This window comes from Arachis stenosperma, chromosome 6, assembly GCF_014773155.1.
Source record: "Arachis stenosperma cultivar V10309 chromosome 6, arast.V10309.gnm1.PFL2, whole genome shotgun sequence".
Taxonomy (NCBI): Eukaryota; Viridiplantae; Streptophyta; class Magnoliopsida; order Fabales; family Fabaceae; genus Arachis; species Arachis stenosperma.
In genome coordinates this window covers 19,901,624-20,045,802 of record NC_080382.1, presented here as the reverse complement: position 1 = coordinate 20,045,802, position 144,179 = coordinate 19,901,624, and the positions used below count along the sequence as shown (strand labels likewise).

The following is a 144,179-nucleotide window of genomic DNA, read 5'->3' as shown; positions in this document are numbered from 1 at the left end:
GATCTTTGTCAGATCTCTTTCAGGGACTACTTGTATAACTTTTTAGTGGTAGGAGTCCGACTTGGTTATGTCGGGCTCCTTTAAGTTATTTTTTGTAGTCCTCTTTCTTGGATCTTTGTCAGATCTCTTTCAGGGACTACTTGTATAACTTTTTGTTTTGGGCTGACTTTGTTATGTCAGGCCCTTCTAAGTTAAAGTAATCCTCTTTAATAGGGTTGGCCAGACCTCTTTCCAGGGTTTACTTATAACTTGGGTTGACTTAGTTCGACTTCTTAACGTTCGACCAGTCCTTAAGTTATTATTTTAGTGATCCGTAAGACCTCGTCAGGTTCTTTTTGGATTGCTTTCGATAACTTCTTACATTATTCTGTGTTCACCTTCGCCGATTTGTAGAAAGTGGTTGGCATCTTTAGATCGTCCTTTGGGTGAATCCCGTTTTCACTTTTGTCGGACGATTTATCTTTATCGTGGTCGTGCAGTGAAATTGTTTTTCACTTTTTGCCGACCTATCGCTTTATAATCGGACGATGAATACTTCAGATTAATGCGTCTTGGATTCTTTGTAGAATATTTAAATAAACTTTATTCAAAGAAAAAATGCAAATATATACATGTGGGAATTTTCTTATCCCTTTAAGTCGGGCATGACCTAGATCTCAACATGATGCCTCATTAAAAAACCTTTTCAGGAAAAAGAGCACATCCACTAGTGAGATCCGTTGCCTTTTCTAGCTGTAGTACCTTCTTAGGTTGCAGGCGTGCCATGATCTGGGAAGCTCTCGTCCATCGAGTTCGGACAGTCGGTAGTAGCCCTTCCCAAGTACTTCTATGACTCGGTAGGGTCCTTTCCAGTTTGCTGCCAGCTTCCTTTCTCCGGGCCAAGTTGTTCCAATGTCGTTTCGGATTAAGATGAGATCGTTCTTATCAAAACTTCTTGGTACTACCCTTTGATTATATCTGGAAGCCATTCGACGTTTTAGAGCTTCTTCTCTGATCCGAGCTCTTTCCTGGATTTCAGGTAGTAGGTCGAGTTCTTCCCTCTGAAGTTGGGAGTTTGCTCCCTCATTATAATGGACTACTCTATGCAATCCTTCTTCAATTTTTACTGGAATCATTGCCTCCATTCCGTATGCTAATCGGAAAGGGGATTCCTTTGTGGTGGAATATAGCGTCGTTCGGTATGCCCATAGAACCTGTGGAAGCTCCTCTGCCCAGGCTCCCTTTGCATCTTGTAGTCTTCGTTTTAACCCTGCCAATATGACTTTGTTGGTGGCTTTGGCCTGTCCATTGGCTTGTGGATGTTCGACAGAGTTGTACTGGTGCTTTATATTCAAGTCAGCTACTATTTTTCTGAAGCCTGTGTCTGTGAATTGGGTGCCATTGTCTGTGGTTATTGAGTATGGGACTCCGAACCTCGTGACAATGTTTCTATATAAGAATTTTCGGCTTCTTTGGGCGGTGGCATTGGCTAGGGGTTCTGCCTTGATCCATTTTGTAAAGTAATCTACTCCTACTATGAGGAATTTAACTTGCCCTGATCCCTGGGGAAAGGGTCCAAGAAGGTCGAGTCCCCATTTTGCGAATGGCCAAGGCGAGGTCACGCTAATGAGCTCTTCTGGCGGGACGATGTGAAAGTTGGCATGTTTCTGACATGGTGGACATGTCTTCACAAATTCTGTAGCTTCTTTCTGTAGAGTTGGCCAATAAAATCCCGCCCGGAGTACCTTTTTGGCGAGAGCTCGTGCTCCGAGATGATTGCCACAAATGCCGCCGTGTATTGACGAAATTGTGATCTATTGTCTTTGTACTTGTATGAAATTTAATAATTGTCTCTATTTGAATTCACAACTCCGTTCAACTAACCAGCAAGTGTACTGGGTCGTCCAAGTAATAAACCTTACGTGAGTAAGGGTCGATCCCACAGAGATTGTTGGTATGAAGCAAGCTATGGTCACCTTGTAAATCTCAGTTAGGCAAATTAAATTGGTTTATGGTTTCGAAAATTAATAATTAAATAGAAAATAAAAAGGGATAGAAATACTTATGTAAATCAATGGTGGGAATTTCAGATAGGTGTATGGAGATGCTGTGTTCCTCTTGAAACTCCACTTCACTACTCGCTCTTCCTTCAATCCTTCTTACTCCTTTCCATGGCAAACTATATGTAGGGCATCACTATCATCAATGGCTACTTTTAATCCTCTCGGGAAAATGGTCCTATGCGCTGTCACTGCACGGCTAATCGTCTGGAGGCATCACCCTTGGTTGATAGCTACATCCCATCCTCTCAGTGAAAATGGTCCAAATGCTCTGTCACAGCACGGCTAATCATCTGTCGGTTCTCAATCAGGTTGGAGTAGAATCCATTGATTCTTTTGCGTTTGTCACTAACGCCCAGCCTTCAGGAGTTTGAAGCTCGTCACAGTCATTCAATACCGGAATCCTACTCGGAATACTACAGACAAGGTTAGACTTTTCGGATTCCCAGGATCCTACTCGGAATACCACAGACAAGGTTAGACTTTCCGGATTCTCATGAATGCCGCCATCTATCTAGCTTATACCATGAAGATTCTGTTGGGGAATCTAAGAGATATGCGCCCGGCCTAAGGTAGAACGGAAGTGGTTGTCAATCACGCGCGTTCATATGTGAGAATGATGATGAGTGTCACGGATCATCACATTCATCAAAGTGTTGTGCAACGTATATCTTGGAATAAGAATAAGAGAGAATTGAATGAAAAGTAATAGTAATTGTATTGAAACTTGAGGTACAGCAGAGCTCCACACCCTTAATCTATGGTGTGCAGAAACTCCACCGTTGAAAATACATAAGTGAAAGGTTCAGGCATGGCCGAATGGCCAGCTCCCTGAGTGATCAAGAGACCGAATAATCAAAGGCTAAACAGTCAAGAGATTAAACTGTCAAAAGATATCTAATACAATAGTTAAATGTTCTATTTATAATGAACTAGCTCCTAGGGTTTACATGAGTAAGTAATTGATGCATAAATCCACTTCCGGGGCCCACCTGGTGTATGCTTGGGTTGAGCTTGATCTATCCACGAGCTGAGGCTTCTCTTGGAGTTGAACTCCAAGTTATGACGTGTTTTGGGCGTTCAACTCCGGATCATGACGTTTTTCTGGCGTTTAACTCCAGACAGCAGCATGTACTTGGCGTTCAACGCCAAGTTACGTCGTCAATTTCCGAATGAAGTATAGACTATTATATATTTCTGGAAAGCTCTGGATGTCTACTTTCCAACGCCGTTGAGAGCGCGCCAATTGGAGTTCTATAGCTCCAGAAAATCCATTTCGAGTGCAGGGAGGTCAGATTCCAACAGCATCAGCAGTCCTTTTGTCAGCCTTTTTCAGAGTTTTGCTCAAGTCCCTCAATTTCAGCCAGAAATTATCTGAAATCACAGAAAAACACACAAACTCATAGTAAAGTCCAGAAATGTGAATTTAACATAAAAACTAATGAAAACATCCCTAAAAGTAGCTTGAACTTACTAAAAACTACCTAAAAACAATGCCAAAAAGCGTATAAATTATCCGCTCATCACAACACCAAACTTAAATTGTTGCTTGTCCCCAAGCAACTGAAAATCAATTAGGATAAAAAGAAGAGAATATACTATAAATTCCAGAACATCAATGAATATTAATTATAATTAGATGAGCGGGACTTGTAGTTTTTTGCTTCTGAACAGTTTTGGCATCTCACTTTTTCCTTTGAAGTTTAGAATGATTGGCTTCTCTAGGAACTTAGAATTTCAGATAGTGTTATTGACTTTCCTAGTTAAGCATGTTGATTCTTGAACACAGCTACTTATGAGTCTTGGCCGTGGCCCTAAGCATTTTGTTTTCCAGTATTACCACCGGATACATAAATGCCACAGACACATAACTGGGTGAACCTTTTCAGATTGTGACTCAGCTTTGCTAGAGTCCCCAGTTAGTGGTGTCCAGAGCTCTTAAGCACACTCTTTTTGCTTTGGATCACGACTTTAACCACTCAGTCTCAAGCTTTTCACTTGGACCTGCATGACACAAGCACATGGTTAGGGACAGCTTGATTTAGCCGCTTAGGCCTGGATTTTATTTCCTTGGGCCCTCCTATCCATTGATGCTCAAAGCCTTGGATCCTTTTTACCCTTGCTTTTTGGTTTTAAGGGCTATTGGCTTTTTCTGCTTGCTTTTTCTTTTTCTTTCTAAATTTTTTTTTTTGCCATTTTTTTTCTCAAGCTTCTTCTTGTTCACTGCTTTTTCTTGCTTCAAGAATCAATTTCATGATTTTTCAGATCAACAATAACATTTCTCTTTGTTCATCATTCTTTCAAGAGCCAACAGTTTTAACATTCATAAACAACAAGATCAAAAGACATATGCACTGTTCAAGCATTCATTCAGAAAACAAAAGTATTGTCACCACATCAATATAATTAAATTAAATTCAAGGATAATTCGAAATTCATGTACTTCTTGTTCTTTTGAATTAAAACATTTTTCTTTTAAGAGAGGTGAAGGATTAATGGAATTTATTCATAGCTTTAAGACATAGTTACTACATACTAATGATCATGAAATAGAGACACAAAACATAAATAAACACAACATTAAAAACCGAAAAGCAGAAAGAAATAAGAACAAGGAATGAATCCACCTGAGTGAGGGTGGCGCCTTCTTGAAGGTCCAATGGTGCTCTTTGAGCTCCTCTATGTCTTTTCCTTGCTTCTGTTGAATGATTCCTAGTAATTTTGGTGTTTCTACCCTTAGTTGCTTCCAATATTTGTGTGGAGGACAACTTATCCCCTGAGGTATCTCAGGGATCTCTTGATTTGCAGCCACATGTTCTACCACTGAGCTATAAACCCTTTACATGAGTCTTTCCATCTCCCATGACTCAGAGGTGGAAGCTTTTGTCTTCCCTTTGAGGTTTCTCTGGCCTTAGGTGCCATTAATAGTAATGGAAAAGCAAAAAAGCTATGCTTTTACCACACCAAACTTAAAATATTGCTCGCCCTTGAGCAAGAGAAGAAAGAAGAGAAGAAGAAGAAGAAACTATGGAGGAGAAGGGGAAGTGATGGTTCGGCCAAGGGTGAGAAGAGGGGGTTGTGTTGTGTGAAAATGAAGTAGAATGGAAGGGTATTTATAGGGAGAGGGGGGATGTATGTTCGGCCATTTTGGGTGGGAATGGGTGGGAAAATGGTTTTGAATTTTTGAAGGTAGGTGGGGTTTATGGGGAAGAGTGGATAGATGTAAGTGGTGAATGAAAAACAGAAGGGATGACCATGAATGGAGAGAGAGAGGGCGAGGTAGGTGGGGATCCTGTGAGGTCCACAGATCCTGAGGTGTCAAGGAATTCCATCCCTGCACCAAATAGGCATGTAAAATGCCTTTGCACACCATTCTGGCGTTTAAACGCCGTGTGGTGCACATTCTGGGCGTTCAACGCCCATGTAAAGCATGTTTCTGGCGTTGAACGCCAGTTTCATGCTTGTTACTGGCGTTCAGCGCCAGCCTTTCTTCTCTAGGCACATTCCTGGCGTTCAGCGCCAGAATGTTGCTTATTTCTGGCGTTCAGCGCCAGAATGATGCTCTGTTCTGGCGTTGAACGCCGGCCAGATGCATCTTACTGGCGTTGAACGCTAGCCTGTGCGTCCTCCAGGGTGTGAATTTTTTCTTCTGCTGTTTTTGATTCTGTTTTTAATTTTTATGATTTTTTCGTGACTCCTCATGATCATGTACCTAATAAAACACAAAATAACAATAAAATAGAATAAAAATTAGATAAATAAAATTGGGTTGCCTCCCAACAAGCGCTTCTTTAATGTCAATAGCTTGACAGTGGCTCTCATGGAGCCACAAGGTGATCAGGTCAATGTTGTATAGTCCCAACACCAAACTTAGAGTTTGGATATGGGATCTTAACACCAAACTTAGAGTTTGGTTGTGGCCTCACAACACCAAACTTAGAGTTTGACTGTGTGGGCTCTTCTTGACTCTGAACTGAGAGAAGCTCTTCATGCTTACTCTCTTTTGTCACAGAGGGATGGCCATGTGCCTTAAACACAAGGTAGTCCCCATTCAATTGAAGGACTAATTCACCTCTGTTGACATCTATCACAGCTCCTGCTGTGGCTAGGAAAGGTCTTCCAAGGATGATGCAATCATGCTCTTCCTTCCTAGTGTCTAAGATTATGAAATCAGCAGGGATGTAAAGGCCTTCAACCTTTACTAACACGTCCTCTACTATTCTATAAGCTTGTCTCAATGACTTGTCTGCCAATTGTAATGAGAACAAGGCAGGTTGTACCTCAATGATCCCAGCTTCTCCATTACAGAGAGTGGCATAAGATTTATCCTTGACCCTAGATCACACAGAGCTTTTTCAAAGGTTATGGTGCCTATGGTACAAGGTATTAAGAACTTGCCAGGATCTTGTTTCTTTTGAGGTAGAATTTGCTGAACCCAGGTATCCAGTTCACTAATGAGCAGGGGAGGTTCGCTTTCCCAAGTCTCATTACCAAACAACTTGGCATTCAGCTTCATGATAGCTCCTAAGTATTGAGCAACTTGCTCTCCAGTCACATCTTCATCCTCTTCAGAGGAAGAATAGTCTTCAGAGCTCATGAATGGCAGAAGAAGATTTAAAGGAATCTCTATGGTCTCTATATGTGCCTCAGATTCCTTTGGATCCTTAATAGGAAACTCCTTCTTGCTTGAGGGACGTCCCAGGAGGTCTTCCTCACTAGGATTTTCGTCCTCCTCCTCCCTAGTGCATTCGGCCATATTGACTATGTCAATGGCTTTGCACTCTCTTTTTGGATTTTCTTCTGTATTGCTTGGGAGAATACTGGGAGGAGTTTCAATGACTTTCTTACTCAGCTGGCCCACTTGTGCCTCCAGATTTCTAATGGAGGATATTGTTTCACTCATGAAACTGAAAGTGGCCTTTGACAGATCAGAGACTAGATTGGCTAAATTAGAGGTGTTTTGTTCAGAATTCTCTGTCCGTTGCTGAGAAGATGATGGATATGGCTTGCTATTGTTCAGCCTGTTGCGTCCACCATTGTTAAAGCCTTGTTGAGGCTTTTGTTGATCCTTCCATGAGAAATTTGGATGATTTCTCCATGATGAAGTATAGGTGTTTCCATAAGGTGCACCCATGTAATTAACCTCTGCCATGGCAGGGTTCTCAGGATCATAAGCTTCTTCAGAAGCTGCCTCTCTAGTACTGTTGGATGCATGTTGCCATCCATTCAGATTTTGAGAGATCATGTTGACCTGTTGAGTCAACACTTTGTTCTGAGCCAATATGGCATTCAGAGCATCAATTTCAAGAACTCCTTTCTTCTGAGGTATCCCATTATTCACGGAATTCCTCTCAGAAGTGTACATGAATTGGTTGTTTGCAACCATGTCAATGAGTTCTTGAGCCTCTTCAGGCATTTTCTTCAGGTGAATAGATCCACCTGCAGAATGGTCCAATGACATTTTCGAAAATTCAGATAGACCATAATAGAATATATCTAATATGGTCCATTCTGAAAACATGTCAGATGGACATCTTTTGGTCAGCTGCTTGTATCTTTCCCAAGCTTCATAGAGGGATTCACCATCTTTTTGTTTGAAGGTTTGAACATCCACTCTCAGCTTGCTCAGCTTTTGAGGAGGAAAGAATTTATCCAAGAAGGCTGTGACCAGCTTATCCCAGGAGTCCAGGCTATCTTTAGGTTGTGAATCCAACCATATTCTAGCTCTGTCTCTTACAGCAAAAGGGAAAAGCATGAGTCTGTAGACTTCAGGATCAACTCCATTCGTCTTTACAGTCTCACAGATCTGCAAGAACTCAGTTAAAAACTGATAAGGATCTTCAGATGGAAGTCCATAAAACTTACAATTTTGTTGCATTAAAGCAACTAGTTGAGGCTTAAGCTCAAAATTATTGGCTCCAATGGCAGGAATGGAGATGCTTCTTCCATCAAACTTGGATGTTGGCTTTGTGAAGTCACCAAGCATTCTCCTTGCATTATTATTATTTTCGGCTGCCATCTCCTTCTCTTGTTCTAATGTTTCTGAAAGGTTACCTTTAGAATAATGTAATTTAGCTTCTCTTAATTTCCTCTTCAAAGTCCTTTCAGGTTCTGGATCTATTTCAACAAGAGTGCCTTTTTCCCTGTTCCTGCTCATATGAAAGAGAAGAAAACAAGAAAAGAAAGAGGAATCCTCTATGTCACAGTATAGAGATTCATTTGTGTTAGTAGAAAAAGAGAGGGGGGAAGAGTGAAGAAGAATTCGGATTTTTAGATGAAGAGAGGTGAAGAGAAGTGTTAGTAAATAAATAATTAAATAGAATAAGAAAAGAGAGGGGAAATTTCGAAAATAATTTTGAAAAAGGGGTTAGTAATTTTCGAAAATTAAAGATAAAATATAATTGAAATTAAAATTATTAATTAATTAAAAAGAATTTTTGAAAAAGAGAGAGGTATTTTCGAAAATTAGAGAGGGAAAAGTAGTTAGGTGGTTTTGAAAAAGATAAGAAACAAACAAAAAGTTAGTTAATTGATTGAAAAAGATTTGAAATCAAAATTTAAAAAGATAAGAAGATAAGAAGTTAGATAAGATCTTTTGAAATCAAATTTGGAAAAAGATAAAATTTTGAAAAGGATAAGATAAAAAAGATAAGATAAAAATTTTAAGAGAAAGATATTTTGAAAAAGATTTAATTTTTAAAATGACTTAACAAACAAGAAACTACAAGATAAGATTCTAGAATTTAAAGATTGAACCTTTCTTAACAAGAAAGTAACAAACTTCAAATTTTTGAATCAATCACATTAATTGTTAGCATATTTTCGAAAATATGGTATAAAAGATAAGAAAAGGATTTTGAAAAATAATTTTTTAAAATTTTCGAAAATAAGAGAAAAAAATGGAAAAGATATGATTTTTGAAAAAGATTTTGAAAAGATAAGATTTTTAAAATTGAAATTTTGACTTGACTTGTAAGAAACACTAATTTTGAAAGTTTTTGACCAAGTCAACCCAAAATTTCAAAAATTTGGAGGGAAATAAGGAAAAAATATTTTTTTGAATTTTTGAATTTTTAATTATGAGAGAGAAAAACAACAAAAAATACTCAATGCATGAAATTTTTAGATCAAAACAATGAATGCATGCAAGAATGCTATGAATGTCAAGATGAACACCAAGAATACTTTGAAGATCATGATGAACATCAAGAACATAATTTTGAAAAAATTTTTATGCAAAGAAAACATGCAAGACACCAAACTTAGAATTCTTTAATGCATGAACTCTAACAAACAAAAAATGCATATGAAAAACAACAAACAACACAAAACAAGAAAACATCAAGATCAAACAAGAAGACTTGTCAAGAACAACTTGAAGATCATGAAGAACACCATGAATGCATGAAATTTTCGAAAAATGCAAGGAAAAATTTTTAAAGCATGCAATTGACACCAAACTTAAAATTTGACTCAAGACTCAAACAAGAAACACAAAATATTTTTGGTTTTTATGATTTTCTAATTTTTTTATTATATTTTTTTTTTCGAAAATAAAGTTTGAAAAAACAAAAAATAAAAGAAAAATTTTGAAAAAGATTTTTGAAAAGAAAATTACCTAAGCTGAGCAACAAGATGAACCGTCAGTTGTCCATACTCGAACAATCCCCGACAACGGCGCCAAAAACTTGGTGGACGAAATTGTGATCTATTGTCTTTGTACTTGTATGAAATTTAATAATTGTCTCTATTTGAATTCACAACTCCGTTCAACTAACCAGCAAGTGTACTGGGTCGTCCAAGTAATAAACCTTACGTGAGTAAGGGTCGATCCCACAGAGATTGTTGGTATGAAGCAAGCTATGGTCACCTTGTAAATCTCAGTTAGGCAGATTAAATTGGTTTATGGTTTCGAAAATTAATAATTAAATAGAAAATAAAAAGGGATAGAAATACTTATGTAAATCAATGGTGGGAATTTCAGATAGGTGTATGGAGATGCTGTGTTCCTCTTGAAACTCCACTTCACTACTCGCTCTTCCTTCAATCCTTCTTACTCCTTTCCATGGCAAACTATATGTAGGGCATCACTATCATCAATGGCTACTTTTAATCCTCTCGGGAAAATGGTCCTATGCGCTGTCACTGCACGGCTAATCGTCTAGAGGCATCACCCTTGGTTGATAGCTACATCCCATCCTCTCAGTGAAAATGGTCCAAATGCTCTGTCACAGCACGGCTAATCATCTGTCGGTTCTCAATCAGGTTGGAGTAGAATCCATTGATTCTTTTGCGTTTGTCACTAACGCCCAGCCTTCAGGAGTTTGAAGCTCGTCACAGTCATTCAATACCGGAATCCTACTCGGAATACCACAGACAAGGTTAGACTTTCCGGATTCCCAGGATCCTACTCGGAATACCACAGACAAGGTTAGACTTTCCGGATTCTCATGAATGCCGCCATCTATCTAGCTTATACCATGAAGATTCTGTTGGGGAATCTAAGAGATATGCGCCCGGCCTAAGGTAGAACGGAAGTGGTTGTCAATCACGCGCGTTCATATGTGAGAATGATGATGAGTGTCATGGATCATCACATTCATCAAAGTGTTGTGCAACGTATATCTTGGAATAAGAATAAGAGAGAATTGAATGAAAAGTAATAGTAATTGTATTGAAACTTGAGGTACAGCAGAGCTCCACACCCTTAATCTATGGTGTGCAGAAACTCCACCGTTGAAAATACATAAGTGAAAGGTTCAGGCATGGCCGAATGGCCAGCCCCCTGAGTGATCAAGAGACCGAATAATCAAAGGCTAAACAGTCAAGAGATTAAACTGTCAAAAGATATCTAATACAATAGTTAAATGTTCTATTTATAATGAACTAGCTCCTAGGGTTTACATGAGTAAGTAATTGATGCATAAATCCACTTCCGGGGCCCACCTGGTGTATGCTTGGGCTGAGCTTGATCTATCCACGAGCTGAGGCTTCTCTTGGAGTTGAACTCCAAGTTATGACGTGTTTTGGGCGTTCAACTCTGGATCATGACGTTTTTCTGGCGTTTAACTCTAGACAACAGCATGTACTTGGCGTTCAACGCCAAGTTATGTCGTCAATTTCCGAATGAAGTATGGACTATTATATATTGCTGGAAAGCTCTGGATGTCTACTTTCCAACGCCGTTGAGAGCGCGCCAATTGGAGTTCTGTACCTCCAGAAAATCCATTTCGAGTGCAGGGAGGTCAGATTCCAACAGCATCAGCAGTCCTTTTGTCAGCCTTTTTCAGAGTTTTGCTCAAGTCCCTCAATTTCAGCCAGAAATTACCTGAAATCACAGAAAAACACACAAACTCATAGTAAAGTCCAGAAATGTGAATTTAACATAAAAACTAATGAAAACATCCCTAAAAGTAGCTTGAACTTACTAAAAACTACCTAAAAACAATGCCAAAAAGCGTATAAATTATCCGCTCATCAGCGGGGTATGTGGTAGATTTTATACTCCCCGATTTGTCTGAGCAGTTCCTTGGTTTTATCCAAATATTTTTTCATGGTGGGATCTTTGGCTTGGTAGCTCCCTGTTATTTGTGATGTGATTACTTGTGAATCGCTGTAAATGTTGAGTTTTTTAGCTCCGACTTCTTTAGCCAGCTTCAAACCAGCTAATAATGCTTCATATTCTGCCTGGTTATTTGAGGCCGGGAACCCGAACTTGAGGGAGAGCTCAACTTGGATTCCTTGGTCGCTTTCTATTAACACGCCTGCGCCGCTTCCAGTTTTATTTGAAGAGCCGTCCACGTAAAGATTCCATTCTGTGGGGGTTCCTAGGGCATCTGTGAATTCTGCGATAAAGTCGGCCAGGTACTGTGATTTGATGGCCGTCCGAGCTTCATATTGGAGGTCAAACTCTGACAACTCGACTACCCATTGTAGAATTCTGCCTGCCAGATCTGTTTTCTGCAATATTCCTTTTATGGGCTGGTTAGTTCGAACCTTAATGGTGTGAGCCTGGAAGTATGGGCGGAGTCGTCGAGATGTTAGAATGAGGGTATAAGCAAATTTTTCTATTTTTTGGTAGTTCAGCTCGGATCCCTGTAGCGCTTTGCTAATGAAGTAGTCGGGTTATTGCCCATGTTCGTCTTCCCTGACTAGTGCTGAGGCTATTGCCCGGCTCCCTACTGTGAGATGTAATATGAGCGGTTCTCCTTCTCGTGGCTGAGATAGGATAGGTGGCCGTCCTAAGAACTCCTTGAAGTCTCGGAAGGCTTGCTCACATTCTGTCGTCCATTCGAACTGTTTTCCCTTTCTTAAAGTAGCATAGAAGGGAAGAGATCTTATCGCAGCTCCTGCTAAGAATCGGGATAGAGCGGCCAACCTCCCGTTGAGTTATTGTACTTCTTTGACACAGGTTGGGCTCTTCATGTTGAGTATGGCTTGACATTTGTCTGGATTTGCTTCAATTCCCCTTTGTGTGAGCATGAAGCCTAAGAATTTGCCTGCTTCTGCTGTGAAGGTGCATTTTGCGGGATTGAGCCGCATGTTGTGTTTCCTTATAGTGTAAAACACTTGAGTCAGGTCGGATAATAATGTATCTTCGCTTTGTGTCTTTATCAACATGTCGTCTACATAAACTTCCATGATTTTTCCGATGTGATCTGAGAAAACTTTATTCATTAGCCTTTGATAAGTAGCTCCTGCATTCTTGAGACCGAAAGGCATCACGATGTAGCAGTAGTTTGCTTTCGGTGTTAGGAACGAGGTCTTTTCTTGATCTGGTAGATACATGGGGATTTGGTTGTACCCCGAATATGCATCCATGAACGAGAGATACTTATATCCTGATGAAGCATCTACTAGAGCGTCGATACTTGGGAGTGGATAAGGGTCTTTTGGGCAGGCTTTGTTGAGGTCGGTGTAGTCGGTGCACATTCGCCACTTCCCATTTGACTTTTTCACCAAGACGACGTTTGCTAGCCATAGTGGGTATTTAACTTCCCTTATGAACCCTGCCTCTAGTAGCGTTTGTACTTGTTCTTCTACAGCTTGAGATCATTCTGGTACGAGTTTTCTTCGTCTTTGTTGTACCGGCCGGGATCCCGAGTAGACTGCCAATTTGTGGCTCATTAGTTCGGGATCGATGCCTGGCATGTCGGCAGCTTTCCATGCAAAGAGATCAACATTATCTCGTAGGAACCGTATTAGTGATTCCTTTGTGTCTCCTTTCAGGATCGCGCCAATATTAGTTGTTTTATCCGAGGTGACTCCGATCTGGACTTTTTCTACTTCTCCTTCGGGTCGTGGTCGGAGTTCTTCTTGTCTCTGAACTCCACCGAGCTCGATTGTGTGGAACTCTCCTCCTTCGCCTCGGAGGTTTAGACTTTCGTTATAACAGTGACGTGCCGTCTTTTGATCTGCCTTTATTGTAGCTATCCCTTCCGCAGTTGGGAATTTCATACATAGATGTGGAGTTGAAACTATTGCGCTAAGTTGATTTAACGTTGTCCGACCTATTAAGGCATTGTAGGCTGAGCTTACATTGACCACGATGTAGTCTATCTTGAGTGTCCTGGATTGGTTCCCCTTCCCGAAGGTTTTATGCAGCGATACGTATCCCAGCGGTTGAATTGGGGTATCTCCAAGTCCAAACAGGCTGTTCAGGTATGCTCTTAGCTCTTTTTCTTCTAGGCCGATTTTGTCGAAGGCAGTTTTGAATAAGATGTCGGCAGAGCCTCCCTGGTCAATTAGTGTACGGTGAAGGTTGGCGTTTGCTAGTATGATCGTAATGACCATGGGGTCGTCGTGTCCCGAGATGATTCCGGATGCATCTTCCTTGGTAAACGTGATTGCTGGGATGTCTGGCGCTTCCTTCTTTCCTTCGACATGGTACACCTCTTTAAGGTGTCGCTTGCGGGATGATTTGGAGATTCCTCCCCCAGCAAATCCACCGTGTATTACGTGAACGTGTCTTTCCGGTGTGCGTTCAAATCGTCTGACATCCTCATCCCTTCTTCTTTTTCTTGGTTCGTCGTCTTGATTGGCCAAAAACCGATTTAGCTTTCCTTCTCTTACTAATTTTTCTATGACATTTTTCAAGTCGAAGCATTCGTTGGTGGAATGCCCTCGAAGTCGGTGATATTCACAGTATTCATTCCGATTTCCTCCTCCTCTTTTGCCTTTAAGTGGCCGAGCTGGAGGGATTTTCTCCGTATGGCAGACTTCTTTGTAAACATCTACCAAGGATACCCTAAGAGGAGTGAAGTTATGATATTTTTTGATTTTCTCTCCGGAGCGATCTTCCTTTTTCTTGGATTCTTTATCTCGGTAGGCAGAACCGGACCTTGAGGCTTCGCCAAGTCGAGAATTTTTCTCCATGTTGATGTACTTCTGCGCCCGTTCTTGTACTTCGTCTAGGGATGTTGGGTATCTCTTTGATATAGATTGGCTAAATGGTCCTTCTCGCAAGCCATTTATGAGGCCCATAGTGGCAGCTTCTATTGGTAGACTTTGTATGTCCATGCATGTTTTGTTGAATCTTTCCATGTAATTGCGAAGGCTCTCCCGATCTCCTTGCTTGATCCCTAGTAGGCTAGGAGCGTGTTTGGCTTTGTCTTTTTGTATGGAGAATCGGGCCAGGAACTTTTTGGCCAGGTCATCGAAACTCGAGATGGATTTTGGAGGTAGGTTGTCAAACCATTTAATGGCTGTCTTGGTGAGAGTTGTTAGAAAGGCTTTGCAGCGAACTGCATCTGAGGCATCAGTGAGGTACATTCTACTTCTGAAGTTGTTGAGATGATGGTTGGGGTCCGAGGCGCCGTCATATAGAGTCATATCCGGAAGTTTGAAATCTTTTGGAATTTTGGTCTTCATAATTTCTCTGGTGAATGGATCTTGATCTTTCTGAGAGCTATCCTCTGTGGATGGTCGAGTAGCTTTAGTTTTGAGATCAGCTTCGAGTTTTATAAGCTTATCTTCTAATTCTCGGCGCCGCTTTATCTCCCGACGTAGATCTTCTTCTTTTTCACGTTGATGTTGGGCTTCTTTCTCAAGTTGCTCCAATCGATTTTGAAGCGCTTCTATTACTCCTGGATTTGATAAATTTTTGTCTCCGTTGGGTTCCGAAGTATCTTTGAGTATAATATCCGCGTTTTTATGCGGCGTTCTATCTTCCAAACCTGAATCGTGGTCGTTGTCATGGTCATCCGCCATGTTGATGGGATGACTTCCAGGTTTCCCGGCAACGGCGCCAATGTTCCGAGGGTTACCTGAAACTGTAGGTCGATCTCGGTCGAGATCTTCTGTGTTGGTCCGAGCCGACGTATCCGGCAGGTGTATAGCGGTCGGAGCTGGTGTGTCCGACTTGTAGGACTTGGTGATGGTGCTGATCCTTCGTCCCCGGAGGGTGGGGGGTACTTGCAAGGGACTCCGATGCTTAAGTTAGCAAGAGTATTAAGCAGGTATTGAGTAAAATCAGAATATGAGTTATACCTGGGTGCTCCAGTGTATTTATAATGGTGAGATGTGGCCTTCTGTGGATAAGATAAGTTAGTTATCTTATCTTATCTTTATCTTATCTTTAAGTGAGGTCATCTTTATCTTTTAAGGGAACCACCCTTCTTTCTGTAGGCTTGGGCTGCCTTAGGATTTGGGGCGTGTTCCTCTATTTGGGCCCTTCTTTGGGCTTTCTGGGGACTTGACCGAGCTCTTTGGAAAGAGGTCGGGTTGTCCTGACCTGAAGAGGTCGGTCGCTTTGTCTGTCGAACATCCCGGGTCGGTCAGCTCGACCCAGGGTATGAACAGGAGTTTTCCTCCATATTGATATATTTTTTGTGCTCAAGAAATCCCCAATAAAGCGGGGCAATCCTTTCATGGATGATCACCTTGTATTTGTTTGGAACCTTCAATGTCCTCTCCCAATGGATTGTTCTTTTCTCGATTGCTTCATATTGGGAGTCGGCTCTTCGGTTAACCAAGGTACTTGATGTCTCACTTTGGCGATCCATGAACCAAGTATTAGGAGGGCGAGTTATTGGTTGCACAACCGATAATGTGACCGGTGCTTTACCTTTCTTACGCATCCTAAAAAGGAGAATTAAAAACAAAAGATTTCAAGATCATCTGGCAACAAATTATACAAGATCAATGAGGAAGTACAAATAAAGTGAAGAAAAATTTAAATTCTTAATTGGAAGCTTTCAAAATTGAATCCATGGTGTAGGAATTCTATGCTAACTATCAAGCTTAGGAAGCAGAGTCGATATTCCTCCGAAGGAAGATGTTGGACACTTCTAACAAGGCTTTAGAAGCTTTTCTGAAGATTTCTCATATTTCGCCTGCGAAGGATGATTATTCAAGGATCAAAGCGGATGTTTTTAAGGAGATGATGTCCTTGGCTCCTATTCTTAAGAAGATTGGCCGTCCCGGTGCGTCCTGGGAATATAACAATGGAGGAAAATCTGTTCCTGCTAGTATTGCTTATTCCAATTTGAATGCTGAGGCGCATTGATGATTGGATTTTTGACGGTTTAGAATTTCACTAATGAAATCTCGTTGTAAAGTATAGTTTCTAAACCAAACAACAATCCTTTCATACAAAAAGTTGTTTGTCACTAGTACAAACCCCTAAAATTTATAAACTGAAGTATTCAAACCTCGGGTCGTTCTCCCTAGGAATTACAATAAAGTGTCTTGTTATTGGTTATGAGTTATTTTGGGGTTTTGGATAAGAAGCATGAAAAGTAAATGGTAATGAAAATAAACTAACAACTAACAAAGCTCTTGGCAAGATGTGAGAACTAGAAATCCTATCCTAGTTACCTTTCTCAATTGTGATGAGAATTGTTCATTGCTACCACTTAGTTAACCTCTAACTATGGAGGGAAGTCAAGTGGATGAATCAATTTGATTCCTCAAGCCCTAATCATCTCCTAAAGGAATGACTAGCTTTAGAGATATTCAAATTAATTAGCAACTTCTAATTATCAATCAACAAAGGAATTAGACAACTCAAGAGTCACTAATTACTCTCCCTAAGCCAAGAGGAACAAAACCTACACTATATCTAGAAGAGACATTTCATCAAACACATAGAGTGCAATGCAAGCAAACATTATTAAATGCAAGAATTAAAAGAATCTATAACTACAAAAACAAGAGATCAACAATAGGAAAGCAATGAAGAACAATTATTATGAATTACCTCTTATTGAATTGAAAGAAAATGGAAGTAGCAATAGTAGATCTACAACAAAGTATAAGAACAATATAAAGGAAATTACAACAAAAGAGTAGAAGAATGATGAATGTAACAACTATGGATTGGGAAAGTAAAAGTAGAAGAGAAGATGAATCAAAACCTAGATCTAAGGACTAAACCTAATCCTAATTCTAGAGAGAAGTGAGAGCTTCTCTCTCTAAAACTCTAAACTAATCCTAAGTATATTCTCTATGCTTGATTCATTGACTAATTGATGCCTTCCCCTTAATCCTTCATCCTTTTATTCCTTTTCCTTAGCAATAGGCACCAAAAATGGGTTCAGAAACCCTCTCAAATCGCCAGGCACGTGTTGCATTAATGAGGTCATGTGCCGTCATCGACGCGTGCACGCACGGTACGCGTGCGCGTCCCTGGCTTGTTTCGCAATGTGCACGCGAGCGCCTTGTAAGCGTGCGCGTGCATGGCCTAGAACAATTCTTTGGCTTTTTGTGCTTCTCTCCACTTGCATGCTTTCTTCCTTGCTCCCTTGATCCATGCCTAACCTATTTCATCCTGAAATTACTAGCAAACACATCAAGGCATCTTATGGAATCAAAGAGGAACTAGAATTCATCAAAATAAGGCTTAAAAAGCATGTTTTTACACTTAGGCATAAATACGGGAGAGATTACAAAACCATGCCAATTCATAGGTTAAATACGAGAAAAGGTTATCAAAATACCCTAAATTCGATACAAGATAAACCCTAAAAATGGGGTTTATCATGCATATTTAGCATCAAATTGTGGCCGACTATATACTTCCTAGCACCCATGATACCCATGTCCAACTTAAAGCTGCTTTGCTAATTTGGGCTATTTTGGAAGGAAAGAAAATAGCCATTTTGCCGTTGATGCGCACATCGATTTGGAAACTCATTGAAAAGAAAAAGATCAACATTCCTTTTCCATCGATGGTGATGCGACTAGCTATAGCAGCGGGGGTAGAGAGGCAACCGACGGACATCATGTTTAAGATACCAGGAGGCAACCAATTCATTTCGTACGGAGATTTAGATGGATCGACAAAAAAGACACCCTCCAAGAGGAAAGCACCTACAACACCATCATCAAATCCACCAACTTCATCAACTCCTCTACCGTTCCTCCGGTCTCTTTTAGACTTCTTCCAAGACATATTGCATGATATCCACGACATGGAGCGACTTGAGCACGAGCGTTTCGAGTGGGTAGTGGCAACACTACAAGGAAGAGACCCTGACCCAACTCCCAAAGCTTCATCAGAGTTAGTAGGGGAGGAGGATGATGGAAGTCATCAACCCATGTCAATGACCACCAACTGAAGGTGGAGCCCTAGGTTATCGTTCTCCCGGATTATGCAAATGCACCGTGCATTAATTAAGTGTGGGGGAGGATCGACAACTTTGAGGGGGTAAAATTCTTTTCTTAGATACTTTGCAATACCTTTGAGTATTTTTCTTCATTTTTGGTAATTTTGTTCTTATTGCACTTTTCTTGGTTTGCTTGTATATATTTCTTAAGTGTTTATAGTTCTTTAGTGCTTATAGTTTTATGGTAGTAAATATTTGTATGTTGCATGATAGAGTAAATAAGTTTGGTAAAACAATGGTGCACGAAATTGTGATACACAGTGGCGCCAACAACTTGGTACGCACAATTGTAATCTCAACTCTTTTTCACAACTTCGCACAACTAACCAGCAAGTGCACTGGGTCGTCCAAGAAATAAACCTTACGTGAGTAAGGGTCGATTCCATGGAGATTGTCGGCTTGAAGCAAGCTATGGTCACCTTGTAAATCTCAACAGGCGAATTCAAATGGTTATGGAGTTTTAATAATTAAAAAGATAAATAAAACATAAAGTAAAGATAGAGATACTTATGTAATTCATTGGTGAGAATTTCAGATAAGTGCATAGAGATGTTTTGTTCCTGTTGGATCTCTGCTTTTCTACTGCCTTCATCCAATCCTTCATACTCCCTTCCATGGCAAGCTGTATGTTGGGCATCACCGTTGTCAATGGCTACTTCAAGTCCTCTCAGTGAAAATGGTCTAAATGCGCTGTCACCGCACGGCTAATCATCTGTCGGTTCTCGATCATGTTGGAATAGAATCCAGAGATCCTTTTGCGTCTGTCACTACGCCCAACACTCGCGAGTTTGAAGCTCGTCACAGTCATCCCTTTCCAGATCCTACTCGGAATATCACAGACAAGGTTTAGACTTTTCAGATCTCAGGAATGGCCGCCAATAATTCTAGCTTATACCACGAAGACTCCGATCTTTCGGAATGGAGGCTAAGAGATATACGCTCGATCTAAGGTAGAACGGGAGTGGTTGTCAGGCACGCGTTCATAGGTTGAGAATAGTGATGAGTGTCACGGATCATCACATTCATCATGTTGAAGTGCAAGCGAATATCTTAGAATAGGAATAAGCATGAATTGAATAGAAAATAGTAGTACTTTGCATTAATACTCGAGGAACAGCAGAGCTCCACACCTTAATCTATGGTGTGTAGAAACTCCACCGTTGAAAATACATAAGAACAAGGTCTAGGCATGGCCGAATGGCCAGCCTCCCCAATGTCTAAGATCGCATAAACTAATCAAAGATAGATTCCAAGGTTCCAAGATGAAATACAATAGTAAAAGGTCCTATTTATAATGAAACTAGCTACTAGGGTTTACAGAAACAGGTAAATGATGCAGAAATCTACTTCCGGGCCCACTTAGTGTGTGCTTGGGCTGAGCATTGAGCTTTACATGTGTAGAGGTCTTCCTTGGAGTTAAACACCAGCTTTGGTGCCATTTCGGGCGTTTAACTCAAACTTTTATGCCAGTTTTGGCGTTTTGACGCCAGAAAAAGACAGAGAGCTGGCATTTTGACGCTATTTTACGTCGTCAAAACTCGCACAAAGTGTGGATTATTATATATTGCTGAAAATTCCTGGATGTCTACTTTCCAACGCAATTAAGAGTGTGCCATTTGGAGTTCTGTAGCTCCAGAAAATCCACTTCGGGTGCGGGGATGTCAGAATCCAACAGCATTTGTAGTCCTTTGTCGGCCTCTGAATCAGATTTTTGCTCAGGTCCATCAATTTCAGCTAAAAAATACCTAAAATCATAGAAAAACACACAAACTCATAGTAAAGTCCAAAAATGTGATTTTTGCTTAAAAACTAATAAAAATATACTAAAAACTAACTAAATCATACTAAAAACTATATAAAAATAATGCCAAAAAGCATATAAATTATCTGCTCATCACAACACCAAACTTAAATTGTTGCTTGTCCCCAAGCAACTGAAAACAAAATAGGATAAAAAGAAGAGAATATACAATGAATCCCGCAGTATCTATGAAACTTAGTTCTAATTAGATGAGCGGGGCTTGTAGCTTTTTGCTTCTGAACAGTTTTGGCATCTCACTTTTTCCTTTGAAATTCAGAATGATTGGCATCTATAGGAACTTAGAATTTTAGATAGTGTTATTGATTCTCCTAGTTCAGTATGTTGATTCTTGAACACAGCTACTTTATGAGTCTTGGTCGTGACCCTAAGCACTTTGTTTTCCAGTATTACCACCGGATACATAAATGCCACAGACACATAACTGGGTGAACCTTTTCAGATTGTGACTCAGCTTTGCTAAAGTCCCCAGTTAGAGGTGTTCAGAGTTCTTAAGCACACTCTTTTGCTTTGGATCACGACTTTAATCACTCAGTCTCAAACTTTTCACTTGGACCTGCATGCCACAAGCACATGGTTAGGGACAGCTTGATTTAGCCGCTTAGGCCCAGATTTTATTTTCTTGGGCCCTCCTATCCATTAATGCTCAAAGCCTTGGATCCTTTTTACCCTTGCCTTTTGGTTTAAAGGGCTATTGGCTTTTTCTGCTTGCTTTTTTTTCTTTTTCTTTTCTCTTTTTTTTTGCCATATATATATATATATATATATATATATATATATATATATATATATATATTCACTGCTTTTTCTTGCTTCAAGAATCAATTTCATGATTTTTCAGATTATCAATAACATTTCTCTTTGTTCATCATTCTTTCAAGAGCCAACAACTTTAACATTCATAAACAACAAGATAAAAAAAATATGTACTGTTCAAGCATTCATTCAGAGAACAAAAAGTATTGCCACCACATCAAAATAATTAAACTAGTTTCAAGATAAAATTTGAAATCCAAGTACTTCTTGTTCTTTTGTAATTAAGCACATTTTTCATTTAAGAGAGGTGAAGGATTCATGGAGTTATTCATAGCTTTAAGACATAGACACTAGACACTAATGATCATGTAGTGAAGACACAAACATAGATAGAACATACATCATAAAGCCGAAAACAGAAAAATAAATAGACAAGGAGATTAAGGAATGAGTCCACTTTAGTGAGGGTGGCGTCTTCCTCCTCTTGAAGAACCAATGATGCTCTTGAGCTCCTCTATGTCTCTTCCTTGCCTTTGTTGCTCCTCCCTCATAGCTCTTTGATCTTCTCTAATCTCATGGAGAATGATGAAGTGCTCTTGGTGTTCCACCCTTATTTGGTCCATGTTGTAACTCAAGCTTTCCAAAGAAGTGTTGAGTTTCTCCCAATAATTGTGTGGAGGAAATTGCATCCCTTGAGGCATCTCAGGGATTTCATGAGGAATTTCCTCATGCTCTTGTTGAGGTCCATGAGTTGGCTCTCTTGTTTGCTCCATCCTCTTTTTGGTGATGGGCTTGTCCTCTTCAATGAGGATGTCTTCCTCTATGACAATTCCAGCTGAATTGCATAGGGATCACCTTTTTTTTGGACACAACTTCATAGAAGTGGTCTTGATGGACCTTTGAGAAAAATCTCTCCATCTCCCATGACTCAGAGGTGGAAGCTTTTGCTTTTCCTTTCCTCTTTCTAAAGGTTTCTCCGGCCTTAGGTGCCATAAACGGTTATGAAAAAACAAAAAAGCAATGCTTTTACCACACCAAACTTAAAATATTTGCTCGTCCTCGAGCAAAAGATGAAAGAAAGATGTAGAAGAAGAAGAAAATGGAGGAGATGGAAGGTGTATGTGTTTCGGCCAAGGGGAGGGGAAGGTGTTTGTGATGTGTGAAAATGAAGGAGTGAAGGGGGTATTTATAGGAAAAAAGGGGGGTGGCCGAAAGGTTCGGGTGGGTTGGGGAGGGAAATGGTTTTGAATTTTGAAGGTGGGTGGGGGTTTTTGGGGAAGAGTTAAGGAAGTGATTGGTGAAGGGTATTTGGAGAAGAGTGTTATAGAAAGGCGTGAAGAGGAGAGAGAGTGAGTTGAGGTTGGTGGGGAACCTGTGGGGTCCACAGATCCTGAGGGGTCAAGGAATTCTTCATCCCTGCTCCAATTGGGCGTTCAAAACGCCTTAGAGTGCAATTCTGGCGTTTAAACGCCAGTCTGCTGCCCTGTTCTGGCATTTAAACCAGTTTTCCTTCCTGTTTTGGCATCTGAACACCAGTTTGTTGCCCTATTTTGGCGTTTAAACGCCAGTCTGGTGCCCTATTCTGGCGTTTAAATGCCTAGAAAGGTGCCAGATTGGGCGTTTAAACGCCTATTTTGCTACCTTTACTGACGTTTAAATGCCAGTAAGTCCTTCCTCCAGGGTGTGCTATTTTTGATTTTTTTTTCTTTATTTTTATAATTGTCTTTGTGACTTCACATGATCATCAACCTAAAAGAAAAAAAAATAATATAGATAAAATTAAAATAAAATTAGGTTGCCTCCCAATAAGCGATTCTTTAATGTCAATAGCTTGACAGTGAGCTCTCATGGAGCCTCACAGATGATCAGAGTATGGTTGAGATCTCTCAACACCAAACTTAGAGTTTGGCTGTGGCCTCCCAACACCAAACTTAGAGTTTGAATGTGGGGGCTCTGTTTGACTCTATATAGAGAGAAGCTCTTCATGCTTACTCTCCATGGTTACAGATGGAGAACCTTGAGTCTTTACTATAAGGCATTCTTCATTCGCATGAAGGATCAACTCTCCTCTGTCAACATAAATCACAGCTCTTGCTGTGGCTAGGAAGGGTCTTCCAAGGATGATGGATTCATCCTCATCCCTCCTAGTGTCTAGAATTATGAATCAGCAGGGAAGTAAAGGCCTTCAACCTCCACTAGCACGTCCTCTACTTGTCTATAAGCCTTTTTCATGGATTTATCTGCCATCTTCAATGAGAATTTGGCAGCATGTACCTCATAGATTCCCAGTTTCTCCATTACAGAGAGTGGCATCATGTTTATCCCTGACCCCAGGTTACACAGAGCTTTTTCAAAGGTCATAGTGCCTATGGTAAAGGGTATTAAGAATTTACCAGGATCCTGTTTCTTTTGAGGTAAATTTTGCTGAACCAATGTATTCAGTTCATTGGTGAGCAAGAGAGGCTCTTCCTCCCAAGTCTCATTACCAAACAGCTTGGCATTCAGCTTCATGATTGCTCCTAAATATTGAGCAACTTGCCCTTCAATAATGTCTTCATCCTCTTCAGAAGATAAATAGTCATCAGAGCTCATGAATGGTAAAAGGAGGTCCAAGGGAATCTCTATGGTCTCTGTATGAGCCTCAGATTCCTTTGGTTCCTCATTAGGGGATTCCGTACTGACCATTGGACATCCCCTGAGGTCTTGCTCATTGGGATTCATGTCCTCCTCCTCCTCTAAGGTTTTGGCCATGTTGATTATATCAATGGCCTTGTACTCTCCTTTGGGATTCTCTTCTGTATTGATTGGGAGAGTGCTAGGAGGAGTTTCAGTAACCCTTTTACTCAGCTGGCGCACTTGTGCCTCTAAATTTCTAATAGAGGATCTTGTTTCAGTCATGAAACTAAGAGTGGCCTTAGATAGATCAGAGACTATGTTTGCTAAGCTAGAAGGATTATGCTCAGAATGCTTTGTCTGTTGCTGAGATGATGATGGGAAAGGTTTGCTATTGCTAAACCTGTTTCTTCCACCATTGTTATTATTGAAGCCTTGCTTTTGTTGATCCTTCCATGAAAAATTTGGATGATTTTTCCATGAAGGATTATAGGTGTTGCCAAAGGCTTCACCCATGTAATTCACCTCTGCCATTGCAGGGTTCTCGGGATCATAAGCTTCTTCTTCAGAAGATGCTTCTTTAGTACTGTTGGATGCATTTTGCAATCCATTCAGACTCTGAGAGATCATATTGACTTGTTGGGTCAATATCTTGTTCTGAGCCAGTATGGCATTCAGAGCATCAATTTCAAGAACTCCTCTCTTTTGATGCGTCCCATTACTCACAGGATTCCTCTCAGAGGTATACATGAACTGGTTATTTGCAACCATTTCAATAAGTTCCTGAGCTTCTGCAGGTGTTTTCTTTAGGTGATTGGATCCACCTGCAGAATGGTCCAGTGACATCTTGGAAAATTCAGACAGACCATCATAGAATATATCTAATGTGGTCTATTCTGAAAGCATGTCAGAAGGACACGTTTTGGTCATCTGCTTGTATCTTTCCCAAGCTTCATAGAGGGATTCACCTTCTTTTTGTCTGAAGGTTTAAACATCTACTCTAAGCTTGCTCAGCTTTTCAGGAGGAAAGAACTTGGCTAAGAAAGCTGTGACCATCTTATCCCAAGAGTCCAGGCTATCTCTGGGTTGTGAGTCCAACCATGTTCTAGCTCTATCTCTTACAGCTAAAGGGAAAAGCATAAGCTTGTAGACTTCAGGATCAACTCCATTGGTCTTAACAGTATCACAGATCTGCAAGAACTCAGTTAAGAACTGATAAGGGTCTTCTGATGGAAGTCCATAAAACTTGCAGTTCTGTTGCAGTAGAGAAACTAATTGGGGCTTTAGCTCAAAATTGTTTGCTCCTATGGCAGGGATTGAGATGCTTCTTCCATAGAAGTTGGAAGTAGGTTGATGAGCGGATAATTTATACGCTTTTTGGCATTATTTTTATATAGTTTTTAGTAAGTTTGAGCTACTTTTAGGGATGTTTTCATTAGTTTTTATGTTAAATTCACATTTCTGGACTTTACTATGAGTTTGTGTGTTTTTCTGTGATTTCAGGTAAATTCTGACTGAAATTGAGGGATTTGAGCAAAACTCTGAAAAAGGCTGACAAAAGGACTGCTGATGCTGTTGGATTCTGACCTCCCTGCACTCGAAATGGATTTTCTGGAGCTACAGAACTCCAATTGGCGCGCTCTCAACGGCGTTGGAAAGTAGACATCCAGGGCTTTCCAGCAATATATAATAGTCCATACTTTATTCGAAGAATGACGACGCAACTTGGCGTTGAACGCCAAGTACACACCCCTTTCTGGAGTTAAACGCCAGAAAAACGTCATAATCCGGAGTTGAACGCCCAAAGCACATCATAACTCGAAATTCAACTCCAAGAGAAGCCTCAGCTCGTGGATTGATCAAGCTCAGCCCAAGCACACACCAAGTGGGCCCCAGAAGTGGATTTATGCATCAATTACTTACTCATGTAAACCCTAGTAGCTAGTCTAGTATATATAGGACATTTATCTATTGTATTAGACATCTTTGGTCTCAGTTTTGTTTTATTCTTCATCCTAAGAGACTATTGATCACGTTTTAGGGGGCTGGCCTCTCGGCCATGCCTGAACCTCTTTCACTTATGTATTTTCAACGGTGGAGTTTCTGCACACCATAGATTAAGGGTGTGGAGCTCTGCTGTATCTCAAAGATTAATGAAGTTCTATTTTCTTTTATTCAATTCTCTATCTTATTCTTATTCCAAGATATTCATTCGTACTCAAGAACATGATGAATGTGATGAGTTAGATAACCCTCATTATCATTCTCACCTATGAACGCGCGTGATTGACAACCACTTACGTTCTACATGCAACAAGGCTTGAATGTGTATCTCTTAGATTCCCCAACAGAATCTTCGTGGTATAAGCTAGATAGATGGCGGCATTCATGAGGATCCGGAAAGTCTAAACCTTGTCTATGGTATTCCGAGTAGGATTCTAGGATTGAATGACTGTGACGAGCTTCAAACCTGTAACCTGCTGGGCGTTAGTGACAGACGCAAAAGAGAGATTCTATTCCAGTAGGGGAGGGAACCAACTGGTGATTGGCCGTACTGTGACAGAGTGCGTGAGCATTAGCTTTCACTGCGAGGATGGGATGTAGCCACTGACAACGGTGATGCCCTACATACAGCTTGCCATGGAAAGGAGTAAGAAGGATTGAGTAGAAGCAGTGGGAAAGCAGGCGTCCGAGAGCTCTACAGCATCTCCATTCTGCTTATCTGAAATTCCTACCAATGAATCTGCATAAGTATTTCTATCCTTTTTATTATTTATCTCTTTTTATTTTCGAAAACCATAAACTATTTTAATCTGCCTAACTGAGATCTACAAGGTGACCATAGCTTGCTTCATACCAACAATCTCTGTGGATTCGACCCTTACTCACGTAAGGTTTTTACTTGGACGACCCAGTACACTTGCTGGTTAGTTGAGCGGAGTTGTGAATTCCAATAAAGAAAACCTCACACAGGTGCTGCCCCTTAGAAGCCTTCATCTCAAAATAATTAGAACATGGCAGTGCCATAAATAAGCTTTCATTCAAAATCCAAGAAACATATAATGTGATCACAATTTCGTCCACCAAGTTTTTGGTGCCGTTGCCGGGGATTGTTCGAGTATGGACAACTGACGGTTCATCTTGTTGCTCAGATTAGGTAATTTTCTTTTCAAAAATCTTTTTCAAAAATTTTTCTTTTATTTTTCGTTTTTCCAAAACTTTATTTTCGAAAATATTAAATAAAAATACAAAAAAATTTAGAAAATCATAAAAATCAAAAATATTTTGTGTTTCTTGTTTGAGTCTTGAGTCAATTTTTAAGTTTGGTGTCAATTGCATGCTTTTAAAATTTTTTCTTGCATTTTTTCGAAAATCCATGCATTCATAGTGTTCTTCATGATCTTCAAGTTGTTCTTGATAAGTCTTCTTGTTTGATCTTGATGATTTCTTGTTTTGTGTTGTTTGTTGTTTTTCATGTGCATTTTTGCATTCATATTTTTCATGCATTAAAAATTTCTAAGTTTGGTGTCTTGCATGTTTTCTTTGCATCAAAAATTTTTTCAAAATTATGTTCTTGATGTTCATCATGATCTTCAAAGTGTTCTTGGTGTTCATCTTGACATTCATAGCATTCTTGCATGCATCTTGTGTCTTGATCCAAAATTTTCATGTTTTGGGTCATTTTTGTGTTTTCCTCAAAAACTCAAAAAATCAAAAATATATCTTTTCCTTATTTCCCTCCAAAATTTCGAAATTTTGGGTTGACTTGGTCAAAAATTTTCAAAATTAGTTGTTTCTTACAAGTCAAGTCAAAATTTCAAATTTTAAAAAAATCTTATCTTTTCAAAATCTTTTTCAAAATCATATCTTTTTCAAATTTTTTTTTATTATTTTCGAAAATTTCAAAAATATTTTTCAAATTGTTTTCAAAATCTTTTTCTTATCTTTATATGTAATTTTCGAAAATTCACTAATAATTAATGTGATTAGTTCAAAAATTTGAAGTTTGTTACTTTCTTGTTAAGAAAGGTTCAATCTTTAAGTTCTAGAATCTTATCTTGTAGTTTCTTGTTAGTGAAGTAAGTAATTTCAAAATTTTTGAATTAAATCTTTTTATCTTTTATCCTATCTTTTTCAAAGATTTTATCTTTTTCAAAAATTTTATCTTTTTTCAAAATTTGATTTCAAAATATCTTATCTAATTTGCTATCTTCTTGTCTTTTTCAATTTTGATTTCAAATCTTTTTCAATCAACTAACTAACTTTTTGTTTGTTTCTTATCTTTTTCAAAACCACCTAACTACTTTTCCCTCTTCTATTTTCGAAAATATCTCTTCCTTTTTTCAAAAATTATTTTTAATTAATTAATTGTTTCATGTTTAATTTTAATTACATTCTTTTTCTAATTTTCGAAAATCACTAACCTCTTTTTCAAAATTATTTTCGAAATTCTTCTCTCCTCTTTTCTTCTTTTATTTAATTATTTAATTACTAACACTTCTCTTCACCTCTCTTCATCCAAAAATCCGAATCCATCCTTCTTCATTCTTCTACCCCTTTCTTTTTCTACTAACATAAAGGAATCTCTATACTGTGACATAGAGGATTCCTCTTTCTTTTCTTGTTTTCTTCTCTTTCATATGAGCAGGAACAAGGATAAAGGCACTCTTGTTGAAATTGATCCAGAACCTGAAAGGACTCTGAAGAGAAGATTAAGAGAAGCTAAATTACAACAATCCAAAAACATCTTTAAGAGAAACAACCTTTCAGAAATTTTCGAACAAGAGAAAGAGATGGCAGCCGAAAATAATAATAATAATGCAAGGAGAATGCTTGGTGACTTCACAAAACCAATGTCCAAGTTTGATGGAAGAAGCATCTCCATTCCTGCCATTGGAGCCAATAACTTTGAGCTTAAGCCTCAACTAGTTGCTTTAATGCAACAAAATTGCAAGTTTTATGGACTTCCATCTGAAGATCCTTATCAGTTTTTAACTGAGTTCTTGCAGATCTGTGAGACTGTAAAGACGAATGGAGTTGATCCTGAAGTCTACAGACTCATGCTTTTCCCTTTTGCTGTAAGAGACAGAGCTAGAGTGTGGTTGGATTCTCAACCCAAGGACAGCCTGGACTCATGGGATAAGCTAGTCACTGCTTTCTTGGATAAATTCTTTCCTCCTCAAAAGCTGAGCAAGCTGAGAGTGGATGTTCAAACCTTCAAACAAAAAGATGGTGAATCCCTCTATGAAGCTTGGGAAAGATATAAGCAGTTGACCAAAAGATGTCCATCTGACATGTTTTCAGAATGGACCATATTGGATATATTCTATTATGGTCTTTCTGAATTTTCGAAAATGTCATTGGATCATTCTGCAGGTGGATCTATTCACCTGAAGAAAACGCCTGAAGAGGCTCAGGAACTCATTGACATGGTTGCAAACAACCAGTTCATGTACACCTCTGAGAGGAATTCCGTGAATAATGGGGTACCTCAGAAGAAAGGAGTTCTTGAAATTGATGCTCTGAATGCCATATTGGCTCAGAACAAAATGTTGACTCAACAGGTCAACATAATCTCTCAAAATCTGAATGGATTGCAACATGCATCCAACAGTACTAGAGAGGCAGCTTCTGAAGAAGCTTATGATCCTGAGAACCCTGTCATGGCAGAGGTTAATTACTTAGGTGAACCTTATGGAAACACCTATAACTCATCATGGAGAAATCATCCAAATTTCTCCTGGAGGGATCAACAAAAACCTCAACAAGGTTTTAACAATGGTGGACGCAACAGGCTGAACAATAGTAAGCCATATCCATCATCTTCTCAGCAACAGACAGAGAATTCTGAACAAAATAATTCCAATTTAGCCAATATAGTCTCTGATCTGTCAAAGGCCACTTTCAGTTTCATGAATGAAACCAGATCCTCCATTAGAAATTTGGAGGCACAAGTGGGCCAGCTGAGTAAGAAAACTATTGAAACTCCTCCCAGTATTCTCCCAAGCAATACAGAAGAGAATCCAAAAGGAGAGTGCAAGGCCATTGATTTGATCAACATGGCCGAATACACTAGGGAGGAGGAGGACGAAAATCCTAAGGAGAAAGACCTCCTGGGACGTCCTTCAAGCAAGAAGGAGTTTCCTATTAAGGATCCAGAGGAATCTGAGGCTCATCTAGAGACCATAGAGATTCCATTAAATCTCCTTCTGCCATTCATGAGCTCTGAAGAATATTCATCCTCTGAAGAGGATGAAGATGTGATTGGAGAGCAAGCTGCTCTATATTTAGGAGCTATCATGAAGCTGAATGCCAAACTGTTTGGTAATGAGACTTGGGACAGTAAACCTCCCTTGCTCATTAGTGAACTAGATACCTGGATTCAGAAAACTCTACCTCAAAAGAAACAAGATCCTGGCAAGTTCTTAATACCCTGCACCATTGGCACCATGAGCTTTGAAAAAGCTCTATGTGATCTGGGGTCAGGGATAAATCTTATGCCACTCTCTGTAATGGAGAAGATGGGGATCATTGAGGTACAACCTGCCTTGTTCTCATTACAATTGGCAGATAAGTCCATAAGACAAGCTTATGGATTAGTAGAGGACGTGCTAGTAAAGGTTGAAGGCCTTTACATCCCTACTGATTTCATAATCCTAGACACTAGGAAGGAAGATGATGAATGCATCATCCTAGGAAGACCTTTCCTAGCCACAGCAGGAGCTGTAATAGATGTCAACAGAGGTGAGTTAGTCCTTCAGTTGAATGGGGACTACCTTGTGTTTAAGGCACATGGCCATCCCTCTGTGACAAAAGAGAGCAAGCATGAAGAGCTTCTCTCAGTTCAAGGTCAAGAAGAGCCTTCACAGTCAAACTCTAAGTTTGGTGTTGTGAGGCCACAACCAAACTCTAAGTTTGGTGTTCAAACCCCATATCCAAACTCTAAGTTTGGTGTTGGGAATACTACACACTAAATTGACCTGATCACCATGTGGCTCCATGAGAGCCACTGTCAAGCTATTGACATTAAAGAAGCGCTTGTTGGGAGGCAACCCAATTTTATTTTTCTAATTTTATTTTATTTTGTTTCTTTGTTATTTTTGTGTTTTATTAGGTACATGATCATGAGGAGTCACGAAAAAATCAAAAAAAATTAAAAACAGAGTCAAAAACAGAAGAAAAAAAAATTTTCACCCTGGAGGCAACACAGGCTGGCGTTCAACGCCAGTAAGGTGCATCTATCTGGCGTTCAACGCCAGAACAGAGCACCATTCTGGCGCTGAACGCCCAAAACAAGCAACAACCTGGCGTTTAACGCCAGGATGCGCACACAGAGGACAATCTGGCGCTGAACGCCAGAAACAAGCATGAAACTGGCGTTCAACGCCAGAAACATGCATAACATGGGCGTTTAACGCCCAGAACGTGCATCAATGGGCGTTTGAACGCCAGAATGATGCATGAAGGCATGTTACATGCCTATATGGTGAAGGAATGGTATTTGTTTTCACCTCAGGATCTGTGGACCCCACAGGATCCCCACCTCAGGATCTGTGGACCCCACAGGATCCCCACCTACCTTTTCTTTTAATCCTAATCACACTCTCCTAATCCAAATCTTATTCTCAATGTCACACTTCCCAAAAACCTTCACCTATCACCTCAATTCCTCTTCCAAATTACCCCATTCACCATTCACATCAACCCCTCTTCCCCATACACCCCCCTACCCCCACTACTTTCAAATTCAAATCCCCACCCATTCCCACCCAAATTGGCCGAACCTATACCCTCCCCCCTCACTATAAATACCCTTCCATTCTTCATCACTTTCACACAACACAAGCACCTTCTTCTCTCATATAGCCGAACCCTCTCTTCTCCCTCTCTTCCAATATTCTCTTCTTCTTCTACTCTTCTTTTCTTTTTTGCTCGAGGGCGAGCAACTTTAAGTTTGGTGTGGTAAAAAGCCTAAGCTTTTTATTTTTCATTCACCATCAATGGCACCCAAGGCCGGAGTTTCCTCAAAAAAAGGAAAAGGGAAGGCAAAAGCTTCCACTTCCGAGTCATGGGAGAAGGAGAGATTCATCTCCAAGAGCCACCAAGACCACTTCTATGATGTTGTGGCAAAGAAGAAAGTGATCCATGAGGTCCCTTTCAAACTCAAGAAGAATGAGTATCCGGAAATCCGACTTGAAATTCAAAGAAGAGGTTGGGAAGTCATAGTCAACCCCATACAACAAGTTGGAATTTTAATGGTTCAAGAGTTCTATGCCAATGCATGGATCACTAGAAACCATGATCAAAGTATGAACCCGAATCCAAAGAATTATCTCACAATGGTTAGGGGGAAATACTTGAATTTTTGTCCGGAAAATGTGAGGTTGGCGTTTCATTTGCCTATGATGCAAGGTGATGAACACCCCTACACTAGAAGGGTCAACTTTGATCAAAGGTTGGACCAAGTCCTTAGGGACATTTGTGTGGAAGGCGCCCAATGGAGAGTTGACTCCAAAGGTAATCCAGTCCAACTAAGAAGACTGGACCTCAAGCCTGTAGCTAGAGGATGGTTGGAATTCATCCAAAGATCCATCATTCCTACAAGCAACCGATCTGAAGTTACTGTGGATCGGGCCATCATGATTCATAGCATCATGATTGGAGAGGAAGTAGAGGTTCATGAAGTCATATCTAATGAACTCTACAAAATAGCTGACAAGCCTTCATACATGGCACGGCTAGCCTTCCCTCACCTCATATGCCATCTATGTTATTCAGCCGGAGTTATCATAGATGGAGATGTCTCCATTGAAGAAGACAAGCCATCACCAAGAAAAGGATGGAGCAAACAAGGGAAGTTCCTCACGGCCCTCAAGGAGAACAAGAGGAGGTTCACCATCAACAAATGCCTCAAATGCACTTTCCTCCCAACAACTATTGGGAGCAACTTAATACCTCCTTGGAAGATTTGAGCCATAATGTGGAACAACTAAGGGTGGAACACCATGAACACGCCCTCACTCTCCAAGAAATAAGAGAAGATCAAAGAGCAATGAGGGAGGAGCAACAAAGGCAAGGAAGGGACATAGAAGAGTTGAAGAACATCATTGGTCCTTCAAGAAGAAGATGCCACTAGAGGTGGATTCATTCCTTGTTCTTTATTTTCTTTCTGTTTTCGGTTTTTAATTATTGAGTTTATCTATGTTTTGTGTCTTTATTTCATGATCATTAGTATGTAACCATGCCTTAAAGCTATAAATAAAATCCATTAGTCCTTCACCTCTCTTAAAAGAAAAATGTTTTAATTCAAAAGAACAAGAAGTACATAATTTTCGAAATTATTATTGAATCTAGTTTAATTATATTGATGTGGTGACAATATTTTTGTTTTCTGAATGAATGAATGAACAGTGCATATGTCTTTGGATCTTGTTGTTTATGAGTGTTAAAATTGTTGGTTCTTGAAAGAATGAGGAACAAAGAGAAATGTTATTGATGATCTGAAAAACATCATGAAATTGATTCTTGAAGCAAGAAAAAGCAGTGAAAAAAAAAAAAGAAGAGATCTAAAAAGAGTATATAGAAAAAGAAGGAGCAGTAGAAAAAGCCAATAGCCCTTAAAACCAAAAGGCAAGGGTAAAAAGGATCCAAGGCTTTGAGCATCAATGGATAGGAGGGCCCAAGGAAATTAAATCCAGGCCTAAGCGGCTAAATCAAGCTGTCCCTAACCATGTGCTTGTGTCATGAAGGTCCAAGTGAAAAGCTTGAGACTGAGTGGTTAAAGTCGTGATCCAAGGCAAAAGAGTGTGCTTAAGAGCTCTGGACACCACTAACTGGGGACTTTAGCAAAGCTAAGTCACAATCTGAAAAGGTTCACCCAGTTATGTGTCTGTGGCATTTATGTATCCGGTGGTAATACTGGAAGACAAAGTGCTTAGGGCCACGGCCAAGACTCATAAGTAGCTGTGTTCAAGAATCAACATGCTTAACTAGGAAAGTCAATAACACTATCCCAAATTCTAAGTTCCTAGAGATACCAATCACTCTGAATTTCAAAGGAAAAAGTGAGATGCCAAAACTGTTCAGAAGCAAAAAGCTACAAGTCCCGCTCATGTAATTAAATTAATATTCATTGATATTTTGGACTTTATAGTATATTCTCTTCTTTTTATCCTATTTGATTTTCAGTTGCTTGGGGACAAGCAACAATTTAAGTTTGGTGTTGTGATGAGCGGATAATTTATACGCTTTTTGGCATTGTTTTTATATAGTTTTTAGTAAGTTTGAGCTACTTTTAGGGATGTTTTCATTAGTTTTTATGTTAAATTCACATTTCTGGACTTTACTATGAGTTTTTGTGTTTTTCTGTGATTTCAGGTAAATTCTGACTGAAATTGAGGGATTTGAGCAAAACTCTGAAAAAGGCTGACAAAAGGACTGCTGATGCTGTTGGATTCTGACCTCCCTGCACTCGAAATGGATTTTCTGGAGCTACAGAACTCCAATTGGCGCGCTCTCAACGGCGTTGGAAAGTAGACATCCAGGGCTTTCCAGCAATATATAATAGTCCATACTTTATTCGAAGAATGACGACGCAACTTGGCGTTGAACGCCAAGTACACACCTCTTTCTGGAGTTAAACGCCAGAAAAACGTCATAATCCGGAGTTGAACGCCCAAAGCACATCATAACTCGAAATTCAACTCCAAGAGAAGCCTCAGCTCGTGTATTGATCAAGCTCAGCCCAAGCACACACCAAGTGGGCCCCGGAAGTGGATTTATGCATCAATTACTTACTCATGTAAACCCTAGTAGCTAGTCTAGTATATATAGGACATTTATCTATTGTATTAGACATCTTTGGTCTCAGTTTTGTTTTATTCTTCATCCTAAGAGACTATTGATCACGTTTTAGGGGGCTGGCCTCTCGGCCATGCCTGAACCTCTTTCACTTATGTATTTTCAACGGTGGAGTTTCTGCACACCATAGATTAAGGGTGTGGAGCTCTGCTGTATCTCAAAGATTAATGAAGTTCTATTTTCTTTTATTCAATTCTCTATCTTATTCTTATTCCAAGATATTCATTCGTACTCAAGAACATGATGAATGTGATGAGTTAGATAACCCTCATTATCATTCTCACCTATGAACGCGCGTGATTGACAACCACTTACGTTCTACATGCAACAAGGCTTGAATGTGTATCTCTTAGATTCCCCAACAGAATCTTCGTGGTATAAGCTAGATAGATGGCGGCATTCATGAGGATCCGGAAAGTCTAAACCTTGTCTATGGTATTCCGAGTAGGATTCTAGGATTGAATGACTGTGACGAGCTTCAAACCTGTAACCTGCTGGGCGTTAGTGACAGACGCAAAAGAGGGATTCTATTCCAGTAGGGGAGGGAACCAACCGGTGATTGGCCGTACTGTGACAGAGTGCGTGAGCATTAGCTTTCACTGCGAGGATGGGATGTAGCCACTGACAACGGTGATGCCCTACATACAGCTTGCCATGGAAAGGAGTAAGAAGGATTGAGTAGAAGCAGTGGGAAAGCAGGCGTCCGAGAGCTCTACAGCATCTCCATTCCGCTTATCTGAAATTCCTACCAATGAATCTGCATAAGTATTTCTATCCTTTTTATTATTTATCTCTTTTTATTTTCGAAAACCATAAACTATTTTAATCTGCCTAACTGAGATCTACAAGGTGACCATAGCTTGCTTCATACCAACAATCTCTGTGGATTCGACCCTTACTCACGTAAGGTTATTACTTGGACGACCCAGTACACTTGCTGGTTAGTTGAGCGGAGTTGTGAATTCCAATAAAGAAAACCTCACACAGGTGCTGCCCCTTAGAAGCCTTCATCTCAAAATAATTAGAACATGGCAGTGCCATAAATAAGCTTTCATTCAAAATCCAAGAAACATATAATGTGATCACAATTTCGTCCACCATAGGTGTAGTAAAATTACCAAGCATCTTCCTTGCATTGTTGTTTGGTTCGGCCATAATTGTTTCTTTTGCTGCTTCCTTTTCAAAAATTTCAATGAGGTCCTCTTCAGAGTTTTGTGCTTTATCTGCTCTTAGCTTCCTCTTCAGAGTCCTTTCAGGTTCAGGATCAGCTTCAACAAGTATGCCTTTATCTTTGTTCCTGCTCATATGAAAGAGAAGAAAACAAAGAAAATATGGAATCCTCTATGTCACAGTATAGAGATTCCTTGAGGTGTCAGAGAAAAATAAGAATGGAAGGATGAGGTAGGTAAGGAAGAATTCGAACACACAAAGAGAGGTGGAGTTTGAATTGACAATGGAGGAGGAATGTTAGTGTTTAAATGGAAAAAGATAAGAGAGGGGGGAGAATTTTCGAAAATAAAAAGAATAAAATTTAAAATAAATTTTTGAAAAATTGATTGTGGTTTTGAAAAAGATAAGAAATAGTAAAACAAATAAAAAGTCAAATAGTTAGTTGAAAAAGATTTGAAAATCAATTTTGAGAAGATAAGAAGTTAGAAAAGATTTTGAAATTGATTTTGAAAAAGATATGATTTGAAAAAGATATGTTTGAAAAGATATGATTTTGAAAAAGATATGATTGAAAATATTTGATTTGAAAAAGATTTGATTTTGAAAAAAATATGAAGATTTGAAAAAGATTTGATTTTGAAAAAAAATATGAAGATTTGAAAAAGATTTGATTTGAAAACAAAATTTCTCTACTTATGTCATCCTGGCGTTAAACACCCAGGAGCTGCATGATTTGGGCGTTTAAACGCCTAGCCAGGTACCCTAGCTGGCGTTTAAACGCCGGTTTTCCTTCTTCAATGGGCGATTTGAACGCCCAGCTTTTTCTCTGTAATTCCTATGCTTTATGTTCTTGGATCTTCATTTTGCTAAATCATTTATTCAAGAAGATATATTTTCGATTTTGAAAAACAACAAAATGAGTCAAAACATATAATTCTTGGATCAAAACACAAGATATATGCAAGAACATTATGAACGTCAAGATGAACACCAAGAACAATCTTGAAGATCAAGATGAACATCAAGAACTTAGTTTTCTTAATGAAAGAAAACATGGAGGACACCAAACTTAGAACTTTCTCATGTTTGGGCCATATGAATGCAAGAATGCATATGTAGAACATCATGCAGTGCAAATCAATAAATTATGAAGATCAAACAAGGCAATTCATCAAGAACAACTTGAAGATCATCAAGGACACAATGCATGTGTTTCGAAAATTGAAAGACAATTAAAATCATGCAATTGACACCAAACTTAAAATTTGGCCCTAGATTCAAACAAGAACCATGAAATATTTTTTGAGTTTTTATGATTTTATGAATTTTTTTGGGTTTTTCGAAAATTGTTTAAAAAAAACGAAAAAGAAAAAAAAAATTTTGAAAGATTTTTGAAAACTTTTTGAAAATAAAATAGGAAGAAAATTACCTAATTTGAGCAACAAGATGAACCGTCAGTTGTCCAAACTCGAACAATCCCCGGCAATGGCGCCAAAAACTTGGTGCACAAAATTGTGATACACAATGGCGCCAACAACTTGGTATGCACCATTGTAATCTCAACTCTTTTTCACAACTTCGCACAACTAACCAGCAAGTGCACTGGGTCGTCCAAGTAATAAACCTTACGTGAGTAAGGGTCGATCCCACGGAGATTGTCGGCTTGAAGCAAGCTATGGTCACCTTGTAAATCTCAGCAGGCGGATTCAAATGGTTATGGAGTTTTAATAATTAAAAAGATAAATAAAACATAAAGTAAAGATAGAGATACTTATGTAATTCATTGGTGAGAATTTCAGATAAGTGCATAGAGATGTTTTGTTCCTGTTGGATCTCTGCTTTCCTACTACCTTCATCCAATCCTTCATACTCCCTTCCATGGCAAGCTGTATGTTGGGCATCACCGTTGTCAATGGCTACTTCTAGTCCTCTCAGTGAAAATGGTCTAAATGCGCTGTCACCGCACGGCTAATCATTTGTCGGTTCTCGATCATGTTGGAATAGAATCCAGTGATCCTTTTGCGTCTGTCACTACGCCCAACACTCGTGAGTTTGAAGTTCGTCACAGTCATCACTTCTCAGATCCTACTCGGAATACCACAGACAAGGTTTAGACTTTTCGGATCTCAGGAATGGCCACCAATAATTCTAGCTTATACCACGAAGACTCCAATCTTTCGGAATGGAGGCTAAGAGATATACGCTCGATCTAAGGTAGAACGGGAGTGGTTGTCAGGCACGCGTTCATAGGTTGAGAATAGTGATGAGTGTCACGGATCATCACATTCATCATGTTGAAGTGCAAGCGAATATCTTAGAATAGGAATAAGCATGAATTGAATAGAAAATAGTAGTACTTTTCATTAATACTCGAGGAACAACAGAGCTCCACACCTTAATCTATGGTGTGTAGAAACTCCACCGTTGAAAATACATAAGAACAAGGTCTAGGCATGGCCGAATGGCCAGCCTCCCCAATGTCTAAGATCGCATAAACTAATCAAAGATAGATTCCAAGGTTCCAAGATGAAAATACAATAGTAAAAGGTCCTATTTATAATGAAACTAGCTACTAGGGTTTACAGAAATAGGTAAATGATGCAGAAATCTACTTCCGGGCCCACTTGGTGTGTGCTTAGGCTGAGCATTGAGCTTTACACGTGTAGAGGTCTTCCTTGGAGTTAAACACCAGCTTTGGTGCCAGTTTGGGCGTTTAACTCAAACTTTTATGCCAGTTTTGGCGTTTGACGCCAGAAAAGGGTAGAGATCTGGCGTTTTGATGCCATTTTATGTCATCAAAACTCACGCAAAGTGTGGACTATTATATATTGCTGGAAATCCCTGGATGTATACTTTTCAACGCAATTGAGAGAGCGCCATTTGGAGTTCTGTAGCTCCAGAAAATCCACTTCGAGTACAGGGAGGTCAGAATCCAACAGCATCTGCAGTCCTTTGTCAGCCTCTGAATCAGATTTTTGCTCAGGTCCCTCAATTTCAGCCAAAAAATACCTAAAATCACAGAAAAACACACAAACTCATAGTACAGTCCAGAAATGTGAATTTTGCTTAAAAACTAATAAAAATATACTAAAAACTAACTAAATCATACTAAAAACTATATAAAAATAATGCCAAAAAGCGTATAAATTATCCGCTCATCAAACAACAAGAATTTTTCATGAAATCTTTCTTTGGGCATGCCATTTATTGAATTGAAAAATTATTTTTCAACTTGTTTGAAGTATCCTTTTTATAGAACATAGAAAAAAGAGCTAGAACAACATACTTTGTGAGATTTGAGCTCTAATAGATGGTTGCACAATTTCAATCATAAAGTTTATTTTTGTGTGATTATACTCCTTTTTTATTGTGATCTTAGATTTGCGTGAATCTTTTTGTCCTATATTTGGTGTTTGAATGTATTTAGGATGATTGAGGCCATTTTTTATATTGAACTCACTAACCCATATGGCCAACCCTTACATTCACCTTTGTAACCCCTTTTGAGCCTTTAAATCCCCTTTTGTTTTGATTCTAAGCACATTATTCTCCCTAAAGTGAAAAATCATTGATGTCCTTGGATTGCTTCTTTGATTAGCTTGGGTGGAGTAGTGTGTGTTACACAAAGTGTGGGGAAAAATTGTTGGGAAACATTGGTGATGAAGTTACATGGGATATTCATTGTGAAAATTTGAAAAATGGGTAATTACTTATGTGTCCATTGTTCAAGACATATACATCTCTTGTTGTTGACAAAAACAAGAAAATTTTGATTCTGTAATTAAAAAAAATTATCAAATCTTGTGCATAATAGCATATGAAATAAAAAGCTAAATAAAAGGATGCATATGTTTGTATTTTGGAAAGAAAATGCATGAGTGGATGTGAGATAGGAGCTAAATGGGTAGTTAGGTTGTTTTGTTATGTGTATATAGGATGGTATAGGATTAGGTGGATACTTGAGCTAATCAAAGATCTAATTCACTAAGTTTATTTAACCATATTAATCTTACCTTAACCCTAACCCAATTACAACCCTCCAAATACCTCATGATATTTGCTTTTATGCATCAAATATTAGTTGATTGTTAGATGACTTGCAAATCTTTGAAAAATATGACTAAAGAAGAATTGAGTGATTAAGCCCTAAACACTGAGCGAATAGAGTGAATACACATCCGGTGAGGGGTTCGATCGCTCAATTCTATGTTCTTGTTTCTTATGTTGTATCTTCTTGTAAGTTGATTGTTAGTTCTGAAAATCTCAATTTAATTCTTTGGACATTGATCATAGTGCATTGACTTTTTGTCTTGGCCCTAAGGCTTTCTTGGAAATGATTGAAATTTCATAGTTTGTTCTACCAACTTTCAGTAGAATAGATTTTAGTAAGTAAAATCTAGGTTAGTTGCATGCATATAGGTAGTACATTAAATAAATTGTTTGCCCTTTCATTCATCTCCTTTGATTGTGAATAGCATGAGGACATGATAGTATTTAAGTGTGGGAGAATTGATAAATCCATATTTTACGATAATTTTTTGTTAGAATTGAGAGGATTTCATCATATAAACCTACACTTATTCCATTAAATAGCATGCTTTTGAGCTTTCCTCCTAAATTGTTCTTGATTATGAAAACATGCTCTTTTGTGCCTAATTTAACCTAATTTTATTCTATTTGCCTTCCATTCGATACCTTGATGCTGTTTGTGAGTGATTTCAGATGTATAAGGTAAGAATGGCTTGGTGAGAATGGAAGAAGAGCATGCAAGGAGGAGGAAGCATGAAGAAATAAAGGAGAAGAGCAAAGCGATGTGTGCGTGCGCACAACCACTTGTGCATACGCACAGGCAGCAAAGTAGAGCAAAGTGTGCGAGCGTTCAGCATCTTGCACGTCGCACGATCATCTAAAGTATCGCGAAGTGTGCGTGCACACAACCTCTTGTGCATACGCACAACCTGAGATTTTGGCCAAGTGTGTGTGCGCACACGTCTGTGCGTACGCACAGGTACCCGCGCATGCCTTCATTAAAAACACACGTGACTCGCATTTTTGAGGGATTTGAGGCCCAATTTTGATGGCCATAGCTCATATTGGAGGGGGCAAACATTGAAGAGGAGAGCATATTATTAGGAGTAGTAGTAGATAGTAGTAGGAGACTTTAGGTTTAGTTTTCTTTAACTTTTCTCTCAACACCATTAGGTTTTATATTAGGGTTTACATTTCAAGTGCCATTTTCCATTTTTGATCTTGAATTTTTGCTAGCCTCCATTGTAAGTATTTCTTAATTACTACTTTTTATAGTTACAATTTTAATAATCTTTCTTGTAGTTAAAGTCATAGTGTTAATACATATACTTTTTGCAATTTTGATCTCTTATTGATGATTTTGATGATTAATGATTGTTACATGCCTGGTTGAGTTGTTATTATTGCTTTTGATCATTTGTTACTCATTGTTTCAAGCATTTTCTCAATTTTATCATGATTTGTGTTTATGCCCACCAAGTATTTGTGGAAATGTCAATTTTGATTTTGGGTTAAATTTCCACCTCGTTACTTGGAAAAAATGAGCATATGGGTTCCTAGAGTTGGAATGTCCAACATTTAGTATTAATTCTTGGATTGTTAATTGTTCTTGTTTCCACTAATGCTAACTTGTTGCTAAGGCAATTAGCAAGTGAGTTAAGATTTGTGGATTACAAACAACTATGCTCACTTAACCTACTCTCCGATAGTCCGATGTAAGGGTTAACTAAGTGAGATTAATCCATTACAATGTCATAGTTGTGGTTGCAACAAGGAAAGGATCCCTAGCTCATCACAAGCCAAGATTTCATTTATGCTTTGAATCACATACACACACATACAACAATCACTTTTATATCTTACTTGTTCATATTACATAACTAGTTCTTTAATCCCTTTATTAGTTCATTAATTGCAATTTTGAATGTTTTTTTATTCCTTTAATTGTTTATCCCTTCATTGAAAATCCCTTTTGCCTTCACAACTAAAATTGCACACTCATTGATCACTAGTCTTTGGGAGATGACCCGTGAATTAAAACTCCCAGTTTATATTTGTTTTGAATTGTGACAATTTGTCCTTCTAAATTTTGATTGAGAGTTAATTGTTGGTTTAGATTATGCTTGCAACGAGATTCTATTTTGTAAAATTCTAAACCAACGTTGATTCTCACATCAGCTCTGCTGACATCCATGGATAAACCAACCATTTTGAGCTCTACTGACATCCATGGATAAATCAACCAATTCAAATCCTAAAACCCCTTCAATCTCCCCTCCCACTATGAATAATCAACCTCCATACTATGTCCTAGGTTAAGGAGAAAGGGCACACGAGCAACTTCATTTTTCTTTCATGGCACTTCCTTCCAATAAAGAAACTCATCTTTCAAACCAACTTGAGATTTTGTCAAGTCCAACTACTCATTATTATCTTTGTTCTTTCAACACTTTTTCTATTGTTAACAATTTTTTAAATCGAGGTTCATTCTTGAACACTTGAATCATTGATTTTGGTGTCACATATCACATTGCATCAAATTTGTCTTGGTTTATTTCTTACACACAAATTTCTCCTATTATTGTTCATTTACCAAATGATTCTCAAATTACTGTTTCTTATAAAGGCATTGTTCAATTTTACCATCTTTAGTTCTTCATGATGTTCTTTATTTACCTCATTTTAACTTTAATATTATCTCCGTCTCAAAAATGACTTCAGCACTCATATGTGAATTCACTTTTTCATCTTCTTCTTGCACTCTACAGAGCAACAATTTGGGGACGATTGATTTGGGCAGAATGAGAGAGGGATTATATGTCTCTAAACCCAATTTCGGTCAAAATCCATCCACTACACATTCCATAAATTCTATCGAATCTCCATCCATTACACCTTCAAATATATGGCATTTTCGTTTAGGACATCTTCCTGGACAAAGACTTAATCATTTACATAAACATTTTCCTTTTATCTCTATGCATCATGATGAGGCTTTTGACATTTGTCATCTTTCTAAACAAAAGAAACTTTCATTTCCTTAAAGTTTTAACAAAGCTAATGCAAGTTTTGATTTATTACATTTTGATATTTGGGATCCATTTTGACAAAATTCTATTCATAATCATAAATATTTTTTACTATTGTTGATAATTTTAGCCGCTTTACATGGATTATTCTATTAAAATCAAAAGAAGAAGTACAAAATCATGTAAAAAATTTTATTACTTTAGTTGAAACACAATTCAACTCTAAAGTCAAAGCTATTCACTTCGATAATGGACCAGAATTTATTTTACATTATTTTTATGCTTCAAAGGGCATTATTCATTAACGTAGTTGTGTTAAAACTCCTTAACAAAATAGAAGGGTAGAACGTAAGCATCAACATACTTTGAATATAGCTCGTGCTCTTATGTTTCAATCTAATTTACCATCATCTTTTTTATCTTATGGTATTAAACATGCTGTTTATTTACTTGATAGAGTTTCATCATCCGCAATTAATTTTAAAACACCATTTGTGATTTTATTAAATAATCCACCAAATTATTAAAGTTTTTAGATACTTATGTTTTGTTTCTACCCTAATGACAAATAGATCAAAATTTGATCCAAAAGCCAAAAAAATTGTGTTTATTGGCTTTCAACATGGTTTTAAAGGATATATTGTTTATGTTTTAGAAGATAAAAGAATTGAGATTTCTATAAATATAATTTTTTATGAAATGATCTTGCCCTTAGTCACAAAAAATGTCCAATTCCATACACTCAGTCCAACATTGTCAAACAGGCTTTCTCAAAAACAAGATTCAGTTAGTCTTCCAATTGAACCCTCATCTATACCCACTGACCAAACTCCATCTAATTCTTTATTTTCTCCAACAACCTCTCCTTCTTCCTCACTTTCGTTTCCTAACCAAGTTGAACTCATGACCACCGAATCTCTTTCAATACACACACTCTTCTCTCCTTTCGCACTAGACACCAGTCCACCATCACCTCCTCATCCCCCGCCACCTTTTTCACCATCTGAGCAACCCCATCCTCGTCATTCTGACCGGCCTCACCGACCTCCAGCATATCTCTCTGGTTACTTGTATAATTCCTCTCTCACCTCTACAAATCAATCTCCCTCAAAGTGCAAGTATCTTTTATCTCCAGTCATGACTTTTTCTTCTCTTTCATCTTCACATAAAAAGTTTCTTTTATCTCTACATTCTGACGCTGAGTCATAGTCTTTTAAGGACGTCAATCAACACTCTAATTGGTGCAGTGCTATGAAAGATGAGTTGGATGCTCTTGAGCTAAACAAAACTTGGCGTCTTGTTGATTGCCCTGCAGGCATTAAGCCGGTTGGTTGTAAATGAGTCTATCGCATCAAACGTAAGTCTGATGGTTCAGTTGATCGATATAAAGCATGCCTTGTGACTAAAGGATTCATTCAGACTGAAGGTGTTGATTTCTTAAAAACTTTTTCTCATGTTGTCGGGCCTATATATGAAAGATTAAAGCAAATAAAGATAAGATAATGATAAACGAAGACAAGATAATAATAAATATTAAAATTATAACTAAATTTGTGTATTCTGTTAGGCTAAATTTGTGAAACGTGAAATTTCTTTATTATTATCATGTGCTAAGGTAAAAGAGTGGTTTAATAACAAGTTCTATATTTCATATCAACGATATAATTTCTATAATGTTAGTTTATAAGTGTATGACAACTAACATTCACCTATATTCTTAAATTATCGCTTAGCTTTTATTAAGATCTAGTTAAACCTATGATAATACTAATTAATAAAAAAATTAACCATTTAAAAACATAGGTCTAAAAAATGAATCACTTTATAAGTAGTCAAGGTGTACTCAACAAAGAAATGCAGCATATAGCTGCTGGTCAACAAATTAAAGGTCAATGGAATAATACAATTGATCATGCAGACATGATTATTATTTATTAACTAATAAATCAATTTGGATGGTCCAATGGTCAACTTATTCGTTCGCGTCGAGAATTTGAATCTCACCTTAGATATGTAATAACTCATTAACCAGCAATAAATCTTTAAATGATTCACGACTAATCTTCTCCGTGATCTATTACGATTTCTTTAGTCTATCCTACCATATTAAATTATTTTTTTATTTTTTGTAATCTAAAATAACAAGTCATTTACTTCCGATTTATCTTTGTTTTGAAGGCATGCTAATGAACATTAACAAACTAATACATTTGTGAAAGAGGAGTGTTAGGAAATTAACAAATTTTGTGATTTGTAGTCATTAATTAGTCATTATTAGTGTTTTTAATTATGTGAGATTATATCCAATAATATAAAATTACGTACTCACTTTTTTTATGATTAAGTGTTGACTAAATTTTAATAAAAGTATTGCCTTCTAGATTTTCTCTTTGTGAAAAATAAAATTTAAAATTAACCCTAAACTTAAGATGGGTACGGTATGCAATCTAGTGAGCATATATATAAGGTGACTCAAGAAATTATAATTATAAGAAGATAAAAAAAGTGACACAAAATATAATAATAATAATACAAAAATATTATTCCAAAAATTATAATTATATATAATAGCACTCCACAAAGTAATGATGAGTGAATCAGAGTAATAAAAAAAACACCTAAAAATTTCGTTAATGTTATACTGTGATAAGCTAAAAATCCACAAATATTTGAAGAGAGAGCAGCAAAAGTGGGCATGGATGAGAATGTTATAGGACAAAAAAGTTACTTTTTTCTTTTTTATGTAAGAGAAAAACAAAAGTAAAGTTAAACCAAAAAGAAAATTAAATAATTAAAAGTCAGAGCTACTTATGGAGAATGCTCTCTTCCTTTTTCCTTTCAAGGTCACTTTAAATTCAAAGCTTTGAAATTAAAAGGGTAAAGATGAAAACTCACAAAAGGGATATGTATAACCTTATTATAATAATTATAACCTGAAACATTGCTCCTTTATGAATAATATATTAATTATTATTAAGGTATATATTCCTATGTTTGCCAAATGGTTCTTACTTATTATTAATTGCAATCACTTTCAAACTCATCTATATATCTTTTTGGGATTTTCAAATTCAAGCCCTTAATTCCCTTTTTTTTAGTTCCATAGAATATAACTACTTATCTTATTATGGAATCTACCAACCATAATAATCTCCTTCATCATCATCATCATCATCTTCAAGACCAACAAAAACCACATGATAATAATAATGTTGAGGCTTGTTCTTCATCTTGCTATGGTGTTGGAAGCAGCCATTCTTGGAGCTCACCAAATACAACTATGTAAGTTGTTCATTCCTTCATGTAATTGATGCTTCTTCATATTCATCATTAATATTAAGTTTTCTTAAAAGGGTTTTATTTTCTTAATTAACAATTACATCTACATATTTCTTTGGTCTTATCAACATGCATCATAACAAAAAAAAAATCAATTGACCATTTTGTATTAATAAATATGTGTAAGTAATTGCTAAAATGTATTAATGATGCATATATTCATTGTATTAGGGATGGTGATGATAACTTGAAGATCCAAGATTATTTAGGTTACAATAATAATGAAGAGAACAAAGATATGATGATGAGTAATGGGAGGCTCTTAATGAAGAACCTTTCTCAAGAAGAGCAATATTACTCCACTTCTTCCACTAATGCACAAAGTCATTATCATAATTATATTGGTGGTAATAATAATAATATTAATAAGGCCTATATTAGTATCTATCCAACCATAAATGTCTCAAATTTGAACCACCCATCAGCAGAAATTTCTTCAAGCATAATGCATCATCATCAGCCCTTAGATCTATTAACCTCAACAACAACAACAACATCATCTTCAAAGGATCATCATCATCATCATGGTCTTAATGGTCAATTATTTACAGAAAACCTTTTCCATAATATTATTGGTCTTGATGATCATCATATGCAGCACTCCACTACTAGTATTGTAAGTATTTCTAATTTTTCTTTATTTATTTCTTCCTCCATCAAGTAAATTAATAAAACATATATATAAAGGGTAAATTCATTTAAGTTTACCAACATTAGCTAATATTATTAATAAGTCATAGATATAATAATAATAATTCATTTGCACAAATACACTGATTTTTTGCATTTTTTCTTCATTCCTTTTCTCAACATTTTTCTTACTCAGTGGCATCAGTAATTGCTTCCAATAAACCATAAAAAATTTGTTAATTCTATATATATATATTGAGAAATATAATGTTTATCAAAATTATTAGTATGTATAAAATAAGAACAAAAAAGAACTAGAGAATAGGGAAGAAAAATATAACTAAAAAAAGAAATTTTGAGATGAATTGAACTTGACTAATATATACTAATTAATTAGCTATTTATTAATACAATTGGTCAATATATAAACTTTTGAATATTTTTAGAAAAGAAAAGCCTATATCCTTTACTATTGTAAAAGTTATTATTACTAGCTTAGCATGAAATAGTTAAAAGTCTTCACTTTAAATTTTGCTAGATTATTAGAGGTATCTTATAGCTTCAGCTTTAAACACACACATATATCTTTAATCAGATTTTTTTTTTCTTTTTTCTTTTGGCTTCATGCTGTCTTTCTTTCTTTATCGTTGAAAGATCAAAGACCCACACTTTCAATTATTACATTCTCGATTAATTAATAATATTTTGGTATTATTTTCATATTTTTTGTTGCATAGCCATCACAACACTTCACCAATAATAATAATGGCATGATGGTAGAAACAAAAAGATCTTCAAGCACTTTGATGGAGTCATCAAATGCATCGAAGAAATCAAGACCCCAATCATCACGCTCTTCATGCCAACACCTTAAGGTGACCAAATTTTAATTTATCTCTTCCATATATATAAGATGAAAACAAATTTAATACCCTATTAAAATTAAACAAATTTTTTTATTCAACGCGACCATGAAAAATTTACTTATTGGGTGAGAATTGAGAATATATATTTATGAAAATTGCTTATTATTACTAATGAAAGAAGCTATATATATATATATATATATATATATATAAAATAGAAGAGGAGACATATTTTTAATAAATTAATTAGAGAAGACACATGAATGATTATATTTTTAATACGTTTTTTAAGGGTATTTTTTTAGTTTGCTTAAATTTTTATATAAATTTAATTTATTTTATTTATCTTATATTATTTTTTTGAAAATAATAATAATTTAATTTTAAATTTTTTAATTATAAAATTTAATACTATATATCATGATACTATTTTTTTAAATTAATAAAAAATATATAAATAATTATATTTTTAATAACTTCGCATAAATAAAATAAAATCAATCAATTAAAACTTATTTTGTGGGTACTAATGATTGATTTTTTTTAAAAGAGGAAAAGAATTGAAAGGATGATCGAATCTATTCGGACTTTGGAGTAGTACTAGTACACAATTCTAGACTTATCATCAATACATATGTTTCGAAGTTTCATTTGTTACATTATATTATATTATTTCCAAATAGCAATATGTGTGTGGTTTACTACATATGTCTAGTTATTAATTAATTAGTGTATGTGTAGGTTGCTTTATTTTGCTTTATTTTTTGGTTGTAATAATTTTAGATTAGAAAGGAGAAATTAGGAGATAGGATTGCGGCTCTTCAGCAATTGGTGGCTCCTTTTGGCAAGGTATATATATTTGCCAAACTTAAATATATCTGCTAATAATAATTGTTAGATAAATTGATATATATATTTAGTTAATAATTGTTTAGTATAATTTATATATTAACATTTTAACTACATCTTCATCTAAGTCATCTAATAAGAGAGTGCAATTTTAAATAACAAAAAAAACATTTTGTGGATTTTGCAGACAGATACAGCATCCGTACTTCTAGAGGCAATTGGATACATTAAATTCCTTCAAAGCCAAGTGGAGGTATATATAATATATATTATGAACTCAAAAGATATAATTGATACAAATAGAATTTCGTGACTATTTTTTTAGTAGTCACGACTAATTTAACAGACCATTATAAAATTTAATTCTAACTATCTCAATATACATATTATTTAATTTATATTCTACCTTAGCTAGGGTTTCAAATTTTCATTTGACTAATTATGAAGGATCTTTATCATGGTTTGATTGTTACATACACAACAGACACTAAGTGTTCCATATATGAAGTCATCAAGGAACCAAATCAGCAGAGGACTCATAATGAGGCAAGGGGTAAGGACCCTATAAATATTATTTGATCATCATGTACAAATCCTTAAATTTAATAATTGGTCTAGATAAAGTAAGTTCATACTATTAATTAGTGCACATTATTATTAAACATACTTAATTATGGCTAGAAATATTATGACTTATGTCTTTTTTTTTCATCAATTTAAAATTTTAAGAGAAGTGATTTTATGTCATAGTATCAAATTTTCTATGACATAAAGGTCTAAAGTTGATCTTTGTTTATTAACATAATTTTTTTTAGCATAAATCAAATAAAAAATAAAAAATAAAACTATACAAAAATTCATGTCGATTTTATTTTGAGAAGCTTAATAATGTATATGTTACTTTAATAATAATAATAATAATAATAATAATAATAATAATAATAATAATAATAATAATAATAATAATAATAATAATAATAATATTTTTGACATTTACTCTAATAAAGATGTCAAAAATATTTTTTTATAAACTTTTTTATTTAAAAGTGTGATTTATTTTTTTAGCCACACTCTAAATAAAGATAACATACATTTTTATAACGTATCAAAATTAAATCCTACCATCAACCATTCAATAATAAAATGAAATATTTTTATACAAAAATAATTATAAAATTTTGATTGAAATATCCACTTTTTTACATTCATTACTTTAGAATTAGTTAAGTTTAACCGAAATTGCCTGCATTATATGTACATTTTTTTTTCCGTAGGTTTCAGCAAGAGATAATATTATGAACTCGGAGGCAAAGCATGAAGACCTTAGAAGCCGAGGCCTCTGCCTTGTACCAATGTCGTGCATGGCATACATAGCCGGTGATGATGGTGGCGGTTGTGGAGCGTGGCAGCAACCGCCAAATTTTGGCGGCCCAACCTAATAGTAAGGAGAGGATCGGATCTTCTTACATGCATGCAATTTGCATGCACATTCTATACGTACGTCTCTAATGTTAGTCACATTATGTTAGGAGAAACAACCTAAAAAGGATATATAGGAAATTAATATTAATCTGAGGATATATATATAAGTTTAATTTTGATGCACTTCGTATAATTACATCTGTTTTTTTGGATGATCATTCACTCGATCAATATAAAAAGTAGTTATTTTGTTGATGTGACGTTACGTGATTATATGTACATATAAAACTACTTTACACAATTAAATTCTATACGTATTTAGACTTCTCCCCTCTCTTTTTTATTTTAAATCTTGAGATTTTCTCCTAGTTAAATAGTAACCGATCAAATTTGTTATGAAAACAACAAAAATTAATTACCAAACAAAAAATTCAGAATCCATATTAATTAATTTTTGTATGATTTTTTATTGTTCACTAAATTTATCGTAACTTAATTTAGAGATAAAATGTTATTGCTTCTTAAATTTACAAATTAAGTGTTTCTTAATTTCTTTTTTTTTTTTTTGTCAGGCTTTTTTTTATCATCATATTAGTTATCTTTTGAGCCCAAGAAGAAGTTTCTTATATGGAGAGGGAAAAGGAAAACACATTAAAATGGGCTGTTTGATGATATGATCCATTATTATTTGGATAAAGGCCCATTTGAGGTTAACAATTATTTGACCTATGCTCATGTTCATGTCCCAAAAAAGAATATTGTCATTTTTTTGGACCAAAACTAATGAGCTTGGAATAATTTGAATTTGTCTATTGGTTAATTTATTGATCTACTTAAATAAATATTAGTGTTCAAATCTCATCTTATCTTATATATATAATAATAAGATGAGATTTGAAAATATATAATAATAATTATTGGGCAACGGATTAGTCCTGGAATATCGTGAAAAACCAAAAAAATATATATATAATAATATATTGACCAATAATAAATTATTAAAAATAAAAATGTTGACCATTGATTTTTGAATGAATAAGAGTAAAAATAAAAGAAAAACTTCGGATTACTATAAGATTGACAAATACCCAATATAATAAAAAGGGAATAATAGCCAAACTCAATATTTAAGATTCAACAAAAGATAGCTCAAATAATGAAACATGATGCAACAATAGAATAGGGTGTTATGTATTCTAAAACTTATAAAGGGCAGTGACTATATATATAGGAATGATAATGAAATATTGACAAAAGAGTAAAAGGGAAAGGGACAGTATTGGACGGGTTACATGATTGGAAAAATATTGATGCTAATAGTGATCAAGAGTAGTAAATAGAAATCATAAACAAGGAAAAGAAATTGTACCTGCACGTTAATGTAAATGTGAAGGAAAAAGATTGAAATATTGTTCTAATAATAATAATAATAATAATAGTGTCTGTTTCTAAGATTGTCTATTTCTAAACTTCAGTACAAATATTCCTCTTTAGAAGAAAACAGAAGTTGATATTTTTAAGGAGCATGGACCATGGTTTCTTCAATAAGAAGGCAGATATTTTAAGATTCTAACAATAGTGATGATTGATATGAAACCTTATCCATATCTGGCAATAGCTGTTTATGCACGTGCCACTCATCTAACATTCATGTATCAATTAATATCATTTTAATTTCAGTTAAAATAAAATATTCTAGTTTCAATTTAACTTTTAAGTAAGACTTTCTTTATTCAAAGAAATATCAAATACTATAATTTTTTTCCCCATAAATATGTTTTAGAACAACGTGGCAATATTATTAGTTTTGTTTGGTTCATAAGTTTAACTACTTTACTTAATATCACCTAATTATCTAATTCCTTGTATTAACTATATTTCCGAAAAAAAAAAGGGGTTCTAGATATATTCTTGTGGACTTGTGGTTGAGTAGCATTGTTCATTGACTTCATTCATATATATTAATACTTATTTAGTATTTTATTTTTTAATGATTATACTAATCTTATTATTATAAGTGTATGTAGTAATTATTATATTATAATAAAAAGTATTCTGAAATATTATTGTGCTGCAAACCGCCGGCAATATAACACCGCCTACTGTCTAATGATGAGTATCGGAGGTTTCCAGTCTAATTCTTGAAAACCCATAATTGCCCTTACAAGCTTATGTACCTATCCACAAACTTCTTTTCTTTCAACATTAAAAAAAAAAAAAAAGAGAAGACAAAAAAAATGTTATGTAATAAATTAAACGAGTTATTTTTTAAATAGTCTCTAAATTTGTACTTAAATTTTAAATTTGTTCCGAATTTAACAATAGTCATTCATAAAATATTTTTTGATGACAAAATAATAATATAATTGGACGGAAACCATACTAAAAATCACATTGGACTGATAAAATGTTGTCCTTATATTTTTAGTTCCCAAATATAATAGAAACGAGGTTGTTTAGAGTAATTTGAGAGGTTTTTACCTTCTAACATGTTAAAAACCTTTAAAATACCTAAACAACGTCGTTTATGTTCTATTTGAACGCCAAAAATAAAATAATGACGTTTTACCTATCCAGCGTAAACAACGTCGTTTATGTTCTATTTGAACGCCAAAAATAAAATAACGACGTTTTACCTATCCAGCGTGACTTTTAGGATGGCCTTCGTCCAACCACAATATCATTTCTGTCATTGAAAAATATCTCAAAAACGATTGTTGTTAAATTTAGAAACAGTTTTAGATTAATTTTAAATTCATAAATAACATTAAAATTTGACTACAAATTCAAAAATCACATAAAGAGTTAACTCAAATTAAACTCCTAATTTCAAGTTATTCCTACTTATTTCAATTTATAAATAATTTTTAAAGATATAAAATTTTAGTTCAAATCAATAATATGTTTTACAAAATGTTATACGAACAAAATAATTATTTAACAATCGTCGCAATAAAAATTTAATAGTACAATTTTATATTAAAATTATAAGAGAATGATTTTGTAGTTATAAAATTGATAGTAGTATTTTTTTTATATGATTTTTTTGAATCAGATTTATTGTCATTATTTTATTTTTCATAAAATTTTTATTAAAATAATTTTAAAATAACATAAAACCAATTACGAAATGAAAAATTAAATCACTCTTCAAAATTATAAAGTCAATAATTTCTGCTAACCTAAAGTTTAGTGCCAAAATCAAAATCGTCCCTCTTGTATTTTTGGATTTAAAATCGTCCTTAATATTTTTTTCGTATTAAAATCGTCCTTTTTATTTTTTTTGAACAAAAATACCCTCCCCTCCCCCCTTCCTGTCTCCCCTTCCCCCCTCCCTTTCCCCCACCCCTCCCGGTCTCCCTTTCCTCCTTCCCCCTCCCTTCCTCTCACCCCCACCCCCACCCTCCGGTCTCCCCTTCTCCCCTCCCTTTCCCCCACCCCTCCAGTCTCCCCTTCCCCCCTCTCTTTCCCCCACCCCCTCCCGGTCTCCTTTTTCTCCCTTCCCTTCACCCCCACCCCCACCCGCCGGTCTCCCCTTCCCCCTCCCTTTCCCCCACCCCTTCCCGGTCTCCCTTTCCTCCCTCCCCCTCCCTCACTCCCACCCCCACCTTCGGTCTCCCCTTCCCCCCTTCCCTTTCCCCCACCCTTTCCCGGTCTCCCTTTCCTCCCTCCCCCTCCCTTCCTCTCACCCCCACCCCCACCCTCCGGTCTCCTCTTCCCCCCTCTCGTTCCCCCACCCGCCTCCCGGGCTCCCTTTCCTCCCTCCCCCTCCCCCTTCCCGTCTCCCCTTTCCCTCACCACCACCACCCCCCTAAACCACAACCACCACCGAAATTCAACAAATGCAGCAAATTCAGCAGCAAAATTCAACAGTAAAAATAGCAAAACTCAACAGCAGAATCAGAATAAACAGAAGAAAAAAAAATTCAACAGCAAATTCAACAGCACCCTCTTCATTTTCTTCCTCTTCTTCTCCGACTTTTTCCACTTCCCCTCCTCCCTCTCCCCCAACACCAACAGAATAAACAAAAAAAAATTGAGATCTGGGAAGGAAAAAGGGCTTCGCACGAAGGGGAGGGGCCTGGACGCCGCGGCGGCACTGGGTTGGGTCGTCATGGCTCGTCGATGGTGGAGGCTACAGGTCAGTGGTTCGGCCATGTGGAGGTTGGTTCGCGATGGTGGTTCGACGTTGAAAGGACATGCGAGGTGGAAAAGAGGGTAGAGGGTCGCGGGGGTGGTTGGCTGGGTTAGGGTTCAGACAGGGGGTGGTGACGGGTTGGGACGCTGGTAAGGGTGCAGTGGCGAAGGTTGGGTGGCAACGCCGTCACTGTGAGGGGCGCATCGGCTGTTCGGTGGCAGAGGAGAGGAGAGTGGGGGCAAGGGGACAAAGAAGAGATGAGAGAAGAGGAAGAAGAAAGGGGAGAGGGGGAAAGGTGGTGTCGTGGTGGCTCACTGGCGATTAGGGTTACTGGCGGCGTTGTAGTGATGGGTAGGGTTTGGTGGTTTTATTAAAGTAGGGGGTAGTTTAGGAATAAAACAAAAAATTTTATTAAAAAAGACGATTTTAATACGAAAAAAAACGTTAAGGACGATTTTAAATCTAAAAATACAAGTGGGACGATTTTGATTCTGGCACTAAACTTTAGGGACCAAAATCGTACTTACCCCTTAATTAATATGAGTATCTTTGGTTTGATTCTCATTTTTAACTTTTCTTTATAACAGATTCTTTAGAATTAGCTTTAAGGAATGATTTTTCTTTGCCAATCTTACAATTGGCCATAATGAAAATGAATCAATCTTTTCTTATTTTACTACCAAGTTTATAAGAAGGTACAATAATATAGTCACTCTCTTACACCATCTACTACTCCTCTTTCTTTTTCCTTTCTCTTCCTCCTAGTGTCTCACCCTCACCAGCCACTTCCTCTCTCTTTCCGCCGGTCATAATCCTTTTCTATCCTTCTCTTTTTATCACCTACCTTCTCTCCTTTCCTTTGCATCCCTTCTCCTTTGTTGTTACTTTCTGTTTGTTTGTGTGTTTTCTGTTTCAAGAGATCTAAATCTGAGATCCAGATCTAGATTGTTACTTTCTGTTTGTTTGTGTGGTTTCTGTCTCAAGAGATCTAGATCTGAGGATCTAGATTAAATAACCCCTTTGTGGTGTTCCTCTCCCCTTTTGTGGTGTTTCTGGTCCTTCTATGGGTATGTTACTGATGAGTTCGCAGGCTCGGGATGAAGATACAACGAAGGCCTTTCATTTATGGAAATGTTTACAGTTTTAGAAAGCTTTTGGACCGATTCTGAAAAGAAGAGAAGATGAGTTTCTATGGTGCAGCACTTACTGTGAATATTTAGAAACAAAAGAGATCGTAATGAGTCTCTGTTTCGTTTGTATAAGATTCTTTGTAATCGAATTTTGCGCCTCCTCTTAGACAATAGTTCAACATAGAACTTATCTATTTTCTTGTTTAGTTTCAGATCTGATATGTTTTCTGCAATATGTAAGTGCTGTTTGGCTATTTTCTTAATTGAAAGTTTGCTTCTGTAAAAAAAAAAAACACGAAAATTAAAATATTGAAATTAAATTAAGTTTTCATATCATATTTAGGATAAAATATATAAAATTAAGTTATGGTAAAAGAGAATACAGTAGCAAAATACATTTATGGCGAAAAAGACATAGAAAGAATACAACGACTTATTAAAAAAGAAGAAGCAACAAATATGAGAACACAACAAAGTACTATCATGGCGAAAGGAGATGTAACAGCGTGCTATGGTGATCGTCGGAAAGAAACACAAAAGGAGATGCAGCGAGCAGGGACGGACATAAGGGGGGCGAGTGGAAGCCTTGGCACCTCCAATTTTTTTAAAAAATATTAATAATAATAAGTTATTACGTATAATTTAATTTTTTTAAAAAATATTTAATATTTAGTCTAGTATAAATAAAATTTCAATCTAATTTAAATATTAATAAATTTTAATATTTAAAAAATAAGTAACAATATTAAAAAAATTTAAAAAAGATATTATGACTAATATTTTTTAATTGAATAAAAATTTTCAAATCTCATAAAGTGAATTCTTTTTCTTCTTGTGACCGCCTTTTTTTATTCATTTGTTATTAATTCTCTCTGTTTCAACTACTACAACTAAGATATTTTTTTCGACTATGAATATTGTGGAAAATAACTCAAAAATAAAATGAAAGATGAATTTCTTACTAATTGTCTTTTAATTATATTGAAAAGAAAATTGTTGAAAAATTTGACACAAATTCTATTATCGATGAATTTTATGATATGAAGAATCGACCATTTCGTTAGTAAAAAATACACGCATATTTTTTGTATTTTAAAATATATTCTTCATCGGTATATTTTTGTAATACATCTTATATTATATAATTTTTTACATAATTTTTAATTTTATATGTATTATTGGTCCCTCATAATAATATTTCTGTATCCGTCCCTGGCAGCGGTGTCAGCGTGTTGAAGAAGAAGAAGCAACAAACATAAAAAACGCGATGAGATGCAGGGGCGTGCCATAGCGGTCTTCTTCAGCTGCTATGGCAGAATGAAATGTAACGATGTGTTGAATAAAAAGAAGCAGTAAATACGAAAAAAAGAAAATTGTCTAAGTTCTCTGACATAATCGGAACTCTCTTTTCACCGTCACTGCGGCGTTATTCTTTTACGGGTGATTTTGTTAAATTTTAAAATATTTCACTGAGTTATTTTATCAATAACAAATTGAGATACCATTTTGTCGGTTTAAATATCTTTCGGATACCAGTATTTACTTCTACGTTTTACAACTGGAACTCTGGAAGTAAGTACTAAGTAGAGAAGTAAGGGGCAAAAGTGTAATTGTGGCTTCATGGTCTCTGATTCAGACACACGCATGCTCTTACCTTGTCTATCTTCTATGTATGATGGAATTGATGACTATGAATTATGAAAACTACTTTAATATACTTTGCTTTGCTTTCAGCCTTTCTCACACACACACACATAACTACGTAATCTCTTATCTTCTTTTCTCTTCTCTTCATTCATTCATATTCATTCCATTTTCATTTTCATTTTCATTTTATCCTCCTTTTCTCCACTTTCCTCTTAGTTCCAATTTCATATGTTTCCTTTTCTTTTTTAAATAAAACCATGTATCAATAATAAAAATCTTAAGATGCTCAACTGAATATATATACATATATTTTTTTTTACTTGTTCTTGCTGTGATCATCAGTGTGACTCAAAACACCGTCTGATTGTTGACCCTGCATCTCTTCCAGGTGTGGATTTTTTTGCTTTTGAATTTTATCCATTTCATATTTTCTCAGCTTTCTGTTAATTTGTTTCATAATTTAGAATCACATGCTAACCTAATATTGTTCAAGCCTTATTTTGTTTTTCTCTTAGGCGATCATCAACTATGTTAATTGAAGTTTCAATTATATGAAATAAAGTAGTGCCAGAAAAAAATTGGCTGTGTAGGATTTCTTTTTTAATTGTAGATTTTGTTTGTAATGCTAACGTTTTGTATGAAAATCGATTAACTGTTAGCTAGTCATCAATGAATTTTCAAAGATATTATTGGACTATAAAACTGTGCTTTGAAACTGTCTCAATAAGTAGACATTGAATCTCACAAATTTATTCAGAGAAAGAGTTAGTTAGATATAGAACTATGTGAAATTGTCTCTTTCCTGAAAGATTTTTGTAAAGTGATGACAGATATTTTGTGTCTCGAAGTCGTTACCGAATAAGAGCCTAATGTTCTTTATTTTTCGAATTTGGGGGTTTAGGGTTTATAAGATGGGTTCTCTGCAAGGACCAGTTTTGTGCCCTTCTGTTCATGCTAAACTAGCAGGGTTGTTCAGCCTTCCTATGATTGGACCAATGAATGTTAGCTGTGTTAGAAGTGAATTCTGGGGATTCAAGGAACTCGGTGGCGGCAGCGGCGGTGGTGCAAAAGTAAAGCCAGGGATCCTTTCTTGCAATGTGCATATGAGGAAGTGCAAGACAGCAGTGCATTGTAGTTTCAACTCGTCTTCGAATGACAGCAGTGGAAGTGCCGCGGAGAATTTCAATGAGAAAGATGAAGATTATGTCAACTCTAGCATTGTTGAAGCTGGTATGTTGTTTGTAGCTACTACAATTTTGATTTAAAAAATGAGCATGTATTTGTATGATCAATATGAGAAGGGGAGCCTTGGAGTAATGGTTGAGTTGTCTCTGGGATCTCGAGATCACGGGTTCAAGCTGTGGAAATAGCCACTGATGTGATTTTCTAGGCTGTGTACATTACACCTTTTGGGTGCGGCTCTTCCCTGGACCTGCGTCAACGTGGGATGCTTGTGCACCGAGCTGCTTTTTTATTATTAGTATGATCATATGCTGAAGAGCATCTATAACTAGCTTCGTTTCTTTTTATCTGTCACGGTCACTTTTTGGCACATCATTAGATCAATGTATTTGGAAAATAATTGATTTGGTTTAGTGCTAGAAGCTTTGATTAATGTATCTGGATACAAATTCGGTTGAGCAGTTGAGGTGAAGAGCGGAGCAGATGGCTTCATAATCAAAATGAGGGACGGAAGACACTTACGATGTGTTCATAACAATCCTCAGGGAGGGCATCTTCCAGAGTATGCACCACATCCTGCTATTGTTTTGAAGATGGAAGATGGCACTGGCTTGCTTCTGCCGATAATTGTTTGTAAGTCCCTGTCCTCTGATTATGGTAGAGTGCAATGTTACTTCTCATTTTTTGATAGTTATATTATCCTTTCCAATGTAAATTTCTGTTATGTTTTTATTGGCAGTGGAGATGCCGAGCGTTTTACTAATGGCAGCCATGCGCAATGTTCCCATAGTATGTCCTTTTCTCATTTGAATTTTGCCACATTACCCTTAAATGTAGCCGAGTTTTTTTTATTGTTCCAAGATTTATAGTTGATTGATTACCAGAACGAGAAAGGTTGTGGTGTTTTATGCAAATATCGCTGTGTGCTAGATATATAACTATTCATGTGTCTCCTTTTGTCGGCTTGAGTTTTTAATACTAATTACTTTGTTGGTGTATCAGGCTAGGCCTACTTTATATCAAGTAGTGAAGGAGATGGTTGACAAGATGGGTTACGAAGTATGGTTTTTGTTTGTCTTATGAATTCGTGTCCAGTTCTGATTTCATTTGTTATTGTCCTATGGAATTTCTGTGCTGATATTAATTATCGAACGACGTTATTTCCGGCTTCTTGCGCAGGTTAGACATGTCAGGGTTACAAGAAGAGTTCATGAGGCATATTTCGCTCAGTTGTATCTTACCAAGGCATGTATACTCTGTATTCTTTCTCTTCTAAATGGAACAAAAACTATGAATTCCCTTGAAGTGTTGTTTGACACTTTGGTATAGGTTGGAAATGAGGCAGAGTCTATGAGCTTTGATCTTCGACCTTCGGATGCTATCAATATTGCAGTAAGATGCAAGGTAATCTTTCAAAATATGAATGCATCTTGTTCTGCAGCATATTGCATTCTCCTATTGAGGGAAGTATCATCACGTCCTTGTATGCACATTTAGAATGTCTTGATCGAAAGCCAAATCTTGAGGTTACGTTAGTTGAAATTGAATATTTTTCATCATTGATTTTAAGTTCTGTATCAATGTTGTTGTAGGTGCCAATTCAAGTCAACAAATACTTGGCATTCAGTGATGGAATGAGAGTAGTTGAATCTGGAAAGCTTTCGACGCAGTTCCCTTTGGACGGTCAAATATTTGCCGAATTGGACAAGTATGTTTTCGAAACATATAACATTACAAAGCAATATGATTGTGTTGTATTGTATGTGTCGAAAACAATGAATTTCTGTTTGTTTAAAAGCAAGTTTTGGAATCTGTCTCGCAATTTTGAACTTCTTTTTGAAAGAAAAGTATATTAACTAAAAGAAATTGTTTCAGGCCAAGTGGTCAGCCTTGTGTTGAAACTCAGGAGTTCAATCTCTTGCATGAAATGCTGAAAGCTGTTAATGAAGAGCGCTATCAAGATGCCGGTAATTGCTTTCTTATGATTATTAATTCGATTGTTGGAGTATATTGAACTTATTATCTCTTAAGAATTTGGTATCATCATCACTTGGCATGCCATATTCCCTTAGCTATGGTGTAGTGAAAATTACATTGATCTTCGCTGATGTTAGACGATATTTACACACGGCACCCCTTGATTTCTAATAATTACACTAACCTCCCGAGGTTGAAATGTTAGCGCAAATATGACAAATTAAGGAGTGTCGAGCGTAATATCATATAATGACGGGGTAGTTATTGTAATTTAAGCTGAGCTATGAAAAAAGCTATGATAGATGAGGTATCTTAAATGATCATCATCAGAACATGTTTTCTTAACTTCATATTTTCCTATGAACTAATCATAAGTTCTGATGTTAATTATCACCATATCCTTGTGTCAGCTTTGTGGAGGGACCAACTCAATCAACTTAGGTCTGGAAAAAATGTGAATAACAGGTATGAACCCTTTATTTTGATATGCCAATTCACAACTTTTCTATTAAATCAAGTTGACATTTTGTTTTTAAAATTTGATGCAGATAATGAAGGGATAAATTTGTAAATACAATCGAACATTAGCATGTTAAGGGGAATATGCTATGTTTTTTTAATTGAATGTGTGAATATTTGTATATATATTTCCTAACATTGATGCTAATGCTTCATGTATAACTTTTATGAAACAAGTTTCAATTCTCAATAGTTGTTAATTTGAATACTATTTGGCTAATGGTTGTGTTTGTGGCTTCACTTGGTTGAAAAAAAAAAAAAAGAAGCTAAGTTGCAAATTTTTTGTTTTAGTGATTATCTCTCATATCTGAATTTTATTACTAAGAATTTTATTAATATAGCTATCTGTCTCTAGAACTTCAAAGTGGTGTCTAGGGCATAAAGTGATAATGATGATTACCTAAAAAATATTCCTACATTATATAATAATTTTACAATTCAGCATTTTCAATCAAGTAGTATTTGATGGTATGTTTGCATGTGCATTGAGATGGCTCATAGTGATGTGGAAATTCAAAATTTCAAATATTATTTACTTCTATTTCGTTATGGCAATATGTGGCTCACAAATTTTGAATTGTTATAATCTGCTACCAAATCATTATTTGGTTTGGTTAAAAGTAAGAAATTTGTTGCTTCTACGTTGGGTTTTACTTTAGGCTTTAACAATATTACTGTGTTAGAAAAAAAAGGGAATCAAATGATTAGTCATACTAGGGTTTTCTAGATATTTGACTAGTTATCTAATAAAATTACTAGTCAAAAAAATATATATAATTATATAATCTTTTTATAAACTAAAGGAAAGATAGTGTCAATTATTATTCTGGAAAATCCAATTACTAGTAACATGATCTAACCCCAATAAAAAGTAATGTTTGTGCTTAGATAATTTAATCTATTATTATTATTAATAATTCAGGTAGATTACCTATCAATTGCAAATGCACGCTACCTATCTCCCAAAGTTCTTACGTATCAACCAACCATTTTGCCAAATTGACTGCTTAAATTGCTGGATATGCTGAGAACCAATTTTCAATTACGCCTCACGGGATTGTTTCACAATTTTGAGTTTATATTATATTAATTTAAAATGTGTTTGATTTGGTTTTTTATTTTTATGCTTTCGTAGAAACTAGTCATGTTTGACAATTTCATGAACCCATCCCTTACAACTATAGAATTCGAAGGATTACATATTATAAATATTGACATTCAACCAACAAAATATATACAATACAAAAATTTAGTACATAATATAAAAATTTTTAAAAAATCATAATTAATTCATTTAACTAATAAAATATATTTATAAAAAAATGTATATATTATGTATAAATTTTTTTGTGTTATATATAAATTTTTTTATATTAATAAATTTATGTTATGTGCAAACAAAAATTTCTATAACAAAAAAACACAGAAAGAGAGAAACGATATATATATATATATATATATATATATATATATGTATATATTATTTTTAATTAAACTTGTGCCAACTTAATTATACTCAATTATAAAATGTTTGTAAGTATAGTATCACTATGTAGTTTATATTTATAGAAATTAGTAAACTTGAAAAGTTAAGTGACTTGAGGTTAAAGAAAAGTTCGTGGTCTAAACTCATATTTTGGTCCTAACTGGCGTGCCAATTAAACATAAATGCCTAGTCAGTAGTCATAACTCCGGCCCCTTGCGTGAATAAACAATTTTTAAACTTTTCTTAGCAAATTAAGTTGAAGTGTCCCCAAATTTTGAAAAAGGATATAATAATAATAATAATAATAATAATAATAATAATAATAATAATAATTTAATTTTAATATATTATCGGTATAAAATATTTTATCTCATCATCTAAATATATATGCTTTTTAGATAAATACTTATCAGTCAATATAAAAATAATTATTTCATTAATTAAATTTTAGATAATTGTTTTTCGATTAGTATATTAAAATTAGATTTAAAAATAAATTTTGTCAGGTAAAAAATAATTTTTGTAAATAATATGAATGAATTTTAAAATTGACCTAATAAAGTAAAAAAATATTCCACTCTTCAAATTACCTCCTATTCATACCCTGGCCCAATGTTAAGGGCCCAGATCCAACTAAAAGGCATAATCCAATAGATTAAGCCTAGCTAAGCACCGACCTTTACATAAGAAGTCGGTGTTCACTACGACTTGCTCTAAAGAAGTCGGACATGAGATTAGCTGGCAGATAAGCACTCATTCAAATGAGTGACCGCCCCTAAAATCTCTCTAACCGCTTCATAAAGCCATATCTTAACCTCCCTAAGATAATGGGACGGTTAACATCCTAAAGATACGGCACTACTCCAACGGTGGTTATTGGCTCACCACTATAAGTACCCTGACACTCCTCAGGTATCTCTAAGCCCAATACTCTCTAGACCTGCTCACACCCTTGCTAACTTAGGCATCGGAGTGTCTTTGCAGGTACCACCCCCCATTCCCTCGCGAACGCAAGTCGGACGGAGTCTCCCGAGCTGCATACTCAGACGGAAATTTCCTCCTTCACACGTTTGGGCCAGCCAACGCCATCCGTTCAATCAATCTCCGGTTACCCACCGTAACATTGGCGCCGTTGCCGGGGACCCGAGAGATCATCCATTGATGGCAGACAGATCCCACGAAGAAGGCCATGCAGAAACAGATTCCGAACAAGAGAATCTAGACGCAGGTAATAATAATGTGGACTTAACCCTCCACCAAGAGGTTAACGATCAGCAGAGAGAGGGCACCTCCGGGGTAAAAAACCCGAAGGCAAACCCCTCAGACGAGCGAGAATCAGAAAAAGGCGGACCATCCCACATAACTGAACTAATGGGGTTAGTCCACAGCCGCCTGGAGCAGTTAGAACAAGAGCGGGAGCGACAAAAGGAAACGGAGAGGTACCTAAAAGAGGAGATGGAACGGCGAAAAGAGTTAGAAAGGAAACTCTCAAAGCTGGAATCCTCCCTCAAGAGTCACAACTCCCGCAACGAACAAGAAGAGTCGCTCTTGGGCGAAGAGGATCCTTTCAGCGAGGACATAATGAGGGCAAAAGTTCCGAGAAACTTCAAAAGCCCGGATATGGACCTCTACGACGGAACCACGGATCCAAAGCATCACCTAAGCAACTTCAAAAGTCGGATGTACCTAGCTGATGCTTCCGACGCTACGCGATGCAAGGCCTTCCCGACCACTTTATCAAAAGCAGCGATGAAGTGGTTCGACAGCCTTCCCCCAAGATCGATCACCAGCTTTGAAGACCTCTCAAGGAAATTTTTGATGAGGTTCTCAATTCAGAAAGACAAGGTAAAACATGCGCCGAGCCTCCTGGGAATAAAACAGGAGGTCGGAGAGTCTTTGCGAGCCTATATGGAAAGGTTCAACAAAGCATGTTTGGAGATCCAAGACTTGCCCACAGAGGCAGTCATAATGGGGCTAGTCAATGGGCTCAGAGAAGGTCCCTTCTCACAGTCCATATCTAAAAGGCACCCCGTTTCTCTAAGTGATGTACAAGAGAGAGCTGAAAAGTACATCAATATGGAAGAAAATGCCAAGTTAAGAGACCTGAGCGGACGACCTGGGCCCCCTCCCTCAGCAAAAGAGAGAGAAAGGGAAACCAAGAAAAGAGAAGAGCTCAGTCTCGAAAGGCCAAGAAAATATCACTCTTATACTCCCCTGAAAGTTTCTATAGTGGATGTATATAGAGAAATTTGCAACACTGAAAGGCTGCCACCCCCTAGACCCATTAAAAATAAAAAAAGGGGGAGCCGCAGCGACTACTGCGAGTACCATAAAATATATGGTCACTCCACTAACGACTGTTACGACCTCAAGAATGTGATAGAAAAGCTGGCTAGAGAAGGTCGGCTTGATAGATATCTCATAGAAAGGTCGGACGGTCATGGAAAGAGAAAGCGAGATGATATGGATAGAAGAGACCCACCACCGCAGACCCCAGAGAGACATATCCATATGATCTCAGGAGGATTTGCGGGAGGGGGACTCACCAAATCTTCTCGCAAAAGACATCTCAAAAGAGTCTACCAGGTCGGGGAAGAGTCACCCGACCTTCCTACCATTTCATTCACAAAAGAAGATGGGCAAGGAATAATCCCTGGACACGATGATCCAGTGGTAATAACTATGATCCTAGCAAATGCCCATCTCCACAGAACCCTAGTAGACCAGGGAAGCTCGGCGGACATTCTCTTCAAGCCTGCTTTCGACAAGCTAGGGTTAGATGAGAAAGAATTAAGAGCCTACCCCGACACCCTATATGGATTAGGGGACACGCCGATAAAACCACTGGGATTTTTACCCCTTCACACTACTTTTGGAAAAGGGGAAAAATCAAAAACTCTGAGTATAGACTTCATAGTCATCGATGTGGGGTCAGCATACAATGCCTTAATCGGCAGAACTACCCTAAATCGGCTCGGAGCAGTGGTATCTACCCCTCATCTCTGCATGAAATTCCCGACCTCAGGGGGAATAGCAACGGTAAGGGGAGATCAAAAGCTAGCAAGGAAGTGCTACAATGAAAGCCTAAACCTAAGGGGAAGAGGCAGAGAAGTTAACACAGTAGAGCTTGGTGGGGCAAAGGCCAGAGAAGAGCTGCGACCACAACCGGGAGGAAAAACCGAGGAGATACAGGTTGGTGAAGAGGAAGGGAAAAACACTCATATAGGAGCCAACCTAGGAGAAACTCTAAAACAAGGGTTGACTAAGCTTCTAAGAGATAACTCCGACCTCTTCGCCTGGAAGGCCTCCGACATGCCCGGGATTGACCCCGAGCTCATGTCCCACAAACTCTCGGTTTATCCAGGATCCCGACCTGTACAGCAAAGAAGACGTAAGCTCGGCCCAGAACGAGCCCTAATAGTAGAAGAGCAAGTACATGCGCTCCTGGAAGCCGGCTTTATTAGAGAGGTCAAGTACCCAACATGGCTAGCCAATGTAGTGCTAGTCAAAAAACAGAATGGTAAATGGAGAATGTGCGTCGACTATACCGACCTAAATAAGGCATGTCCTAAGGACCCTTATCCCCTACCAAGTATTGATACCCTAGTGGACTCCAGCTCGGGGTACCAATACTTGTCATTCATGGACGCCTACTCGGGATATAATCAAATCCCGATGTATGAACCCGACCAGGAGAAAACATCATTCATCACGCCCCGAGCTAACTATTGCTACGTGGTCATGCCATTCGGATTAAAGAATGCAGGAGCCACATATCAAAGGTTGATGAATAAAGTGTTTTCCTCTCACCTGGGGACCCTGATGGAAGTATACGTCGACGACATGCTAGTAAAAACCAAGAAAGAAGTCGACCTCTTATCCGACCTCTCACAAGTCTTTGACATCATAAGGCTGCATGGGATGAGACTAAATCCGTCAAAATGCGCCTTCGCGGTGGAGGCAGGAAAATTTCTAGGATTTATGCTAACGCAAAGAGGGATTGAGGCCAATCCCGATAAATGTAGAGCCATTCTAGAAATGAAAAGTCCGACTTGTTTGAGAGAAGTCCAGCAGCTCAATGGCCGACTTGCAGCCCTCTCCAGGTTCTTGGCAGGATCGGCACTAAAATCCCTTCCATTATTCTCCTTATTAAGAAAGGGATGCCAGTTCGAATGGACTCCTGAATGCGAGGAGGCATTCCAGGAGTTCAAAAAATTTTTAAGCCAACCTCCTATCTTAACCCGACCAGTACCAGGGAAAGACCTCGTTTTGTACTTATCCGTAGCAAACAGGGCTGTCTCGTCAGCCCTGATAAAAGAAGACGAGGTCGGACAGCACCCAGTCTACTTTATCAGTAAGGTCTTACAAGGCCCTGAACTAAGGTACCACAAACTTGAAAAGTTTGCCTACTCCTTAGTGATAGCCTCACGAAGGCTACGACCTTACTTTCAGGCTCATACAATAAGAGTCCGCACAAACCAACCTATGAAGCAAATCCTCCAAAAAATGGATGTTGCAGGTAGAATGGTTCAATGGGCAATAGAGCTCTCCGAATTCGATCTAAAATACGAAACTCGGACAGCAATTAAAGCTCAATGCCTCGCCGACTTCGTAGCAGAATACATAGGAGACCAAGAGGAAAAGCCGACTACATGGGAACTCTATGTAGACGGATCCTCCAACAAAACGGGAAGTGGCGCAGGCATAATATTGGTAGATGAAAGAGGAACCCAGATTGAGGTTTCTCTAAAATTTGAATTCCCAGCCTCAAATAATCAGGCAGAATATGAAGCCTTGATTGCTGGGTTAAAATTAGCAGAAGAAGTCGGTGCTACAAAGGTGATGATATACAGCGACTCGCAAGTGGTGACCTCCCAAATAAGTGGAGAGTATCAGGCAAAGGACCCAAACATGAAGAGGTACTTGGAAAAAACTTTGGAGCACCTTAGACGCTTTGCAGAAACCGAGGTCAAACACATAACTCGGGATCTAAACAGTAGAGCAGATGCCCTATCCAAGTTAGCAAGTACCAAACCAGGAGGGAACAATAGAAGCCTGATCCAAGAAACCCTCCAGGAACCCTCAGTAATAAAAGATAAGCAAGAGGTACTTGAAGTAGTCGGTTTAAACCTCGGATGGATGAATCCCTTAGTCGAATACTTGAAATTCGACATCCTCCCTAAGGAGGAAAAAGAAGCCAAAACAATCCGAAGGGAAGCACAGCATTACACCTTGGTGAGAAATGTCCTTTACCGAAGAGGGATATCGACACCATTGTTAAAATGCGTACCGACCTCAAGAACCACTGAGGTGTTGGAGGAAGTACATAGCGGGATCTGCGGAAATCATCTCGGAGCAAGGTCACTAGCCAGAAAGGTAATCCGAGTTGGATTCTATTGGCCGACCTTGCAGAAAGATGCCACAGAATTTGTGAAAAAATGTCAACCGTGTCAAATGCATGCAAATTTCCACGTGGCTCCACCAGAAGAGCTCATTAGTATCACTTCTCCATGGCCCTTTGCAAAATGGGGAATGGATTTGTTAGGTCCTTTTCCCCAAGCGCCAGGACAAGTCAAATATTTGATCGTGGGAATAGATTACTTCACGAAATGGATAGAAGCAGAACCGCTGGCCACCATCACCGCTCAAAGAAGTCGGAGATTCCTCTACAAAAATATCATCACAAGATATGGGATACCTTACTCCATCACCACGGATAATGGAACCCAATTCACCGATGCTACCTTCAGAAGCTTAGTAGCCAGTATGAAAATCAAGCATCAGTTTACCTCAGTAGAGCACCCACAAGCCAATGGGCAAGCTGAGGCAGCTAACAAAGTCATACTGGCAGGACTACAGAAGAGATTGCAAGAAGCAAAAGGAGCTTGGGCTGAAGAGCTCCCTCAAGTGCTATGGGCCTACAGGATAACACCCCAATCCGCCACGGGAGAAACACCTTTCCGACTAGTCTATGGCGTGGAAGCCATGATTCCAATAGAAATCAATGAGCAAAGCCCAAGGGTAATTCTCCATGACGAGGTCGGAAATGTACAGGGACACAAAGAAGAGCTCGACTTGCTCCCCGAAGTCCGAGAAGATGCCCAGATAAGAGAAGCTGCGTTGAAACAAAGAATGACTACAAGGTACAACAAAAAAGTCATTCGAAGAACATTTGCTACAGATGATTTGGTCTTAATCAGAAATGACATTGGAGTCAACAAATCGGGAGAAGGAAAGCTCGCCGCAAATTGGAAGGGACCATACAAAGTCAATGAAGTTTTAGGAAAATGTTATTATAAAGTAACCGACCTGAACGGCACTGAGCTACCAAGGTCGTGGCATGCTTGTAATATGAAAAGGTACTACAGTTAAAAGCGAACTCTACTCCCTGATGTACTCTTTTCCCAACTTCATGATTTTTTCCCAAAAGGGTTTTTTCTGGAGAAGGGTTTTTAACGAGGCATCATAGTAGAGACTAAGGGAAAATAGGCTATCAAGACCCTTAGTAGCAAAAGAAGGTACCTCCCCAATTAATAAAGATCTTTTTCATTCATAATATCTCTTATAATATCCTTCTTTATTTTTCTAAATCTTTCTACGAAACGCGCCGACTTAAGCTCGACAAAGCGTAAAAATCCCATGAATCGACCTAGATGGTCGTCAGGATAAAACGACGAGGTACAAGTCAGTGTAAAGAGGTTATATGAGTCGATTGTAAAAACTCGGAAACAAATCTGACTCTTAAGTCGGAACAATATTCCGAGTAGGAAAGCTCGGGAATGCTACGATCCATAAATCGGAGTGTAGAACCGAGTAGAAGAAAAACGCATCGCAAAAATAACCTAAGTCATAAGAACTCGCTAAAACAAAAGTTGAGTATGAGGGATAACAAAAAGAGATAGGAGAACCTAGGAAGAAGTTTAAAGGATGATCCGAAAATCCTTAAACAAAAAGCTCCGAAAAACAAACAAGCCAAAAAGAAAGGTTTTCAAGAAAAAGTCAAGGGAAATTCAGAAAATTAGAAAAGCATACACGCACAAGGTAACTTAAACCCTTATCCAAAAAAGGGTATTTATTTTGTTAATCTAAACCCTTATTCAAAAAGGGCACTCGCCAAAATATTTTGTTAACGGCCTTGAAAGGCCAAAAGAAATTGTTCAAACTACACAACCAAGAACAAAATAAATAAAGAGTTTAAAAATGGGGGGCCCACAGGCCGGACCCCCAAATAGCCAAAGATCATTTTTTCACAGCAGACAGGTCACCACCACCAGAATCGGGAGGAGCACCAGAAGCATCCATGGGAGATGAAGGGATCGGAGGAACGTCTGAAGAACTCGGAGCGTCCTTAGATCGTGGAGGGGACTCAATAATCCTATGCCCACGAGTCTTCAATTCTGACTCGGAAACAACTACGGGGGCAGGAGGATCCACGATGGCACCATCAATAACAACTTTGTCAGGATGTAAAGGAGAAAGATCCAAGTCGGGAGCAATGACCCTGACTTGCTCCAAGAAAATCCTCCAAGACTCCTCGGCGCCATCAGCAATTGAGTCCTCCAACTCATCATATGCCTTCCGAGAGTTCAGCAGATCGTTCTTCACAGACACAAGGTCCTTGAATAAGCTTTGATAACTGGCCTGCGCCGTTTTCCTCAGCTCCACCTCCATGTTGTACTGGGCCTGCAAAGCCTTCCCCTTCTCCCGAAAGGTATCTCTCTCCTCCCTCAGCTTGGCAATTTCTTTCTTCAACTCTCCCTCATGCTCCTGATATGAGCGAAGCCTCCCCTCTAGCTCCTCGACCTTCGAGGTCGTCCCTAAAGAGCTGAGGGGAGCCTTCTCAAAGATATCCAAGAGCTTACCGCAAACCCCCGCCGCCTTGAGACTCTCCTCGACCATGGTGATAAGATGACCCCGAACAGACATATCATCCATGCCTATACGAACATGGGGATAGATATTCTTTCGGACAAACTCAATGGCATCCGCCTTAACCTCAGAAGCACCAGACGCTAAAGTCTTGCGCTTCTTTGGATCAGGGGAAGGTCGGACGACGGGGAGCGACTGAGAGGGAGCTAAAGAAGAAATTACAATAGGCTTGGAAAGAGTCCCAATGTTGCGAGGTGGAGGAGGAGGAGAGATAACCCTGGCGCCACCAGACCGAGCGCGAGACTTAGCTTTAGCCTCCTGGACCCTCTAAAAAGATTCTTGAGCGTTTGTCTTTGCCATTTCTGAAAAAAGAAAACAATAGTTAAAGAATCAAACAAGTCGGAATGATCAGTCAACAAGTCGGAAATTTAGCAGACCAGAAAAAACTACCTAGCTGTGATTGGAGAAAGGTCGGAGACCCTTGGAGAAATTTTTTAGTATCCAAATATGGGGCCCTCCCCCACACTTCTCGGAGGAACCCCACGACGGCAGCCTCTACCTCATCCAGATCATCCAGACCATATTTCTCACAAGGGGAGGCCTCCAGCCAGTATAGAGGAAAGCGAGGAAAAGAATTATCATCCAGAAAAAAGGGGTGATGACCCTCTACAGCTTGCACTTTGAAAAAGAAATTTTTAAAGTCATGAAAAGATTCATCAAAAAGGGTAAAAATCCTCCGACCTTGTATGGCTCGGAAGGAAACCCATTGTTGTTTATTATTCAGCCCACTAAAAGGCTTGGTCATATGAAAAAGATGGAAAAAGATTTTCAGAGAAGTCGGGAAATCCAGAGCATGGCTAATAAATTGATAAATTTTCAAGAAACCCCAGGAGTTGGGGTGAAGCTGGGTAGGGGCAACCCGACAATGCTGCAAAACCGACATCTCAAAATCTGAAAAGGGCAGAAAGACGCCCAGACGGGTGATCATGCACTCATACATAAAGAAGAAATGGGGAGCCGTTTCGTTGGCTCTCCCATGACAGACTCGGTCCTCTGAACCGGGAACAAGCAACTCATATTTAGGCTCATCCTCATCCGAAGTACAGAGCCGCTGATGGGTGCGAAGGTGAGTAATAAACTCCGCATCAACCAACGGCTCCTCCCCAAGGACAGTGACATCAACCCACTGAGAAAGAACATCTACAGAGGCCATTTTTCTTTATATAATGAAAGGTGACAGAAACCTACAAAAAGAAAAAAGAAAAAGAAAATCAAAAAACACGGTCCCTAAAGGAGAGAGATGCGAAACCAAAAATTTACAGACCAACCTATCCACCCACAAAAACCAAAAGCATGCAAACATAAGGCATGACATGAAGTGAACACTAACCTTTATCTGAGAAATGAAGGTTGGGAAAAGCAGAAATCTTCAAGCACAAGAATACAGCACGAACAAGGAGAGAAGAAGTTCGAAAGATTGCAGAAACGGAAAAAGGAAAGAGAGGGAAAGTATTTATAAACATACTAAGGGGCATAATGGTAAAAGCGGAGCAGTCATTAATGAGATTGCACCGTTACCAAAGCCCTCAATCCCTAAATGCTTCCCCAACGGACACGACGCTTGAATTGATGTAACTGTCAGAAACAAAAGGTCGCGAAAATCACGTCGGTTTCAAAACCCGTGAAAGTCGGCTACGAACCCGAGTTAAATACTTGAACCCAAGCCTTAAAAAGATCTTGGGCTCAAGTAGGGGCACTGTTCATACCCTGGCCCAATATTAAGGGCCCAGATCCAACTAAAAGGCCTAATCCAATAGATTAAGCCTAGCTAAGCACCGACCTTCACATAAGAAGTCGGTGTTCACTACGACTTGCTCTAAAGAAGTCGGACATGAGATTAGCTGGCAGATAAGCACTCATTCAAATGAGTGACCGCCCCTAAAATCTCTCTAACCGCTTCATAAAGCCATATCTTAACCTCCCTAAGATAATGGGACGGTTAACATCCTAAAGATACGGCACTACTCCAATGGTGGTTATTGGCTCACCACTATAAGTACCCTGACACTCCTCAGGTATCTCTAAGCCCAATACTCTCTAGACCTGCTCACACCCTTGCTAACTTAGGCATCAGAGTGTCTTTGCAGGTACCACCCCCCATTCCCTCGCGAACGCAAGTCGGACGGAGTCTCCCGAGCTGCATACTCAGACGGAAATTTCCTCCTTCACACGTTTGGGCCAGCCAACGCCATCCGTTCAATCAATCTCCGGTTACCCACCGTAACACCTCCTAAATCTTAGAATTAAGATAACTATATATACACATATAGTGAATTAAATATTCAGCTATTATTCCAGCGATAAATCCTTAAATAGAGCTCAGTACCGCGGCGGATTAGCCTGCCGGGTTGGTGAATACCGTGAAAAACAAAAAAAAATATTCAGCTATTATTAATTATGTATGAATAAATCGAATAAAAAAAATAACCATCTAATTAAAAATAATAAACATATCTTTTAAATTAAATATTTAATATATCTATTTTTTATGTTATTTATATTTTTATTATCTACTTATACTTTTTCTTTAAAAATAAATGAGGTACCGCCGTACCGGTACGTATATCATACCGATTTGCAGTGATTAACGAAGTTGATGCTTTCAGAATCTGTATCGCCAAGCAAAACAATAATAATTATGGATGCTACCATGAAAGTAGGAATAAAGAAACAATAAATAATCCAACAAGAGTTGAAGGTTGTGGGCGGCGTAATAACTAATAAGCCACCACCAACTGCCACCGCACCAAACCACATTCTCGCCAAAAAGAGAGCCAATAATTCTTGACCCACCACACAAAAGAAAATAAATAAATAAAGACACAATTTCTCATAATAATGCAAATAATACATGAAGGCCCACAAGGATCAAAACCCATCCCACGTGCATGTAGTAAGATTTTGTTTAACTTATTCATAATGAATTCTCTTAAATTTTTTGGTTTAGTTAATATAAGACACATGATAAAATTATTATTAAAAAATTTTAAAAGTTTTGTAATAAATATAAAATAATTATTTAAAAATTTAAATTTTTTATATTCTTAATAATTTTTTTACTTATAATTTTAGTATGTGTTTTTAAAGTACAAAATAATTAAACTCTTATTTTTTTATGTTGTTAAATGTATTTTTTAATATATAATATATTTTTTATATGAGTTATTTTGTCTCATTAAAAAATATATAACGAAAAATCATACATAATAATATCTATTTCGGTTAATTGTGTAACGCATTTCTCCTTTAATGAATGTTTAATTGATGATATTCAACGGGTTATACTATTAAAAAGAAAAATGTTACTAGTTTAGTAATTTTATATTCAATTCATTCTCAAATCTAAATAACTTGATTTGTATATACTATCTGTATATTCTGTATTCTCACATAAAAATTATTTTACTATTTGCACGCTTAAAATTAATGAGTAATTTTAAATAGAACATCAAAGTCATATATTAGTCAAAAATAATTAAAATTTATCTTATTTAATATTTATTAAATTTTTTATTTTTTATTTTTCTAGCATTACTATTATTACAAATATAATTTTTTAATAAATTATAATAAAAGTTATATTTTACAATAAAATTACATCAAAGTTGCTGAAATTATGAAATATTCTCTCATTAAAGGCAACTAGAGTTGGATATAACTACATCTTTCTTCTATATTAAAGTGAATTTAAATTAGAATTTAAAAGCCATAAACACTAATAATATATAATATAATTGATAATTAATATGAGAGCCTTTTCAAAATAAAAATTAATATGAGAGAATTATTATAATATCTTATAAAATTAAAGAGTGCCATAATTTTTATAATATGTATAGTTGAAAAATTGTTACATTAACTAAAATTTGTTTTAGATATTATAAATAATTAATTTGATAATGCTATTATCTTATGTGAAGAATGATTTGGTAAAGTAACAAATAGTTGATATCATATCATTTCATTGTCATTATAAAGAAAAACAAATCTTACCATGACAAAACTAAACTCAGTACTATCTTCATCCTTGAGACGGTTTCTAAATACTTTTCAACGTTCCATAATAACCATAAATCCATAACTGATTCCTTCTCTTTTGTTTTCTTTTCTCTCTTTAAATTTTGGATCTAATTTTCCAACTTTCTTTCTCTTTTCTTCTTCTGCCGACACCTTCTATCCATTTCACGCTCCTTGCCTTTGCCACAAAACAAATCTCAAAATATAAATAATAAAAATAGTAATAAAGTAATATTATTAATAATAGTAATAATAATAATAATCCCTAAAAAAAATTATTCATTATTTCAGTTCTAATTTTTTGAGCTTTTGCTCTGTCTCTGTGTTTTTGTGTGTGTGTGTTCTTGCTCGCTCTTCAATTTCGTTTTTTCGATTTCAACTTGATGATTTCTGTATCGTAAAACTAAGATCTTAGCTCAACAATAATGTCCGGTTCGCTCGATCGGTTCGCACGCCCTTGTGAGTATCACTTCAACGCTCACAACAATTTTTTCTCTAATTTTTTTTTTTTGTTAAATAATGATGTTTTTTATTTATTTTGTTTCTGATTGAATTGGAATTTCGATATTAATTTTTTTTTCTTCAGCCTTAATCTATCGTTTTTATTGATTGATTAATTCACTATTTCGATGGATCCGATAATTCTGGATTACTAAAGTCAGCTGGAGTTGTTGTCTAATTGAGCTGAATTCAGTTCAATAGCGATGGAATACTCTCTTAGATTTAACAATTTTTCAGTGTTAGTTTTGGTTTTCCTTTTTTTTTTTGTAATGAAAATTTTAGGTTGTTAATTAAGCTCATAGTTCACAATCCTTGGATTATATTAACTTGATTCGATTGTGCTGGATTTGTAATGAAGAATTTTAGGCTAATTAGGTTACTTTTCATTCTGCATTTGCCTATGATATGAGTTCTGGTGGAGGAGGAGGAGGAGGAGTAGTAGTAGAATGGAATTGTGAAATGTGTTTGAGACTTTTTCCTTTTCTGGATTAGGCTTTGAAGGTTTTTCTGGTCATGATGAAAGGAGAGAGCGGAAATCAGATTTCGAGAACTCAGAAGACGATCGGCGGACGCGAATTGGCAGCCTGAAGAAGAAGGCCATCAATGCGTCCAGCAAATTCAGACATTCTCTTAGGAAGAAGAGCAGCCGGAGGAAGAGCACTGGCCGGACCAATTCGGTCTCCATTGAGGATGTTCGAGATGTTAAGGAGCTCCAGGCAGTGGAGTCATTTCGGCAGGCTCTTATGTCGGATAACTTGTTGCCAACGAGACATGACGACTACCATATGTTGTTGAGGTTACTATCCCTTATTCCTCTCCTGTCATGTTCAAACTCCAAGCATATCCATCGATTGCATAGTTTTTGTTCTAGCTACTAATAAAGGTTGTGATAATTGCAACAGATGCATGATTGATAATATGTTATACCTCTGATCATAATGAGTACCTATAATATATTGGTAGCAATCGCAATTCACCTTTTGGCTCTTGGCATTTAGGGTTTTACTAGATCATCTTTTGGTGTATTCACATTTTACATGGTTCTTAGACAAACTATACACTAACAAAATGACTTGCTTCCCTTGGAATATAATTTGAAACTCGTTAACGGATTGTTTCTGCAGATTCTTGAAAGCAAGGAAATTTGATATCGAGAAAGCAAAGCACATGTGGGCTAACATGCTCCAATGGAGGAAAGACTACGGCACTGATACAATCATAGAGGTGAATCATTTTATTTGGAAAATATAACCAAACATCTATTTCTTTTCTTCTTTTGTTCATGTTTTATTTATTTATTTAATGATCATTAGTACATTTCACTTTCTCAAACTTGTGTTCATACTTTTCTACTTTTGTTTCCACTCTTTCTGTCTAGGATTTTGAGTTCTCTGAGTTGAATGAAGTCCTACAGTACTATCCACATGGTTATCACGGAGTGGACAAGGAAGGAAAACCCGTCTATATTGAAAGGCTAGGTAAAGTTGATCCCAATAAGCTTATGCAAGTAACTACAATGGAAAGGTATTTGAGATACCATGTTCAGGGTTTTGAGAAAACGTTTGCTCTTAAGTTTCCTGCATGTTCTATTGCCGCAAAGAGACATATCGATTCGAGCACAACCATTTTGGATGTTCACGGCGTGGTATGTTGTTTGTCTAAAACAGTCTTCAAATTGTCATTGTCACCATTTTAGCTTATTTCAGTCCATACTTGGTTTAACAATGCCTCCTTGTGCTTTGTAGGGTTTCAAAAACCTAACCAAATCTGCGCGGGAACTCATCATGCGGCTGCAGAAGATTGATGGTGACTACTATCCGGAAGTAAGAAAGCCTTAATCATCAATTATTTTGTAGTTTCCACTTTTTGGTGGCTTCAGAGTTGTTTGTTCACGTGTATTTTCTAATATGTAAATGCTACTATGCAGACATTATGCAGAATGTTTATAATCAATGCTGGCCCTGGTTTTAAGCTACTCTGGAACACTATCAAATCATTTATTGATCCAAAAACAACTTCAAAGATAAATGTGAGTGCAAAGTGTTTGACCATTCTTTCTATTTTTTATTTTTATGTGATTTCTATGATGTAATTATGTTTTCCAGTTGAAAGAGCAAGTAAAATTCTACACATGGCAGTATTAACTGCTACTTTGATGTTTCATTAGGTTCTGGGAAACAAGTTTCAGAATAAATTACTTGAATTTATTGATGCAAGGTAACTGTGATTTGATTTTAATGGTGATATTTCTCAATGAACTCATATCCCTGACAAAGATTCGCAACGACTGTGTTGTTCTTCCAGTGAGCTGCCAGAATTTCTTGGCGGCATTTGTAATTGTGCAGATCAAGGTGGTTGCATGAGATCTGATAAAGGGCCATGGCAAGACCCAAACATTCTAAAGGTTTTTTGTACACTCCGTTTTTGATCAAATAAGTATCTTCTCTTTGCTTCTTCTATGCATCTGTAACTGAACTAGAATGGTTGCGTGGATGCAGGTGATTCTTAGTGGTGAAGTAACCTCTAGACAGATAGTAACAGTTTCAAATGACGAGGGAACTGTGATTGAATGTGAAAAGACGTGTTATCCATTGGTATAGTTCCTGACACCATCTTAGAGACTTAATGAATGAGAACTTTTAGATTATATAATACTGAGCATCTCCTCCTCCTGAATTTGAGAGCAGATACGGAGTAGTGATACATCTACAGGAGAATCAGGATCTGAAGTTGAAGACATTACTTCTCCCAAAGCAAGTGGGAATTATACAAACCCTAGGTTGACTCCTGTCCATGAAGAAGTGAGTGATCATGTGCTTAATATTGATATTGTTGAAAGTGAGGAAAAGAAAGAACAATGTCTCAATTGAATGATATATAACATCTTTTGTGTTTGTCCAGGCAAGATTGGTTGGCAAAAATAGCCATGCTAGTGGTTTATCCGAGTATGATGAGTATGTTCCAATGGTTGACAAGACCGTTGATGTTGCATGGAAGGAGAAGCAAGCCAAAACTCAAAATACATTTGGCTCCAAAGGTTAGAATACTTTATGCTATCTTCCTTTAGTTATTGATTTTTGGCATGCCATGATTATCAACGTATCTTCATTTTATTGAAGCATGGTAGGCGGGAGCTAAACACGTGTTTCATTTTCTCTCCCTGTCCCTCACATAAGGGTGTGAGGAATGCAAAAGACCAAATTATGTGATTCTACATGATAAAATATGAAAGGGAATTATATAGTTTTTTACAAACTAGACTTGGACCTATGCAAGATGGATTCATTTTTTTTTAAAGAAAAAAATTATTAGCATATGATAGTTTTTTCTTCTTAAAGATAGAAATTATGTGCTAGTTTATTGATAAATCTGGTAATCTTGCATAGAATGAACCAAAAATAATATTTATTTAGAATGAATACAAAGAATAAAAGTATATGCCTTAGCTTAAATGACTTGTGGTATATAAATATTTGAGCTCAACATATTGTAATTTAAATATGAAAAGAAATATATCCTTCTGGTAAGAAGATAAGAAATTTTTATCTTTTCATCTAGATAAAGAGAAATTCGATTGCAGGCAGAAGTTTAAGAATTTGGTTTATACATGCATAAAAGAGTGATTAACTGACCCAATTTATTGTGCTATCATTTTTACCTGTGAGTACATACATATCTTGGGTGTTGGACTCGTGCTCATGCAAGAATTTTTCATAGATAAATTGAACAGAATCAGCTATATAGTAGGTTTTGGATTGGAATTTTAGTTCTATGTGATTGGCATTCAACAAAAGTATGCTTATAACACATTTGTTCTTTCCAACAGAAAAGCTTACATTGATTACCACAAAATCTCCCGACGGAAGATTTTCATATATATGGGCTATTATAGTGGGCTTCTTGGTCTCCATCTTCGCGTTCGTTCATTCAATAGCATGTCATATAAAGGTAATAAAGGATTCTAAATCCATTGCTGCTCAAAATATGTCAAACATAGCAGCGGATTCACTACCCAAGGAGGAATCATGTCCCCCTTCACCCGTACTTGGATTCAGAAAGAATGAACTCGTCTCAGCTGCTTTGAGACGCCTTGGTGAGCTTGAAGAGAAGGTTGGCATGCTACAGTCAAAACCTAATGTGATGCCATGCGAGAAAGAGGAACTATTGAATGCTGCAGTCTATCGTGTGGACGCATTGGAAGCTGAACTGATTGCTACGAAAAAGGTAACTTTATTTAGTTTAAATGTTTAATTTACAATCGTAATATTTACTTCAAACTAAATAACTGAAACTGCTGTTTTACTACGTTCCAAATTCTAATAAATTGTTAGTTTGTTACCTTCCTTGGTTTCCTCATTAATCTGTGTGTACTAAATAGCCCACTCTCCATAGCATGTACGATATATATATATATATATATATATATAAAACTAATGTGCTCCAATTTCTAAACAGGCGTTGTACGAAGCTTTGATAAGACAAGAAGAACTTCTAGCTTACATAGACAGACAAGAGAGAAGGAAATTTGAGGTAAATCAAGATAATTGCATCTGGTGTATATTTAAGTTAAGGGTTTGGTTCTGTCTTGAGACAAAAAAATCTGGAGATAATGGGACAGTAAATAGGTGTCTCCGGCATTCCTTCTTTTTAGATTCACAGAAATTTGCTTAAAAATCATATATCATCATATCTCCCTGCCCGGACAATTTTTTTGATCTCTGTTTTCGTTGCCAACGTCGAACTCCATTGTCTCAAGACAACAACCAAAAGTTGCCTAATAGATAAAAACCAAATGTTTTTCCCATTTCTTTTTTCTGCATGGAACTCTTAAAAGTTATGTCCATTCTGTTTGTTATGCAGAAAAAGAAGTTTTGCTGGTGAAAGAGATAACTGTACAGGACGGAGCAGCTTGGTGGGTTGATCCCTAATAGGCTCATACCTATTTATCTCATCCTTTTTTTTTTCTGTAATTTATTTTGCGTGTATAGATAAAGTCGCTTCATTGGTTCTTTCTAAATTGAGTAATCGGCATAAAATTCTATTATGCTGGAATTCTATATGAATGGCTACTTGTCTCTCTTTCCCCCTCCCTTCCTTCTATAACGCTTCACGATGATGAATTTGAGTATTGATTAATAAGTTGATCCGTGATATTTCAAACTGTTAACATTATATTCCAGTTTCCACTGTATAGATGTATCTTAACGATATTTTGTATACATATCTTGCCAACCAAAATCGCATTGAATATATTAGAAATTTAAACATACTTATAGTAAAGGATTGTAAAAATGTCAAGTTTATACTAAAAATTAGTTAAGTGATCATATATGTGTATAAATAAGAATTTAATTTTGATACACTGACAGTGTAAAGTAGTTTTACACATGCATTTATTCACGTAACATTACATTAGCAAAAATAATTACCTTTTATATTAACTGCGTGTATGGTCATCTAAAAGAACGGATGTGATCGTAAAGTACATTAAAATTAAATTCGTATAAATAAATGTATTATTTGTTTGTTTCATATATTTTTATTATGTATATTTTATATCAATATGTATATTATACAAGTGACTAAGTTTTCTAATGTGTAGTACAGTTAAATACAAAGGTGCTTCTTTGAAACACAATTTTTCAATATTTAATGATTAACTGTGTTCATGACTTCAAAATTGGGTTTATCTCTTCTGAGGTATAGATTTATAGAGAAAAATAAGTACTTTTGGATTTTAAACTTTTATTTGAGCATTTTGAAAATAATCTAAAGATAATCAATCACATTTTTACTTTGCAAAACTCATTTCAGAGAAGTCAAAATCAAGCAAACTTAATCCTGTGTCCATAAGCAAATTATATATAGAAAATTGAGAGAGAGAGAGAGAGATGATGCTATAGCCATTGTTAACTTTCCTGAGGTAGCTTGCTTTGGAGGAAGTTGATGAAGCCTTTGAGTGCAATGTCTACATTTTCACTCTTCATCAACTCTCCTGCAACCTCAGCAGGTGTTGCATTAACCTTGTCCAACAAACCTTGTATGTCATCAAACATAGGATGATGATGGTTATGAATTCCTAGGTAGTTAGAAGCCAGTGTCTTGAAAGCAGTGAAAGAGCAATATGACATGTGAATGTGCAAGTCCATTCTACCAGGTCTCAACAATGCAGGGTCAAGACGTTCTTTGTGATTTGTTGTGCATATCACTATTCTTTCTTCTCCACAACTTGACCACAATCCATCAATGAAATTTAGTAGCCCCGACAGAGTAACCTTAATTAGAACAAACATATATACATACATAATTAAAATCATAAAATTTCATCACATGATGCTTATGTTTTGCATGCTTCGGTAGAATAAGGAGTCACATTTTAATGATATATAAGGTCCCAAAAGTGAGGAATTTTAAACAAAGTGGGATTCAATTTAGATCAAATATGAAAGTGTAATATTTGAATGAAAAAAAGGTTTACCTTATCATCATCATTGGTTCCATGAGCATCTTCCCTATTGTGCAATTGAACAGAGCAATCAATGTCTTCAATGACCAAAATTGACTTGCTTCCAGTTCCAATCAACAACCTCCTAAGATCTGAATTGCATTGCACTTCTTTCAAATCCAAGTCATATATATCAAACCTTAGATAGTTAGCCATGGCAGCTATCAAGCTTGATTTCCCAGTTCCTGGTGGTCCGTACAAAAGGTACCCTCTTTTCCAAGCCTTCCCAACTCTCTTATAATATTCTTTCCTCCCCAAAAACAAGTTCAAATCTTCCAACAACATTCCTAATAATACAATACAAACTCATTACTACATCGTTTCTCGAATTAGATTAGTCATATTTTTATAGACAAAAAAATTTGAGAGACTAATTTAAGGTATTAAAGAGAGTTGTATCATACCTTTTATCTCTGGCTCCATTGCTATAGAATCAAAAGTTGAAGGGTGATTAAGAACAATAGAGTTCCAATAATCTGTTCCATTATAATCAATGGTGTGAAGCTTCACCGTCTTCTTCTCTTCTTCAATGTCCTTAGCCTTTTGAAGAATGTAAGGAAAGTAAGAACCCAAAACCATGTCCAAATGTTTCTTGTGAAATGTTACTTCAAAGTAACGAACTTCATAGGAAACACTATGATCACGCTTTTTGTTAAGGTTGTTACTACTAACATTGTTGTTGATCATAGAAACAAGCACCCACTTGAGTTTCACATTTTTGTAGTAATCACATAACTCTTGATCCTTGTCCATGCAAACTTGTAAATTCTCTTCCTTTTGGGGCTTGTAAACCTTTAATTTTTTCATTGGAGGGGATAACTTGGACCCCAAGTAAACGTTTGCGGCCGCGAACATTTGGTTCCCAGCGAGGCCATTATGTTCTTCAATGATGATGGTGAGCTTGGAGGAGAGACGGTTGCTTACCTTGTAAAGATTGGACTGGACACAATTGTAGAGGGATTCCGGGATCAGGTCGGTGGCGATCGACCGGAGAAGAACTGCCGTGGCAGCAAGAGAGGCAGCGACGGAGAGGGTGGCTTTGGTGGAAGAGATGGTCTCTTGTGAAGGTGGCCACATGGTGGTGGCTATGACAAGAAACTTGAATATGGAATTTGTGGTTTTAGGAGGGTTTTAGAAGGTTTTATATATATATTTTAATTAAAAAATATATTTACTCCTATTTGTTTTGCTTGTATAAAAAGTTAGCATTTAGTGATGTCTCTAGAAGAAGGAATAAGTTAGCTGGCGCCACGTAATAATTGGCAAATAGATAGGAAACTTTATAAGGTTGACAATTTCATTTGATTTTGATGCCATCACACTTGGAGGTTATGTACTTCTGAGATGTTAACATCATCATTTTTATTTGGACAGAATCATTAATCTTATTTTTTTAACAATTAAATAAATGACATAGTTAAAATTATAAATTGAATTGATACTTATAGTTATTTTTTTTTTCTTTATGCTAATCTGTGACAAGTCTTACTTCTATTTAATGCTATATCATTGATCAATAAATAATTATATAGATAAGGGAAATTTGAATAGGCAACACTTATTAAATTTTTAATGTAGTGACATTAAAAATTTGTTTGCACTATTATTTAATAAAAATTCAAAGTCTACAGCTTAGTGATTATTTTTTTTACGTCTTATTCAAGTTTAGATTATATGTATGTCTTACTTTTCCTTCCCAAATATCCTCTAGACAAAATATTAATTATTTAGATTTACTATTTTTGAAAAAAGTAAATAAATAAAAATGTTAAAAACAGCTTTATTATAATGAACAATTTATAACATTTTGTATACTAAGATAATTATCTTGGTATGTTTTAGTTATTTTGGTACTTATACGGGGTTAGCCGTCCGAAAAAAACAAAAAACAATTACCCAACTATTCTGCGGGGAAGTGAAGCCCCTCTAGCATCATCATATAAGATTTGAGCTAATTCTCTAATTGGTTGATCAATACATCTGTATTCCAAGCCAATCTTCAAACTATGTTTAGACATTCAATCAGCAGCCCTATTTCTTTCTCTATATGTGTGGGTACATCTTAACTGCCAATCTCTTCTCATTAACTCCTCAATACTTCTGATTAAAGGATTAGGATGATCTTTTCTCCCTTCTTCTTTGTGAAGTACCTCCAAAGCTGATTGGAAATCTATTTCTAAAATCACTTTTCTAAACCTCAAATCCCAGGCAATTCGAAGTCCTTGGAGAGCTCTCCACAGTTCAGCTTGGAATGCTGAGCATCTTTCGATATTCATTTGAAACCCTGCCACCCATCGGCCCAATTCATCTATGCACACTCCTCTACAACCAGCTTCTCCTTCACCTTCCACTGCTGCCCCATCTGTATTGACTTTAATCTAGCCAGTCGGAGGTGGGATCCAGGTGATATGTTCCTCGCTCTTGTTTCGGGTAAGAGTCCTCCCTCTCCTATTCTGAAATGCTTCTTTCATCTTTTTCACATATTCTCTTATGAAGTTTGCTGGGTTTAGAGGCCTTTTTCCTGGAGGGTTAAAAATTTCATAATTTTTCCATTTCCACAGCCACCAACAGGTTGTGATGAAGATGGATTGCCAACATTCTTGTTTTTGGGCGTCCAGATTAGATGAAAGATTCCACCTTATCCAGAGATCGAAGGGAGCTCTGAAAAAATTTTGGAGATGCGACGGATGAATTAGTTTAACCCAGACTCTTGAAGCTACTCCACAATCGCGAAGTACATGAGCAAGGGTCTCCTGTGTGCCATTACATCTATGACAATCAGGTACAGTGCCAAGAAACTTACTCCTTTTGCTAGCTGTTAAGAGCTTTTTATGAACTGTTTGCCAAAGAAATGTCTTCAACTTTTGGGGTTCTTGCCATGTCCATATAATACTCCACACTATATTAGTATGTTTTAGTTTATATTAGATGACATTATGAAATTGTTATGGACTCACACGGTCCAACCCGATTATCCGGCGGGTTGGGAACACCGCCTCCGACTCGAGCCCGAACCATCATAACAGAAAAACTCGACGGGTCGGTTCCCCGCGCCCCACCTGAAGTACGCGCAATTTGTCACGGCATGGCTCAAGTGATCGCGCCCAGTAAACTGGTCGTGTCGGTATCCTCGGAACAGCACCCGAAGCCCCGATCCGAAGTCCAGAACGACCTGCTCCCCCCACGTGGACTAGGACAGCTCACGGAAGCTTCTTGGCCAGTGGACTAGGTCATTTATGGTCCCGCCCAGCACAGTATATAAGGGGAGAGGTCAGCTCTCCCCCCGAGGTACGCACTATCTTACCTAATTTGGCTATCACCTCGTACGGACACTGACTTAACCGTCGGAGCGTCCTTGCAGGTTGCCACCCCCTCGTCCATTCCACCTCCGACGTCACCAACTCCCAGTTCACACCTCTGCATCTACTCCAGGTCAACCCAGGGTCTCACCTACTCACCCATCCATCACCACCCGACCCGTCGAGTACCCAAGATCTTCAAGTAACGAACATTGGCGCCATCTGTGAGGACCCTGGAGCAGACATGGAGCGACTCCCCACGTCAGTGGAGCTTCGCGAAGGAGGCGGGGCCCACCTGAGCAGGGCAAGTTTGACAGCTCGCGCCGGCGAACAGCCACGATCCTCCGTTCAGCCAAACCAACCAATCTACACTAAAACTCCCGAAAGATGTCCCTTCGGAGGAATGGGAGCTGACAGCACCAAGATCATGTAAGAGCTCAGACACAGAGTACAAAACCTTGAAAGGGAGCTGGCAGCAAGGAGCCGATCCCACGGCGACATTGATGAGCGGATAATTTGTACACTTTTTGGCATTGTTTTTAGTATCTTTTAGTTAGTTTTTAGTATATTTTTATTAGTTTTTAGTTAAAATTCACTTTTCTGGACTTTACTATGAGTTTGTGTGTTTTTCTGTGATTTCAGGTATTTTCTGACTGAAATTGAAGGTTCTGAGCAAAAATCTGATTCAGAGACTGAAAAGGACTGCATATGCTGTTGGATTCTGACCTCCCTTCACTCGAAGTGGATTTTCTGGAGCTACAGAAGCCCAATTGGCGCGCTCTCAACGGCGTTGGAAAGTAGACATCCTGGACTTTCCAGCAATATATGATAGTCCATACTTTTCCCAAGATTTGATGGCCCAAACCGGCGTGGCAAATCAGCCTCAGAAATTCCAGCGTTTAACGCTGGAACTGGCATAAAACTTGGAGTTAAACGCCCAAACTGGCATGAAAGCTGGCGTTTAACTCCAGAAAAGGTCTCCACACGAAAATGCTTCATTGCTCAGCCCAAGCACACACCAAGTGGGCCCGGAAGTGGATTTTTCTGTCATTTACTCATTTCTGTAAACCTTAGGATACTAGTTTACTATTAATAGGACCTTTTGACATTGTATCTGTACCTCATGACACTTTACACGTTTCTTTGTGTACCTTTCACGGCATGAGTCTCTAAACCCCATGGTTGGGGGTGAGGAGCTCTGCTGTGTCTTGATGGATTAATGCAATTACTACTGTTTCTTATTCAATCATGCTTGCTTTTATTCTAAGATATCACTTGCTCTTAACCCGAATGAATGTGATGATCCGTGACACTCATCATCATTCTCAACTATGAACATGTGCCTGACAACCACCCCTGTTCTACTTTAGATTGAGTAGATATCTCTTGGATTCCTTAACCAGAATCTTCGTGGTATAAGCTAGAACTGATGGCGGCATTCAAGAGAATCCGGAAGGTCTAAACCTTGTCTGTGGTATTCTGAGTAGGATTCAATGACTGAATGACTGTGACATGCTTCAAACTCCTAGCAGGCGGGGCGTTAGTGACAGACGCAAAAGAATCACTGGATTCTATTCCGGCCTGACCGAGAACCGACAGATGATTAGCCATGCTGTGACAGAGCATAGGAACATTTTCACTGAGAGGATGGGAGGTAGCCACTGACAACGGTGAAACCCTACATACAGCTTGCCATGGAAGGAGCCTTGCGTGTTTGATGAAGAAGACAGTAGGAAAGCAGAGATTCAGAAGATGGAGCATCTCCAAAGCCTCAACCTATTCTCCATTACTACAAAACAAGTACCTATTTCATGTTCTTTTGCTTTTCACAATCAATCCTGATAATTTCTGATATCCTGACTAAGATTTACAAGATAACCATAGCTTGCTTCAAGCCGACAATCTCCGTGGGATCGACCCTTGCTCACGCAAGGTATTACTTGGACGACCCAGTGTACTTGCTGGTTAGTTGTGCGGGATTGCAAAAGTGTTATTGCAATTTCGTGCACCAAGTTTTTGGCGCCGTTGCCGGGGATTGTTCGAGTTTGGACAACTGACGGCTTATCTTGTTGCTTAGATTAGGACTGTTTTATTTTTGTTGGTTTAGAGTCTTTTAGTTGAGTCTAGTTTCATATTTCAAATTTGGTGTCAATTGCATGCTTTTATTTTTCTCTTAATTTTCGTTTTTGCATGTTCCTAGTCCCTTTTTGATTCATAAAAATCCTAAGTTTGGTGTCCTCTTTGTGTTTTTCCTCTAAAATTTTCGAAAATTAGTGTTTGATTTTCTAAAAATTTTAAGTTTGGTGTCTTTTTGTTGTTTTTCTCTTTCCTCTTTTCAAAAATCAAATCTTTTTCATAAAAATTCTTCAATCATATCTTTTTAATTGCTTTTTTTTCAAAATCTTTTTAATTAACTAATTGATTCAGTTCTCAATCTGCTTTGATTTTGTTTTCTTTTTTATTTTCGAATTTTTTTTATTTATTTCCTTTTATTTTAATTTAATTTTTTTCGTTTAATTCAAAAAAAAAAAAAACAAAATTTATCTATTTGCAATCATTATCATTTCCCTTTTGTCCATTATGGACCTAAGAGGGATTGATCAGTCCAAAAGGACTCTGGGGTCATATGCTAACCCCATTACAGCTGCATATGGGAGTAGCATCTATACACCTCCCATCAAAGCAAGCAGCTTTGAGCTAAATCCTCAACTCATTATCATAGTGCAGCAAAATTGCCAGTATTCCGGTCTTCCACAGGAGGAACCTACTGAGTTTCTGGCACAGTTCTTACAAATTGCTGACACAGTACATGATAAAGAGGTAGATCAGGATGTCTACAGACTATTACTGTTTCCATTTGCTGTAAAAGATCAAGCAAAAAAGTGGTTGAATAACCAACCTACAGCAAGCATAAAGACATGGAAACAGTTGTCAGACAAATTCCTGAATCATTTTTACCCTCCAAAGAGGATGACACAGCTAAGGCTGGACATCCAAGGCTTTAAACAAGAGGATAATGAATCCCTTTATAATGCCTGGGAGAGGTATAGAGGTATGCTTAGAAAATGCCCCTCTGAAATGTTTTCAGAGTGGGTACAGTTAGACATCTTCTACTATGGGCTCACAGAAAAAGCTTAGATGTCTTTAGACCACTCAGCTGGTGGATCTATACACATGAGGAAGACAATTGAAGAAGCTCAAGAGCTTATAGACACTGTTGCTAGAAACCAATACTTATATTCTAGCAATGAGTTCGTTCCAAAAGAGGAAGCCATGGCATTAGTCACTGATCCTAATCCTCAAGAACAGATGAATGAGCTTAATCAACAATTGCTCCTGATGACAGAACAGTTAGCAGAATTTAAAGAAATGCTCCATGATACTAAGGTTGCTAACAAGAACATAGAACTGCAGTTGAATCAAGCAAAACAGCAAATATCTAAACAGATAACAGAAGAATGTCAAGCAGTTCAACTGAGGAGTGGGAAAACACTGAACACCACTGCTCAAAAGAGCAAAAAGCCAAACAAGGAACAATTGACAGAAGATAACCAAACCACTGTTCAAAATCCCTCTGAGGACAGTAAGAGCCCAGAGAGGAATGTTATTGGCATTCAAACGCCAGAAAGGGAAGGAAAGCTGGCGTTAAACGCCCATTCCTTGCCCAGTTCTGGCGTTCAAACGCCAGAAAAGGGGGAAAAGTTGGCGTTAAACGCCCATTTTCCACCCAATCCTGGCGTTCAGACGCCAAGGGAGGATCAGACACCTGAGAGTGCTGACAATAATCCCTCTAACAAGGCTTCTTCAACCACTTCTGTAAGGAATAAACCTGCAGCATCAAAGGTTGAAGAATATCAAGCCAAGATGCCTTATCCTCAGAAACTCCGCAAAGCGGAACAGGATAAGCAATTTGCCCGCTTTGCAGACTATCTAAGGACTCTTGAAATAAAGATTCCGTTTGCAGAGGCACTTGAGCAAATACCTTCTTATGCTAAGTTCATGAAAGAAATCTTAAGTCATAAGAAGGATTGGAGAGAAACTGAAAAAGTGTTTCTCACTGAAGAATGCAGTGCAGTCATTCTAAAAAGCTTACCAGAAAAGCTTCAAGATCCTGGAAGCTTTATGATACCATGCACATTAGAGGGCGCTTGCACCAAGACAGCCCTATGTGATCTTGGAGCAAGCATCAATCTAATACCTGCATCCACTATCAGAAAGCTTGGGTTGACTGGAGAAGTCAAACCAACCAGGATATGCCTCCAACTTGCTGATGGCTCCATTAAACATCCATCAGGCATAATAGAGGACATGATTGTCAAGGTTGGGCCCTTTGCCTTTCCAACTGACTTTGTGGTGCTGGAAATGGAGGAGCACAAGAGTGCAACTCTCATTCTAGGAAGACCTTTCCTAGCAACTGGACGAACTCTAATTGATGTACAAAGAGGGGAAGTAACCCTGAGAGTCAATGAGGATGAGTTCAAGTTAAATGCTGTAAAAGCTATGCAGCATCCAGACACACCAAATGACTGCATGGGCGCTGACATTATTGACTCTCTGGTAGAAGAGATCAATATGGCTGAAAGCCTAGAATCAGAGCTTGAGGACATCTTCAAAGATGCTCAACCTGATCAAGAAGAACTAGAGGAAGCAAAGGAATTTTCGAAAATTCCTCAGGAGGAGGATAAACCTCCCAAACCTGAACTCAAACCTCTACCACCATCCCTGAAGTACGCATTTCTGGGAGAGAGTGACACTTTTCCAGTGATTATAAGCTCTGCTTTAAATCCACAGGAAGAGGAAGCACTGATTCAAGTGCTAAGGACACACAAGACAGCTCTTGGGTGGTCCATAAGTGATCTCAAGGGCATTAGCCCAGCTAGATGCATGCACAAGATCCTGTTGGAGGATAATGCCAAACCAGTGGTCCAACCACAAAGGAGGCTAAATCCAGCCATGAAGGAGGTAGTGCAGAAGGAGGTCACTAAATTACTAGAGGCTGGGATTATTTATCCTATTTCTGATAGCCCCTGGGTGAGCCCTGTCCAAGTTGTCCCCAAGAAGGGAGGCATGACAGTGGTTCATAATGAAAAAAATGAACTGGTTCCTACAAGAACAGTCACAGGATGGCGCATGTGTATTGACTACAGAAGGCTCAATACAGCCACCAGAAAGGATCATTTTCCTTTACCATTCATAGACCAAATGCTAGAAAGACTAGCTGGTCATGATTATTACTGCTTTTTGGATGGCTATTCAGGCTACAACCAGATTGCAGTAGATCCTCAGGACCAAGAGAAAACAGCTTTCACTTGCCCTTCTGGCGTGTTTGCCTACAGAAGGATGCCTTTTGGTCTGTGCAATGCACCTGCAACCTTTCAGAGGTGCATGCTCTTTATCTTCTCAGATATGGTAGAGAAATTTCTGGAAGTCTTCATGGATGACTTCTCAGTATATGGAGACTCATTCAGCTCCTGTCTTAACCACCTAGCACTTGTCCTGAAAAGATGCCAAGAGACTAACCTGGTTTTAAACTGGGAGAAATGTCACTTTATGGTGACTGAGGGAATTGTCCTTGGGCATAAAATTTCAAGCAGGGGAATAGAGGTGGATAAGGCAAAGGTAGAGGTAATTGAAAAATTACCACCACCTGCCAATGTTAAGGCAATCAGAAGCTTTCTGGGGCATGCAGGATTTTACAGAAGGTTTATAAAGGATTTTTCGAAAATTGCAAAACCTCTGAGTAACCTGCTAGCTGCTGACACACCATTTGTGTTTGACACCCAGTGTCAGCAGGCGTTTGAGACCCTGAAAGCTAAGCTGGTCACAGCACCAGTCATCTCTGCACCAGACTGGACATTGCCATTTGAGTTAATGTGTGATGCCAGTGATCATGCCATTGGTGCAGTGTTGGGACAGAGGCATAACAAACTTTTGCACGTCATTTATTATGCTAGCCGTGTTCTAAATGATGCACAGAAGAATTACACAACCACAGAAAAAGAATTACTTGCAGTGGTTTATGCCATTGACAAGTTTAGATCTTATCTAGTAGGATCCAAAGTGATTGTGTACACTGACCATGCTGCTCTTAAATACTTACTCACAAAGCAGGATTCAAAACCCAGGCTTATCAGATGGGTGTTGCTTCTGCAAGAGTTTGATATAGAAATAAGAGACAGAAAGGGGACAGAAAACCAGGTAGCTGATCATCTGTCCCGAATAGAACCAGTAGCTGGGGCGTCCCTCCCTTCTACTGAGATCTCTGAGACTTTCCCAGATGAGCAACTCTTTGCCATTCAGGAAGCTCCATGGTTTGCAGATATTGCAAATTATAAAGCTGTGAGGTTCATACCCAAGGAGTACAGCAGTGTGCAAAGAAAGAAATTAATTTCAGATGCCAAGTACTACCTCTGGGATGAACTATATCTCTTTAAGAGATGTGCTGACGGAGTGATCCGCAGATGTGTACCCAGAGAAGAAGCACAAAGGATCCTATGGCATTGCCATGGATCACAGTATGGAGGACATTTTGGAAGTGAGCGAACAGCCACTAAAGTCCTCCAGTGTGGCTTCTACTGGCCTACTCTCTATAAAGATTCCCGAGAGTTTGTGCGTAACTGTGACAGTTGCCAAAGAGCTGGTAACCTGCCTCACGGATATGCCATGCCTCAACAAGGGATATTAGAGATAGAATTGTTTGATGTATGGGAATTGACTTCATGGGGCCATTCCCACCATCATACTCAAACACTTACATTCTGGTAGCAGTGGACTACGTATCTAAGTGGGTAGAAGCAATTGCTACACCCACTAATGATACCAAAACCGTGCTAAAATTCCTCCAGAAACACATCTTCAGCAGGTTTGGTGTTCCCAGAGTACTAATCAGTGATGGGGGCTCTCATTTCTGCAACAAACAGCTATACTCTGCTATGGGTAGATATGGAATCAGCCATAAAGTGGCAACTCCGTATCATCCACAGACGAATGGGCAAGCTGAAGTCTCTAACAGAGAGCTAAAAAGAATCCTGGAACGGACTGTGATAGCCCGAAGAAAGGATTGGGCAAAGAGCTTGGATGATGCTCTGTGGGCGTACAGAACAGCATTCAAGACTCCTATAGGAACCTCTCCATACCAATTGGTGTATGGGAAGGCCTGTCATTTGCCTGTGGAACTGGAACATAAAGCCTACTGGGCGACCAGATTCCTAAACATGGATGCTCAGTTAGCTGGTGAAAAAAGATTGCTCCAGTTAAATGAGCTAGAGGAGTTCAGACTCAATGCCTTTGAAAATGCAAAAATTTACAAGGAAAAGGCAAAGAAGTGGCATGACAAGAAATTGTCAACCAGAGTCTTTGAGCCAGGACAAAAAGTTCTGCTCTTCAACTCCAGGCTCAAATTGTTTCCAGGAAAACTCAAATCCCGATGGAGGGGTCCGTATGTGATCACAGAAGTGTCACCATATGGATATGTTGAGCTTCAGGATATTGATTCTGACAAAAAGTTCATTGTTAATGGACAGAGAATCAAGCATTATCTTGAAAGCAATTTTGAGCAGGAATGCTCAAAACTGAGACTTGAGTGATTCTCAGTAAAGGTCCAGCTAAAGACAGTAAAGAAGTGCTTGCTGGGAGGCAACCCAGTCATTAGGAGGTTATATGATTAGTTCTTACAGAGGCAAGTATCAAAAATGAAGAAATTCACAGAGTTACAGAAGGATTCAGCTCAAAAAGCAGAGAAAAAGAGCTTACTGGCGAAAAAACGCCAGTAAGGGGCATTTTGGGCGTTAAACGCCAGAATGGGTACCATTCTGGGCGTTTAACGCCAGGAATGGTGCCATTTTGGGCGTTAAACGCCAGAATGGGCACCATTCTGGGCGTTTAACGCCAGGTGTGCAGCATCCTGGGCGTTCAGAAAAACGCCCAGTGATAAAGGATTTCTGGCGTTTAACGCCAGCCAGGGCACCTGGCTTGGCGTTAAACGCCCAAAAGGGGCATCAATTGGGCGTTAAACGCCAGAATGGGTGCCATTCTGGGCGTTTAACGCCAGCAAGGTGGGGGGACCACAATTTTGTTTTTAAATCAGATTTTTTCAAACTTTCCTTTTCTTACCCATATTTTTCTACAAAAATACATTTCAATCTTTCATCATTCACTTTCAAATTTTCAAAAATCTAAAATTACTCTTCAAATCTCTCAAATCATTCCCAAATTTTGTTCAAAAAATTTCACCCCTTTTTCTCAATTTCTTTCCATATCTTCTCAAATCTCCTTTCAAATTTCTTTTTTTTCGAAAACTCCCCTCCCCACCTTATAAATACACGTTTGGCTCCCTCTTTCCACCACACCATTCGAATTTCCTCTTCCTCCCTCTCTCTTCCTTCCTTTCTTTTGCTTGAGGACAAGCAAACCTCTAAGTTTGGTGTGCTTTTCCGTGATCACTAAGCCAAGATTCATCAAGATCATGGCTCCTAAGGGAAAACAAACCAATCTAAGAGGAAAGAAAGAGACTATTCCAAAGAATCTTTGGAATCAAGAGAAGTTCTTAACCAAAGAACATGAAGACCATTATCACAAATAATGGGTCTGAGGTCAGTGATCCCGGAAGTTAAATTTGATCTGAAAGAAGATGAATATCCGGGGATCCAAGAGCAAATTCGAAACAGAGGATGGGAAGTTCTAACCAATCCTGAAATAAAGGTTGGAAGGAACATGGTTCAGGAATTCTACTCAAATCTGTGGCTAACAGATAAGCAGAGAATGACTGGAACCGCTTACCATACCTACAGAACCATGGTCAGAGGGAAAGTTATGTACTTCCATCTGGACAAAATAAGAGAAATCTTCAAGTTGCCTCAACTGCAAGATGATCCTGACTCCTTTAATAGGAGAATGGTGAGAGCAGACAAAGGGTTGGATCAAGTTCTAGAGGACATATGCCTCCCTGGAACTAAGTGGATAACCAATTCTAAGGGTGTCCCAAACCAACTCAAGAGGGGAGACCTCAAACCAATTGCAAGAGGTTGGCTAGATTTTATTGGGCGTTCCATACTGCCCACTAGCAACCGTTCTGAGGTAACTATCAAGAGAGCAGTGATGATTCATTGCATTATGCTTGGAAAAGAAGTGGAGGTTCATCATGTGATTGCTTGTGAGATCTACACAATTGCAAATAAGAATTCCACTGAAGCCAAACTGGCTTACCCAAGCTTGATCTCCTTGCTCTGTAAAGAGGCTGGGGTGAAGATGGGAATAGATGAATTCATACCCATTGAAAACCCAATCACCAAGAAGTCAATGGAAGGACAAGTGCAAGACAACTCTATCAAAAGGAGGGCGCAGGAGTTCCTCCCTGAATTTCCTGAAATTGGCTACTGGGCCAGCCTAGAAGCATCTATCACCAAGTTGCAAGAGACTATGGAGCAACTTAAGGAAGAACAGCAGAATCAGAACTGCATGCTCTGCAAATTGCTGAAGGAACAAGAGAAGCAGGGGCGTGAACTCCAAGAGATGAAACGCCAAAAGCTCTCCTCTCAAGCTGAGGGAGCATCCACTTCTCAAAATCAAGGTTGTTGAGTCCTAACTCTGTGAAAACCTCTATCATTAGGAGCCTATGTTTTGCGTTTTTTGTTTTGTTTTCTATTTTTAGTTTCATTTTATATTTATATTTGAGTCTTGTTCTTAATTCATAATTAATAAAATTTAAAGATTATGCCTTAAAGTTATGCATGCCCTATGAATCCATCACCTCTCTTAAATGAAAAATGCTTTAATCACAAAAGAACAAGAAGTACAGGATTTCGAAATTTATCCTTGAAACTAGTTGAATTAGTTGATGTGGTGACAATACTTTTTGTTTTCTGAATGAATGCTTGAACAGTGCATATGTCTTTTGAATTTGTTGTTTTGAGAATGTTAAAATTGTTGGCTCTTGAAAGAATGAGGAGAAAGAGAACTGTTATTGAGGATCTGAAAAATCATCAAATTGATTCTTGAAGCAAGAAAAAGCAGTGAAAAAAAAATTTTCGAAAAAAAAAGAGAAAAAGAAAGAAAAAAGAAAGAAATAAAGTTGTGAACCAAGGCAAAAAGAGTGTGCTTAAGAACCTTGGACACCTCTAATTGGGGACTCTAGCAAAGCTGAGTCACAATCTAAAACGGTTCACCCAATTATGTGTCTGTGGCATGTATGTATCCGGTGGTAATATTGGAAGACAGAGTGCTTTGGGCCACAGCCAAGACTCATACACTAGCTATGTTCAAGAATCATTATACTTAACTAGGAGAATCAATAACACTATCTGAGTTCTGAGTTCTCATAGATGCCAATCATTCTGAACCTCAAAGGATAGAGCGAGATGCCAAAACTGTTCGGAGGCAAAAAGCTACTAGTCCCGCTCATCTAATTGGAACTATGTTTCTTTGATATTTTGGAGTCTATAGTATATTCTCTTCTTTTTATCCTATTTTGATTTTCAGTTGCTTGGGGACAAGCAACAATTTAAGTTTGGTGTTGTGATGAGCGGATAATTTGTACACTTTTTGGCATTGTTTTTAGTATGTTTTTAGTATCTTTTAGTTAGTTTTTAGTATATTTTTATTAGTTTTTAGTTAAAATTCACTTTTCTGGACTTTACTATGAGTTTGTGTGTTTTTCTGTGATTTCAGGTATTTTCTGACTGAAATTGAAGGTTCTGAGCAAAAATCTGATTCAGAGACTGAAAAGGACTGCAGATGCTGTTGGATTCTGACCTCCCTGCACTCCAAGTAGATTTTCTGGAGCTACAGAAGCCCAATTGGCGCGCTCTCAACGGCGTTGGAAAGTAGACATCCTGGGCTTTCCAGCAATATATGATAGTCCATACTTTGCCCAAGATTTGATGGCCCAAACCGGCGTGGCAAATCAGCCTCAGAAATTCCAGCGTTTAACACTGGAACTGGCATAAAACTTGGAGTTAAACGCCCAAACTGGCATGAAAGCTGGCGTTTAACTCCAGAAAAGGTCTCTACACGAAAATGCTTCATTGCTCAGCCCAAGCACACACCAAGTGGGCCCGGAAGTGGATTTTTCTGTCATTTACTCATTTCTGTAAACCTTAGGATACTAGTTTACTATTAATAGGACCTTTTGACATTGTATCTGTACCTCATGACACTTTACACGTTTCTTTGTGTACCTTTCACGACATGAGTCTCTAAACCCCATGGTTGGGGGTGAGGAGCTCTGCTGTGTCTTGATGGATTAATGCAATTACTACTGTTTCTTATTCAATCATGCTTGCTTCTATTCTAAGATATCACTTGCTCTTAACCCGGATGAATGTGATGATCCGTGACACTCATCATCATTCTCAACTATGAACATGTGCCTGACAACCACCCCTGTTCTACTTTAGATTGAGTAGATATCTCTTGGATTCCTTAACCAGAATCTTCGTGGTATAAGCTAGAACTGATGGCGGCATTCAAGAGAATCCGGAAGGTCTAAACCTTGTCTGTGGTATTCTGAGTAGGATTCAACGACTGAATGACTGTGACGTGCTTCAAACTCCTAGCAGGCGGGGCGTTAGTGACAGACGCAAAAGAATCACTGGATTCTATTCCGGCCTGACCGAGAACCGACAGATGATTAGCCATGCTGTGACAGAGCATAGGAACATTTTCACTGAGAGGATGGGAGGTAGCCACTGACAACGGTGAAACCCTACATACAGCTTGCCATGGAAGGAGCCTTGCGTGTTTGATGAAGAAGACAGTAGGAAAGCAGAGATTCAGAAGATGGAGCATCTCCAAAGCCTCAACCTATTCTCCATTACTGCAAAACAAGTACCTATTTCATGTTCTTTTGCTTTTCACAATCAATCCTGATAATTTCTGATATCCTGACTAAGATTTACAAGATAACCATAGCTTGCTTCAAGCCGACAATCTCCGTGGGATCGACCATTGCTCACGCAAGGTATTACTTGGACGACCCAGTGCACTTGCTGGTTAGTTGTGCGGGATTGCAAAAGTGTTATTGCAATTTCGTGCACCAGACATCAGCCGATCCCACGGTGACGCCAGCCGATCCCGCACCCGTACCCGCTCCCCCTCCCCGAAGATACGAGAACCGAGAAAGGAGCCCAACAAAACGCGACGAAGCATATACACAGGCGACCTCTCAAACTACCCAAGGTAAGTTCGAGAGCCACGGGGAATCCCAAAAAGGAAAAACCAAGAAACAATCGGAACCTATTATCATAGGAGCCACCCTTTTTCACCCCTCGATCCTCAAGGTCTGGCTTCCGAGGAACTTCGACAAGCCAACGAACATGAGGTACGATGGGACTAAGGATCCCCAGGAACACCTCACAGCTTTTGAAGTGAGAATGAATTTGGAAGGAGTAGGTGACGCGGTCAGATGCCGAGCATTCCCTGTGACGCTGGCCAGCCCAGTGATTCGATGGTTTAACACACTCCCACAAGGATCCATCACAGCCTTCGTGGACATCTCCTAAAGTTTCCTGGCTCGGTTCACAACACGTATAGCCAAGACAAAACACCCGATTAACTTACTAGGGGTTACCCAAAAACCCGGAGAGCCGACCAGGAAATTCTTAGACAGATTCAACGATGAATGCTTGGAAATCGACGTCCTTACGGATTCGGTTGCTAGTCTTTACCTAACAAACGACCTGCTAAATGAGGACTTTAGGAAACACCTCACCACCAAGCTCGTCTGGACCATGCAAGAAATTCAAAGCGTGGCCAAGGAATATATCAATGATGAGGAGGTGAGTCAGGTTGTAGCAGCCAATAAACGGCAGCTCCCAAACCCCTCAGCCCGGCAGGCCCCCCAGGTCGACAGATACAAGGAAGCTCCCAGGGACGGCACCCTAGCCAAGCAATCCAAGCAACCTCCACGGGTAGGGAGGTTCACAAACTACACGCCACTCACGGCGCCCATAGTGGAGGTTTACCAACAAATTGCAGACAAGGGAATCCTATCCAGACCTAGACCATTGAAAGAGAGAACGGGAGGCAACAAAAGCCTTTACTGCGATTATCACAAGGGATTCGGTCGCAAGACCCAAGACTGCTTCGATCTCAAAGATGCCTTAAAGTAGGCGATCAGAGAAGGAAAATTGAGCAAGTTCTCCCGACTCATTAGAGAACCGAGGAGACGGGAACGTGAACGCTCCGAGGAAGATCGCAGCCGAACTGTCAAGCCAAGGCAAGAACCCATAGGGAACGCCGACAACCCCTTAACCTTCGTGGTCAACGTCGTGGTCGGGCGCGACAACCCCCCAAATCCAAGTCAGCAGCGAAAAAGGATACCCGGGTCCTGTCCATCTCGACAGGAGGTCCTGTCGCCTCAAGCAGGGGACCCCCCTGATATCCTTTGGCTTAGAGGATCAATGGTTTCACAATCTTCCCGAGAACCCCCCATGGTGGTCACAGCAATGGTCGGCGCGGGATTAGTCAGACGAATTCTCATCGATACAGGGGCCGACTCCAACATCATGTTCAGGAATGTATTTGACGCCATGGGACTCAAGGAGTCCGACCTCAAGAATCACCAGCACGGGGTCATGGGGCTAGGAGATAACTATATAAAGCCCGACGGGACGATCTCTCTCCTAATTTGCTTGGGAGCCGGTGACACTAGGAGATCGGTTATGGCAGACTTCGTAGTCCTCAGAGATTCCACAGCCTACAACATTATTCTAGGGAGAAAGACCATCAACGAGTTCTCGGCCGTAATATGCATTAAATTTCTAACAATGAAATTCGTGACGGACAAATGAACCGTGGGCACCATTAGGGGAGACTTAGAAGCGGCGGTCGCCTGCAACAACGCCAGTCTCTTCCTAAGGAAAGAGTCCAAGAAGGCGGCCAGCGTGTTCTTGGCAGACCTGGATGTGAGGCTAGAGGACAAGCCGAGGCCAGAACCAGAGGGGGACATGGAAAAGTTTCAGATCAGAAAATCGGTAGAGCAATTTACCTTCGTAAACAGGAATCTGCCTCATGAACTCAAAGGCCCCCTCATGGAGGTTGTAAGGGCAAACGACGACCTCTTTGCATGGACACCATCAGACATGCCTGGCTTGGATCCCAAAGTCATGTCCCACCGGCTAGCCATCAAACCAGACGCCAAACTAGTAGCCCAACGGTGAAGGAAAATGTCCTAAGAAAGGGCTAATGAGGTTGCCAAACAAACAGTAGGACTACTAGAAGCCGGGTTCATCAAAGAACTCAACTACTCAACATGGCTGTCCAACGTCGTCCTCGTCAGGAAAGCTAGCGGAAAGTGGAGAATGTGCATCGAATATTCTGATCTGAACAAAGTATGCCCTAAAGACTCTTTTCCCCTTCCCAACATTGACACCTTGGTGGACTCGGTGGCAGGGTATCGATTCCTCAGCTTCATGGATGCGTACTCTGGCTATAACCAGATCCCGATGCACCGACCTGATGAGGAGAAAACGGTGTTCATAACGCTAGGAGGCACCTATTGCTACAAGGTAATGCCATTCGGATTGAAAAACACAGGGGCCACCTACCAAAGGCTAATGAGAAAGGTCTTCCATGACCTCATCGGCAAGACAGTAGAAGTGTACGTCGATGACATCCTGGTAAAAACAGCAGAACCAAACAGTCTTATAGACGACCTCCAAGCTGTATTCAAAGCTCTAAGAGAATTCAAAATGAGGCTCAACCCACTCAAATGCGTATTCGCCATGGAAGCAGGGAAATTCCTAGGATTCATGATAACGCAAAGAGGGGTAGAGGCCAATCCAGACAAATGTGAAGCCGTCCTTAAAATGACAAGCCCAGAGTGCATCAAAGATGTATAGCGACTCACCGAGAAGCTTATGGCTCTATCCCGATTCCTCAAGGCCTCGACAGGAAGGGCTATCCCATTCTTCAACCTAATGAAGAAAGGAATCGCCTTTGAATGGATCCCGGCTTGTGAAAAAGCATTCAGCCATTTTAAAAAGATACTCTCAAAACCCCCCGTGCTCAGCAAACCCATAGAAGGGGAGCCTTTGTACTTATACCTGGCAGTGACCACACAAGCCATGGCGGCAGTCCTTGTCCGAGAAAAAGACAAGACTCAACGCTCAATATACTTCATTAGCAAAGTACTCCAAGGAGCGGAGTTGAAGTACACTAAGTTGGAAAAATTGGCTTACGCCCTACTAACTTCATCCAGAAAGCTAAAACAGTACTTCCAAAGGCACGTGATCATCCTAAGAACTGACCAGGTCATTTGACAAGTCCTCCAGAAACCCGACCTCGCGGGAAGAATGATGGCATGGGCAATAGAGCTGTCCCAATATGACTTGCGATACGAACCTAGGCAGGCAATCAAAGCCCAAGCAATGGCAAATTTCCTGGTAGAAGTCACAAGAGAGGCACCCGACATACCGAACACACGGTGGAAACTCCACGTTGATGGAGCGTCCAACCAAACGTTCAGAGGGGCTGGGATCATCCTCGAGAACTCGGTAGGGATAGCTTACGAACAATGGATCAAGTTCGATTTCTCAGTCTCCAATAACTAGGCAGAGTACGAAGCACTGATAGGAGGGTTAATCCTAGCCAAGGAGGTCGGAGCATCAAGGATAGAAGTTAGTAGCAACTCCCAAATTGTCACCTCTCAGATAAACGATAGCTACCAGGCCAGGGACACACTGCTGTAAAAGTACCTGAAGAAGGTAAAAGAGCTATGCAAAAGCTTTGAGGAAGTCATAATCCAACACGTTCCTAGAGAGAGAAATGCCCGAGCCGACCTCCTCTCCAACTAGCAAGCACTAAGCCTGGGACGGGAAACAGGTCCCTAATCCAAGGGCTGGCAACCGAACCAGCGATCATCTTGTGCTCAACCTAAACACCAAACCCCTCTCATGGATAGACCCCATCCTCCGATACTTGGAGCATGGCGAAGCCCCCGAGGATGAAAAAGAAGCACAAGCCACCAGAAGGAAGCCTCCAAGTATGCGATCATACAAGGACAGCTGTACAAACGAGGGCTCCACCAACCCTTACTCAAATGCCTACACCCCGACCAAACGGACTACGTCCTAAACGAAGTCCATGAGGGGTGTTGTGGTCACCATATCGGAGGAAAGTCGTTGGCAAGAAAGATCATTCGAGCAGGGTACTATTGGCCCACAATGATGTCGGACGCCCAGGAGTTCGTCAGAAAATGCAAAAAGTGCCAAGAAAATGCCAACTTCCACAAAGCTCTGCCTGAAGAACTCAGCCTAATGATGGCGCCTCGACCTTTTGCCCAATGGGGAGTCGACCTATTAGGGTCATTCCCACTTGGGCCAGGACAAGTAAAATACTTGATAGTAGCCATAGACTACTACACCAAATGGGTGGAAGCCGAAACACTAACTAGCATATCTTCAGCAAATTGCCAAAAATTTATGTGGAGGCAAGTAATCACCAGATTCAGAATCCCAGAAACCGTCATATCGGATAATGGGACACAGTTCACCGACAAGAAATTCAAGAAATTCCTCTTAGGACTAGGAATCAAGCAAAAGTTCTCCTCGGTTGAGCACCCCCGAAGCAACGGCCATGTAGAAGCAGCCAACAAAGTCATCTTAAAAGGGCTAAAGAAGCAACTTGAAGGAAAGAAGGACTCATGGGCAGACGAGCTAGGCTCAATTTTATGGTCTTACATAACCTCCCCCTAATCATCCACCGGCGAAACCCCCTTTCGACTCACATACGGGGTCGATGCAGTCATCCCAGTCGAAGTCGGAGAGCCGAGTCCAAGAATACTCCTCGGAGGGGGAAACGAGGCAGTCGAAAAAGACCTGGTTGATGAAACAAGACAAATGGCACACCTAACCGAGCAGCAATCAAGTAAAGAATAGCCCTAAGGTACAACGGAAAGGTGCTGAAAAGAAGCCTCGGAGAAGGCGACCTGGTTTTATGATGCAACGACATAGGGCCACCAACCCTGGGAGAAGGAAAGTTGGCCACAAACTGGGAAGGTCCTTACAGGGTAAGAGAAGTCCTAGGCAAGGGGGCCTACAAGCTAGAGAGGTTGGATGGAAGCGAAGTACCGAGGACATGGAACATGGCAAACTTGAAAAGATTAAACTTATAAGGAAAATCAACCACATGATCTGACGACCTCACTTCCTCCACTTTTAATTTCCTTTGCATTCCTTTTTTACTTCCATTTCTTTCACTTAATTATGTATTACATCATTCCTCTGTTTTAAGTTCTACATATGCATATACAATAACCTTGTCTTTTGCAAGATACACGCTGGTGCGGTGTTTCTAACCACAGACTAACCGGCAAGTGCACCGGATCGTACCAAGTAATACCTTATATGAGTAAGGGTCGATCCCACGAGAATTGATGGACTAAGAAATAATGGTTAAGTGATTGGCTTAGTTAGACAAACAGAAAAGAGTGTTTTGGTATTCAAAGAGCATTAAACAGTAAATTAAGAATTTCAGAAAGCAAGCAGCAATGAGTTGGGAATAAAATATGGAGAAAACAGTTAACGTTTCAGAGTTATCTATTTTTCCGGATTAACTTTTCTTACTAACTAATTTAATTATGCAAGATTTAATTTATGACAAACTGCATGTGACTAAACCCTAATTCCTTAGACCTTCCTAGTCTCCTATAAAATTTATTAACTGCCAATTCCTTGGTCAATTAATTCCAATTAGAGGGTGATAATTGATTTCTAGTTTATACGCCACAAAAACTCTAATTACCCAAGAAATAAAAGGATTATATGTCACATATCCTGTTAAATTCAGATAATTAAAATCTAGGAGAATTTGTTTTCTAGCTGTTGTTCAAGTATAGAGCTTTTCTAAGTTATACAAGAACTCAAGTAGAAAGAGGGTCATACTTCCGTTCCACCCAAATTCATAAGATAAAGTGCAAAAACAATTCTTAAACTATAAATCCATACATGAATAAAATTAGAAAGAGAAAATGAATCAATCTATATAATAGACAGAGCTCCTAACCTTAACAATGAAGGATTAGTTGCTCATGGTTCAGAGAAGAAAACTAGAATTGTGATAAATGTACCGAGTTCCAATCTGATGGCATCAGATCCCTTTTTATAACTAATCCCAATAAATTTAAAATCTAATATCTAAAATTAAGATAATATCTTTTCCTATTTTTAAATTCAAATTTGAATTTAAATCAAAATTAATTATAACAAGCATCAAGTTTTCAATTGATGGATGGGGAACACTTGTTTTGTCCATTCTGCAGCTTCTAATCTGTGTTTTTTGGGTTGAAAACTGGGTCAAAACAGCCCAGAAATTGCCCCCAGTATTTTTCTGCATTTTCTACACGTGGCGCATGTCACACGTACGCGTCAGTCACGCGTACGCGTCGCTGATCTTCTTCGCAAGTCACGTAGACGCGTCGGTCACGTGTACGCGTCGCTGAACAAATCTTCAAATCACGCGTACGCGTCAGTCACGCGCACGCGTCGCCATTGAAAGCTCCAAATCACGCGTACGCGTCAGTCACGCGTACGCGTCGCTCCTCGCTGCCATCTCCTTTGATTCTTGTGCTGCATAAACTCCATCAAATTCTGTCGAATGCTACCTAAAATAAATAAAATTGCAAAAGACTCAAAGTAGCATCTATATTGGCTAAAAGATAATTAATTCTTTATTAAACTCAACAAATTAGATGCAAATTCACTAGGAAAAGATAGGAAAGATGCTCACGCATCACAACACCAAACTTGAATTGTTGCTTGTCCTCAAGCAACCAAAACTAATATAAGCTTAGGATGTGAATTTGCATGAGAATGAGAGTTCGATTAAACTCATGTCTCTTCTTAAAATGGGGTTTTATTCATTTGTAATTTTGAACAGTTTTGGCATCTCACTCTCCTTTGAATCAGAGGAATGTCAGTGTCATTCGAAATTAGAATCCGGATAATATTATGAATTCTCTGATCTTTTGTAACTCAATTTAACCCTTGAACACAACAATTTTTTCTTTGGTGCTTTGCACCTTGAGCCTAGCCGTGACTTTAAATGTTTTGTCTCAAACTTTACTTGATACAGAAACATCACAAGCACTTAACTGAGGAACTCTTTTTAAGTTCTAAATATTTTTATTTTTTATTTTTTTATTTTTATTATTATTATATATATATATATTTTTTCCAAACAATGGTGCTCAAAGCCTTTGGCGTACTCTGCAATTGATCTTGACTCTAAATGTTTTGTCTCAAGGATTACTTGACACAGAAACACCAAAAGCATGTGACTAGGAAAACAACTCTTTGAGCTTTTAATCATGTCTGACCTCCCTAGTCATTGATGCTCAGAGCTTTGGACCTTGCTTTTATTTTTCTTTTGCTGTTCCTTTTGCTTCAAGAATTAAACTCTCATCAATTTCTTTTGCTCCTCCGTGAAGATGATTTGCCTCCTTTTGTGCCAGAAAACCCATAAGTGAAGCGTCAATACCAAACTTAAAGGTTCGCTTGTCCTCAAGCAAAGAAGAACTTGAAAATAAAAACAAATAGTGAGAGGAAAGAAGAATATAAAGATAAAAGAACAAGAGAGAATTAGGATTGGGAGAGAGAGAAAGAAAAGTGAAAACTGTGCGGCGAACAAGTGTAGTTGTGCGGTGAAGGCGACGCGTACGCGTGCAGCACGCGTACGCGTGGGTCGCGAGATTTTCCTCAATGACGCATGAGCGTCGGGCACACATCCGCGTGCCCTTAGTTTTGTGTGATTTGCGCGAAGCTAGCCGCACGCATGCGCATCTCTCTGTTCGCGTGGCTAGGGAACCAATATTGGCATACGACGCGTTCGCGTCATGCATGCGCACGCGTGGATGGCCGTTTGGTCAAATGACGTGCACGCATCAGGGACGCATCCGCGTGACAAAATTTGTGTGTCTATCATACTTCCTGCCCCAAGCCAGCATAATTCTCTGCCCAAACACTCTTTTACATCGATTTTTCAGGTCACACGTACGCGTCGCTGACGCGCCCGCGTGAATGGTGAAAATCACAAACGACGCACACGCGTGGGGTACGCGTACGCGTGGGTTTGTTTGTGCTAGAGGCATTATTCTTGTGCCACTCCCGCACAACCGTCTGTTCAAATTTATTTTTCATGCACACCCATCTGACGCATACGCATCAGCGACGCTTGCGCGTCGTGTGCCCTCTTTCTTTTTTTTCCTGTTCCTGTTCTAAAATAGCTGCATGATCAGAAAATTAGTAAGAACTCAATAAAAATCAAATAAATAAAAAAACTACTACTACAAAAAATAACTAAGGATACAAAATTATCGGGTTGCCTCCCGACAAGCGCTTCTTTATCGTCACTAGCTTGACGGTCAGCTCCTCTAAAGAGGAAGATCATAGGGGATCAGCTCTTCACCCTTTACTTTGAACTTCTTTCCTGTGTGTCCATAACGTAGCTCAATATGCTCCAGAGAGAGGATTCTGATTACTGTATAAACCCATGCTGGATTGCTGGTCAACACCACCTTCATTCCTGGGGAGAAACCTTCAGTGTGGATCTTTTTCTTTCTCCATCCTCTGGGTACTTTCTTCTTTTTGGGAACCTCCTCCCTGGTAGATGATGCATTCCTAACACCAAACTTAGGTTTGATGTCAGGAGAAATTTTATTGATTGTTGCCAATGGAGGTTTGAGCTGCAGATTCTGCTGTGTATCATCAGGGGTTTTTGAAGGGTTGGATTAATAAGTTCAGTCTACATGCACCTCTCTTCTTCACCTATTGAATGTATATCTTTGAAGACATGAAAGACCAGTTTCTCATTACGCACTCTAAGTACTAATTCACCCAATTCTACATCAATTAGAGCTCTTCCCGTGGCTAGGAATGGCCTTCCTAGAATTATAGAGGCATTCTCATCTTCCCCTGTGTCAAGAATCACAAAATCTACTGGGAGGAAGAACTTACCCACTTTGACCAAAATATTCTCCACTAATCTGTATGCAGTCTTCATAGATTTGTCTGCCATCTGTAATGCTATCTTTGTGGGTTGTGCCTCTTGGATTTGCAGCTTCTTCATCACAGATAAGGGCATTATATTTATGCTTGCCCCCTGGGGCTTTCTCAAAGGTTGTGCTCCCAATGGTGCATGGAATTTAAAAGCTCCCTGGGTCTGGCATCTTCCTTGGCAAGTTATTCTGAATTACAGCACTACATTCTTTAGTCAGGACTACTGTCTCATCTCCCTTTAAACGCTTTTTCTTTGACAACAACTCCTTCATGAACTTGACATAGATAGGCATTTGCTCCAAAACCTCAGCAAAAGGAATATTGATTTGTAACTTTCTGAAGACTTCCAAGAACTTTGAAAACTGCTTCTCCTTGGTCTTCTTTTGAAGTCTCTAAGGATATGGCATTTTAGGCTTGTACTCAGGAGCCTTTGGCAAAGTAGGATAAGTGTCAAGAGAATCTGGGAATGGGTTGTCCGCATGCTTTAGAGGGGCGTGCTCTACTTCTCCCTTCTTCTCCTCTGGAGCTTCCTTTTCAACTAACTCTTCATTGGCCTTGGTCTTAGAGTCAGCTACTTTACCACTTCTCAATTGAATAACCTTGTAATCTTCTCCTGGGTTCACCACTGTATCACCTTGAAATGTACGTGCAGACCTATCAAGTATTTGCTTGCTCAGTTGGCCCACTAGCACCTCTAAATTTCTAATGGAGGCTCTGGTTTCCTACATAACTTGTGCTTCCGTACTTGCCACTTGTCCACTTATCAAGGTGATAGCCTTGTATTCCTCTCTTGGATTTGGAATTGTGTTACCAAGAAGGCTATTAGTGGTCCTCTGATCAATTTCAGTGACTTTTGTGGCTAATTGACCCATTTGAATCTCCAGGTTCTTGATGGACGCTTTGGTTTTCTGTCTAAAACCTGTCAATATTGCTTCCAAATCATTGTTCTGTTGGAAACTGCCCTGAGAACTATTGTTGAAGTTCTGAGGTCTCTGAGGTTGATACCTCCATCCAAAATTAGGGTGATTCCTCTACCCCTAATTGTATGTCTTAGAATATGGATCATTGTTGGGATTCCTAGGACCACTCCCCATGTAATTCACCTGTTCAAAAGAAGGTTGAGCATAATCATAATTATCATTTTTCACAAAATTACCTACCATGTCATAGGAGACTTCTTGTGGTGGATTTTGGGTGTTGATAGCTGAGACATGCATGCCACCTATCTGTTGAGTAAGTAGATTTATTTGCTGAGACATTAGCTTGTTCTGAGCAAGAAGAGAATTAACAGCTTCTACTTCCAACACGCCTTTCTTCTGAGGGGTTTCAGAGTTCACAGGATTCCTGTTAGATGAGTATAAATATTGGTTGCTTGCAACCAATTCAATCAGCTCAATAGTCTCCTCTGGTGTCTGCTTCTTGTGCAGTGAACCTCTTGTAGAATTATCTAAGCACATCTTGGATATTTCACCCAAGCCTTCATAAAAGATATCTAGTTGAGTCTATTTGGAGAACATGTCCAGAGGGCATTGCCTAGTCAGTAGCTTGTATCTCTCCCAAGCTTCATACAGAATTTCACCATCCTTCTGCCTGAAGGTCTGAACCTCCACCCTAAGCTTAGTCAGCTTCTTTGGTGGAAAAAATTTACTAAGAAACTCAGTAACAATCTTGTTCCAAGTATCTAAACTCTCCTTGGGTTGGGAATCCAGCCATAGCTTTGCTCCATCCCTCAAAGCAAACGGGAAGAGCATGAGTTTGTACACCTCTGGGTTTACTCCATTCGTCTTCACAGTATCACAGATTTGCAGAAAATTGAAAATAAATTGATTTGGGTTTTCGTGGGGAAGACCGTGATACCGTCAGTTTTGTTGTACCAGGGTGACTAATTGTGGCTTCAACTTAAAGTTGTTCGCAACTATAGGAGGCACCACAATGCTTTTTCCATACAGATCTGCTATAGGAGCGGAGAAAGAGCCAAGTACTCTCGTTTGTTGTTCATTTCCATTCGGATTTGCTACATTGGCATTATCAGTATTATTCGGATCCATAATGGACTCTGCACCCTTGTAAAGTCTAGCTTGTTGTAAACGCCGCCTAAAAGTTCTTTCAGGTTCAGGATCAAAGTCTAAGAGATGTTCTTTGTCTCTGTTTCTGCGCAAAAACAAACAAAAAAAAGAAAAGATGGGAATCTCTATGTCAGAGTGCAGAGAATTCCCAGTGAGGTAACCTATGTAAAGAAATAAAATAAAAATACTAACTCTTCTATAAAAAAATCGAAAATTAAAAAAATTAAAACAAAATTAACCAGGTAACACCAAACTAAATTTCGAAAATTACTAAAAATATTAGTGCTAATAAAAAATATTATTATTATTATTTTTCTTTTTTAAAAAAAAAGAGAAAAGAAAAAAATTAAAAAGAAGTAAAATAATAAATAAAAAAAGGAAACAGGGAAACTAAAACAAAGAAACGGAAGAAAGGAAAAAAAATAAATAAATAGCGAAATAAAGAAAATTAATATTAATAAAATAAAAATTATCTAATCTAAGAAATCAAACAACGAGTAGTTGTCAATCACAATCAATCTCCGGCAACGGCGCCAAAAACTTGGTGCGGTGTTTCTAACCACAGACTAACCGGCAAGTGCACCGGGTCGTACCAAGTAATACCTTACGTGAGTAAGAATCGATCCCACAAGGATTGATGGACTAAGCAACAATGGTTAAGTGATTGGCTTAGTTAGACAAACAGAAAAGAGTGTTTTGGTATTTAAAGAGCATTAAACAGTAAATTAAGAATTTCAGAAAGCAAGCAGCAATGAGTTGGGAATAAAATAAGGAGAAAAAACAGTTAAGGTTTCAGAGTTATCTATTTTTCCGGATTAACTTTTCTTACTAACTAATTTAATTTTGCAGGATTTAATTTATGGCAAACTGTATGTGACTAGACCCTAATTCCTTAGACCTTCCTAGTCTCCTCTAAAATTTATTAACTGCCAATTTCTTGGTCAATTAATTCCAATTAGAGGGTGATAATCAATTTCTAGTTTATACGCCACAAAAACTCTAATTACCCAAGAAATAAAAGGATTATATGTCATGTATCCTGTTAAATTCAGATAATTAAAATCTAGGAGAATTTGTTTTCAAGTATAGAGATTTTCCAAGTTATACAAGAACTCAAGTAGAAAGAGGGTCATACTTCAGTTCCACCCAAATTCATAAGATAAAGCGCGAAAACAATTCTTAAATTATAAATCCATACATGAATAAAATTAGAAAGAGCAAATGAATCAATCCATATAATAGACAGAGCTCCTAACCTTAACAATGAAAGATTAGTTGCTCATGGTTCAGAGAAGAAAACTAGGATTGTGATAAATGTACCGAGTTGCAATCTGATGGCATCAGATCCCTTTTTATAACTACTCCTAATAAATTTAAAATCTAATATCTAAAATTAAGATAATATCTTTTCCTATTTTTAAATTCAAATTTAAATTTAAATCAAAATTAATTATAACAATCATCAAGTCTTCAATTGATGGATGGGGACCACTTGTTTTGTCCATTCTGCAGCTTCTAATCTATGTTTTCTGGGCTGGAAACTGGGTCAAAACAGCCCAAAAATTGCCCCCAGCATTTTTTCTGCATTTTCTACACGTCGGTCACGCGTACGCGTCGCTGAGCAAATCTTCAAATCACGTGTACGCGTCAGTCACACGCACGCGTCGCCATGGAAAGCTCCAAATCACGCGTACGTGTCAGTCACGCGTACGCATCGCTCCTCGCTGCCTTCTTCTTTGATTCTTGTGCTGCAGAAACTCTATCAAATTCTGCTGAATGCTACCTAAGATAAAAAAAATTGCAAAAGACTCAAAGTAGCATCCATATTGGCTAAAAGATAATTAATTATTTATTAAACTCAACAAATTAGATGCAAATCACCAGGAAAAGATAGAAAAGATGCTCACGCATCACACGCCATTACGAAAAAGCAACAAAACGACAACCGGTCGACCTAATGGAAACCCGGAACTGATCACCCCGGGAACCAGAGGGACCCAAAAGTTAAAGCAAAACGTAAAAGGCAACAAGCGACAAAAATGGTAAATATCGTAAAAACGGTAAACCAAACATCTAAAAAGGCCACGACGGCCCGGATAAGCAAAATGATAAAGTAGGCAAAAGCTACGACGGCTCGAGCAAGCAAACAATAACCATAAAATGGCTTAATCAAAGTAAAGTACTATAGTATTCATTACAAATCAAAGGCGCCTTAAACATGCCAAAAAAAGTAAAAAACAAGAAATTACAGAAGAAAGGCAAGGAATATAAAAGCTGAAGAAAGGTGTCTATCTCAAGGCTTCAGGATATCAACAATCTTCCCATTCTCAACCGTCTTGAGAGCACCAACCTGAGAAAGATCGAGGTCTGGAGCCAGCACAGCCACCTGAAGCTTAATCCCCTCCTCGGTCAGCTTCACGGCCTCCCGGGCCCCCTTTGCAATCTCCTTATTCTTCTTCTTCTTCAGAGTGGCCGCCTCTTGAAGAGCAGCCGTTGCCGAGCTCTATGCCAACTTCAGTTTTTCCTCCAAATCCTTAACCTTCTTCTTAATAGTGACAGTCTCAGCACGAGAAGCATTCAAATCTTTCATCAGGTCAAGATCTCGCTCCACCAACCTATTAATCTATTTGGCATTCTCCTCCAGCTCAACCAACTTCGTCTTCAGGGACTCCTCCCAGGATCTTGAATCTGTCAGATCCTTCTGGGAGTTCTAAAGTTTCCCCTCCAAAACGTGAATATTTCCCAAGATAGACTCCACCTTCTTGGCAATGGTAGCAGCTCAGAGAAGACTGTGATAGATCCACCTCGCCTGACCAGCGAGGTCGGCGTCCTGGAAAAACTCTTCAGTGCCAGGAAGCAATTGTGACTCAATAAAACCCCCAGCGTTGAAGTTCTTTTCCATAATGGAAAGGGCCTTCCTCGAGTCCCGCTTCCTCTTCTGCAGGTTGCCAACGATTTGCAGGTCGTCATCACCAGACCCCAGATCCTCCTCCCCAAAAGGAACCTCCTCCTCCACACTTGGGTTCCTCGGGGTGTTCTCAGAAAGAACCTCAGCCGTCTCTCGGTCAGCCCCGTCAACCCGACCACTACCTTCCCCGGCATCCTCCTGGCCATGACTAGCCGAAGGAGTCACCGAGGAGTCTTCATCACCCTCATCACCCTCTTGGATAAGGTTCATCAACTCAGCCAGGGTAGTCTTTTCGCCAGCCATGGAAACTACAAAGCAAAAAGCAAAGATGTGAGCAACAGAAAAGTAAAACACTAAGCAAGAAGCACAAGAAAAATAAAAGATCTCACCAATATACGACCGACCGGTCTCCGGATCCCCCATAACCATGTGAGGATTAAGATTTTTCTTGCCAAAAACGGCCAACAAGATGTCGGAAATATTACGCTCTTCCGGGCTCAACCAATCATAGGATATCTTTATTAAATTGTCAGATCCCGCCCCGAAGCTCCAATAGGCCGGGATCCGTCTTTCTCCCTCGGCAGTAAGCCAGAAGGGTTGATGGCCCTCAACTGGTCTGACTTTGAAAAAAGTTGATTTGAAACCATGGAAAGAGTCTTCAAAAAGGACGAAGATCCTGCGACCTTGCTGAGCCCTGAAGGGCATGTACCCGTTCTTCGTTTTCCTTTCCCGAGAAGGGTTTGTAAGAAGAAAAAGGTAAAGAAAGACGTTCATGGAGATCGGGATCTCCAGATACTCGCAGACCATCTCGAAGCACCGGATGGCAGCCCAACTGTTCAGGTGCAGTTGCAATGGAGCAACATCACAACGATCCAGCAAACCCATGACGAAAGGAGAGAAGAGAAGACGAACTCCCAAGGTTGTGAACATGGGTTTATAAACCCACAACCAGTCAACAACTCGTGGAGATGCCAGGTTCTTCTGACAGACACGCTCCCGATCAGCAGGAACGTAAGCTTGGTACAATGCCTCCTCGGGTCCACCTCTGCACAAGAGCCCAGCTTGGCGAAGATCCTGGAAGTTTTCCCAGGTGACCTTAGAGGGGGTGTCCTTCACATCGGAAGTAACCCAGGCATAGTGGTCAACAAAATCGGACAGCGGCCGTTGAGCAAGGTTCGGAAGCAATGTGCGTTCAACCATACCTACAGCGGGGGCACCACTTAGTCAGCATGGGAGGTCGGAAACCTTAAAAACAGCAAAAACAAAACTACAACTCCCTAAATCACCCACCGGGCACCCCTACGCTAACCCAACACTAACCCAGAACTCAAGCAAAATCTAAGAAAAACTCAGTGGCGCCCCCTCTAAAAAAGAAGCAGCAACAAGAGCAAGCAAAAACTCAGGCATGCATAGGAAAAAACGCACAAAGGAAAGCACACAAGGAATACCAAAAAAGCAAACAAAGAAAAACTGTAAAATTAACGTACCAGGAAAGTTGAAGGAGTAGGACGAAAGGCTAAAGCAGCAACACAATCAAGAAGAAGAACGAGCAAGAAGTAGGAAAGAGAATAGAAGCAGCAGCAATTCAAAGAAATAGAAGAAGGAGAAAAGAAGAATGGGGTAATGAGGAGGTTATGAAAATAAAAAGAAGGGGCAAAGAGTGTAACCGTCGAGGAGGAGCGCCAAAAAGGCAGGGGCACATCCGTCATTTCATGTGAATTTCAAATCGTGAAATGATGGGCATTTAATGCCCAGCGCAGAAGCCAAGGAGGCAGCATCGAGGGAGAGACGAAATGACCACGCGTGGGGAACACGAACGACATCAGCAAGCTCCCGAGAAGAGGGATACATCCCGACTCGGCGAGTAAGTCAAACGCGCCCAACCACGAGCTTCAAACCTAAAGACTGGCGCGTTGGGGGAACTGTTACGGACTCACACGGTCCAGCCCGATTATCCGGCGGGTCGGAAACACTGCCTCCGACCCGAGCCCGAACCATCATGACAGGAAAACCCGACGGGTCGGTCCCCCGTGCCCGAACCAAAGTACGCGCGATTTGCCACGGCACGGCTCAAGTGATCGTGCCCAGCAAACCGATCGGGTCGGTATCCTCGCGACAGCACCCGAAGCCCCAACCCGAAGTCCAGAACGACCTGCTCCCCCCACGAGGACTAGGACAGCTCACAGAAGCTTCTTGGTCAGTGGGTTAGGTCATTTATGGGCCCGCCCAACACAATATATAAGGGGAGAGGTTAGCTATTCCCCCGAGGTACGCACTATCTTACCTAATTTGGCTATCACCTTGTACGGACACTGACTTGACCGTCGGAGCGTCCTTGCAGGTGGCCACCCCCGTTGTCCATTCCACCTCCGGCGTCACCAACTCCCAGTTCACACCTCTGCATCTACTCCAGGTCAACCCAGGGTCTCGCCTACTCACCCATCCATCACCACCCGACCCGTCGAATGCCCGAGATCTTCAGGTAACGAACAGAAATTAATTTTTATTTTCGACACATAAAAATTAATGTTCTTATATTTCCAAATCATTTATCTCCTAAAATATTTTTTATTACACATTAGGATATTTATTTAAATAAATAAAATAAATGTAATAATTATAAAGATAAATAATTTAAAAAAATATTTACCGATTTGCATTCTCAAATCATATTTCGTTTACAGATATGACACGTCAACTGCAACGTCTCGTTTACACGATAAACGGGATATATATATATAGGCAATTCACCTAAATAAATTGTTTCACCTTCAAAATTACGCAAATGCGTTGTTTCCAAAACAAAAACGCAAATTCATTGTTTCACATATCTATAGAAACCGCTACTGAACAGTAGCGATTTACAGAAACACAAAATCCGCTGTTGAATTGTGGTAGCATGGAAACCATAAACCCTAAACCCTCGTTTACGTTGAGTTGTGGCAGCATAGAAACCGCTGTTGCTTGGCGCAGTTTCTGCATGATTATGATTGGTCATAAACCACTACTACCAGCAGCAGTTTATATGCATTGGGACACGTGTGTAAACCGCTAGAGACTATGAAAACAAATAGTAAAACTAATCTTTATCTAAAAAATAATTACAAAATAAATAATTAATGGTTTATACTATTTAATAATATCATAAATAACAAAATTTAATTTATCATTTCACAATATAATTTAAAAAATATAAATATGCATGCAATAAATTTTTTATTTGTATTTATTATTAAAAGTGAGACTAAATTACAAATAAAAAATACAATACTCAAATTATTAAATTATATAAATCAAGACTAATTTTTTTATTCTCATCTCTTTTAAAATTTATAAATAATAAAATAATTTATTTTTAGCCAAAAATTCACTAAATCATTTTTCTCTTTAAAAATTATTTCATTCTCTTTCATTTATATCAACCATACAAAGGAGATTCGGAGAGTTTGGAACATGAGTTGTATTCTTTGCTGTTTATTTGCATTTGAAGTTCTAGCTAAATGAATTTTTTTATTTGTGTAATTTTGTTGTCTTATGCCAAAAAATAAAAACTATTTGTATTTTATAGTTGATTGATTGGATAAATAATAGTGATAACATCATAATTTTGATGAATAAAATAAAAAATATAAATGTGCATGTAATAATTTTTTATTTGTATTTATTATTAAAATAAGACTAAATAGTAAAACAAAGAATGAGTATTGACAGAATACTAAAATATATAAACTAAGACTAATTTTTTTTATATTCATCTCTTCTAAGACTCATGAATGAATAAATAATTTATTTTTAGTAAAAAATAGTGAATATTTTTCACTAAAAATAGCAAATCAAATAAAAAATCACTAATTTTTACAAAAAATAAATTATTTTATCATTCATGAGTTTTAGAAGGGATGAAGATAAAAAAAATTAGTCTTAGTTTATATATTTTAGTACTCTGTGAATACTCCCTCTTTGATTTGCTATTTATTCTCATTTTAATAATAAATACAAATAAAAAATTATTACATGCATATTTATATTTTTTATTTTATTCATCAAAATTATGATGTTATCACTATTATTTATCCAATCAATCAACCATAAAATACAAATAGTTTTTATTTTTGGCATAAGACAATAAAGTTACACAAATAAAAAAAATTCATTTAGCTAGAACCTCAAATGCAAATCAGTAGTAAAGAACACAACTCATGTTCCAAACTCTCTGAATCTCCTTTGTATGGTTGATATAAATAAAAGAGAATGAAATAATTTTTAAAGAAAAAAATATATGATTTAGTGAACTTTTGGCTAAAAATAAATTATTTTATTATTTATAAATTTTAAAAGAGATGAGAATAAAAAAAATTAGTCTTGATTTATATAATTTAATACTTTGAGTATTGTATTTTTTATTTGTAATTTAGTCTTACTTTTAATAATAAATACAAATAAAAAATTTATTACATGCATATTTATATTTTTTAAATTATATTGTGAAATGATAAATTAAATTTTTTTATTTATGATATTATTTAAATAGTATATACCATTAATTATTTATTTTGTAATTATTTTTTAGATAAAGATTAGTTTTACTATTTGTTTTCATACTCAACGTAAACCGCTGCTGCCTCTAGCGGTTTACACACGTGTCCCAATGCACGTAAACCGCTACTAATAGTAGCGGTTTATGACCAACCATAATCATGCAAAAATCGCGGTAGGCAACAGCGGTTTTCATGCTGCCACAACTCAACGTAATCCGCGGCTGGCAGCAGCGGATTCTGTGTTTATGTAAACCGCTACTGCCAGTAGCGGTTTACATAGATATGTGAAACAATGCATTTGCGTCTTCGTTTTGAAAATAATGCATTTGCGTAATTTTAAAGGTGAAACAATTTATTTAGGTGAATTGCCCTATATATATATATCGTTTACAGTGTAAATAAAATAGAAATGTGTCTCATTTACCGTGTAAACGAGATATATAGAAGACAATCGCAGCAGCTATAAAAGAATGTGTAACCCTTAGTTCTTCACAAACTTTTCCTATCCTTTTTGTGTCTCATATTTCTCACGAATACAAAACATCAATGGCCAGTAATAGTCTATACATAGTTGTGCTTGTTTATTTCAATTGTCGTATGAGAAATGGTGACAGCAGGGTAACACTTGAGTGTGAGTATCCGACATTATTTCGCACTCAGCGTGTGGAGACGTCGAATTTGGAGAGTTTGATATTGAGCAAGTTTGGTAGTACATAAGCGAAAGAAATCGGAAGGGTGGCGTATAGGTTACTAGCACCTATGAATTGTTAACGAGATATGACTTAAAAATACAAATCGGTAAATATTTTTTAAATTATTTATTTTGATAATTATTATATTTATTTTATTTATTTAAATAAAAAATCCTTACACATTAATATAAAAGTCAAGGTTATTTTATGATTTCTGTAATTATAATTAAACTTAGGTATTAAAAGATAGAAAAGAACAAGAAGAGAAAATCATTCATCTCAATTGATTAAAAGGGGTTTGCCTCAGTTTAACAAGCAAATATTTCCCTTATTAATCCTTGCAAAATGTACTTCTAACTCTAATAGATGAAACATGAAATTTCATGAGACAATAACAAGAATTAATTTTTGATATACAAACTATTTTATATGACCGTTTAATTATGTTTGTAAATAATCATTCACATGTTAATTGTAAAAATGGTTACTTTTACTAACATGATGATATATAACTAGATGCACATATAAAACTTATTTATAGTGTCAGTGTGTTAAAATTAAATTCCAATAATAATTAGAAAGCCATGGAAAATAAATTAAAAAGCAAAAAATCGAAAGTAGAACCTCAAATTACAAGTAGTTTTGGCCTTCATTTTTGGATTATAGTATTACAACAACATTAAGTGAGGAGGAAGAACATCATCATCAAACTGAAGTTATTGAAATCTCAATATGCTGTCTCAAGAAGTTCCCTGCACATTTGTTACTTCTTGATCCATTTTGTTGATGACTTCGTTTCTTTCTTGATGATCCATGTTCATACTTTGTTCATAACAGCTCACTATTTTCTTATCTAACTCATAATATTCTTCCATTTTATTCAATCGCTTCAAATCAAGGTCGATAAAATACACCTAAACAAAGAGCAAATCACAACTAAACTAAGTATTCAATGTCAAGCATAACTTTAATCATTTTCCATATATGAACATATAAGTAACAGAATTAATGTACTTTTATAGTTTTATGTAGTTGAAAATTATTTTTGCCTTTTTCTTTAGGAGGGGAAATCTTTTTTTTATTGAAATGAATTCAGAATAGTAAAAAATTAAACCAAGAATGACAAATGTAAAGTGCTGTTTACCTTAAAATCAAAGGTTTGCTTAGTTGACTCAAGATATATGTTATTGTATATAGATGACGAATCCTCCTTTGTCCTTTGTCTAAAACATATCATCAAACTGCAGTCTTTCGCTGTCGCTGCTATAAGGTAGTTCTTCACAATTCTCAAACTTTCATCCAATGAAGCTGAATGAAAAGACTTGTATCGTTTTGCCTGCTCTTCATTCAATTCTCTACATGCCATGCATGGTTGAGAAATAACGTTATAATATGCATGGATGGCTCCTTCTATGTCGAAATTGTCGAGCTTCTGAACCTCAAGGAGCTGATCAAGGACTCTTGATTTGTGCATGGTCTCAGCAACGAGTGTAAACAAGTTCTCCGTACAATGACCTTTATCAGCTTCAATGACAGACTTCAGCCTTTCCTCAAATGCTTCAGCCATGTGTGAATCTGTTTTCCTTGTGCCACCTCCCAGTCCTCCGAGTATGAGAACGCCATTCAAAAATACACGAAAATTGTTCTGAGGAGTAATAAAGAGATCCTTGATAGCCTTACGAATCCTCTCTTTAGATCCGGAGAATAGATCAAGTGGATTGTATTGACTTAGCTCTGATATCTGCAAGCATATTTTTAACTTAAAACCAAAAAAAAAAAGGAAATAGCATTGAGTCCTAAATCACCATGAAAAGTTAACTTTTGTGTGCTATACCGTGCCTTGATGCAACTTCAGAGCTTGATGCATTTCAAATCGAGTTACTCTCGTTTTGATAGCATTTCCTTCAGATACAAATTTAGATTGAGGAAGAAATCCCCATTTGGGCTGCATTTTTTAAAAAGTAGTTTAAATTGTTACAAGCAGGGTAAAACAAGGGGCGAACAATGAAAGTGCAGCTAGATTAGTGGGAAAAGATTGAACCGAATATGAACATAATGGAAACCATGCCTTTATCTCAACAGAAATGCAGGGCTTCGATCCTTGGCTATCTGAAATGAAAACAAGAAACAGAATTTCAAATTGGTGATAAGCCTATGTACAAATGTCTTCTCAGCAAGATAATGTTATATTGTTCTAAATTCTAATACTTAAATTTTTTTCTTTTCAACAAATTAACCGAAATAGGGGAGAAAAAAAAAACTCCAGTACCATGAGGGAACACAGAATGATCAGACATAAGAAGACCAAAATCACATTGTTTATCAATCTGGGCAGCATCGACCCGCCACACAGGACGTTGGCTAATAACAATCTTCTCAATTGATTCAAGGAATTTCCTAGACACCAAAACATGCACCTAACAAAATATCAAAGCACTGTATTAAGATATCCCTAATCACTAACTTTCTCATGCCATAATTAACCACAGTATCATAGAAACTCTTATTACTAGCAAAACCCATTTTTTTAAACAGTAAAATTAGTCAGAGTGTAGTACTGAAATAAACAAAAACTAAACAATGAAACAAACAATGCTGGAGCACCTTTTACATTTACATGTACATACCCCAGCATCAACATACTTAGAACCAAGCAATGGCATCATAACATGCTCGACATATAGCTGGTCGATGATATCCTTTTCTGAAGAGGAAACAAGTTCATTCACATCTTTCCAAAGCAGAAGTTCATGTGCAGTCACAGTTATGTTACTCTTCAGACCATGTTTACTGTTCTTTGGAGCCTTACGTATCCTCATCACTTTCCCAACCTACACACACATTCATGATGCTTCAAACACATTTACTTGGTAAGGTGCATCTAATCACAAGTTAATTACAACCAAAACAACATATTCCTTAATGAAAAATTGCAAATAACATGACTTATTATCATGGCATACAATTGTGTCATTCAATCCATGTAGTTAAACCCCAATTAGTGAAGAAAAAAATAACTCACAAAAGAAGGATTTGATCCATTGTAAGCAAGAACAAGATTAACAGCTCCTTCACCCCTGTAAACCCAGTTAGCTGCATCTTCTTCCCTTAGAGTTAGCTCCATCAGTTTTCACCTGAAAAAAACTCTCATTTTTAGTTCAGGCATTTTATCAAACACCAAGAAGACACCCAATGAAAAGCTTCAAAAAAAAAAAATGTAAACTTGAGTTCAATTTGAAGAAGGAAACTTATGACAAAACAAAAGGGTACCTCTGACTTGTCAGCGAAATACAAGAACTCACGCAGCTAGTTCCAATTCCAAGCACTTTCAAGCCCCAAAATTAGAAATAAGAGGAAAATGGGACCTGCATGAAAATAAACAAGGTAAAAGAATCCGAAAAGAGGGGGAAAAAGAAAAAAAATGTTAATATTCTATTCTACTAATATTCTATATTCGAATTCCAATATAAATAATCAATAGATTATAATAAAACCAATATATTGAAGGACAATAGTGAGCGTGAAATGGAAATGGAATAGGGTGGTGCCAATATTCTAGGGACATATTAATTAATTAATTAAATTAAGCTGGATTTGCTAAAGCTTTTTTTTTTAGGATGATCCTGTTATGAAAAAGTAGGATCTCATTTTTTGTATTTGGTAAATTAAAAAATTAAGAAATTTTTTGAGTTAATATTTAAATTATTCCCTGAAATTTGACCTCTAATTCAATTTAATTCTTAAGGTTTCAATTGATTCTAATTGTATCCTAAAATTTTGATTCGAACCTCAAATTGACCCTTATGTCGTTTCCGTCACGGAACATGACAATTTTAAATAACACTTAGCACTCTCAAAACGACGCCGTTTTACTCTTGGCACCGAAAATATTAGAAACGACATCGTTTGATATGAGAAAGGGGTTAAATAAAAACCCAAACATTAACCATTTTAAAAGTGAAACCCAGTTGACCCTTCTTCTTCCTCCTTCTCTCCTCGTTTACGTTTCCGTCAAAGAAGAACTATGGGTGTTGTAGTAATGGAGATTTGAAGCTTTTCTTACTTGTTTCGCTCCCCATTATGAAGATTAATTACCTGGAAGTCACCATCTCTTCAAAAGCAGGTTAGTAATAAAATTATTGCTCTCAACATATTATGCTCTATTTTTCTCAAAATGTTGGTTGTGGCTTGTTTTTCAGTTTTTTTCACTCTATTTCATCAGTGAAACTTTAGAAAAATGTTGTTGATTATGGTTGTTGATGATGATAGAGTTCTTGTATATTAGGGTTTAATTTTTTTGCATGTTTGTGACTGTGATCAACTGAATCTTTCAATTCTTTGTACATTTAATTATGTATTGACTTTTCATATTCTATTTTAAAATAACAATTTACTCCTTCATACTCCATTTTAATTTAATTGTTGACTGAATAATTTCTTGTAAAAATAAAGTATTTCACAACAATTTTAGTAAAGATTAATAGCTAAGAAGCGCTAGAACACTCAAGTGTTTCTTACCGTAGACAGACACAAATTAAATATTGAGTCATCCTAAAATTTTCATTTAGTGTTTATACTACATGCATTGATTTAGAGATCAAACATGGATAATTGCCTTGTTTATGTTTTCTTTATTTTTCTTTATTTCTTCCCGTTCTTTTTTACTTTAAGTACAAGAATGAAACCTCTACTTTACTATGGAATCTGTTATAAACGGAACTCTTTAATATCTGTCCAGTATTTTTCGATTGAAATTACATATATTTATTTATTGAAGCAACCATTGTTAAAACAATTGTATTACTCTTTTATCAATTTAAAAGGACAATCTTATTCTTTCATGTTTCTCTAATAATATAACTGTACAACTACATATATTTAGACAATTGTATTACTATAGCAACTCTTTAGTTTAGTGCTTACGAGTTTTTCTAATACTTGTTTTACCTCTTTTCTAATATTTGATTAACTGTTAACTGGTTTGTATTGGTTTATAACACACGAGTAAATGTTAGTTAAATCCAATTGATTGATACTATTTGATTATATATTGATTGATTTTTATTGGATTGTATTTGTTACTAATTCTATTAACAATTTTACTAAGTCCCTCCATCAGACCCACCTCTACCTCCACAATAGGTGACTAGGCCTGACAAGGTGCAATCTAAGAGGAAAATAACTTTCAAGGTAGACCTAATGCAAGGAGCAAGTTTTGGGATAGTTGCACGCTTAGCAGAGTTTATGAAATTCGTCCCCACCCCGGATTTCAAATCACAACAACAAAATAGAAAATAATTTGCAATATTGACTGAAAGTTGTGTAGAACATATTTTGTAGAGAATATTTGATCAAACTATGCTCTTTTGATATTTTGATACTGTGTTATGTAGAGTAATCTGTTTCAGTTTAAGATATTTTGAAACTATTATCTAGAATATTTAAAATATGATACAGATACTGCTATTTCTAATGTTGTGATATTGACAATGATAAATGACTATAAATTACTAAATAAATGACTATCTTTTGTTTCTTAATAACTTATTTAGTCAAATTCAGTTAAAATCCAATTAGACCTTGCCGATAAGCTGCTGGACTCACCTGTTCCAAATAAAAGTCCCTTGATTATGAGATTTTATTTGTGGGTCTTTTGTTAAGTGCAAGAACCATAAAAGGTTCTATTATATTTTCTTTTATCATAACATCTTTCTTATCTTTGTTTTCATGGGAACAAAGAAGATAATCATTGAGAGTCGAAGTTATTATTTTGTTTTCAATATTTTCACAAATAAACTATACACTTAAATTTATTTACTAATGGAAGTGCATACTACATATATAGTTATTAGAGTCAGCTACTGATCTTGTCTTCATATACAGATTCATATCCACTTGACCAATTTGATCAAATTATGCTCTTTTGATATTTATTTGGTCATAAGTTATACTTCCTCTTTCATATAATCTCAATTTTAAAGAATTTTTACAGGATATATCATTACCAAGAAAATATAAAATTTCATTTCTATTTTGTCATTAAATACATAACAATGCTTCATTCACATAACTGATATCACAGTTACATATATTTCATCCCACCTAGTTACAATCACAAATCTAAAAATAATAACAAACACAGACAATATAATATTCCACATTTTTAATATTCTAATTTTAGCTTCAACTGCACTAATTTTTCATCCCAGAGATATTTTTCAATGGTCTTCACTAACTGAACTTTCATTTCTGCCAACTATGGCTTCTTCTTCTTCAACATCTGTCCATTTAAAAAAATTGCACCATCTCTTACCGGTAGTCTACAACACCAAAAATTCAAAAAAAAAATGAGAGGAAGAACAACTACAAAACCAACAAGAATTTGAGAAATAAGACACACAATCAACTTGCAACAATTCAACTAACTCACATTATAGTTAGGACATCCATAAAATAGTCTTTCTGAATTAGAATCCGTCCCAGACCATCGAAGAATAGGATACAACCCACAACCGCACCAATGCGAAACCTTTCTACCTCTGTCACGGTGTGCGTTCTTCACCCAGCCACCATACGAACGAGCTCTACTAGAGTTACCTGAGCCTTGGCTGCTGCTCCCCAATATTCTTCTCAACTCCTAAAGATACTCTTACGATTTGGGGAAATTGGGGCTTTTAGGTTTTATTTGAAATTTTTAGGGGTTAAATTAATGTCTTCAAATATTTCACCACGTCATTTAACTGCTATGGTGGCAGGTGTTAACCAAAATTATCAGGTAAGCTTTCTAGTGACGGAAAATGACGGAAGGGCTAAATTGAGGCTTAGGTCAAAATTTCACGGTACAATTAAAGTCAATTAAAACCTTGAAAGATAAATTAAGTTGGAGATCAAATTTCAAGAACTAATTTGAATATTAACTCGAAACTTTCGCTCTTGACTTTTGACAGCAGAGTGCTCTTAGAAGCCCACAAGACTAGCTTTTTAGAGTCAGCTTTAGATCTCTAAAAGGTGAAAAGATATCATTTATCTTTATTTAATTATTTTATATTTTGAGAGTCATTTCTACACTATTTTACCAAACGTTGTAATAATAGCTCCTGCTCATTGAGGGCCACTTTTAGACTATTTTATCAAATAGTTGTACCATAATTCTTTAAAAGCAGCTTTTTGAGAGCCAAAAGAGATCAGCAGCTTTTTAAGAGCCACAATTTTATCAAATTCAGCCTTAACGTGTGAAATAATGAGTGGCAATGTCTCCTTGTTTTTCTGATTAGCTTAGACCATCTCCAATAGAGAATTTATCTCAATTTTTATTTATGGTCCACCTATCATAAAAAAGTAACTCTACATCAACTTTTGCGTCATAAACAGTAAATAGAAATTCAAAGTATCTCTCTCTTCTCCATTAGGAGGAACTAACTTTAGTCCCTATTGTAATCCTACTTAATTAATTAATTAAAATACTTAAGATTAATATAATTATTTTTTCAATAATATTATTTAAATTTATAAATTTAAAAATAATTCACTATTAAAAGATATTAATATTAAAAAAATTTATATGTAACAATAATACAAAATATATAATTCGGGATTATAATAATTTGTAAAATTACTTAATACAAAGAAAAACATAATTAAGCTCTATAGTTGACGACAAGCATTGTGAAATTGCCATATGTGTTCAATCAAGTCCTCTTTTAATTGTCTATGCTGCTGCCTATTTCAAAGTTGGGTATTTCTTTGGAGAAATTGATGGTATGGTGCGATCTTCCTCTCCCAACTGAGGTTATGATAAGCCATTTTCGACATCGTCATACTCTAAGCCTTGAGTAAAATTTTCTGGATAAGTATCTCTTTCATCCTCAACAATCATATTATGCAATATAATACAAGCTCTCATTATGTTGGCAAGCTTCTTCTTTTTCCAAAAGCGAGCTGGACCACGTATAATTGCAAAGCGTGCTTGTAACGCTCCGAATGCTCGCTCCACATCTTTTCTTTGTCCTTCTTGGTATTGTGTAAATAACTTGTGTTTTTTCCCTTGTGGCTTTGAGATTAATTTGACAAATGTGGCCCATTCAAGATAAATATCATTTGCTAAATAGTATCCTATAGTATAATTATTACCATTAATAGTATAATTTACCTCCCGAGCATAGTCATTTAGAATATCATCGAACACTGGAGAACGATCTAACACGTTGATATCGTTATTTGAACCCGAAACTCCAAAGAACGCATGCCATATCCAAAGGTCTGAAGATGCTACAACCTCAAGTACTATGCTTGCAACCCCACGATAACCACTCATGTACATACCTTTCCACCCCTTTGGACAATTTTTTCACTGCCAATGCATGCAATCAATGCTACCTAACATGCCAGGAAAGCCACGACCCTCCGCCATTTGTAGCAGGCGTCGTACATCATTTGGATTTGGTTTTCGCAAGTATTCATCTTTAAACACCAAAATGACACCTTCAACAAATTTTTTCAAGCATTCAATTGTAGTGCTCTTGCCTATGCGCACATAATCATCAACAGCATCAGCTGCTACGCCATATGCTAACATCCGTATCGCAGCGGTGCATTTTTGGAGTGGTGACAAGCCTCTTCTTCTAGTTGCATCAACCCTCTGTTGAAAATATAGATAGACATTTGAGAGAGCGTCTACTATCTGAAGGAACACATGTCTTCTCATTCAAAATCTCCGTCGAAAAATGTTAGCATTATACATCGGTTCATCTGCAAAGTAATTGGTGGACGAAATTGTGATCACTTGTTATTTGATTTGACTTTTTGGTCTTGTATGATTTTACTCTTAGGGCACTGTTTATTTTCACAACTCCGTTCAACTAACCAGCAAGTGTACTGGGTCGTCCAAGTAATACCTTACGTGAGTAAGGGTCGAATCCACAGAGATTGTTGGTATGAAGCAAGCTATGGTCACCTTGCAAATCTCAGTTAGGCAGATTAAACATTTGTAATAGTGATAATTGGATTGTTCTAATAAAAAGGAATAATAAAAGGGATAGAGATACTTATGTAGATCCATTGGTAGGAATTTCAGATAAGCGGAATGGAGATGCTGTAGAGCTCTAGGACGCCTGCTCTCCTATTCCTTCTACCCAATCCTTCTTACTCCTTTCCATGGCAAGCTTTGTATAGGGGTTCACTATCAGCTGTGGCTACTTTCATTCCTCTCGGGGAAATAACCTGTACGGCTGTCACTCGCACAGCTAACCAGTCTGGAGGCATCACCCATGGTTGATAGCTACATCCCATCCTCGCAGTGAAAGCTAATGCACGCACTCTGTCACAGTACGGCCAATCACCGGTTGGTTCCCGCTCCTACTGGAATAGAATCCCTCTTTTGCGTTTGTCACTAACGCCCAGCAGGTTAAAGTTTGAAGCACGTCACAGTCATTCATGAACGGAATCCTACTCGGAATACCACAGACAAGGTGAGACTTTCCGGATTCCCAGGATCCTACTCGGAACACCACAGACAAGGTTGGACTTTCCGGATCCAGATGAATGCCGCCATCTATCTAGCTTATACCACGAAGATTCTGTTGGGGAATCTCAGAGATACACATTCAAGCTTTGTTGCATGTAGAACGGAAGTGGTTGTCAATCACGCGCGTTCATCAGTGAGAATAATAATGAGGGTTATCTAACTCATCATCATTCATCATGTTATTGAGTACGAATGAATATCTTGGAATAAGAATAAGATGGAGAATTGAATAAAAGAAAATAGAACTTCATTAATCTTTGAGGTACAGCAGAGCTCCACACCCTTAATCTATGGTGTGCAGAAACTCCACCGTTGAAAATACATAAGTAAAAGAAGGTTCAGGCATGGCCGAATGGCCAGCCCTCTCCACGATCAAGTGACCGAATGATAAAAGACTTAGAGTGGTCAAAAGATGTCTAATACAATAGATAAATGTCCTATATATACTAGACTAGCTACTAGGGTTTACATGAGTAAGTAATTGATGCATAAATCCACTTCCGGGGCCCACTTGGTGTGTGTTTGGGCTGAGCTTGATCAATCCACGTGTAGAGGCATTTCTTGGCGTCAAACTTCAGGTTATGACGTGTTTTGGGCGTATGACTCCGGATCATGACGTTTTTCTGGCGTTTTACTCCAGACAGCAGCATGAACTTGGCGTTTAACGCCAAGTTACGTCATCAATCTTCGAATAAAGTATGGACTATTATATATTGCTGGAAAGCCCTGGATGTCTACTTTCCAACGCCGTTGAGAGCGCGCCAATTGGAGTTCTATAGCTCCAGAAAATCCATTTCGAGTGCAGGGAGGTCAGAATCCAACAGCATCAGCAGTCCTTTTGTCAGCCTTTTTCAGAGTTTTGCTCAAATCCCTCAATTTCAGTCAGAATTTACCTGAAATCACAGAAAAACACACAAACTCATAGTAAAGTCCAGAAATGTGAATTTAACATAAAAACTAAGGAAAACATCCCTAAAAGTAGCTCAAACTTACTAAAAACTATATAAAAACAATGCCAAAAAGCGTATAAATTATCCACTCATCACAACACCAAACTTAAATTGTTGCTTGTCCCCAAGCAACTGAAAATCAAATAGGATAAAAAGAAGAGAATATACTATAAAGTCCAAAATATCAATGAATATTAATTTAATTACATGAGCGGGACTTGTAGCTTTTTGCTTCTGAACAGTTTTGTCATCTCACTTTTTCCTTTGTAGTTTAGAGGTATTGGCGTCTCTGGGGGAACTTAGAATTTGGGATAGTGTTATTGACTTTCTTAGTTAAGCATGTTGATTCTTGAACACAGCTACTTATGAGTCTTGGCTGTGGCCCTAAGCACTTTGTCTTCCAGTATTACCACCGGATACACAAATGCCACAGACACATAACTGGGTGAACCTTTTCAGATTGTGACTCAGCTTTGCTAGAGTCCCCAGTTAGTGGTGTCCAGAGCTCTTAAGCACACTCTTTAGCTTTAGATCACGACTTTAACCACTCAGTCTCAAGCTTTTCACTTGGACCTTCATGACACAAGCACATGGCTAGGGACAGCTTGATTTAGCCGCTTAGGCCTGGATTTTATTTCCTTGGGCCCTCCTATCCATTGATGCTCAAAGCCTTGGATCTTCTGCTTGGCTTTTATTCCTTTTGATTGTAATTATAAATTTTTTTTTCACTGCTTTTTCTTGCTTCAAGAATCAATTTCATGATGTTTTTCAGATCATCAATAACATTTCTCTTTGTTCATCATTCTTTCAAGAACCAACAATTTTAAACACTCATAAACAACAAGATCAAAAGACATATGCACTGTTCATTCATTCATTCAGAAAACAAAAGCATTGTCACCACATCAATATAATTAAACTAAATTCACTAATAATTTCGAAAATTATGCACTTCTTGTTCTTTTGAATTAAAACATTTTTCTTTTAAGAGAGGTGAAGGACTAATGGATTTTATTTCATAGCTTTAAGGCATGGTTTACATACTAATGATCATGAAGTAGAGACACAAAAACATAAATAAACATAGCATTAAAAACCGAAAACAGAAAGAAATAAAGAACAAGGAATGAATCCACCTTAGTGGCGTCTTCTTCTTGAAGGACCAATGATGTTCTTCAACTCTTCTATGTCCCTTCCTTGCCTTTGTTGCTCCTCCCTCATTGCTCTTTGATCTTCTCTTATTTCTTGGAGAATGATGGAGTGCTCATGATGTTCCACCCTTAGTTGTTCAACATTATGGCTCAAATCCTCTAAGGAGGTGTTGAGTTGCTCCCAATAGTTGTTGGGAGGGAAGTGCATTCCTTGAGGCATTTGTTGATGATGCACTTCCTCATGTTCTTCTTGGAGGCCGTGAGGAGCTTCCCTTGTTTGCTCCATCTTTTTCTTGGTAATGGGCTTGTCTTCTTCAATGGAGACATCTCCATCTATGATAACTCCAGCTGAATAACATAGATGGCATATGAGGTGAGGGAATGCTAGCCGTGCCATGTATGAAGGCTTGTCAGCTATTTTGTAGAGTTCATTGGCTATGACTTCATGAACCTCTACTTCTTCACCAATCATGATGCTATGAACCATGATGGCCCGATCCACAGTAACTTCAGATCGGTTGCTTGTAGGGATGATGGATCTTTGAATGAACTCCAACCATCCTCTAGCTACAGGCTTGAGGTCCAGTCTTCTTAGTTGGACTGGCTTGCCTTTGGAATCTACTCTCCATTGGGCGCCTTCCACACAAATATCCATTAGGACTTGGTCCAACCTTTGGTTAAAGTTGACCCTTCTTGTGTAGGGGTGTTCATCACCTTGCATCATAGGCAAATGAAACGCCAACCTCACATTCTCCGGACTAAAATCCAAGTATTTCCCCCTAACCATGGTGATATAGTTTTTCGGACTTGGGTTCATACCTTGGTCATGGTTTCTAGTGATCCATGCATTGGCATAGAACTCTTGAACCATTAAAATTCCAACTTGTTGTATGGGGTTGGCTATGACTTCCCAACCTCTTCTTTGAATTTCAAGTCGGATTTCCGGATACTCATTCTTCTTGAGTTTGAAAGGGACCTCATGGATCACTTTCTTCTTTGCCACAACATCATAGAAGTGGTCTTGGTGGCTCTTGGAGATGAATCTCTCCTTCTCCCATGACTCGGAAGTGGAAGCTTTTGCCTTCCCTTTTCCTTTTCTTGAGGAGACTCCGGTCTTGGGTGCCATTGATGGTGAATGAAAAACAAAAAGCTTAGGCTTTTTTACCACACCAAACTTAAAAATTTGCTTGTCCCCAAGCAAAAAGAAAAGAAGTAGAAGAAGAAGAAGAAAATATGGTAGAGAGGGTTCGGCTATGTGGGAGAATGTGGGTTTGAGTTGTGTGGAAATGTAAAAGAAAAGAAGGGTATTTATAGGGAGAGGGGAGGGTATAGGTTCGGCCATATTGGGTGGGAAAGGGTGGGAAATTGAATTTGAAAGTAGTGGGGGTAGGTGGGGTGTATGGGGAAGAGGGGTTGATGTGAATGGTGAATGGGGAAGTTGGGAAGAGGAATTGAGGTGATTGGTGAAGGTTTTTGGGAAGTGTGACATTGAGAATGAGATTTGGATTAGGAGAGTGTGAATAGGATTAAAAGAAATGTGGTAGGTGGGGATCCTGTGGGGTCCACAGATCCTAAGGTGAGGATCCTGTGGGGTCCACAGATCCTGAGGTGAAAACAAATACCATTCCTTCACCATATAGGCATGTAACATGCCTTGATGCATCATTCTGGCGTTCAAACGCCCATTGATGCTAGTTCTGGGCGTTAAACGCCCATGTTATGCATGTTTCTGGCGTTGAACGCCAGTTTCATGCTTGTTTCTGGCGTTCAGCGCCAGATTGTCCTCTGTGTGCGCATCCTGGCGTTAAACGCCAGGTTGTTGCTTGTTTTGGGCGTTCAGCGCCAGAATGGTGCTCTGTTCTGGCGTTGAACGCCAGAAAGATGCTCCTTCTGGGCGTTGAACGCCAGCCCGTGCGTCCTCCAGGGTGAAAAAATTTTTTTTCTTCTGTTTTTGACTCTGTTTTTAATTTTTTTGATTTTTTCGTGACTCCTCATGATCATGTACCTAATAAAACACAAAAATAACAAAGAAACAAAATAAAATAAAATTAGATGAATAAAATTGGGTTGCCTCCCAACAAGCGCTTCTTTAATGTCAATAGCTTGACAGTGGCTCTCATGGAGCCACAAGGTGATCAGGTCAATTTAAGTGTGGTATTCCCAACACCAAACTTAGAGTTTGGATATGGGGTTTGGACACCAAACTTAGAGTTTGGTTGTGGCCTCACAACACCAAACTTAGAGTTTGACTGTGTGGGCTCTTCTTGACTCTGAACTGAGAGAAGCTCTTCATGCTTGCTCTCTTTTGTCACAGAGGGATAGCCATGTGCTTGAAACACAAGATATTCTCCATTCAATTGAAGGACTAATTCACCTCTGTTGACATCTATCACAGCTCCTGCTGTGGCTAGGAAAGGTCTTCCTAGGATGATGCATTCATCATCTTCCTTCCTAGTGTCTAGGATTATGAAATCAGTAGGGATGTAAAGGCCTTCAACCTTTACTAGCACGTCCTCTACTAACCCATAAGCTTGTCTTATGGACTTATCTGCCAGTTGTAATGAGAACAAGGCAGGTTGTACCTCAATGATTCCCAGCTTCTCTATTACAGAGAGTGGCATAAGATTTATCCCTGACCCCAGGTCACATAGAGCTTTTGCAAAGCTCATGGTGCCAATGGTACAAGGTATTAAGAACTTGCCAGGATCTTGTTTCTTTTGAGGTAGAGTTTTTTGAATCCAAGTGTCTAGTTCACTAATGAGCAAGGGAGGTTTACTTTCCCAAGTCTCATTACCAAACAGTTTGGCATTCAGCTTCATGATAGCTCCTAAATATAGAGCAGCTTGCTCTCCAATCACATCTTCATCTTCTTCAGAGGATGAATATTCTTCAGAGCTCATGAATGGCAGAAGGAGATTTAATGGGATCTCTATGGTCTCTAGATGAGCCTCAGATTCCTCTGGATCCTTAATAGGAAACTCCTTCATGCTTGAAGGACGTCCCAGGAGGTCTTCCTCACTAGGATTTTCGTCCTCCTCCTCCCTTGTGCATTCGGTCATTTTGATCACATCAATGGCCTTGCACTCTCCTTTTGGATTTTCTTCTATATTACTTGGGAGAATACTGGGAGGAGTTTCAATGACTTTCTTACTCAGCTGGCCCACTTGTGCTTCCAGATTTCTAATGGAAGATCTGGTTTCATTCATGAAACTGAAAGTGGCCTTTGACAGATCAGAGACTATGTTGGCTAAATTAGAATTGTTTTGTTCAGAGTTCTCTGTCTGTTGCTGAGAAGATGATGGATATGGCTTACTATTATTCAGCCTAGCACGTCCACCATTATTAAAACCTTGTTGAGGTTTTTATTGATCCTTCCAGGAGAAATTTGGATGATTTCTCCATGATGAGTTATAGGTGTTTCCATAAGGTCCACCTAAGTAATTAACCTCTGCCATGGCAGGGTTTTCAGGATCATAAGCTTCTTCAGAAGCTGCCTCTCTAGTACTGTTGGATGCATGTTGCAATCCATTCAGATTTTGAGAGATCATGTTGACCTGTTGAGTCAACACTTTGTTCTGAGCCAATATGGCATTCAGAGCATCAATTTCAAGAACTCCTTTCTTCTGAGGTACCCCATTATTCACGGAATTCCTCTCAGAGGTATACATAAACTGGTTGTTTGCAACCATGTCAATGAGTTCTTGAGCCTCTTCAGGCATTTTCTTCAGGTGAATAGATCCACCTGCAGAATGGTCTAGTGACATTTTCGAAAACTCAGAGAGACCATAATAGAATATATCTAATATGGTCCATTCTGAAAACATGTCAGATGGACATCTCTTGGTCAGCTGCTTGTATCTTTCCCAAGCTTCATAGAGGGATTCACCATCTTTTTGTTTGAAGGTTTGAACATCCACTCTCAGCTTGCTCAGCTTTTGAGGAGGAAAGAACTTATCTAAGAATGCAGTGACAAGCTTATCCCATGAGTCCAGGCTATCCTTGGGTTGGGAATCCAACCATACTCTAGCTCTGTCTCTTACAGCAAAAGGGAAAAGCAAGAGTCTGTAGACTTCAGGATTAACTCCATTTGTCTTAACAGTGTCACAGATCTGCAAGAACTCAGTTAAAAACTGGTAAAGATCTTCAGATGGAAGTCCATAAAACTTGCAGTTTTGTTGCATTAAAGCAACTAGTTGAGGCTTAAGCTCAAAGTTATTGGCTCCAATGGCAGGAATGGAGATGCTTCTTCCATCAAATTTGGATGTTGGCTTAGTGAAGTCACCAAGCACTCTCCTTGCATCATTATTATTATTTTCGGCCATCACCTCTTGTGCTAATGTTTCTGAAAGGTTGTTTCTGGATTGTTGTATTTTAGCTTCTCTTAATTTTCTCTTCAGAGTCCTTTCAGGTTCTGGATCAATTTCAACAAGAGTGCCTTTATCCTTGTTCCTGCTCATATGAAAGAGAAGAAAACAAGAAAAGAAAAAGGAATCCTCTATGTCACAGTATAGAGATTCCTTTATGTTAGTAGAAAAAGAAAGGGGTATAAGAAAGAAGAAGGATGGATTCGGATTTTTGGAGGAAGAGAGGTGGAGAGAAGTGTTAGTAATTAAATAATTAAATAGAAGAAGAAAAGAGAAGAGGAATTTCGAAAATAATTTTGAAAAGGGGTTAGTGATTTTCGAAAATTAGAGATAAAATGTAATTAAAATTAAACATGAAACAATTAATTAATTAAAAAGAATTTTTGAAAAAGAGAGAGATATTTTCGAAAATAGGAAAGAGAAAAGTAGTTAGGTGGTTTTGAAAAAGATAAGAAACAAACAAAAAGTTAGTTAGTTAATTGAAAAAGATTTGAAATCAAATTTGAAAAAGATAAGAAGATAGTAAGTTAGATAAGATATTTTGAAATCAAATTTTGAAAAATATAAAATTTTTGAAAAAGATAAATTAAAAGATAAAAAGATTTAATTCAAAAATAATTTGAAATTATTTATTTCACTAACAAGAAACTACAAGATAAGATTCTAGAACTTAAAGATTGAACCTTTCTTAACAAGAAAGTAACAAACTTCAAATTTTTGAACCAATCACATTAATTATTAGTGAATTTTCGAAAATTACATATAAAGATAAGAAAAAGATTTTGAAAATATTTTGAAAAATATTTTTGAAATTTTCGAAAATAAATAAAAAATTTTGAGAAAGATATGATTTTGAAAAAGATTTTGAAAAGATAAGATTTTTAAAATTGAAATTTTGACTTGACTTGTAAGAAACAACTAATTTTGAAAATTTTTGACCAAGTCAACCCAAAATTTCGAAAATTTGGAGGAAAATAAGGAAAAGATATTTTTGATTTTTAAATTTTTAAAGAAAAACACAAAAATGACCCAAAACATGAAAATTTTGGATCAAGACACAAGATGCATGCAAGAATGCTATGAATGTCAAGATGAACACCAAGAACACTATGAAGATCATGATGAACATCAAGAACATAATTTTGAAAAATTTTTGATGCAAAGAAAATATGCAAGACACCAAACTTAGAAATTTTTAATGCATGGAAAATATGAATGAAAAAATGCACATGAAAAACAAGAAAAGACACAAAACAAGAAATCATCAAGATCAAACAAGAAGACTTATCAAGAACAACTTGAAGATCATGAAGAACACTATGAATGCATGAGATTTTCGAAAAAATGCAAGAAAAAATTTTTAAAGCATGCAATTGACACCAAACTTAAAAATTAACACAAGACTCAAACAAGAAACACAAAATATTTTTGGATTTTATGATTTTCTAATTTTTTTTTTTTTGGATTTTTATTAATTATTTTCGAAAATAATGTGAAGAAAAACGAAAATTTAAAAGAAAAAATTTTGAAAAAGATTTTTGAAAAGAAAATTACCTAATCTGAGCAACAAGATGAACCGTCAGTTGTCCATACTCGAACAATCCCCGGCAACGGCGCCAAAAACTTGGTGTTGTTGCCGGATTAAAAATTTGGCACCATTGTGGGTTGGAAACAATTGTTTGAATTGTTGTTCGAAATTGATTGTTCCCCGGCAACGGCGCCAAAAACTTGGTGAACGAAATTGTGATCACTTGTTATTTGATTTGACTTTTTGGTCTTGTATGATTTTACTCTTAGGGCACTGTTTATTTTCACAACTCCGTTCAACTAACCAGCAAGTGTACTGGGTCGTCCAAGTAATACCTTACGTGAGTAAGGGTCGAATCCACAGAGATTGTTGGTATGAAGCAAGCTATGGTCACCTTGCAAATCTCAGTTAGGCAGATTAAACATTTGTAATAGTGATAATTGGATTGTTCTAATAAAAAGGAATAATAAAAGGGATAGAGATACTTATGTAGATCCATTGGTAGGAATTTCAGATAAGCGGAATGGAGATGCTGTAGAGCTCTAGGACGCCTGCTCTCCTATTCCTTCTACCCAATCCTTCTTACTCCTTTCCATGGCAAGCTTTGTATAGGGGTTCACTATCAGCTGTGGCTACTTTCATTCCTCTCGGGGAAATAACCTGTACGGCTGTCACTCGCACAGCTAACCAGTCTGGAGGCATCACCCATGGTTGATAGCTACATCCCATCCTCGCAGTGAAAGCTAATGCACGCACTCTGTCACAGTACGGCCAATCACCGGTTGGTTCCCGCTCCTACTGGAATAGAATCCCTCTTTTGCGTTTGTCACTAACGCCCAGCAGGTTAAAGTTTGAAGCACGTCACAGTCATTCATGAACGGAATCCTACTCGGAATACCACAGACAAGGTGAGACTTTCCGGATTCCCAGGATCCTACTCGGAACACCACAGACAAGGTTGGACTTTCCGGATCCAGATGAATGCCGCCATCTATCTAGCTTATACCACGAAGATTCTGTTGGGGAATCTCAGAGATACACATTCAAGCTTTGTTGCATGTAGAACGGAAGTGGTTGTCAATCACGCGCGTTCATCAGTGAGAATAATAATGAGGGTTATCTAACTCATCATCATTCATCATGTTATTGAGTACGAATGAATATCTTGGAATAAGAATAAGATGGAGAATTGAATAAAAGAAAATAGAACTTCATTAATCTTTGAGGTACAGCAGAGCTCCACACCCTTAATCTATGGTGTGCAGAAACTCCACCGTTGAAAATACATAAGTAAAAGAAGGTTCAGGCATGGCCGAATGGCCAGCCCTCTCCACGATCAAGTGACCGAATGATAAAAGACTTAGAGTGGTCAAAAGATGTCTAATACAATAGATAAATGTCCTATATACTAGACTAGCTACTAGGGTTTACATGAGTAAGTAATTGATGCATAAATCCACTTCCGGGGCCCACTTGGTGTGTGTTTGGGCTGAGCTTGATCAATCCACGTGTAGAGGCATTTCTTGGCGTCAAACTTCAGGTTATGACGTGTTTTGGGCGTATGACTCCGGATCATGACGTTTTTCTGGCGTTTTACTCCAGACAGCAGCATGAACTTGGCGTTTAACGCCAAGTTACGTCATCAATCTTCGAATAAAGTATGGACTATTATATATTGCTGGAAAGCCCTGGATGTCTACTTTCCAACGCCGTTGAGAGCGCACCAATTGGAGTTCTGTAGCTCCAGAAAATCCATTTCGAGTGCAGGGAGGTCAGAATCCAACAGCATCAGCAGTCCTTTTGTCAGCCTTTTTCAGAGTTTTGCTCAAATCCCTCAATTTCAGTCAGAATTTACCTGAAATCACAGAAAAACACACAAACTCATAGTAAAGTCCAGAAATGTGAATTTAACATAAAAACTAAGGAAAACATCCCTAAAAGTAGCTCAAACTTACTAAAAACTATATAAAAACAATGCCAAAAAGCGTATAAATTATCCGCTCATCAGTAATCTTGGAAAAGGAGATCATGTCCTGCTTATCGATCTCTGTTGATCCATGTACGAGGAGTTGGGATAGAGCTTCTATCGATATCTTCTTCTTCTGAATCTTCGAATAAACACTCATAGATCCAATAACGGCATAATAATATTGACATTTATAAGAGTTGAAATGGAGTTGCAGAGTCATTGATAGTTGATATTTATAAGTGTGTCTGCAACAATTACCTACTTCTCAACGGCTAGCTTTACAACGGCTACTTAATGGCTAGTTTTGCAACGGCTACTTAATAGCTAGTTTTTTCTTGTCTAAATTTAAAAGGGCTACTTTTGCAACGGCCACTTTCATGAACAATAACGGCATAATAATATTGACTAATTTCAAAAGTTACATTAGAAATGAATAAAACAGACTACATCACATACCAGTAATATTCAATAAAAATAAGAACATACTATGCAACTCTACGATTAAGTAAACCATTTCATGATTATTTTCTCACATGCAATCTCGTGAAAAGCTCGTCGTTTTTCACTCATTGTAGACGTGTCAGCATTAAGTATTTGCATATCCATTTCCCTTTTCCTTTCCTTAGCCATCCTTTCTATTTCCCTTTCTTTTGCATTTATCTCCATTTTTTTTAATATACCTCTGAGTTTGTAATTCTTGTTCTTTCATTGCTGCTTGAGTTTGTAATTCTTGTTCTTTCATTGCCACTTGAATTTATAACTCCTTCTCCTTCATTGCCATAATCTTTGCTCTATGTGCCATCTCCTCTTCTCTTTCTTTTTTCCTATCCATTAATTCCTTTTCTCTAACATTCTTAATATCTTCCATGATAGATAGTTTTTTAACAACCAATTATTTCTTTTCGCTAAGATCTTCAGACATTTGTGCTTTTTCCTTACCTTTTCGCTTGCTCTTCTTTGATCCTTGTGGACGAACGGGAGAGTCCACATCAGATTCGTCTGCCAACAGTGTATCTAGGTTTGATGAGGATGAGTATGCTCTAGTTGCACTAACCTTGGTTCTTTTTGAGCTTCCACTCTGTGTAGGTAGTTGGCTTCTCCATTTTTGCTCCAAACAAAGCATGTTCCAATGCCTCTCAAAAGAGAACTTTTGACCATAATTTGTGGAATAAAGTTTATATGTCAACTCCTTTATATCATCAGCGTTCGAACCACACCTTATGTTTCGACTAGCTTGATCGTAGCAACCAGCAAATTGTGCAACAGCCTTATTGATCTTATACCATCGTTTCTTACATGCAACAACCCCCTTGTCAGGTCGGAGCAAAATTCTACACATTAGCTATGAATTTGACTCCAAAATGTTTCTCCCTTTTGATCGGTACCAAATATAGGGTCAGTTGAAATATTTAACCATGCACTGATCAGCATCTCATCCTCTTTCCAATGCAAGTGTTGAATACTATCTTGCCTCCGATCTTCAATATCATCATCATTGAGGTCGATAGCATCTAATCCACAAGGGTTGGCAAAATCTGAATATTGTGAATTTGGACTAGATTGTATCGGAGTCTGAGAGGATGTGTTAGAAGAGCCACCAACACCAGATGAGTTATGTCGTGAACTCGTGATGCACTGAATTGAGTTAAAAACGACAAAGATGTTGGAGTAACATTTCTGATAGAGGGGTTAAATATAGATGAAAATGGAAAATGTGGTGTTTGTGAATTTTAATTTTGTGGTTAGAATATAGGACATTGATTATTATAAGGAGCTTGAAAATTGAAATTAGGAAGATTTTGTGGATTTGGATTTTGAAATGTATTTGGTAGTGTGAAGTTTTGATTTGGAACTTGAGAGATTGAGGTTTAATATTGTTGGATATTTGGAGTTTGAGAAAAGTTTTGTAAATAATTGAAAAAAGAGTTGAGTTGGTTTGGATCTATTTTTTCGAACAAAAAATAATATCAGCAGTACTTTGATTTTGTAAACTTGGAAGAAGATGAAGAAGAGTAGAAGAAAGTGTGAGAATAGAAGTGTATGTAAGTGGTATATATAGAGTAATAAAATATTAATTTATTAATAATAACGGTAACATAGTAACGGCTAGTTTTCAACGGCCAATTTTGCAACGACTAATTTTACAACTGCTAGTTTTAATAATATGGTTAGTATTTTAAATTTTACAAATAAAAATAACCAACCCAACTAAAAATTATTTTGTAAGATATAAAAACAAAATTTATTTTTTAATGTAAATAAATTTAATTAATTATAATTTAATATAATAATATAAATAATATTTAATATTAATTATGATATAAAAACAAAATTTATTTTTTAATGTAAATAAATTTAATTAATTATAATTTAATATAATAATATAAATAATATTTAATATTAATTATGATATAAATAAATAATATAAATAATTAGTTAAATAAAAATTTAATTCTTTAATCTAATTAATTATTATAATTATTAATAAATTAATTATGATTTAAATACTTAATTAATTATTATTTAAATAATTAATATAAATTATTAATAAAATAAAAATATAATTATTTAATATAATTAATTATTATCTAATTATTTAATATAATTATTTAATTAATTAAAATTTTATATAATTATTTATTTTTTAAATAACTTGTCAAGTGGCAAGTTATTATTGGGTAACAAGAGTCTCCATGCAGAGGGACTCTCCCTCTTTGATCCAAGAGAAGGACCTCCTTCTCATCTCACTCCAACGATTAATTTCTTTGTTTTATCTGACATGCCACAGTAATAGAAACTCCAAAAAGTAACCATTGGAGTTGCTCTTAGTTTAGTCAAGAGGGATTTGGAGCTTTTTTCAATAAAAAAAGTATATTATGGTCTTTTATAATTCAAAATTTTCTATAAATAATGATCATTGAATTTTTGAACTGATATCTATGATTTAAAACTTTTATTAATAATATAATAATTATATTTATATTTAAATATTTTTACAAATAATTCTATCTCAAATTTTTATTTTTGTTCTTTGTCCCCTCCTTTTTTCATTTTTTCTTTGTCATCTCCTCGCCGTCGCTGCTGACGTTGCTGAAAGGAGGAGCACGACCGCCACGAGAAGTCGCCATCGTCATCATCTTCGCAGGCTGTTTCTGCGTGTGTCATTTTTGTTGTCGTTCATCCACATCTTGTCGTTGCCGTTCGCCACTTCCAGTGTCACCGCCAAGTCAAGAATGAGCGCGAATGAGAGAGATTTGTTGCCGTCAACGCTGTTCAGTGGGGGAGGAAGAACCGCGACGAGGAAGGGGAGCAGGAGCCGTCGCGGTGGTCGCCGTCACCGCTGATGGTAGTAAAGGTCAGAGCCGCTGCTGATGAAATCTGCCAGAGCTTCTGTCTAAGGAAATAATAATCAGTTCTAATATATGTTGGTGGTGCAGTGATAAGTGTGATGATAGCAATGGTGGTTGGTAAAAAAAGATGTGAGAAGAGAAAAAAGATGAAGATATTTATGTAATTTACTATTTTATTTTATAATTTTTTTTCCAATAAAGAGTGCAGTTGCGGTATTTAAGTTGAAGTACCCTTTTTGTGTTTCTCAAGTTAGAAGAAGAAAAGAAGAGCATATATGACTTTATTTTATTTTATGATTTATTATATTCTATTTTATTCTTTTTTTATTTTTTTTCTCTTTGTTTTCTTGGATTATTATTTTTATCAAGAGTAATATTAGAAAATCAATTTTTTTTACTAACATCAACTAACTTTTTAAAAATTATTTTATTTATAATAAATTATATGAGAGTTGGAACTTGTTCATCAACTTCATGAGAGGTTAAGGCCAGTGAACCTATCAACTGGTAGAGACGATAATCTTGTTTGGAAATTTGATAATAAAGTTATTTTTTCTACTAACTCTTTGGTGCAGGTGTTGCAATCGGAGACTCTTTCAGAAGAGATTACGAGCTATAGTTTCACAAGTGTAATTTGGAAAGAGTTGGTACCACTGAGAGTTGAGCTTTTTGAATGATTTGTTCTAGTTGGTTGGGTGAATACTAAAGAGATGTTGAGTAGATTAGGCGTTATTTAGTAGAGTGATAATATATGTGTCATCTGTAAAAAAGAGATGGAATATGTTCATCATCTGTTTCTTTTTTGTGAGTTTACTTAGTAGATATGGTGCGCGTGATTGAGGTGCTTTCATAGAGATTGGACAGTCTTAGGAACCATTAAAGGTCTGTTTGAGAGTTGGACTAACATGGTTAATAGAAAAGAGGAGCAGAAGAGATGACTGACTAGATTTTTTGCAGTGATTTGGAACATCTGGATGGAATGCAATGACAGAATTTTCAACAATAGAGAAGCAGTTGTTGAGGTCATACAAAGAAGAACATTTTTGAGATACAAGGAGTGGGCTGGTATTGATCCTTTTAGTTATTGATGTCTATGCCGGAGATGACAGGGGATTGATCACCTTCGTGTTTGAGTTTGTTTTGTGGTTTTTTTTATTAGTGTGCCTGTTTATTTATTAGACCACTTTATTGTGTTGAGCTTTCTTTGTTTTAAAAAAAATTTTAAATTCTAAATTATAAATCTTTAATTCTAAATTCTAAATTATATTCTAAATCATAATTCTCTATACTTTCTCTTTTATCCAATATAATTTGAGTTATGTAGTGACAACTTCAATCCACACAAATATCACTTGTTGTTATGTTGGTAATTGATAGATTTGAATTTCTTTAATAGTGTGGCTATGGATGAATATGTTGGTAATTGGTAGTGAAACTGACATTAACAAAAATAAATTCATTAAAATTAAGTTGAGTTAGTCTAGTGGTTAGCTCACTAATCCACTTAAACAAGTGTCAAGAGTTTGAATTTCGCCTTGTGTATGTAGTGATGCAGTAAACCATTGGCCAGCAGCAAAACCTTAAATGAAACTCAGTACCGTGATGGATTAGTCCTTAGCCTGCCAGGTTAGGAAATATCGTGGAAAACAAAAAAAAAAAGATCCATTAAGACCTTCTTGATGCAACTCTTTGAGGGCAAAGTTACCAAAATAAATTATTTGAAAACCAATATTAGCGAAATACAACTTTTATGCATTAAAGACGCAAATGTAACTTTCATAGATATATAGAAACCGCGAAAGAGATATAGCGAATTGGGTAATTCACTGCAAGAGGGATATAGCTGTTTGCGTTATAATACACTAAAAAAAAAAACCGCAGCATCTCTCCAGCAATTTTTTTCATGAATTCCTAAACTGCATAAATCGCAGTAGGAACTCATTATTTTAAAAGTTTTTATAGACACAAATATTTGATTGGACGACAATCAAACTCATTCAAATTAATTATTTAAGTTGCATCTAACATATTAATTTTACAGTTTACAACTGGATGATTTACACAAAATATGCTCAATTGTATTAGACAACGTATCATGGTGAAGTTTCTATCAGTATTCTACTGCAAAGTTTGAAAAAATTAAAAAGGGAGTTCAGTAAAATATTTTTTTTAGGAAAAATTATTGATTGAGAAAAAATGAAAAAGTATCTTTCGAATGATTGAGAAAGTATAAATATTTTTTAAGAGAAATTATTATAATTTTTTGTGTATGTGAAACATATATGTTTGAAAGAAAAAGGTGAGGCTAACAATGTTGATAATGAAGAAATGACAGCAGGTGAGGCTAATAATAATGATGAAGAATGGGATGCTTATGAAGAATTTGATCTGGTAATTGTTATTTATACTTTTTGTGATTTTTAAGTTTTTCTCAATAGATTATATCATCAATGATTTTTTACTTTTAATTTGTGCTGCTAACTCTTGTTGTAGGTTGAAAATTGTGAAATACCTCTGCTGTCTCATTCTAGTATCCTTTTATATGTGAACTCTAATTTTTCATGTTTAATACTCAACTCTCATTATTGGTTATTGCCTGGTTTAATATGAAAGATAAATCATAGTGCACTCTCATTTTCTTCTAATGTCATGTTTAATATATATATGTGGAGATGTTATAGAGACACTTTTGAGTTTTTTATAATGATTAGATTTCAGCATGGAGAATCTTTCAAGGACTTATTTACAAAAAATTTTTGTTAGTTTTCTCTCTAATGAAAATAACAATAACAAAGCACAGGAGATGGGAAGTGATGAAGAGTATCAGATATACCAAAAAGACAGTAATAAAAACAACTTTAATGAATAATTGTTGCTGCTATATATATAAAATTAGTAGATGTACGTATCTTGTAAAATATTTTTCCATGTAAAGCAGTAGAGTGGTAGAAAGAAAATAATAGCAACTGCATAAACCGCTGTAGCAGTTTAAGAATTCGTGAAAAAACTGCTGAAGAGATGCTGCGATTTCTTCTTTAGTGTGTTATAACGTATCTCTCTCACAATTTACGTGTATTATTTAATCTGCTATACCCATCTCGCGGTTTTTATAGATTTATAAAAATTATATTTGCATATCCAATATTTAAAAGTTGTATTTTAATAATATTGGTTTTTAAATAATTTATTTTAAAACTTGTCTTATTTTATATTTTTAATAGTTAGAATTATTAATGTTTAAAATATTTATAATAAAAGTGATTATTTATCTAACAAATTAAGAACCACCAACGACTGAAATGTAACTGTCACTCCATTTTCCTATTACTTTTTGGATTTAACTTCTCCAAAGTCCAAAATTAAAAGAGAATGAATTAGTTTTAGTTTTTTTTGGTCGTTTTTCTTCTCCTGAGAGTTTATAGTTCATACAGATACTCTATAGCTATAATGGATACACTCTATATTTTATGCTATGCGAGTATTTTTCTTAAGAAAATTACAACAAGTAATGAAATACTCAAATAACTCTCCACAAATTTTACTTGGACAATATCATCAAGGATCAAGAGAAGGTCTTACAAATAAACAAATACACAAAACACCTAGATGATATTCCTTCCTTTTTTAAAAAAAAATAAGTATTTGCTTTATTTTCTAAGTCCATTGATAAATTAATATATATAATTTAGACAATTTATTTATCTAAATACATTAATTTTTCATTGAAGGTAATAAGTAAAAAAGATCATTATTTTGAGAATGAAAAATAAAATAACTTATTACACCAATAGAATATCAAATTTTCATCTAGCTTAGGGCACATATCTTGAAAACTTGATAAAATACAAAAGAATTTGACACGTCAGCATGCAACACATACATTGGTTTCGCAATGAGAAATATTTCAGTTAAAATTATTTTTCTTTTTTTATTACATGACATTATTCTTACTCTAACCAAAGCCATATCTCAAAACTAAATCTCCTTGGATTTAAATTCAAAGTATGTTGATTAAATTGAGGCACAAAATGGAAGAGTTACGTCGGTGGTTTTCATGTTCAAAAACTAAAAGTAAATGGAATGGAGTAAAGAAGGGGAAAAAAATAAATTAGAAAAATATGTCGGGTTTACCATCAAGTGTGTCATATTTTGTTAGTTGTCTACAATATTTTTTATTTGATAATTTAAAGATTAATTTATTACAGATCTAAACTTTATTTAAGAATTGAGATATTGTATGTGTAAGACAAAATTTAAATTCTTGACATTTATTTAAGCGAAAGAGTAAGCTCATCACTCGACCAATACAAATTAGTCCAAAGTATATCATATTTTATTGGTTAGGTAATGAGGTTTAATAAATTTGTCATAAATAAATAAATGTATTTTAATTAGTCTTCTAGAGACTTTGGAGTTTGGAGTAGTAATTTATCTTCAATTGAGAGAAAAAATAGGAAGATAACAAAGTTTGTTAGCCTAAAATTCAATGGATTCCTACTTGTAATAAATTATGAGGAGTGCTAAGGAATTAGTAAATTTTGTGATTTATAATTATCAATTAATTATTAATAATATTTTTAATAATGTAAGATTTTATTTAATAATAAATAATTACTTATTTTTTTTTTGTTGGTTAAATACTAATCAAATTTTAATAAAAATACTACCGCCTAAACTTTCTCATAAATTACAATATACACTATATAGAGATTTCAATTTCCTCACTTTTCCTCCTTATATAATATAGTACAAGATGTTCTTATTTAAATAAATTATATTTTATATTTTATTAAAAATTAATTACTAAATTAATTAATTAAATATAAAATATATATTAAAAATATATAAATAATACGTATATATTTTATATAAATACATAATAACTAATTTAATAATAATTAGAATTTTTTTATATACATATAATATTTTTATATTAAATATTTTTGAATGTCACATATTGATGACATGTTCAAAACAGGTGTGGACGTACGTAGTAATAGTTTATCCGTACGACATGATTAACGTTCTTATCCTAATTTTTTCTTTCTTACTATATGAAAAGCAATTAAAAAAATTAAATTTAAATATAAATATTTATGTATATACTCGATCAAATTTTAAATAAAATATTGTATATAATCAATAATAATTTAAAAATTAAAAAAATATTTTATTTTATATATTAAAAAAATAAATTAATAAAATATTTAATTATGAGATTTTTTTAAATTAATATTTATTTATTAAATAAAAAATAATATATAAAATAACATATTTTAGTATTCTTTTTAAATACTCTCAATAATAAAATTATTATGTATAAATTGATGATTTTTTGGATAAAATAAATAAAAAATTGAGCATATAGTAATAAATATATAATTTATTTAATTTTTATATATTTATATTTATTATAATATTTTTAAAATTAAAAAATTATTTATTAAATATAATTATTATTAGTTATGCTTATTAAAATTTATTTTTAGTTTAATTTATAAAAAATAAATGCTAAAAATTTATTTAAAAATTATCTTTTAAAAACTAATTTAATAAATTATTTTCAGAACAAAAACTTTATCAAATTAGTCTATATATTACTTCTTCGTTTGCTTGCTCCACAAGGATTTGAGTCACAATAATACAATATTCAATTATTATTGATCATGCAAAGTATTTTATTTAAAATTTGAGTATTTGCATAAATATTTACATTTAAATTTAATTTTTTTATTGCTTTACATGAAATAAAATAATTTTTTTAATTTTTAAATTATTAATTATGTAAAAGA

At 37.2% G+C, this 144,179-nt stretch overlaps 5 protein-coding genes, 1 long non-coding RNA gene, 2 other non-coding genes and 1 pseudogene across 12 annotated transcripts; 5 read left to right on the top strand and 4 right to left on the bottom strand.

Moving 5' to 3' along the window:
• Nucleotides 1–24,734: 24,734 nt before the first annotated feature.
• LOC130937540 (small nucleolar RNA R71) lies at nt 24,735–24,842 on the top strand. Its single transcript, XR_009068755.1, has one exon. It is a non-coding gene; the product is annotated as a small nucleolar RNA R71 (small nucleolar RNA).
• Nucleotides 24,843–29,026: 4,184 nt separating this feature from the next.
• LOC130938165 (small nucleolar RNA R71) lies at nt 29,027–29,130 on the bottom strand. The gene has a single exon (XR_009069341.1). It is a non-coding gene; the product is annotated as a small nucleolar RNA R71 (small nucleolar RNA).
• A 16,900-nt stretch (nt 29,131–46,030) lies between these two features.
• LOC130932379 (transcription factor bHLH110-like) lies at nt 46,031–50,202 on the top strand. The gene is made up of 7 exons (XM_057861697.1): nt 46,031–46,204; nt 46,433–46,877; nt 47,629–47,766; nt 48,541–48,606; nt 48,794–48,859; nt 49,091–49,159; nt 49,881–50,202. Exons 1-7 carry the CDS (start codon nt 46,050–46,052, stop codon nt 50,043–50,045), a joined length of 1,104 nt encoding a protein of 367 aa, XP_057717680.1. The 5' UTR covers nt 46,031–46,049; the 3' UTR covers nt 50,046–50,202.
• A 6,809-nt stretch (nt 50,203–57,011) lies between these two features.
• LOC130936527 (bifunctional nuclease 1-like) lies at nt 57,012–60,985 on the top strand. Its single transcript, XM_057866612.1, has 11 exons — nt 57,012–57,331; nt 57,845–58,173; nt 58,588–58,758; nt 58,865–58,914; nt 59,128–59,184; nt 59,305–59,370; nt 59,455–59,529; nt 59,718–59,833; nt 60,001–60,092; nt 60,513–60,567; nt 60,651–60,985. Exons 2-11 carry the CDS (start codon nt 57,855–57,857, stop codon nt 60,652–60,654), a joined length of 1,005 nt encoding a protein of 334 aa, XP_057722595.1. The 5' UTR covers nt 57,012–57,331; nt 57,845–57,854; the 3' UTR covers nt 60,655–60,985.
• Nucleotides 60,986–74,112: 13,127 nt separating this feature from the next.
• Nucleotides 74,113–79,726, top strand: LOC130935163 (phosphatidylinositol/phosphatidylcholine transfer protein SFH8-like). Its single transcript, XM_057864757.1, has 14 exons — nt 74,113–74,512; nt 75,047–75,350; nt 75,679–75,778; nt 75,933–76,199; nt 76,300–76,377; nt 76,482–76,583; nt 76,722–76,771; nt 76,859–76,958; nt 77,053–77,148; nt 77,242–77,355; nt 77,456–77,591; nt 78,381–78,778; nt 79,010–79,084; nt 79,415–79,726. Exons 1-14 carry the CDS (start codon nt 74,479–74,481, stop codon nt 79,433–79,435), a joined length of 1,875 nt encoding a protein of 624 aa, XP_057720740.1. The 5' UTR covers nt 74,113–74,478; the 3' UTR covers nt 79,436–79,726.
• Nucleotides 79,727–80,407: 681 nt separating this feature from the next.
• LOC130936474 (AAA-ATPase At3g50940-like) lies at nt 80,408–82,152 on the bottom strand. Its single transcript, XM_057866546.1, has 3 exons — nt 81,464–82,152; nt 81,033–81,346; nt 80,408–80,829 (listed from the first exon to the last, which is right to left on the bottom strand). The coding sequence occupies exons 1-3, from the start codon at nt 82,134–82,136 to the stop codon at nt 80,464–80,466; spliced, it is 1,353 nt and encodes a 450-aa protein (XP_057722529.1). The 5' UTR covers nt 82,137–82,152; the 3' UTR covers nt 80,408–80,463.
• Nucleotides 82,153–82,969: 817 nt separating this feature from the next.
• Nucleotides 82,970–86,503, top strand: LOC130932931 (uncharacterized). 2 transcript variants are annotated; one of them, XR_009067563.1, is made up of 3 exons: nt 82,970–83,489; nt 83,621–84,876; nt 85,001–86,503. It is a non-coding gene; the product is annotated as an uncharacterized LOC130932931 (long non-coding RNA). The 2 variants fall into 2 exon arrangements; XR_009067562.1 differs by having other exon boundaries at nt 82,971–83,489; nt 83,621–84,347; nt 84,421–86,503.
• Nucleotides 86,504–116,144: 29,641 nt separating this feature from the next.
• Nucleotides 116,145–119,061, bottom strand: LOC130933043 (inositol-pentakisphosphate 2-kinase). Of its 4 annotated transcripts, none has more exons than XM_057862539.1 (8): nt 118,823–119,061; nt 118,575–118,686; nt 118,157–118,383; nt 117,822–117,949; nt 117,621–117,661; nt 117,387–117,497; nt 116,697–117,293; nt 116,145–116,466 (listed from the first exon to the last, which is right to left on the bottom strand). In XM_057862539.1, the coding sequence occupies exons 2-8, from the start codon at nt 118,674–118,676 to the stop codon at nt 116,293–116,295; spliced, it is 1,380 nt and encodes a 459-aa protein (XP_057718522.1). In that variant the 5' UTR covers nt 118,677–118,686; nt 118,823–119,061; the 3' UTR covers nt 116,145–116,292. The 4 variants fall into 4 exon arrangements, with proteins under 4 accessions (XP_057718522.1, XP_057718525.1, XP_057718526.1 ...); XM_057862542.1 differs by having other exon boundaries at nt 117,822–117,969; nt 118,180–118,383; XM_057862543.1 differs by having other exon boundaries at nt 118,196–118,383.
• Nucleotides 119,062–123,341: 4,280 nt separating this feature from the next.
• On the bottom strand, nt 123,342–136,376 carry LOC130933825 (uncharacterized; annotated as a pseudogene).
• Between the last annotated feature and the right edge of the window lie 7,803 nt (nt 136,377–144,179).

Excerpts from the sequence above, each read along its gene's own strand:
- LOC130932379 (XM_057861697.1), top strand. The coding sequence starts at position 46,050 with ATGGAATCTACCAACCATAATAATCTCCTTCATCATCATCATCATCAT. Across the intron at positions 46,205-46,432 it reads AGCTCACCAAATACAACTAT|GGATGGTGATGATAACTTGA; the intron begins GTAAGTTGTTCA and ends TCATTGTATTAG. Across the intron at positions 48,860-49,090 it reads TCCTTCAAAGCCAAGTGGAG|ACACTAAGTGTTCCATATAT; the intron begins GTATATATAATA and ends CATACACAACAG.
- LOC130936527 (XM_057866612.1), top strand. The coding sequence starts at position 57,855 with ATGGGTTCTCTGCAAGGACCAGTTTTGTGCCCTTCTGTTCATGCTAAA. Across the intron at positions 58,759-58,864 it reads GCTTCTGCCGATAATTGTTT|TGGAGATGCCGAGCGTTTTA; the intron begins GTAAGTCCCTGT and ends TTTTATTGGCAG. Across the intron at positions 58,915-59,127 it reads CCATGCGCAATGTTCCCATA|GCTAGGCCTACTTTATATCA; the intron begins GTATGTCCTTTT and ends TTGGTGTATCAG.
- LOC130935163 (XM_057864757.1), top strand. The coding sequence starts at position 74,479 with ATGTCCGGTTCGCTCGATCGGTTCGCACGCCCTT. Across the intron at positions 76,200-76,299 it reads TTTTGGATGTTCACGGCGTG|GGTTTCAAAAACCTAACCAA; the intron begins GTATGTTGTTTG and ends TGTGCTTTGTAG. Across the intron at positions 76,959-77,052 it reads AAGACCCAAACATTCTAAAG|GTGATTCTTAGTGGTGAAGT; the intron begins GTTTTTTGTACA and ends GCGTGGATGCAG.
- LOC130933043 (XM_057862539.1), bottom strand. The coding sequence starts at position 118,676 with ATGGAGCTAACTCTAAGGGAAGAAGATGCAGCTAACTGGGTTTACAGG. Across the intron at positions 117,498-117,620 it reads GCATTTCTGTTGAGATAAAG|CCCAAATGGGGATTTCTTCC; the intron begins GCATGGTTTCCA and ends TAAAAAATGCAG. Across the intron at positions 116,467-116,696 it reads AGCAAACCTTTGATTTTAAG|GTGTATTTTATCGACCTTGA; the intron begins GTAAACAGCACT and ends CTCTTTGTTTAG.
- LOC130936474 (XM_057866546.1), bottom strand. The coding sequence starts at position 82,136 with ATGTGGCCACCTTCACAAGAGACCATCTCTTCCACCAAAGCCACCCTC. Across the intron at positions 81,347-81,463 it reads AATGGAGCCAGAGATAAAAG|GAATGTTGTTGGAAGATTTG; the intron begins GTATGATACAAC and ends TTGTATTATTAG. Across the intron at positions 80,830-81,032 it reads GAACCAATGATGATGATAAG|GTTACTCTGTCGGGGCTACT; the intron begins GTAAACCTTTTT and ends GTTCTAATTAAG.